This window comes from Hyperolius riggenbachi, chromosome 8, assembly GCF_040937935.1.
Source record: "Hyperolius riggenbachi isolate aHypRig1 chromosome 8, aHypRig1.pri, whole genome shotgun sequence".
NCBI lineage: Eukaryota > Metazoa > Chordata > Amphibia > Anura > Hyperoliidae > Hyperolius > Hyperolius riggenbachi.
In genome coordinates, this window is record NC_090653.1 from 206,409,752 (window position 1) to 206,553,776 (window position 144,025).

Sequence of the window (144,025 nt, forward strand, 5' to 3'; positions counted from 1 at the left end):
TACCTTGGGGTGTCTTCTTTCTAAAATGGGGTCATTTGTGGGGTTCCTATACTGCCCTGGCATTTTAGGGGCCCTAAACCGTGAGGAGTAGTCTGGAAATCAAATTCCGCAAAATGACCTGTGAAATCCTAAAGATACTCATTGGACTTTGGGCCCTTTAGCGCAGTTAGGGTGCAAAAAAGTGCCACACATGTGGTATCGCCGTACTCGGGAGAAGTAGTACAATGTGTTTTGGGGTGTATTTTTACACATACCCATGCTGGGTGGGAGAAATAACTCTGTAAATGGACAATTGTGTGTAAAAAAATCTAAAGATTGTCATTTACAGAGGTATTTCTCCCACCCAGCATGGGTATGTGTAAAAATACAACCCACAACACATTATACTACTTCTCCCGAGTACGGCAATACCACATGTGTGGCACTTTTTTGCACCCTAACTGCGCTAAAGGGCCCAAAGTCCAATGAGTACCTTTAGGATTTCACAGGTCATTTTGCGGAATTTGATTTCCAGACTACTCCTCACGGTTTAGGGCCCCTAAAATGCCAGGGCAGTATAGGAACCCCACAAATGACCCCATTTTAGAAAGAAGACACCCCAAGGTATTCCGTTAGGAGTATGGTGAGTTCATAGAAGATTTTATTTTTTGGCACAAGTTAGTGGAAAATGACACTTTGTGGAAAAAAACAATAAAAATCAATTTTCCGCTAACTTTTGACAAAAAATAAAATCTTCTATGAACTTACCATACTCCTAACGGAATACCTTGGGGTGTCTTCTTTCTAAAATGGGGTCATTTGTGGGGTTCCTATACTGCCCTGGCATTTTAGGGGCCCTAAACCGTAAGGAGTAGTCTGGAAATCAAATTCCGCAAAATGACCTGTGAAATCCTAAAGATACTCATTGGACTTTGGGCCCTTTAGCGCAGTTAGGGTGCAAAAAAGTGCCACACATGTGGTATCGCCGTACTCGGGAGAAGTAGTACAATGTGTTTTGGGGTGTATTTTTACACATACCCATGCTGGGTGGGAGAAATAACTCTGTAAATGGACAATTGTGTGTAAAAAAATCAAAAGATTGTCATTTACAGAGGTATTTCTCCCACCCAGCATGGGTATGTGTAAAAATACACCCCAAAACACATTATACTACTTCTCCCGAGTTCGGCAATACCACATGTGTGGCACTTTTTTGCACCCTAACTGCGCTAAAGGGCCCAAAGTCCAATGAGTACCTTTAGGATTTCACAGGTCATTTTGCGGAATTTGATTTCCAGACTACTCCTCACGGTTTAGGGCCCCTAAAATGCCAGGGCAGTATAGGAACCCCACAAATGACCCCATTTTAGAAAGAAGACACCCCAAGGTATTCCGTTAGGAGTATGGTGAGTTCATAGAAGATTTTATTTTTTGTCACAAGTTAGTGGAAAATGACACTTTGTGAAAAAAACAATAAAAAACAATTTTCCGCTAACTTTTGACAAAAAATAAAATCTTCTGTGAACTTACCATACTCCTAACGGAATACCTTGGGGTGTCTTCTTTCTAAAATGGGGTCATTTGTGGGGTTCCTATACTGCCCTGGCATTTTAGGGGCCCTAAACCGTAAGGAGTAGTCTGGAAATCAAATTCCGCAAAATGACCTGTGAAATCCTAAAGATACTCATTGGACTTTGGGCCCTTTAGCGCAGTTAGGGTGCAAAAAAGTGCCACACATGTGGTATCGCCGTACTCGGGAGAAGTAGTACAATGTGTTTTGGGGTGTATTTTTACACATACCCATGCTGGGTGGGAGAAATAACTCTGTAAATGGACAATTGTGTGTAAAAAAATCAAAAGATTGTCATTTACAGAGGTATTTCTCCCACCCAGCATGGGTATGTGTAAAAATACACCCCAAAACACATTATACTACTTCTCCCGAGTTCGGCAATACCACATGTGTGGCACTTTTTTGCACCCTAACTGCGCTAAAGGGCCCAAAGTCCAATGAGTACCTTTAGGATTTCACAGGTCATTTTGCGGAATTTGATTTCCAGACTACTCCTCACGGTTTAGGGCCCCTAAAATGCCAGGGCAGTATAGGAACCCCACAAATGACCCCATTTTAGAAAGAAGACACCCCAAGGTATTCCGTTAGGAGTATGGTGAGTTCATAGAAGATTTTATTTTTTGTCACAAGTTAGTGGAAAATGACACTTTGTGAAAAAAACAATAAAAATCAATTTTCCGCTAACTTTTGACAAAAAATAAAATCTTCTGTGAACTTACCATACTCCTAACGGAATACCTTGGGGTGTCTTCTTTCTAAAATGGGGTCATTTGTGGGGTTCCTATACTGCCCTGGCATTTTAGGGGCCCTAAACCGTAAGGAGTAGTCTGGAAATCAAATTCCGCAAAATGACCTGTGAAATCCTAAAGATACTCATTGGACTTTGGGCCCTTTAGCGCAGTTAGGGTGCAAAAAAGTGCCACACATGTGGTATCGCCGTACTCGGGAGAAGTAGTACAATGTGTTTTGGGGTGTATTTTTACACATACCCATGCTGGGTGGGAGAAATAACTCTGTAAATGGACAATTGTGTGTAAAAAAATCAAAAGATTGTCATTTACAGAGGTATTTCTCCCACCCAGCATGGGTATGTGTAAAAATACACCCCAAACCACATTATACTACTTCTCCCGAGTTCGGCAATACCACATGTGTGGCACTTTTTTGCACCCTAACTGCGCTAAGGGGCCCAGAGTCCAATGAGTACCTTTAGGCTTTACAGGGGTGCTCAAAATTTAGCACCCCGCCCACTTGCCAGGACAGTTAACAAACCCCACAAATGACCCCATTTTGGAAAGAATACACGCTAAGGTATTCCATGAGGGCCATGGTGAGTTCATAGAAAATTTTATTTTTTGTCACAAGTTAGCGGAAAATGACATTTTGTGAAAAAAAACAAAAAACCACAATTTCTGCTAACTTGTGACAAAAAATAAAACATTCTATGAACTCACCATGCACCTCACGGAATACTTTGGGGTGTCCTCTTTCCAAAATGGCATCATTCGTGGGGTCTGTCCTGGCATTTTAGGGTCTCTGCAATCATTACATGTATGGCCAGTATTAGGAGTTTCTGCTATACTCCTTATATTGGGCATAAGGGTAATGCACTGTGGGCTGAAAGGAAAAATGAACGTCAAACAATCAATCAATGTGGATGAAAAAATATCTGCCAAAAAATTTGAAAAAAAAAAAAGAGAGGAGGAAGGCGTCTGCCAGGACATAGGAGCTGCCGCCCCAAAAATCCAAACCCACCAGCTCGTATGCCCTGGCAAACCTGATTTATCCATTCACACCGATCGATGTGGATGAACAAATCATTGCCAGAGTTCTTTTTTGATACAAAGTGTTTGCCAAAGCATATGAATCCCCAACACCACTCCTCGGCCCATATGCCTCGGCAAACGTATCTTTTTGACTGCGGAGGAGAAATCTCGTCCTGCAGCGCTGCATGCACCGACTTGTGTGTAAGCTGACAGACGCGCAATGTTCTGTCAGGATGCACCATCAGTGCTGCAGCTGATTGGTCAGTCTGGATAGAAAAAAAGAGAGAAGAAAAAAAGACAAAACAATACAAAAAGGAGGGGAAGGCGTCTGCCAGGACATAGGAGCTGCCGCCCCAAAAATCCAAACCCACCAGCTCGTATGCCCTGGCAAACCTGATTTATCCATTCACACCGACCGATGTGGATGAACAAATCATTGCCAGAGTTCTTTTTTGATACAAAGTGTTTGCCAAAGCATATGAATCCCCAACACCACTCCTCGGCCCATATGCCTCGGCAAACGTATCTTTTTGACTGCGGAGGAGAAATCTCGTCCTGCAGCGCTGCATGCACCGACTTGTGTGTAAGCTGACAGACGCGCAATGTTCTGTCAGGATGCACCATCAGTGCTGCAGCTGATTGGTCAGTCTGGATAGAAAAAAAGAGAGAAGAAAAAAAGACAAAACAATACAAAAAGGAGGGGAAGGCGTCTGCCAGGACATAGGAGCTGCCGCCCCAAAAATCCAAACCCACCAGCTCGTATGCCCTGGCAAACCTGATTTATCCATTCACACCGACCGATGTGGATGAACAAATCATTGCCAGAGTTCTTTTTTGATACAAAGTGTTTGCCAAAGCATATGAATCCCCAACACCACTCCTCGGCCCATATGCCTCGGCAAACGTATCTTTTTGACTGCGGAGGAGAAATCTCGTCCTGCAGCGCTGCATGCACCGACTTGTGTGTAAGCTGACAGACGCGCAATGTTCTGTCAGGATGCACCATCAGTACTGCAGCTGGTTAGTCGTTCGCTCGGTCCACCTGGAAGGTTATTGGATGGAAAAAGAGAAAAAAAAATACAAAAAAACCCAAAAAACAAGCAAGCAGCAAAGCAATTACTTCATTAACATTAATAACCTTTGAACTTTTTTACTTAAAAACTTAACATTGCAAACCAAACATTAACTTCTTTGCTTACCTGTTTTTTGTTTTTTTTTGTTTTTTTTAACTTACCTCCCGAGGACAAACCTCTCCTCCCCCATGGAACAATGTGCGAAGTGCAAATCGCACAGAGTTGTGGCGAAATACATTACGCAATTTGTCCCAAGTGAAAGGAGAGGTTTCTGGCAGCCCTGTGTATTAGGGTCCCTGGAAACCCGATGTTTGGTTTCACACTGCATATTGACATATCCGGTGGGTCGAGCCCGCCGCACCGTATCGTCCAAAACAGACCTTCAGACAATACCACAAGAGTAGCATTCGGCCTAGTAATGGACTGCGTCGCCATAGACTAACATGACTTCCGGGCCGATCGATATTGCCACAGAAGCCACGCAGTAACGTAGGCATGCACTAGCGTTAAGTCAAGCACTTCCGGCGTAGGGGGGGACCGCAAAGTGTGACTTTTGCTAGGCATTTTGCCCCAACGCATCGCAGCAGTGTGAAATAGCACTGAGAGACCCTTGTGTGCCTACCGCTGTGTGTGGAGTTCCCTACTCTCTAATAGTGTACCTGCTCGTGGTACCTCTCAAAACACTCCCCTAGGCATAGGCCAGGCTGGTCAGGACAGGTGGGACAATAAACGGTGGTGTCACGCCTTATTCCAGCCCTGCTGCAGACACGACAGCGTTTTCTTCGGATTCGTTGACCTGGGGTAGTCGGAATTGGATAGGCGTAATGCCTTCCATGCAGCCGGCTAGTTGCATCTTGGGGTTGGGCCACGGCACCTCCTGGATACAGGAGTTCCATCATGATCTGTTTATTAAATTGAATAAACGATCCAGTTCTCCCAGCCTTACTGTAGAGAACAAAGCTGTTGTAAATTGCCAATTGAATGAGGTAAAAAGACACTTTTTTATACCAGCGTCTTGTTTTTCGGGAAACTAAATAGGGCGCTAACCTCTGGTCATTGAAGTCCACCCCTCCCATGTTAGTATTATACTCGTGGGTGACAAGGGGTTTTTCAATGACCTCAGTTCGCCGTTGAATTTCAACTGTCGTGTCTGCGTGAATGGTGGACAGGAAGTAAACCTCCCTCTTGTCCTTCCATTTCACCGCGAGCAGGTCGTCAGCACACAAGGCGGCCCTCTGCCCCCGCTTAAGTCTGGTGGTAATGAGCCGTTGGGGGAAGCCCCGGCGACTAGGCCGCACGGTGCCACAGCATCGGATTTTTTCTATTTTTAAGTGCTGAAAGAGGGCCACACTTGTGTAATAATTGTCCACAAAAAGATGGTACCCCTTCTGGAACAAGGGTGACACCAAGTCCCACACAACCTTTCCACTGCTCCCCAGGTAGTCAGGGCATCCGACCGGCTCCAATTTGGAGTCTTTTCCCTCATAGACCCTAAAATAAGATGTATAGCCTGTGGCCCTTTCACAGAGCTTATACAGTTTCACCCCATACCGGGCGCGCTTGTTTGGGATGTACTGTTTGATGCGAAGGCGCCCGGTAAAGCGTATGAGGGACTCGTCTACGCAGATGTCCTGGTCAGGGGTATAAGCATCTGCAAATCTGGATGACAGGTGGTCTATGAGGGGTCGAATTTTGTGGAGCCGGTCAAAATCAGGGTGGTCACTTCGATGACAGGTTTCGTTGTCATTGAAGTGCAGGAAGCGCAGGATGTTCTCAAATCGTGTCCTGGACATGGCAGCAGAGTACAGGGGAACATGATGTGCTGGGTCCGTAGACCAATAAGACCGCAACACATTCTGCTTTACTAGTCCCGTGTGAAGGAGAAGGCCCAAAAAAATTTTCATTTCGGAAACTTGGACTGGTTTCCACCGAAAAGGCTGGGCAAGGAACTTTTCCGGATTGGCGGTTATATATTGTGTGGCCTTACGGTTGGTCTCTGCCACAATTAAGTCCAAGAGATCCTGGGTGAAGAACAGATAGAAAAAGTCTAGGGCCGATCCTAGATTATCTGTCTCCACCTGGACTCCAGACTGGGCGGTGAAAGGGGGAAGTACGGGTGCGGCGGAATCAGGGGATTGCCAATTTGGGTTTGCCAGCACCTCTGGTAAATTAGGGGTAGTACGGGCCCGTCTTCTTGGTGGCTGCGACTGGGATCTTACTGCACGTGCCACCGAACCAGTTTCAACTTCCATGCTGGTGCTCGCCACTTCACCAGGGTCTACGGAAGTACTGGTTCTAGGTCCAGGAGATGTTGTGCTGCTGGTGCCTGCCCCACCATGAAATCTCAGACCAGCACGAACACCACTCTGCTGCCCTTGAGGCTGATCCTGCGCCACCTGCGGTCCAACAACATGGGGTGTGGTACGCCTGGCTTTAGCCGGGACCTCAACCTCATCATCACTATCGGTCAGTGAGCCACTGCTCAATTCAGGTTCAAACTCTGACCCGGAAGATTCATCAAATGAGGCGTCCCAATCGTCCTCATCCGACTGGGCCATGTACCTGAGAACCTCATCATCGGAATACCCCTTTCTTGCCATGGTGGGCTGCTAAATTTAGGGGGTATTCCTCTGAGACTACCCAGAAAAAAAGAGCACCTACCTAGCAAAAGGGAGTATTTGAGAGGTAGAAAGCTGTGGTCACTGAGTTTTGATAAAAAAATAAATCAAAACTGAGGTTTACAGTGCCACAGCTATTGTACAGTGTTTTTTGCAGTGATCAGAAAAAAAATTCTGTCACTGCGGTGGGGCGGGCTGAACGCAAGTGCAGGCGAACGATCAGGCCTGATCGGGCAAACACTGCGTTTTTTTTGTGGATCCTAGTGACCCTAATAGATCTGACTGCGATCAGTAATGATCACTTACAGATACTATATAGTACCAATGTTGATTAGCGACAGTGATGACGCTAATTAGTGACTGTGGTGCAGTGGGCTGAGCACTAACTGACACTTACAAAGGGGCCTAGCTAACTGGCCTAACTGCTAACACTAGTGATACTAAAAAAGTGACAGTTTTCACTGATCACTGTTTTTAGATCACTAGGATAGTGACAGGGGGGTGGTGGTGAGTGGGGAATCAGAGGCAATCAGAAACAATCACAGGACAATCAAAGGCAATCGCAGGCCAATCACAGGGCACTCAATTCACGGGACAATCAAAGGCAATCACGGGACAATCAAAGCCAATCACAGGCCAATCAAACCAATCACGGCACAATCAAAGCCAATCACGGGACAATCAAAGCCAATCACAGGCCAATCACAGGCCGATCACGGGACAAAGCCGATCACGGGACAATCAAAGCCAATCACAGGCCAATCAAAGCCAATCACAGGCCAATCAAAGCCAATCACAGGCCAATCACGGGACAATCACGGGACAATCACGGGACAATCAAATACAATTACAGCACAATCAAATTGAATGTCAGCACAATGAAATTGAATGTCAGCACAATCAAATGCAATTACAGCACAATCAAATACAATGCACTGGGAAGGTGATTGGGGGGGGGGAGGGGGGGGGGGGTCTGAGGGCGATCAGAGGGTGTGGGGGGTTGACTAGGTGTCCGCACGGGGCAGACTGGGTCCTGATCTGGTGGGTGGCAGACACAGGGGGTGACGATAGGAGATCAGTGAGGGATTACAGGGGAGAATAGATGTAAACAATGCACTGGGGAGGTTATCAGCAGGGGGGGGGGCTGAGGGCAATCTGAGGGTCTGGGTGGGTGATCAGGTGCCCCCAAGGGACAGTTTAGGGTCTGCGCTGATGGGTGGTGGTGACAAGGGGTGATAGACAGGTGATAGATGGGTGATAGACAGGTGATCAGTGGGTAAGGCAGCTATATAGCTGTATACAGCATACAGGGGGGTGGTCTGGGAGGGGGGTCTGGGGGGGATCTGAGGGTAGGGGGGGTGATCAGGGGACCCTAGGGGGCAGTTAGGGACCTAACCTAGAGGATAGCGTCCCTAGATAGTGACAGGGAGTGATTGATGGGTTTTTAGGTGGGTGGTGGGGTGCAGATACTGGTGTGCTGGGGTGGTCAGGGGGGGTTCTGAGGGCTGGGGTGAGCGATCGGGGGGTCTGTGTGGGGCAAAGTGTGATTTTTTAGCACTTAGCTAATGGCTGCCGTCCTCTCTGATGGTCGCACGACGAGTGACCATCAGCGGAGGAGGCAGCCAGTATAATACACTTTGTTACCATAACAAAGTGTATTATACACTCTGATTGGCCGGATCGCGGAGGTTTGAAACCCGCCGGCGCTGCTGATTGGCCGGCGGGTTTCCGAGTAGGGTGGGCGGAGCCTATTGCCGGCGGCGATCGCGTCATTGATGACGCGATCGCCGCACAGCCGCCGCTGATGCCGCCCCCGCCGATGGGCGTATTGCGGTCGTTTGGGACCGGTCTTTGCCGCCGCCCATCGGCTGGGGGCGGTCGTTAAGTGGATAAACATGCACCAGAGTGGCTCACTGAGTGTGCTGTAAGTTGCTGCTGCTCTTAGTAACTCATGCACTCCCAGTTCCACGGGAGAAAAGTACTTAAAGAAACACTATCGATTTACATGTCTTTTTAACCTGGGAATGAGAGAGTTCCTGAAGTGCTGGTAAATAGTGATGCTTACATTTGACTTGCTTATCTCTTTTGCTTGCTGTATCAAATTCCTTTCACTCTTAACGGAAGCCAAGTCTGCTCAAATCTGGTGGCTGAGTGAAGCATGAGGGGAGGAAGAATTCCCTCACAGTGCATCTGTTAAACCTGTGTGAGAGAAAGCTCTTAGCAGCTGCAGCTGCCTGTGTCCTGTGTCTCTGTCTAAAGTGTCTGAACAGAGCAGAGGAAATGTAACTCGTTATAAATATTTGTAATTGTCTGTGGTGTCTGTGACACCACAGCTTTTCATACTCTGTAGTCTAATATGAAAAAAAAAAAAAAAAAACACTGGCTGTGCATTGAAGCAGACACCCCTTTTGAGAAATATTTGTTTCAATAGAGCTAAATCCTACACACACTGAATTAATGCTTTTGCCTCTGATATTTAACATGAAAAGTAGGAAAAGGTTTACACAGCTACCTAGACATTATTTGTACATTGTCATTTTAGAACACTTGTTTTGATAGTGTTCCTTAACCACGTCAGCCCGTCAGCAGCATTTTATTTACTTCAGTCTGTCCAAGTGTCAGATTTCTGTTATAACCACACTGAAAGCCTGTCTTCTATATTATATTTAGTTAACTATGATGATTCAAATAATGTATGCATTTCAATAATTAGTGTCAGTTATATGCTAGCTAGAGTTATTCCTTAAACAAGTGCAAATAGCAAAATCTTTAGAATATATTTAAAACTAGGCTAAGGGAAATAGTTTTTACTTTTCTGGAGACTTAGATAACAGTTCCAGACAGAGCAAGGTTGCCATGTCTTTTTTTTGTTTTGGGAACAATATCTTATTTTTAAATTAGTGACGACAGCAAACATGATGTTATGGTTATGGTAGTTCATTGTGACTTTTATAAAATGTCAGATAAAGCATTTTTAATCATAAGCTTAATACATAATATTACACTGCCATCTGGTGGTTTTTTTTTGTAATCTTTTATAAGTTTTTAAAATAATGATTTCTTCATGAAAAAATGATAGAATTAAATTATTTAGATAGCTGATCAGTATACACAATATTTGATTACTCTTTAAGGATAGTATAGTGTTTAAATAGGTATTAATTTACTGTAAGTCTGAATACTGTTGGTTACAGGCCTATGTATTTTGGTGGGTCAAGATGGCCGACAGCATTTCAGAAAGAAATGGGCATACCTCAGGCCAATTAAGACACAGATGTCATAACAAGCAAACACAGCTTGGAACATAGATATGGGAGATGTTTTTAATTCTGGAGACCCAGTGTCTCATGACATTTCTCTTATCGGGAGGTCATTACGTAGTCAAGATGTCTACCTGCGTATGTACCCAATTAATTACGATATTGCCCTCATTAATTAAATGTCAGACTTTGTAAATAAGATACTTTGAATGACGCACAAAACATTCCAAGATAGGGAAAATAAGTCAGTGGGAAATTCCGATTTTTCAGCCATTTTGAAATTTGTAGAGATGAGCGTAATGACCTAATTACGAATTTCCGAAATTTCGCGAAATTACTACAATTACGATTTTAGCAGTAATCGAAATTTCGTAATTTTCGCAAATTACGCAAATTTTCGTGATTACGATTACGAAATTTAGTATTTTAAAGTTTGCAAAGGTTTCTATCCCTCTAGATGCCTAAAATGAATAACCAACCAACTCCTCCTCCTCCTCCTCCTCCTCCTCCTCCTCCTCCTCCTCCTCCCTCTCTCTCTCTCTCTCTCTCTCTCTCTCTCTCTCTCTCTCTCTCTCTCTCCAGAGATTTGTAGTATTTCAAAACCATACTCACATTCATGACATGTCCAGGGATCAAACCCAGGCCAACCACATGGAAGACAGCTATGCTCACCACCATACCACCAAACACACACTAAATAGACTGCTAACCTAAATCTTACTTGTAGACAGTCATATGAGACACATGCTGGGTGCAGGGCTTTGTGATTGGACCATGCGATAGAGTGAGGTGCAAAAATGAAATCATGCCTAGCAGAGGATGGTTTCACAATGCTAAATGCTAGGCTGGCTGTGGTGCAATTGGTTAGTGCGTCTGGCTGGCAACAGCAAGGTTACAGGTTCGATTCCATCCAGGCATGTCTTTTCCTTTTGCGTTCAACAGTTGTCCAAACAGAGCCAACAGAGCCCCAGATAGCCATGTAGAGTTAGGTCACAGCTAGCCTGGCTGTGGTGCAATTGGTTAGTGTGTCTGGCTGGTAACAGCAAGGTTACAGGTTTGATTCCATCCAGGCATGTCTTTTCCTTTTGCGTGCGCGCGCTGCGCCATTGAACCCCATGGGGTATTTTGCGTGCGTAAAACTTTACGCATGCAAAACTTTGTGCTCGGTGTTTGGACAACTGTTGAACTCAAAAGGAAAAGACATGCCTGGATGGAATCGAACCTGTAACCTTGCTGTTACCAGCCAGACACACTAACCAATTGCACCACAGCCAGGCTAGCTGTGACCTAACTCTACATGGCTATCTGGGGCTCTGTTGGCTCTGTTTGGACAACTGTTGAACGCAAAAGGAAAAGACATGCCTGGATGGAATCAAACCTGTAACCTTGCTGTTACCAGCCAGACACACTAACCAATTGCACCACAGCCAGGCTAGCTGTGACCTAACTCTACATGGCTATCTGGGGCTCTGTTGGCTCTGTTTGGACAACTGTTGAACGCAAAAGGAAAAGACATGCCTGGATGGAATCGAACCTGTAACCTTGCTGTTACCAGCCAGACGCACTAACCAATTGCACCACAGCCAGCCTAGCATTTAGCATTGTGAAACCATCCTCTGCTAGGCATGATTTCATTTTTGCACCTCACTCTATCGCATGGTCCAATCACAAAGCCCTGCACCCAGCATGTGTCTCATATGACTGTCTACAAGTAAGATTTAGGTTAGCAGTCTATTTAGTGTGTGTTTGGTGGTATGGTGGTGAGCATAGCTGTCTTCCATGTGGTTGGCCTGGGTTTGATCCCTGGACATGTCATGAATGTGAGTATGGTTTTGAAATACTACAAATCTCTGGAGAGAGAGGGAGGAGGAGGAGGACTGTGCTATTCATTTTAGGCATCTAGAGGGATAGAAACCCTTACAAACCTGAAAAAGTAAAATTTCGGTTGGAGACACGAAATTCGTCATTACGGGAGTGAAATTTCGATTACGAAATTGTAAATTACGATTTGAAAATTAATTACGAAATTACGAATTTGGGTCGTAATGTTAAATTTCGCATTCGTAATAAAAGCAGTTCGAAATTTCGAAAATTTCGGCTCATCTCTAGAAATTTGGGTATAAAAGGGGGGTAGAATGGGCAGGTTTTACACATCTCGACAACAGCTACCTTGGGGTGAGATCTTCTACATAATTGAGGAGAGGTATGCCTTATTGACATTATATTCTGGTGATTCTTAGCATTGAATATTTAGCTGAGCCTTTTAAGCATTGAAAGTTAGCATTTTTTATTAGCATTATTTTTGAAAATTTTTGCTCAGCAACTACTAGAGGTACTCAGAAATAGGCAACATTAGGCAACATTACCCAACCTTAGATCTACAATTCAATATCTGCAAGATAAAGTTTATTTCATGGAACTGTGAACTTTGAACATCTTGAAGATTCATATTTTTCTGCTGAAAATATATTGCTTTTTGCAAAATACAAATTTATATAAAAATCCAAACTGAGTGCTTTGAGATTATTCCAAGAAAAACCACCATCTATAACTTTTACTGTTGGAGAGGGAAGGAACTCCACTATACCCAATATTTTTGATCGCAACGCTGTAAAAGTGATACCTTTTACTGAGTTAGTGATCTTACAGAGGTAGATACCGTAAGGTTTTCCAACACAAGGTGTGAGTAAAAGTATTTTGAATTGTCTGTCATGTCTAGGAAAGTATAGATGACCACAGACTGAAATCTAAAAGTGATTTTTAATAATATCAAAATATCTTGAGTGGCAGCAATAGATTTTAGTTTTTGAGTGTAACATTTTCTAAAATATTTTTACAGTATAAAACAGTACATTGAACATATATTTACTATTTTAGTAATGACAACTGCTGTATACAGCCATAGAAAAGGCAAGAGTGTGTCTCAACCTGGATTTGAGCCAATTGGCCTATTTATTATAAGTTCCACAGTATAAAAGCACAATATGTTGACCTGTATGCTCTTTTTCAAATGCTTAACGCTGTATAAAGGCCCTTAAAGGAAACCTTAGCCCTTTTAAAAATTAACAAATGGAGGGCACAGGCATGTGTAGGAGGCTCTCCTCATGCCTACCACTCCCTCCTTTCTCTTCCCCCCCCGAGGATACTACCAGGTCGGGAGGATCGGTGCGCACTGTGCAGGTACTGCCCGACGACACACATGTCCTTGGTAGCGCACCTGCGGCTGGGAGCACTGTTTATATGCAAACTACATAGTTGTGATGTAGTGCACATGTGCAGAGCATTCCTGGCCACAGACACATGATCAAGGACACGCGTCGCCAGGCAGCACCTGTGCAGTGTGCACCAACCCTCCTGACTTAGAAGTAGCTTTGGAGGGGCATTAGGGCACAGAGGGGGGTGGAGGAAAACGGGGGAGTAGTGGGCATGAGGATAGCATCCTACACATACCTGATCCCAGTTTTTGAATTTTTAAGAGAGCTAAGATATCCTTTAACCACTTGCTCTTGATGAGCTGTAGGTCAGCGAGACACTGTTTTTCTGCAAATATATACATTTATTAGAAAAAAGAAAAAGCACAGATTCAGGTACATCGCTTCAAGTTAGGACATTTAAATAAATTATAAGGTAGGTGCTAAAAGGAGTGTTGCCAACAAAACAACAAAGTCAATCAACCCTTTGCACATTCTCATGCATGTATCATTCATCCAGGAACCACTGCTATTCCTAAAGCTAAGTTAAAAACCGGGGTCTTTATTACAAATATATTCTCTTGCAAAGTCACATACACTTCAGAGGTACTCCAGTATTCCTATGAGAGTCACATACACTGCACAGAGCGAATGTGCAAAGGGTTCATTGACATTGCTATATGCATTTATTATTCCCTGAGGGAAGAAGCTGTTCCTGTGCCTGGAAGTTTTTGTTGCAACTGACCAGTACCTTACTCCTGAAGGCATTAGTTGGAAGATGGAGTTAGCAGGGGTGAGAGGGGTCAGAGGCAATCTTAGCTGCTCTCTTTCTGCACCTGCTAGCGTAAAGGTCCTGCAGGGAAGGGAAGCTACAGCCAATTATTCTTTCTGCTGATCAGATGATGCGCTGCAGTCTCACCTTCCCTCATACGAAGGATGAGCTGAACCAGACAGTCATAGATGATGTCATGATGGATTCAATGATCGACGTATAGAACTGCACCATTCATTTTTGTGGTAGGCCAAACCTTTCAGCTGTTGTAGGTGGTACTTCCTCTGATGTACTTTCTTGAACTGGGTGAGAGTATTGTCATCCCTTTTAAGTTGTTGGAGATTATGGACCCAAGAAACTTGAATGACTCTACCCAGGTCACTGTGGTTTATGGTGAGCGGGAGGTGCTGGGTGGGGGAAGAGTTCTCCTTAAGTCAACTATCATCCCCATAGTCTTAAGAGCGTTATAATTTTGCATTATATTTGCATTTGATTGCTAAATAATGACCGCCCCCTTTCAGCATATTTCTAGTGATGAGCAGGAGTTTTGTATAATCATAATTTTGCATCGTAATTCATAATTACGTTGCAGAATCGGGTAGATGCGTAATTTTCATATCATTTTGTGCCGACTTTAGTGGTTAATAGCAAAACCCCATACATGCTATCATCACTAAAAATCGCTATGTATTTTAAGTGGAATAGTGGGAATGAGTCAAATGACCTGGTTTTTGAGAAAATCAATTTTAGGTATACAAGGGAAAAATGATTTTTAAACATTTTTCTGGGTTTTCTGAGATTTTTCCTTGGCATTTTTAAAATCAGTTTTATAAAAAAAACAAGGTCTTTTTGAAAACATTTTTGACATGTTCCCACTATTCCCCTAAACATACGTAACAATTTTTGTGACAACAGCATGTATGGAGAGTTTGCTACTAAGCGCTAAAGTGGGCACAAAATCACGCAAAATTACAAATGTAATAAACAAAATAAATTGAATTTCCAAATCATAATTACATATGGCGGTAATTGCAAAAATGTACGTACAATTTTGTGCAATTGTAATTAGCAGAAACTATTTGTTTCATTTAAAAACTGCATGGGAGTCCACTTGAAGTAGCAGCAATGCCTAAGGGCTGGTTGCAAGTACAAAATGTGTCAGTTGCTTTTTTTTTTTTTTTCTGTAACTGCAATTTGTGCTGAATAAAAGTTTTGTACTGCTATTTGGAAATCCTCTGGACTTTCTGCAGTTCTACTGTACTAATAATGCAAAGAAAATCGGACCCCTGCCCCCCCCCCTCTTTTTTTTTTTGTACAGGTGCCTGAGGTCAGTATTCTCCAAGAAAAATGGTGGTAGAAATACAGGCAGCAGGGGTATACACAGGGCTGCAGCCACAGTGTATGCTTTGTATATACTCTACAGGCCTCCAGTTACATGCTTCATCGTGATTCACAAAGTCCCATGGGTCCAGTTAGTAGAAGGGTTCCTTCAGGTGAAAACACACAGGTATAGGTCACCTCCGGTACACCCTGCAATATAATACAGATGATAATGCCAACAGTTGATATTAAAACAGCCTTTCATTAAAGGAAACTGAACTTTTGCACTGGGCAGAAGGAAGACATATAGAAATGCACCCTGTATGTATTTAAAGAGTTTATCCTGTCTAATTCTACCTCATCTGTGACTAAGCACAAGTTGCAATTTGATCCCTGAGCTGTGTCAGCTGACTGTCACGGCAGAAAGCTCATTTGTTAACAATATGTCTGCTTCCATGATAACAGGAAGTAAACAAACTGCAGATTTATTGCAGGATTTGTATTAGCTGTAACAAAGAATTGTTTTTCTTAAAAAAATATTATTCTGTTGCTTATCTTTTAGAGCGGAGATGAAGTTCTGAGTTCAGGTCTGCTCTTAAGCGATTTAAAGGCTGCCATTTTTTACCAAAATGCCTGTTGCCTGGATGTTGTGCAGTTCTTTGGACCTCAGTAGTGTCAGGAATACAAACCTGGAATATGCATGAAGCAAGCAGAGTTAGAAGGCCTAATAATCAACATAATGGCCAGGCAACTGGTGTTTTATAATAATGGGATGAAGATAGCAGCCTCCATATTGTTTTTAGCACTGTGATATATTTATTTTATGGGAGCATTTAGCTAAAATAAGAAAGATGGCCTGTCGCTTTAAATAGTTCAAAGATAGAAATAAACTAGTTTTGCTCACTTTTTGCAAAGATCAGGCACCATTATTAGCAGAATGATCCTACCTAGTAAAGTACCAAGTTTCTGTGTAGTCTGCGTCCGAGTGCCAGGGCTCAGAATCGCAAACGAAATTGCAGCAACGTTGTCACGATTTTGTGAAATCATGGGAAAAATCATTGCAAAATCACAGCAAATTTGCCACGATTGTGTTTGCCATTCTGAGACCAAAGGTGAATAGAGATAAAGTTCCAAACATATACTAGATTAAAGTCGGCTGTGGCAGCAGATATTGACCACATATTGGCTTTAACCCGGCTTTTGTACAGCATCCACTGACCAATAACCGCCACCTGGCCAGTGATCCGCCAGGTGAATCAACTCAGCCAAGTGACGGCCAATACCTTTGTTGGCGCCACTCACCCTGCCCACCACGTAGCATTACACCAGCAGCGCTCCATGGCTCCCCCCTCGCATTGCAACAGAATGTGTCTGTACAGTGTCTTCCCAGCAATGTCACCTGAGGGATTGACAATCCTCTACCATGTATATGGGCCTTAAGAGGACACCTAGAGGTGAGGTGGTACAGAGGTGATGAGCTGAGAGGAGACACAGAGTGGGGAGGCACAGGAGTAAGTTCAGGCACTTGTGCAACCTAACACTTTTTCTTAAAATATTCTTACCTTTAGGAGTTTTATACTTTTCCCATTTTCACAGTCCCATAGCCTTACCTGCAAAAAGAATATATTTTTGTTTGTAGCGTCATAGATAATAGTTTTTTTATCTTTCCTATGTCATGTGAAGCAAATACCAGTGCCTGAAAGTGATAGCCGGTGCACTGTTTCATCCACTCACTTATATACCTCTCAGGCACGGAGCACGCTTATTTGAACTTCATGTGTTTCCTGTTAAAATGTATACGGGTTGTGGTAAAAATTGCAATAGTGTGTGATTTGCAATATGGGTTTTAAATTTGCACAGAAATTTATTTTTTCCTGCATGTCGCATGTGATTTGTATATAATGCTTTCCTATGGAGATGCAAAGGTATGCATTTTCACATGCATTTTTATCTAAAGATGTATTTATTGGGTGGGCATACTAGTTAAAATACAAATGCATGAAAAATGCAGATAAAAACACATACTAATGCAAATCCCAAAACACTAACACATGCCTTAAAATATATGATTTTCTGCACAAACAAGTACAAACAAGTGTGCTCCCAGCCTCAGGCATGCTAATGAGGAAAAGTTTTATTATTTCTGCTATGCTACCTCACCCTAAAGGTAGCCATACACTGGTCGATTTGCCATCAGATCCGACCAACAGATAGATCCCTCTCTGATCGAATCTGATCGGAGAGGGATCATATGGCTGCCTTTACTGCAAACAGATTGTGAATCGATTTCAGCATGAAACCGATCACAATCTGTGAAGCTGCCGCTGCCCCCTTCCCCCGCATACATTACCTGATCCGGCCGGCACGTGTTTCCTGGTATCCGCTGTCTTCTCCGTGCTCGGCTCCTCCAACTTCACTGAACTTCCTGCCAGGGAAGTTTAAACAGTAGAGGGCACTCTACTGTTTAAACTTTCTGCTGGGACAGGAAGTTCAGTGAAGCTGGAGGAGCCGAGCACGGAGAAGGGACAGCGGTGACAGCAGGGACACCCGCCGGCCGGAGCAGGTAATGTATTGTCGCTAGCGTCGGTCGTCGGGCATTCGAACGCCACTATCGACGCAATCTCAACCCACCGGCGATCGAGCGAAATCTTCCGCACGGACGGATCGACGGGAATGATTAATTTCGGATGGAAATCGATCGTTCTGTCAGCATTTTTGCAACGATTTCACAGCAGATTCGATCACAGTGAACGAATCTGCTGTATATCGGCGGGAAAATCGTTAGGTGTATGGGCCCCTTAAGAAAGAGAAAGGGGAGTTCAGAAGCTCAACTTATGGTTCTTAAAAAAATAATGTAATATTGTGCATGGACTTTAGATTTTTTTTTTCTAAATGTAATATACCATATATACTCAAATATAAAGTGATCTGAATATAAACAGAGGCATTTATCTTTTTCCTTGAAAAAACAGAAACGTTTTTTTGACTTGAATATAAACCTAGGTTAGAAACCCAGGCAGCTTTACTGTGTTCCCCAATGTCATTTCCCCTCTCCTCCGCACACATGTCATGTGCATGCTGGATCTTTAAGTGCCCTTGTGGAGCACCTAGACAGAACAGGGCCATCTTGGCTGATAATCTAGCCCAGGCATGGGCAAACTCGGCCCTCCAGCTGTTATGAAACTACAAGTCCCACAATGCATTGCAGGACTCTGACAGCCATAGTCATGACTCATAAAGGCAAATGCGTTGTGGGACTTGTAGTTCCGTAACAGCTGGAGGGTCGAGTTTGCCCATGCCTGATCTAGCCTGTACAGAGGTGTCCCCCACAAGCAGCTCTCGCTTCTGACAGTCCTTTGGGATTGAACAGGCCAGCAGCTTGGGGGCATAGCCCTTTATACCAAATAGCTGCAGTGCATGAGAGAGAGAGTAAGAGACAAATGATGGTGACGGGCTGCTGATCCCAAGTGTGACAACTGGTCTCAACTTTAAATTGATATATTTCTTATTTCCAAATGCTAATATGAATAAAAATGAACCAGGATAGAAAGGACCTGTGCGGTTTGATTTATAAACCAGCACATTTTTCTTATGAAATCTTTATGGACTAGGGGTGTGTCAGTGACGTGATTAGGGGTGTGGCAGAATTGTGACTTAAAGAGAAACTCCGACCAAGAATTGAACTTTATCCCAATCAGTAGCTGATACCCACTTTTACATGAAAAATATAATGATTTTCACAAACAGACCATCAGGGGGCGCTGTATGACTGATTTTGTGCTGAAACCCCTCCCACAAGAGGCTCTGGTACCGTACGGTACTCTGGGCAAACTGCCACAATGTAACAATGACACACACAGGAAATGGCTGTTTATAGCTGTCTGTTAAAGCCAGAACAGCTACATAATCTGCCCACAGTAACAATGTCACCATGTAATACATGTCAGAATGTGAATCTGGGAGAGGAAAGATTTTACAATGAGCAAACTCTGACTAAATCATGTATACATAATTATTGTAAAAATTAAGCACCTTTTTATATTAAATTATTTTCACTGGAGTTCCTCTTTAAGTGTCTCTTTTTTATCTTAAAAAGTTGGAAGGTATGCTCCTGTCCTATGCCACTGGGAAGGAGGTAATGTCACACATCACAAAGAATTAATAAGCAAAAGATGTAGTTATATCATTCAAACGACTCTGTTCCTTTCTATCATCATTAGTTTTATTCCATAATAACATTTGAAAGAAAAAAATATATGAATTTTAAAAATGAAAATAAAGTTTAGAGTCAATTTAAAACAGTTTTCATTTACATATATTACACAGATCTGTAAATCAGTCCTGAAAGAGGGACACATGCGGAACCTAGAGGGACAGAGGGATTTGGTTCCCAAAGAGGGATCATCCCTGCAAAAAAGGTACTGTCACACTCGGCCGTACTCGGTGCAGTTGGTAACTCCCAAATATATGCAGACATCCAGGATTTGATGCAAGTGATGTTTATTCACAGTGAAAGGTACATGCAATGTTCAAAGAAGGATTTCCAGGACATACTTGTCTCAATTCACTAAGCCCTGGTCGGTAAGTTTCACTTACCAGCCTTCTAGCAGGGCAGCAGGCAGGCAGGGGCGGTGTGTGTGACTCAGAGGTTTTCCATCCTGTGCATACTGTCATACCTTTAGATCTGCTGCAGCCACCAGGGGGAGCTCTTCTGTGTGCTAAAATACATATATGCACATCTAAAGGGATGCAGGGATACTGGCAGAGTTGTCAGCTTGTCTCTGCTTTGCTACACTGAAAGACCCACTGGCTTTCCTATCGCCAGGGCCGGTTTAAGCAACAATGGGGCCCCAGGGCAAAATAAACCTGCCCCCCCCCCCCCCAACATATACCCCGGAACAAAAATCGGCATTAGGGGACCTTTTTTGCAGCTCGTATAGTCAGGGTGTGAAGCCCCAATCAGTCGGAGCTCCACATTCTGGCTATCCCAGCCTGCATGGGGGACAAGGGGTTAAAAAGTTTCAGGAGGGGGGACCCCACATAATTTAAAAAAAAAAAAATTCCCACACTCTAAACATAAAAAAAAATTGGGAAAATAGGAAAAAATGCCAGGGATCTTCATACAGCCATATTGCGGCTGTATAGCGATCCCTGGCCAAAGCGCTGCGGCTGCGTATAGACCCCCTGGAAACCCCGTCAGGAAATTTATTGCGCTTTCGTTTGATGCATGTAAAATTACACTACCGTTAGGTTTGCTACTAAAAGTGACATTTACCGCATTTAAAAGTATACTATTTTCCTTCTAAACTTTACATTTTCTCAATTTTATCAAAAACTATAAGGTCTTTTTGAAAAGTTGTTTTTTGCTCTTATTCCTAATGATCTCCTTAACATATCCTGCAAATTTAGGGTTTCTAGCATTTAAGGTGGATTTGCTATTAACCATTAAAGTTGGCAGGTTTTTAAATGTGTATTTTGAAACTTTAAAATCGATTTTCTCAAAAACTATAAGGCCGATTTGAATTTTTTTCCTCTTGTAGCCACTGGGGGCCCCTACAAGCTCTGGGGCCCTGGGGCAGCTGCCTCCTCTGCCTCTATGGTAGTGCCGGCCCTGCCTATCCAATCATCCAATCAGCATGAGAAACAGGCTGTGTGGCTCTCCCCATTGGCTGCCTGGCTCCCCCCAAAGGCTGTCTGTCAAGTTACCGCACAGAGACAGCAGGGGGAGAGCCATTTATCGGCTGCTATGAGCTGGAGAAAAATTCCGAACACTTTTGGTCAGTAAATGACATGCGAAAATCTTTGTAAATTGATATTAATGCAGGAACAGGTTCGCACCCTGAGCTATACTAGCCCGCATGGTCCATGGTATAGGAGGGCTCCTGGGGGAAGGGGCGGCCAAGCCTTCCTCTCCCCCCGGAGCCCTTGTCCAATGCATGAACAAGGGGCTCTTTCCCACCTCTGGTTCCCCAGGAGGAGGTGGGGCGATGACTCCCTGGGGGGGTTCATGGTGGCATCTGGGAGTCCCCTTTAAGAACGGGACCCCAGATGCTCGCCCCCCTCCCAGGAGAAATGAGTATATACGCCTTACCCATTTCCACAAAGCGTTAAATGAAATAAAAACACAACCATGAGAAAAGTCCTTTATTAGTCTTAATTAACCAGAAATACTTACCTGTACCTTTAAGAAAATGTTCCTACGCCAATATCCTCGGAAATGGTCCCACGACGACAGTATCCTCTCTCTTTTGATTTTCAAAAATACTTACCTGTACCTTTAAGAAAATGTTCCCACACCAATATCCTCAGAAAAGGTCCCACACCAATATCCTCTATCTTGCGATCTTCTGAAGGCGATTGAAGATCACCGCGCACCACCGCTACACACACCGCCCCACCGAACTACTCTCAGCTATAGTATAGCTGAGAGCAAAAAGCATCTTTAAATCAGGAGGAGGAGGGAAATTTAAAGATGCTTTTTGCTCTCAGCTATACAACGTATAGCTGAGAGCGCGTCCTATGCGGACGCTATACCACCAGCTCCCACTGCCCTCGCCTATCACCCTCACCCATGCTGGCACCCAGTGCACCCATAAGTGTTTCTATCTTTTAAAGGGGCTTTGGTATTAAACGTTAAAGTCGGCGAGCAGACATATTTTCAAACGGCAGCAAAGCAGGACTTAAAATGATAAAGAGCTTTCAGGCAGGACAAAAAAAAGCAGGATTTAAAACAATAAATAACGTTCACAAGGTCTGCACCATTTTAACCTTTAAAACGATAAATATCGTTTTAAACAAATATTGGCGGAAGCGTGCGCTATTATTAACCGGTGCCATTTTTCACTGTACGCTCTGCTGTCTTCTCATGTGTCATATATTCCTGTGAAAAGGAATACAAAAAAACATATTTCCTAAAATAGGTTGCACATAACACTATTACCATCCTATCATGCCCCGTGGAAGCCAGCAGGATTCCGTCACGAGAGAAGGACACAGTCCTTAACCAATCAACGTGTCCAGTGAGGAGAAAAATCAGGGTGCCACTGCGTGAGTTCCATACACGAATGGTTTTGTCCCAGGAACCAGATGCCTGAAATGATATAACAGTTAATCATTTAAAATGGAGATTCTTTTGAGTTGTCACTATGAATTCAGTTTTTTACATGCTTCTTATGATGCCCACTAGTGCTAAAGTCTTCATTGTACAATTGTACCACTTCAATTACTATTCAGAACTACCTATCTATTCAAATTATATTCACTCAGTTTACCCTTCTACTACATACATTTGGTAAGATTGTACAATCAAGAGTGTATCATTAGAGGGCACCTTTATAGAGGACCAATGTGGGATAAAACAGAAAGTCAAGGTGGAACGTGATTGCAATCAGCTAACCACTGTATATACTTGTGTCACTTCCTTTTCCTGTTTGACATAATTTTATCTGTAGGAGAAACTTATTTTCTCTGATTACCCGACTCCCAACCGCTGCTAAGCATAACTACGCCCATGTGGACCTCACTTCAGCAAGAGGGGCCTAGCTATGCGTATTTGTTTATTTACTTCACCATTCCTGATTGCTGCGCTGTTGCCATTCGTTTCCATCGCAATCCTGCCATTCCGTGATTGGTGCATGGGAACAACTTGTTCCCAAACCCAATCACAGTGCCTGTGATAAATGAAAGCCGGCTTCAGCATAATACTTCCTGTGTACTGTTTACAGTACATGGGATCTAAGTGTGGTGCTATCTAGTATCCAAAAAGTAAAAATGCAGTCACATGCACTATTATATATAGAAATTCATACATTTTTATTAATTTTAACCCCTTACACCCCTAGCCTATAGTTTCTAAAATAAAACACTTGTAAAAAAAACAAATGATACCATTTAGAAAAAAAACTTACAGTAAATAGTTACGTTATCGACTTTTATCACTAAACAGAAAAATGCACCTTTATTTCCAGATAAAATATGATCACAATACATTGTACTAGGGACACAATTTAAACTTGTAATAACCGGGACAAATGGGCAAATAAAACGTGTGGATTTTATCTATCGTAGCACATTATATTTTACAACTATAATTGCTGCAAACTGAGAAATAATGATTTGTTTCATTTTTTTTCCTTATTATCCCCTTTAAAATTCATATAAAATAAAATAATTCTTAGCAAAAAAGTACCACCTAAAGAAATCCTAATTTGTGGTGAAAAAAGCCAATATATAGATCATTTTGCTGTGATCAAATTAATGGTGAATGAATGATGTGAGTGATGAGAAAATTGCTTTGGTTTTTAAGGGAGAAAAAAAAGTGTGGTTGGGAAGTGGTGAATATATTTTATTATCTAAACATGTTTTTCTTGAAAAATAAGTCATTGTTCTTACCAACATTCCCGACACAGAGAAGCAAACACAGCTGACGTTGCCCTTGTGGCCTTCAAATACTCTGTCTGTGATACTGCTGCATACATTCCACAGTCTGACTGTATAATCCCAGGAGCCTGTAGCCTGCAGTGCAAGACGAAAACATAGTGATAGTGAATTATCCCTTACACTCCAAGCCTGTATAAATTACATTCATTTCATAATATATACTAACATTCTTATAACAAGAAACAGTAGGTTTTAATAAGTAAGATGCAGTTGTGGAAATACAGTACTATTAAATCTCTTTGCCTGGGTAATGAAGATCAAGGCCTTACTGCAGAATTGTGGGAACATAATGCCATCTGTGACATGCAAACCTTATGTGCGCAGAGGTTGGGTGTATGTTACATGCGTAGAAAAAAAGGGCACCAGAAAAGCGGTTAGTAGAATAGCTGTAATTTTAGGTTTCAATAATTTTTATTGGGGTTTTTAAAATTTTTAAAAACAGCCATTTTCATAAAACGACATATCAATAATAGTATAATTATTACATCAAACAATGAACTATTAGACCAATTTCAACAGATCAGAATAAAAACTATTATAGAACAGTGTATGCCATAAATCCTATTCAACAATACAATATAAGATGTATGCTAATAAACACTATAATACTGCTCGTTGTCTGTTGTTTTCCATGGAGCTGAATCCTCCAGTAACTGGTGGACTAAGATCCAACCAACAAAGTTACTGGAAGTCGCATCCAACCTTTATAAAACTGTATTACAGTTAGATCATCATTTAAAGATTTTGATGATCTATTCTAATAAATATACAGTCTGTCTTTATATCTAGAATGTATGGAGTATTTATACCCCTACTATGTATCATCAAATTTATTAACCTCTAAACTAATAAACAATAAAAGGGGCAAAGAAAGAAAAAAAAGAGTGTGAATACAGTTGCCGAGAGTATATCGGAGTGCATTTGAATATTATTTTAACTTTCAAATAGAGTCCTGGGGAATCATATACAATCTGTGAGAGGGTATGAGTTTTAAAACTACAGATCTGATAATTGAGACTGAGGATATAATGTGGGCCATAAATCAGTCTTCCTTAAAAATGAATGCATGTTTCCTGTTTTGACTGCCCATGACTTTTCTGCTATGAAGTTAAATTCCACTTTTTTTAAGACATCTTCAAACCTTGGAACCTTTGTAGTTTTCCAATTTTCAATAATTTAGAATTTAGTGGCTATAAATAAATGATTGAAAATAATTCTCTCTTTGGGTGGTAATTCAACTGTGTGGATGTGCAATAATGCCATATGTGGAGGTATATGAGAGAGACTTACAGGTTGTTGTTTTTTAAATCTTCTATTTCCTTCCAAAGCAGTTGGATTTTTGGGCAAGTCCAAAATATATGTTCCAAAGAGCCTGTATGATTACACTCTCTCCAGCATAATGGTGAAACCTTAGGGTCAAATTTTGAATTTTTTTCTGGTGTAACGTACCACCGCCACAACAGTTTAATAAAGTTTTCCAAATGTGATACACAATGTGAAGATTTCTTCATTGATCTGACTGCAGATTCCCATTCTTCCTGTAAAATGTCCATTTTGAAAAAGTCTTACCATTTCTTCAATTGCCATTTGGGGACTTCTCCCCTAACAGATAACCATGATCTGTAAAAGACAGCCGTCCCTTTCATATAATCTTTTTCTGGGGTAAGTAATTTCTTGATTTGGGGTGGATATAGAACCTGAATTGGTATATGTTTCTGAAGATATTTTTTTATTTTAATATATGTACATTCTTCTGAACTAGGTAAATTATATGTATTAACCAGTTCTTCAAAAGAATTAAGATCAGTCTCCTCAAAGAGTTTATCCAATGTATCATTTCCCACCTCTATCCATTTATCAACAGAAATTTTCCTAACCACATTTGTGATATTTACTAAAGGAATAGATAAATAAATAGCGGTAATTTTAAAGTGGAAAAACCAATAGCAATAAAATATCTATATTAACCAGTTCAGCACCGCAGTGCCGAAAAACCTCATGCATCCGAGCAACGCTCACCTCCCATTCATTCGCCAATAACTTTATTGCTACTTATCACAATTAATTGATCTATATCTTGTTTTTTCCGCCACTAATTAGGCTTTCTTTGGGTAGTACATTTTGCTAAGAATTATTTTTTTCTAAATCCATTTTAACAGGAAGATTAAGAAAGAAATGAAAAAAATTCATTATTTCTCAGTTTTTGGCCATTATAGTTTGAAATTAATATACGCTACCGTAATTACAACCCGTGTATTTTATTTGCCCATCTGTCCCGGTTATTACACCATTTAAATGATGTCCCTATCACAATTTATGGCGCCAATATTTTATTTAGAAATAAAGGTGCATTTTTTTTAATTTGCGTCCATCACTACTTATAAGCTTATAATTTAAAATAATATAATAACATACTCTCTTGACATGCATATTTAAAAAGTTCAGACCCTTGGGTAACTATTTATGTTGTTTTTGTTCTTTTTTATTGTATTTTTTTTCTTAATAAAAAATGTATGTGGGTAATTTTTGATATGGGAGGGAAACAGCTAATTTTAAATGTAAAATAAAATAATTGTTTATTGAAAAATGTATGTGGGTGCAGTTTACTATTTGGCCACAAGATGGCCACAGTCAAAAATGTCCTGGATGCGGACGATCTCGCATCCAGGAACTAAAAGAAGACGGAGAAGTTTCCTGGGGGCAGAAATACTGCGCTCTCTCAATTGAAAGCATCGTTTTTTCTGCGGGGAAGTTAGATCGGTGAATGGGAATTATATTCCCATTCACTGATCGGGAGGCTAGCGGCGGGTGGCGGGAGCGTGCCCGATCGCGTGCACCATGCTGCGGCAGCAGCAGAGCCTATCTGGACGAACTTACTCGTCCAGATAAGCCGAACTGGTTAAATACCGATATTTTACCATGAGCTAAACCTATTCTCACATTGAACCCTCCCATTACCAATGCCTAACCTTAACCACCCCACACTGCTAGCCTTAACCACACTCCCATGGATAACCTTACCCCCCACCCCCCCCACACACACACACACATACATACATACATACACACGCACAGCTACCCTTAACCACCCCTGCAAAACTGAAACAAATAAACCCTTTACAAAATGTTAATTTTCGGGCGCCACCATAGGTGCCCACTGAATTATCGTTAAGGAGGGGAAACTTGGGAACCCCCGGGCCCGGCACTCAATGAATATCGGGAGTATGGGCCCAAACTTCTGCTGTTGCAAGACTAAGAACATTTATATCACACTTTTCTCCTGGTGGATCCAAAGTGCCAGAGCTGCAGCCACTAGAGCGCACTTGGTAGGCAGTGGCAGTGTTAGGGAGTATTGCCCAAGGTCTCCTTACTGAACAGAAAAAGCCAAGATTCAAACCCTCGTTTCCTGTGTCAGAGGCAAAGCTCTTAACTAGTACACTATCCATTCGCCAAGCTAAAGGATTGCCCAAATTTCCTGTTTCCTGTTACATATCATCATCACACATGATTGCCTGATTGAGTCACAATCATAACCAGTTTGTTTTGACACTAGAATAATTAATTACATTTTATTTTTAGATGGTCTTTAGTTGGGTCTTTCAGTCAACTTTATCTAGTGTCATACATGCAGCACAGCAGTGCCATAGCAGCAGAGCCGGATTAAGGCTAAATGGGGCCCTAAGCAAAGTAACTGATTTGGGCCCCCCATCATGTCGTAATAGAATCAGAAGATGCAGCTGCACAGCAACATGCCGCACACACCGTGGCAGCCGAGCTACTGGTTGCTATGGGCAACAGCCCGCTTTCCTCTGTGGGTGCACAATGCAGGGAATAGCAGCGGCAAAATGCAGAGTGAGAGATGAATGGCTGGGACATTTGCACTCAGGGGCTGTGGCACCCCTGTGAAGAGGGCGCCAGATATCACAGCAGCAGCACTTTCCCCCTGCATCTCCAGCCTGGCAATAGCAGAAAGCTGTGGACACCGCCAAACCGGAAGCCGTTCCCCAGACAGAATTACATAACCACCCCCACCACTGAACAACCGATTTCCTCCTAAACTAGACAGCCACCATGCAGCCTCCATCCCAGTGAATACGATAGTCAAGCAGAGAAGGCAGCCGCAGCGGGGGAGAATGACAGCACCAGATGACTCACATTCACCTATTGCGATCCAAGCAATAGAGGTCCCATCATCCGGAGCACATCTGTCTCCTCTAGAGTGCTGCCGCTCTGTTACTACTACTATTACTACTTCCTGTCTGATCTGAGAATCAGGAAGTTCAGAGCGAGCGGCTGCACTGTAGAAGAGACAGATGGGTTTCAGATGACGGGATCTCTATTGCTTGGATCATGGATAGGTGAGTGAGCGTTTGCCATCTGCTGCTATCATTCTTGCTGCAGCTGTGGTTCTCTGTGGGAAGGGAGGGCGGAGTGGGCAGCGGCAGAGTGCACAGTAGCATGAGGGGGACCTAGGAGGAGAGCCTGGCTCTGAAGACGATCAGCAGCGCACAGCATCATTTGACAAGACAAGACAAATAACATTTATATCGCGCTTTTCTCCTGGCGGACTCAAAGCGCCAGAGCTGCAGCCACTAGGACGCACCCTATAGGCAGTAGCAGTGTTAGAGAGACTTGCCTAAGGTCTCCTACTGAATAGGTTCTGGCTTACTGAACAGGCAGAGCCGAGATTCGAACCCTGGTCTCCTGTGTCAGAGGCAGAGCCCTTAAAGGGACTCCGAGCAGTGCCTGTGGGTATGCCTTTAAGCATACCCACAACTAATTAATTACATCTTCACACCTACCAGCATGATGTTTGTAATTATATCCCCCTGGGTTCCTTATATTTCATTGCATTGTGCTGAATCGAGTTGCCGACTTTGGAGAAAAGTCGTCCTGTGGCCACGATTTCGATTGCAAAAATAGCGAAAACCAAAAAGGCATAGAGCGGCCATTTATATATCATTGGAAAGAGGAGAAAGAGAGCTTTAAAATGATATGCATCTTTCCATAGTTACTGCACTGCACAGAGTCCCTTTAACCATTATACCATCCAGCCACCGCTGACAGGATGGTGAGTGCTGGTTTATGTGCTGATGGGGCCCCTTTGACTCTGAATGGGGCCCCAAGCAACTGCTTTTGTTGCCTGGTAATCCGGCCCTGCATAGCAGTACCAGGTGGAGAGGTTGTGACTGCTCTTTTCCAGTTTCTGCATTATCTCTTTATTGGTGCTGTAGTGAACACCTCTATACTGTATGTGTATGACGTACTAATATCCCTGACAAAATTACCAATTTGCTTACATTTTAATTTTACCCCCTTTATGTACTCAACACTTGAGCCGAGTCTCTAACCACATGCTCCTCTGAGCTGTGCTCCTTAAAGGTAGTGGAAAAGGAGATGGAAGACACAACTGCAATTGTTCTGTCTGTCTGGTGAAGTATCTGATGCTTCCCAGGCTATGCTGCCTATTTCTGTATCCATGATAAAGCTGCAGTCAGTGGATCAGTTGCCCCAGAGATTGCTACTTTTCTCCCTTGTGTTGCCGTGTAACATTTTGTCAGGACTGTAGCCACCTGGGTTCAGTGACAAGAAGGAAAGACAGCAAAGCAGTGAAAATGTCCATTCGTTTAATTCATATAACTGTCCTCTGCTCCTCACTAATGCTGGGTGGCTGCGGTCCTGCCAAAATTCCTGCTAAAGGAAGTGTAGAGCAGGAGACAAAGCAGTTGATTTGAGTGCACATCCCCTTGGTTAAAGGACATTTGAGTAGTGTTGGGCGAACATCTAGATGTTCGGGTTCGGGCCGAACAGGCCGAACATGGCCGCGATGTTCGGGTGTTCGACCCGAACTCCGAACATAATGGAAGTCAATGGGGACCCGAACTTTTGTGGTTTGTAAAGCCTCCTTACATGCCACATACCCCAAATTTACAGGGTATGTGCACCTTGGGAGTGGGTACAAGAGGAAAAAAAAATTAGCAAAAAGAGCTTATAGTTTTTGAGAAAATCGATTTTAAAGTTTCAAAGGGAAAACTGTCTTTTAAATGCGGGAAATGTCTGTTTTCTTTGCACAGGTAACATGTTTTTTGTCGGCATGCAGTCATAAATGTAATACATATAAGAGGTTCCAGGAAAAGGGGCCGGTAACGCTAACCCAGCAGCAGCACACGTGATGGAACAGGAGGAGGGTGGCGCAGGAGGAGAAGAAGGCCACGCTTTGTGAGACACAACAACCCCGGCCTTGCATGAGGGCAAGAAGCGTGCGGATAGCAGGCTTTGTACCGCCATGCAGTCATAAATGTAATAAAGATAAGTGGTTCAATAAACAGGGACCACGCGGCAACGCTAACCCAGCAGCAGCAGACGTGATGGAACAGGAGGAGGCGCAGGAGGAGAAGGCCACGCTTTGTGAGACACAACAACCCAGGCCTTGCATGAGGGCAAGAAGCGTGCGGATAGCATGCTTTGTACCGCCATGCAGTCATAAATGTAATAAAGATAAGTGGTTCAATAAACAGGGACCACGCGGCAACGCTAACCCAGCAGCAGCACACGTGATGGAACAGGAGGAGGGTGGCGCAGGAGGAGAAGAAGGCCACGCTTTGTGAGACACAACAACCCCGGCCTTGCATGAGGGCAAGAAGCGTGCGGATAGCAGGCTTTGTACCGCCATGCAGTCATAAATGTAATAAAGATAAGTGGTTCAATAAACAGGGACCACGCGGCAACGCTAACCCAGCAGCAGCAGACGTGATGGAACAGGAGGAGGCGCAGGAGGAGAAGGCCACGCTTTGTGAGACACAACAACCCAGGCCTTGCATGAGGGCAAGAAGCGTGCGGATAGCATGCTTTGTACCGCCATGCAGTCATAAATGTAATAAAGATAAGTGGTTCAATAAACAGGGACCACGCGGCAACGCTAACCCAGCAGCAGCAGACGTGATGGAACAGGAGCAGGCGCAGGAGGAGAAGGCCACGCTTTGTGAGACACAACAACCCAGGCCTTGCATGAGGGCAAGAAGCGTGCGGATAGCATGCTTTGTACCGCCATGCAGTCATAAATGTAATAAAGATAAGTGGTTCAATAAACAGGGACCACGCGGCAACGCTAACCCAGCAGCAGCAGACGTGATGGAACAGGAGCAGGCGCAGGAGGAGAAGGCCACGCTTTGTGAGACACAACAACCCAGGCCTTGCATGTGGACAAAAAGCGTGCGGATATAGCAGCAATGCTTTTTGCCGCCATGCAGTCATAAATGTAATACAGATGAGAGGTTCAATAAACAGGGCCCGGAAACGCAACACCATCCCAGATGTTCATTGGTCATGTTACTTGGTTGGGGTCCTGGAGTGTTGCGTAGTCATTTCCAATCCAGGATTGATTCATTTTAATTTGAGTCAGACGGTCTGCATTTTCTGTAGAGAGGCGGATACGCCGATCTGTGACGATGCCTCCGGCAGCACTGAAACAGCGTTCCGACATAACGCTGGCTGCCGGGCAAGCCAGCACCTCTATTGCGTACATTGCCAGTTCGTGCCAGGTGTCTAGCTTCGATACCCAATAGTTGAAGGGTGCAGATGGATGGTTCGACACAGCTACGCCATCTGACATGTAGTCCTTGACCATCTTCTCCAGGCGATCGGTGTTGGAGGTGGATCTGCACGCTTGCTGTTCAGTGGGCTGCGGCTGCATGGGTGTCAGAAAATTTTCCCACTCCAAGGACACTGCCGATACCATTCCCTTTTGGGTACTAGCTGCGGCTTGCGTTGTTTGCTGCCCTCCTGGTCGTCCTGGGTTTGCGGAAGTCAGTCTGTCTGCGTACAACTGGCTAGAGGAGGGGGAGGATGTCAATCTCCTCTCTAAAGTCTCCACAAGGGCCTGCTGGTATTCTTCCATTTTGACCTGTCTGACTCTTTCTTCAAGCAGTTTTGGAACATTGTGTTTGTACCGTGGATCCAGAAGGGTATAAACCCAGTAATTGGTGTTGTCCAGAATGCGCACAATGCGTGGGTCACGTTCAATGCAGTCTAGCATGAATTGAGCCATGTGTGCCAGAGTCCTACCAGAATCCTCATCATCCTCTTGTGAGCGTTGTGATAGTTGTTGTGATGCATCATAGTCGTCACCTTCCTCCTGGTCTGCTTCTGCTGACCATTCGCGTTGAATTGTGGAAGTCCAACGTGCACCGCTCTGGCCCTCGTCAGTGGTGGCATGAAATTCCTGCTCCAACTCCAGCTGTTCCTCCTCCTCTTCTTCGTCATAGCTGCTGGGGCCAGCGTTCCCTGAGGCGGATGGCCTGATGTTGGTACCATCACGCTGATCGTTTTCTCCTTCAGATTCCCCCAGTTGCATCATGACAGCTGTTTCCTTGATTTTTAACATCGACCTCTTCAGTAAACACAGCAGTGGTATGGTAATGCTGACTGAAGAGTTGTCACTGCTCACAAGCAACGTGGATTGCTCAAAATTTTGGAGGACTTGGCAGAGGTCCAACATGTTGGCCCAATCGGATCCACAGAAGCTTGGCAGCTGGCCGGATGCGCCTCGGTACTGCGCCGTCATGTACTGGACCACTGCACTCTTCTGCTCGCAAAAGCGGGCTAGCATGTGCAGCGTAGAATTCCAGCGCGTAGGGACATCACACAGCAAGCGATGGTGGGGGAGATTGAAGCGCTCCTGCATCTTGGCGAGTGCCCCCGAAGCAGTACTGGAATTTCTACAATGTTTGGACACTCGACGCACCTTCAACAGCAGATCGGGCACGCCTGGGTATGTCCTCAGGAACCGCTGAACTACTAGGTTCATCACGTGCGCCAGGCAAGGGATGTGTGTCAGCTTAGCCAACCTTAAAGCGCGAATGAGATTACTCCCATTATCACACACAACCATGCCCGGTTTCAGGTCCAGCGGTGCCAGCCACAAATCCGTCTGTTCCTTTATTCCCCTCCAAATTTCCTCCCCTGTGTGCTGCTTATCCCCAAGGCAGATTAGCTTCAGCAACGCTTGCTGACGCATGCCAACAGCTGTGCTGCACTGCTTCCACGATCCTACTGCTGCTGGGTTAGCGTTTCCGGATGAGGTACAGCTTTGAGATGCGTTGGAGGAGAAGGAGTCAGAGAGGTAGGTGCTGCTGTTGTTATCCAGTGGGAGGGACGGCGGTGCAGCTGTTTGTGGCGTGGGCAACACCCGTGCCGTAGCAGGTGAGGAATCGCTGCCAGGCTCCACAAGGTTCACCCAGTGCGCGGTAAGGGAGATGTATCGACCCTGGCCGAACGCACTCGTCCAGGTGTCAGTGGTGAGGTGAACCTTGCAGGCAACGGCATTCTTCAAGCTTCGGGTTATTTTGCTGACCACGTGCTCATGCAACTCAGGCACTGCAGAGCGTGCAAAGTGGTAGCGGCTGGGAACCACGTAACGTGGGATGGCCACTGACATCATGCCCTTGAAGCTGTTTGTCTCCACCAATCGATATGGCAGCATTTCGCAGGCCAGAAGCTTGGCTATGCTGGCTGTTACTGCCACGGCCCGGGGGTCATTTGCTGGCAATTTCCTCTTGCGCTCAAACATCTCCGACACAGACAACTGAACCGTAGCGCTGCACACGGAAGGGCTGTTGGTTGTTGTGTTTGATGAACACTGGGAGACCTCAAGAGCACTACTCCGGAAAGTGACAGTGTCAGCGTCGTCTGATGTTTGTGAATGTTGTGAACCACGCAATGGCTGGGCTACTGCTGCTGCTGAGGCGGGTCTGGTGAACCCAAGGGAGGCAGTGTTGTTTCTGGTACCCTGTCCTGACGCGTTTGCCCAAAGAGTGGGATGTTTGGATAGCATGTGACGGCTCATGCTGGTGGTGGAGAGGTTGTTAATATTTTTCCCCCTGCTCAGGCGGGTCTTGCACACCTTGCAAATCGCCATGGTAACATCCTCAGTGCAGTCTTCAAAGAAAGCCCAGACTTTGGAGCACCTGCCTCCTTGCTGGCGATTTCTGTTTGCTCCTCTTTTGCCTCTCACTTGAACTTCCACGCTTGTGGTGCCTGAAATTGCGCGCCGCCTACCTTGTGGCACAAGGCGAACTCGTGCAGCAGTGTGTTCTTCAACAGACTCATCTGTGCTGCTGCTACGACGGCGATGTTCTCGTTCACAAACAAAATCTGGGTCTCTGTCCACATTGTCCATACCCTCCTCTTCCATCTCCTCAAACTCGTCATATGTCATTGTGGGCCACCGCCGTGGAGTAGAGCTCCCCACAACAACCTCTGCGCAGCACACTCCAACGTCGTCTTCCAGATCTTGTCGGCCGACCTCCTGCAATTGCAACCCCTCCTGCCCAAATTGCTCTGGGATTTGGGTTTCCGAGTCCTCTTCGGACTCGCCTTGTATTTCAGTGCGCGGTGCATTTCCCACAGTTAACGGTTGTGAATCCAGGCACAACATTTCTGGCTGTTCCTCCATTGACCTTTGAAAGGTGGAAGTTTGTTGGGCTGGGAATAGCTCCTGCGAATACCCCATTGTGTCCTGAGGTAATTCATCGGACTGGTTATCTGGCAGTTGTGTGCGTGGTGTCGCTGCCGGTTGTGTCAGCTTTGTGCCCACTGGCTCCTTGTAACTGGCTGAGGACTCGGACCTCGTGCGTGATGTGCTGGTGCTGCTTAACCCACTGCTGGACGCTTGAGAGGTCATCCAAGTAATTATCTGGTCCTGTTCTTTTGGATTTGTGAGGGTTGTTGTCCTGGACAACATGGGCGGTATTGAGTGGGTTTTCTTGGGTGCTCCCCTGTGGCCTGTACGTGAACCGTCAGGGGAAACACCTCTTCCCTTGCCCCTCCCTCTTTCACCGGATTTCTTCCTCATTTCACTTATCCTTACAGTACACGCTGACTGGCAGCAGTACAGTGGCAGTACAGAAATGCTATACAGTACCACTATTCCCAGCAGCGACACAGAGCACAATGCTATACAGTGACGGGTGAGCGGTGTACCACTATTCCCAGCAGACACAGAACAGTACACAGAATGCTATATAGTGTGGCTGAACGAGCGGTGTACCACTATTCCCAGCAGACACAGAACAGTACACAGAATGCTATATAGTGTGGCTGAACGAGCGGTGTACTACTGTTCCCAGCAGACACAGAACAGTACACAGAATGCTATATAGTGTGGCTGAACGAGCGGTGTACTACTGTTCCCAGCAGACACAGAACAGTACACAGAATGCTATATAGTGTGGCTGAACGAGCGGTGTACCACTATTCCCAGCAGACACAGAACAGTACACAGAATGCTATATAGTGTGGCTGAACGAGCGGTGTACTACTGTTCCCAGCAGACACAGAACAGTACACAGAATGCTATATAGTGTGGCTGAACGAGCGGTGTACTACTGTTCCCAGCAGACACAGAACAGTACACAGAATGCTATATAGTGTGGCTGAACGAGCGGTGTACTACTGTTCCCAGCAGACACAGAACAGTACACAGAATGCTATATAGTGTGGCTGAACGAGCGGTGTACTACTGTTCCCAGCAGACACAGAACAGTACACAGAATGCTATATAGTGTGGCTGAACGAGCGGTGTACCACTATTCCCAGCAGACACAGAACAGTACACAGAATGCTATATAGTGTGGCTGAACGAGCGGTGTACTACTGTTCCCAGCAGACACAGAACAGTACACAGAATGCTATATAGTGTGGCTGAACGAGCGGTGTACCACTATTCCCAGCAGACACAGAACAGTACACAGAATGCTATATAGTGTGGCTGAACGAGCGGTGTACTACTGTTCCCAGCAGACACAGAACAGTACACAGAATGCTATATAGTGTGGCTGAACGAGCGGTGTACCACTGTTCCCAGCAGACACAGAACAGTACACAGAATGCTATATAGTGTGGCTGAACGAGCGGTGTATTACTGTTCCCAGCAGACACAGAACAGTACACAGAATGCTATATAGTGTGGCTGAACGAGCGGTGTACTACTGTTCCCAGCAGACACAGAACAGTACACAGAATGCTATATAGTGTGGCTGAACGAGCGGTGTACTACTGTTCCCAGCAGACACAGAACAGTACACAGAATGCTATATAGTGTGGCTGAACGAGCGGTGTACTACTGTTCCCAGCAGAATCAGAGTGGCAGTAAACAATGGTATATAGTCTGGCTGAGCGGTGTACACAGAGTGTCAGTAAACAATGGTATATAGTCTGGCTGAGCGGTGTACACACAATGCTATATAGTCTGCTATATAGTGTCAGTAAACAATGGTATATAGTCTGGCTGAACGAGCGGTGTACTACTGTTCCCAGCAGACACAGAACAGTACACAGAATGCTATATAGTGTGGCTGAACGAGCGGTGTACCACTGTTCCCAGCAGACACAGAACAGTACACAGAATGCTATATAGTGTGGCTGAACGAGCGGTGTACCACTGTTCCCAGCAGACACAGAACAGTACACAGAATGCTATATAGTGTGGCTGAACGAGCGGTGTACTACTGTTCCCAGCAGACACAGAACAGTACACAGAATGCTATATAGTGTGGCTGAACGAGCGGTGTACTACTGTTCCCAGCAGACACAGAACAGTACACAGAATGCTATATAGTGTGGCTGAACGAGCGGTGTACTACTGTTCCCAGCAGACACAGAACAGTACACAGAATGCTATATAGTGTGGCTGAACGAGCGGTGTACTACTGTTCCCAGCAGACACAGAACAGTACACAGAATGCTATATAGTGTGGCTGAACGAGCGGTGTACTACTGTTCCCAGCAGACACAGAACAGTACACAGAATGCTATATAGTGTGGCTGAACGAGCGGTGTACTACTGTTCCCAGCAGACACAGAACAGTACACAGAATGCTATATAGTGTGGCTGAACGAGCGGTGTACTACTGTTCCCAGCAGCGACACACAATGACTGGGGGGGACCCTGGCTAGCGTGGCTGGAGCGCGAACTACCCTGCCTGCCTACCCAAAGCTAAACCCACAGACAAATGGCGGAGATATGACGTGGTTCGGGTATTTATTTACCCGAACCACGTGACAGTTCGGCCAATCAGAGCGCGTTCGGGTCCGAACCACGTGACCCGTTCGGCCAATCACAGCGCTAGCCGAACGTTCGGGGAACGTTCGGCCATGCGCTCTTAGTTCGGCCATATGGCCGAACGGTTTGGCCGAGCACCGTCAGGTGTTCGGCCGAACTCGAACATCACCCGAACAGGGTGATGTTCTGCAGAACCCGAACAGTGGCGAACACTGTTCGCCCAACACTACATTTGAGGTTAAAATAAACGGATGAGATAATAGTATCTATCATCCTTCTCTGCTCAATGATACTTTCATTTAAGTATGCCAGAGCTCAAATCTATGAACTATACAGTAGACCCTTTTTATCTTTTCACTGCTCACAGAAGCCATTTACTGACAGGAAAGTGTTTCATGGCTGTAATTACTTATCAGTGAGGGTTATGCTATAGTCCAACCCAGTCCAGGCCCAGACAGAAACTGTTACTTGCATACCGAATTTTTTACTTTTTCAGGTAGAGGAAGAAAAAAAGGAACACAGCATAGTCATTTGTGTGCTTGGCACTGTACATACACGTCTATCTCATCATGTCACGTCACCTCGGTTGTCCTTTAACCATTTATGGTTCACGTCCGCAGCGGCAGCTGCTAGAGCGCAGGGACACGCTAGTCACGACCTTGCAGTTTGGGGGGTTTGCAGGCGATCGTGCGGGCAAATGCCCGCAATCGTGCTGTTACCGGGAGCAGGGGGAGATTGGCTGCAGAGGACAAAAGTCCCCTGTGCCAATTCGTACATTATCGTCGAGAATATACACTGTTTTTGTTCAAACACAGTGTTTATTCTTGCATAGATACATCTCCCGCCGTGATTTACGCCAGTTTCTGCCGCCCAACTGTTACATTTATGAATGGGAACAATGTTCCCATTCATAATCTCCCCGCCGGCACTGAGATCGCAGGCTTACGATGGAAGCCTTACATCACTTCCCTAGTTACAATGTAGCAATACATTGTATCCTATGTAGCCTACTTGTACGCTACATAGCATTTTGCTCAGCGTGGACATCTTGTCGCCAAATAGTAAAATACACCTACTAACTTTAGGAGAAAAAAAATATCTATGTCAAGAGGGCATATCATTATTAAATAATGGATTAAAAATTAGTGATGAATGTATAACTGAAAAAATGCACCTTTATTTCCAAATAAAATATTGTCACCATACATTATACTAGGGATATAATTGTAACGTTACAATAACCGGGACAAATGAACAAATAAAATGTGTGGATTTTAATTCTGGCAGCATGAATTATTTATAAACTATAATGGCTGAAAACTGAAAAATAATGAATTTTTTCCATGTTTTTTCTTATTATTTCAAATATAATGCATTTAGAATAAAATAATTCTTACCATAATGAACCACCCAAAGAAAGCCTAATTGGTGACAGAAAAAACAAGGTATACAGGATCTTCTCAAAAAATTAGCATATTGTGATAAAGTTCATTATTTTCTGTAATGTACTGATAAACATTAGACTTTCATATATTTTAGATTCATTACACTACAACTGAAGTAGTTCAAGCCTTTTATTGTTTTAATATTGATGATTTTGGCATACAGCTCATGAAAACCCAAAATTCCTATCTCAAAAAATTAGCATATTTCATCCGACCAATAAAAGAAAAGTGTTTTTAAAACAAAAAAAGTCAACCTTCAAATAATTATGTTCAGTTATGCACTCAATACTTGGTCGGGAATCCTTTTGCTGAAATGACTGCTTCAATGCGGCGTGGCATGGAGGCAATCAGCCTGTGGCACTGCTCAGGTGTTATGGAGGCCCAGGATGCTTCGATATCGGCCTTCAGCTCATCCAGAGTGTTGGGTCTTGCGTCTCTCAACTTTCTCTTCACAATATCCCACAGATTCTCTATAAGGTTAAGGTCAGGAGAGTTGGCAGGCCAATTGAGCACAGTAATACCATGGTCAGTAAACCATTTACCAGTGGTTTGGGCACTGTGAGCAGGTGCCAGGTCGCGCTGAAAAATGAAATCTTCATCTCCATAAAGCTTTTCAGCAGATGGAAGCATGAAGTGCTGCAAAATCTCCTGATAGCTAGCTGCATTGACCCTGCCCTTGATGAAACACAATGGACCAACACCAGCAGCTGACATGGCACCCCAGACCATCACTGACTGTGGATACTTGACACTGGACTTCAGGCATTTTGGCATTTCCCTCTCCCCAGTCTTCCTCCAGACTCTGGCAGCTTGATTTCTGAATGACATGTAAAAGTTGCTTTCATCCGAAAAAAGTACTTTGGACCACTGAGCAACAGTCCAGTGCTACTTCTTTGTAGCCCAGGTCAGGCGCCTCTGCCGCTGTTTGTGGTTCAAAAGTGGGTTCATGCTTCCATCTGCTGAAAAGCTTTATGGAGATCAAGATTTCATTTTTCAGCACGACCTGGCACCTGCTCACAGTGCCAAAACCACTGGTAAATGGTTTACTGACCATGGTATTACTGTGCTCAATTGGCCTGCCAACTCTCCTGACCTGAACCCCGTAGAGAATCTGTGGGATATTGTGAATAGAAAGTTGAGAGACGCAAGACCCAACACTCTGGATGAGCTTAAGGCCGCTATCGAAGCATCCTGGGCCTCTATAACACCTGAGCAGTGCCACAGGCTGATCGCCTCCATTCCACGCCGCATTGAAGCAGTCATTTCTGCAAAAGGATTCCCGACCAAGTATTGAGTGCATAACTGAACATAATTATTTGAAGGTTGACTTTTTTATTTTAAAAACACTTTTCTTTTATTGGTCGGATGAAATATGCTAATTTTTTGAGATAGGAATTTTGGGTTTTTATGAGCTGTATGCCAAAATCATCAATATTAAAACAATAAAATGCTTGAACTACTTCAGTTGTGTGTAATGAATCTAAAATATATGAAAGTCTAATGTTTATTAGTACATCACAGAAAATAATGAACTTTATCACAATATGCTATTTTTTTGAGAAGATCCTGTAGATCATTTTGTTGTGATAAGTAGTGATAAAGTTATTGGGGAATGAATGGGAGGAGCGCTGAAATGTGAAAATTCCTCTCGTCCATAAGGTGAAAAATACCCATGGGCTGAAATGGTTAACTGAAGCGTCACCATAGACCGCAGTGCAAATTTGTGGCTGCTGTGGTGCACTGGGTAATTAACTTGGGTGCTGATGATCAGCTATTGTATAGCTGAAGTGCCGTGCTTGACTATTGAAAAGCCATTGCTTTTACTGAATAGCCGAGTGCACAGAGGTTAAAGAGGAACTGTAGTGAAAATTATGTAATGAATAAAAAAACTTCTTATATGTTTTACAATATTCATTTATAGATTATTTAGTCAGTGTTTGCCCATCATAAAATCTTTCCTTTCCCTGATTTACATTCTGAAATATATCACAGGTGTTGACATTTTTAGTTCTGGTAGGTGATCTGTACGGAATGTCTTCCGGGAAGTTCTATGCACAGAGGGGGATATTGCAGTTGGAAAAAGCCTTTATTTCCCTAATTGCAATGAGGATCACAGATAGCAAACAGTGAGGAACATGGGAACATGGTCATGACTGTTAGGAATTATATACTGCCTTCTCCTACCTGCTGGTGACAGTATTGACTTGAAATGCTCTGGACTTTCATTGTGCCACCAGCAGAGGGCTCTGTGAACTTTAGCAGCTCTGGATTTCTGCCATTCTCCAGCAAGTGGCCTTATAGGAATACTGTAGAGGGGTCGGGGGAAAATGAGTTGAACTTACCCGGGGCTTCTAATGGTCCCCCGCAGGCATCCTGTGCACGCGCAGCCGCTCACTGATGCTCCGGCCCCGCCTCCGGTTCACTTCTGGAATTTCAGACTTTAAAGTCAGAAAACCCCTGCGCCTGCGTTGCCGTGTCTTCGCTTCCCCTGATGTCACCAGGAGCGTACTGCGCAGGCACAGACGATACTGGGCTTGTGCTATACACTCCTGGTGACATCAGCGGGAACGAGGACACAGCAACGCAGGTGCAGGGGTTTTCTGACTTTAAAGTCAGAAATTACCGAAGTGAACCGGAGGCGGGGCCGGAGCATCAGTGAGCGGCTGCGCGGGCACAGGATGCCTGCGGGGGACCATTGGAAGCCCTGGGTAAGTTCAACTCCTTTTCCCCCGACCCCCCTACAGTATCCCTTTAAGCTGTGATAAAAACCTGCAGTTCCTGATCTGGACTGCAGGTGGTTCAGGAGCACATTCTGCAGGATCACTCCACCAGCTGCATCCTGTTACTAATTGCATGGCCTATATAAACACTGCCTTTTGCTCCAGCCAGTATTCTGGACATTCCTGTACCTGCTTTCTGTTCCAGTATCTGATTTTCCAGTTACAGGAACCTATAGCTTGCTTTTGACTATGCTCCTGCTTGCCCCCTTGTACTATGCCTGAATCTGATTATCTGCTGCTGGACCTTGTATTTCTGACCTTGAACTTGTCTGTTCCCTCCTGTAGTGTAGCCTGTTGTATATTTGTATGTATTAGTTAGATTAGTTAGTTTCTGGAATACGTGTGTGCACTGTGATACTAGGCTGATGGGGATTTGTATATAGCTTGCATTGAGTGATTGCATGTTGTTTATTTGTTTTGCATTTATATTTGTATGCATGTCTTGCACTAATAGTGCCTTGCAATAAACCTTATCGCATATTATACCTTGCTTCAGTGCCTGTATAGCTGCACACTTTGGTCAACTCCTGTTCCTCTGTTCAGGTTTGTAACAATGACATCACACTGTGGGAGGGGTTACAATACAATATCATCCAACATCATCCATTTCTCATGGGAAAGGGGATATTGGTTACTGGTTGGAATGAAGTTCAATCCTTGGTTCCAGTTCCTCTTTAACAAGTATGTTGGTGCTTGGCTATTTAAATATTTGAGTGGTGACACTCAGCTATTCTATTAAATAGCCGCTACTTTCGCTACACTGTATGATATAGCCTAGCTCCTGATATGCGATTTGCTTTGCGATGTCCCATTTGAAAAACTTCCACGGCTTGTTTTGTTCCCGTTGGGAAATATAAACGTGCCCACTGAACACATCTGTAATATCGATGAAGCACATGATCGAAAACAAACAAATGAAAATCATGATTGCAGGCAACGCCCAGCGATTGCGGTTTTCAGTGTGGAAGGGCCCTAAGACAATTTACGTTTGTGGAGGAATTCTGCAGAGCCATAGAACAAAGCAAAGCACCATAAAAATGTAATCCTATGGAAGCATTCTCACTGCAGCATTGCAATTTGTAAGAAATCACAAATGCACTACATGCAGGATTTTTAGAGAGATTGTGATGCAATTTTAATTCCCTGAACTAAATCGCAAAGTGTAATCGCTGAAAAATTGCATTACAGAATTACAATCACAATTGTGTTTTGCAAGGATAAGTTAAGGTGCCTGATTAAGGCCAGAAACCCACTAGGAGCGCTTTTCTGAGCGCTTTGCGATTTGAAAACTCTTGCTAATGTAATGCTGTGGGGGTGATCTCACTTGAGTGATGTGATTTTATAAAAATTCCCCCATAGCATTGCATTAGCAAGAGCTTTTTCAAATCATTAGCGATTAGAAATCGCTCCTAGTGGGTTTCTGGCCTAAGACATCTTTTCCACGGACTGCTGAACTGTGTGCTCAGCAAGCAGTTACCAGGCAGCAGTGAGCAGTTACCAGGCAGCGGTGAGAGTTTGAGAGGCATTTCACTGCCTATCAACAGTCTGTGGAAAAGAGGCCTAAGGGCCCATTCACACTAGAGCGGTTTGCCGGCGATTTTGGCAAAACGCTCAAACGCTAGCGCTTTTGAAAGCGCTAGTGTAATAAAACCCTATGGGCCTGTTCTTACTTGGGCGATTTGCGCTAATTGCCGCAAATCGCCCAAAATCGTGAAACGCAAACACGTAGCCTGCACCATTTTTTAGGCGATTTCCCAGTGATCGCTTTTCAGTGCTATAGAAGCGCTAAACGCAATTGCGGAGAAATCGATGCACTGTCCAGTGATTTTTTTGGTACTTATCCGTTAGCCGGGCGCATCCGGCAGGTGGTGCTAATTACTATTCCCCCTCCAGGCCGACATGGATAGTAGGGAAAGCTGTAACTCTGGTGGAGTTTTGTCGCCACCTGCCGGATGCGCCCGGCTAACGGATAAGTACTGATTTTTTTTTTCCAAGTGAAATAGCAGAAAAATCACTCCCGCAAAACACCGGCAAAAATCGCCGGCATTTTGTGCTTCTAAGTGTGAATGGGCCCTTAAAGAGGTACTGTTATTCCGTTTGCTGTAATAAAGACAATAGAATGTGCAAGTTTTCAACTGTGACTGGGTACTTATCCGTTAGCCGGGCGCATCCTCTAGGTGGCGACAAAACTCCACCAGAGTTACATCTTTCCCTACTATACATGTCGGCCTGGAGGGGGAATAGTAATTAGCGCCACCTGCCGGATGCGCCCGGCTAACGGATAAGTACCTGTGACTGTTATGGTGGTCAATAAAGAACTGCCATTTCCCATTAAGATATTTCACATCAAGCTCTTGCTAAGATTTTGATTCAGGGCTTATTCACACTGCAGGCGGGTTTTTGTTTGTTTTTCCTTACACACGGGCGATTTTTAAAATCACCTACCAAACGCTTGTGCAATGAATGTCTATGAGAAGGTTCATATCAGCAGCAGGTGTTGCGCTCAGTAAAGCAGTGCCTGCACCATTTTTGAGGCGATTCCACCTCAATGGAAAGTATAGGAGAGACACAAAATGCTCACAAAATTGCTTTGTGTAGCAATTGTGTTTGCATTTTTAAGAATAAATACATTGGGCCTGATTCACAAAGCGGTGCAAAGTGTTTGCACGCCTATGAAAAGCCCTTTATCATGCCTAAACTCAGTTTAGGCGTGATAAAAAAAACTCGTGTGAAATTCCCGCGAGCAGAACGGTGCAGTGCGCGCGATGCGCCCATTAAACCCTATGGGCGCTGCGTGTGCAATTGCGCGTTCACACGCGCAAAACTTTGCACGCGGGACTTAGCACGCGATCAGCAGCACAAAGCGGTGATAACTCAGCTAGTGCAAAGATTATCACTCCTAAAGTCTTTTAGGCGCGATAACTGGGTTATCACCGCTTTGTGAATCAGGCCCATTGTATTTATTCTTTTTTGGGTCAAAGAGTTCACTTTCTGACTTGCGTCAGGAAGTGAATTACAAAACCACTTAGAAAACAGATAAGCACAAAAACGAATCGCCCACCCAAGCGTCCGGAATCGGAAAAAAATGCCTCAAAAACAGCCCAACGCAACATGCGAACAGAACGCAATGTGAACAAGGCCTGAGGCCTCTTTTCCACAGACTGTTGATGGGCAGTGAAATGCCTCTCAAACTCTCTCAACTGCTCACTGCTGCCTGGTAACTGCTTGCTGAGCACACAGTTCAACAGTCCGTGGAAAAGAGGCCTTATTGAGCAGGAGTTTAGATTCAATTTAAAATTAATCAAAGTTCAATAGACAGGACCCAGATAAGGCCACTTTTCCACAAACTGTTGTTAGGCAGTGAAATGCCTCTCAAACTCTCACAACTGCTTACTGCTGCCTGGTAACTGCTTGGTAACTGCTTGCTGAGCACACAGCTCAACAGTTCATGGAGAAGAGGCCTTACACACAGCTAACCATTCATCAGCTGGGAGATAAACTATTGTCATGGTCTCACCTGAGTATTTGCATGCAAATTTATGCACCTTGGACCAAATGGACCATTCAAGTCCCACCAAGGTTTAAATTGATTGGTCCCTTTTTTTTAAGCTGTATTAATTTGTATAAAAATGTACATAATCCTGATACGTTTCTGATATATAGGTTTTGTTAATGCTGGGAAGCATTATTTTTCCATTAGGTTCTCTCATGGATGCTTCATGTCTGATTTATTTTGCGATCGACCCCACATGGACTATATTTTGTTTTGCAATAGGTAGTTGCAATCTGTTACTTCTCATGCTCCTGGACGAGTACATTTGAAATCGGCGCCAGTAGACTTGGGCGCAGGATACAGCGGTATATGGCTGATCCTGCTTCTGCACAAGTCCGGACCGTTTTAATTACTATTCCCCCTCCAGGCCGCCATGGATAGTGGGGGAATGAAATAATTCGGCTTCCAGCGATTGCTGGAGGCCGAATTATTGTGTTTTTTAAGCAACCTCGGCTCAGTCTTCTGACGGCGCCAACGTTACTCACTGAGCGCTGCAATAGGAATGATTCCTATTGTAGTCTATGGAAGCGCCGGCTGCGCCCAAATCTAGCAGCGCTGAAAAGCATTGCTCTGTCCTGGACTGGTCTAGTCATAGTAATGCTGTTCGCTATACATGTTGCCAAGAGTGCCTTGTCTTTAACTAGTTTGCTATTTGAATTCTGTTCACAATGTTAGGGTCGGTGCACACCTAAAAGCTCTAGCTCTAATCGCAAATGCTCAGCGCTTTAGGAAGTGATTTTTCTAAGCGTTTCTAGGCATATGCCTAGTCATTTTCTATGTATATCTAGCAATTTTTAGAGCATTTTGTGTAGGTTTTTTTTTTTTTTTTTTTCTTTTTTTTTTATGTACAGTAGAGCTACAAGTATACTGGTTTTGAAACAAAACCGCTTGGAAAATTGCTCTGATCTAGCACTTTTCAGAGCGATTTTCCACTTTCCTATACATAACATTGAGGCTGAATTTCCTTAGAAATGCTGCAGGACCCGCGTTTGCATCTTGGGAAACTCACATCGCTCTGGTGTGATCCATCCCATAAAGAAACATTAGCCAAGCGCTTTTGAAAGTTCTGGCGTTTTAAAAAGCGCTCAGAAGCATCCCAGGTGTGCACCAGACCTTATGCTGTTTGTTATCATCACTTTTTGACACAAAAAAAGCTTGAGGTCGCATTCACAGTGCGACGTTATTGTCCTGTGTTATAAAGTAATTATAATGCACTGTAATGTTAAGCCTATGCGACATTACCAGTACGTTGTAAATGTGACATTATGGTAACTCACTGCTTGCAGTGCGTTACCTTTAAACGCAGATGTTAACAGATACAGAGAGGCATACTTTTCATTGACTGCATGTTCCACTGTATCAACTGTATGCCATGGTAATACAGCATTAATGTGCGTTACCACCTTTTTGTTGAATTGTAATGCTGCATTGCGACTTTAATGTCACATTACAACGCAACGTTCCACTGTGAATATGCCCTGAAAGTGAAAAAAAATGTACATAATTTTGCATGAACTCAAAAATATTTGCATCTCATCGATCACCCCTAATCACCTGTAGCATGTCCTGTTATGCTATGTACACACTTGCGATAACTATTGTTTGCAAGGAACGATAGTTACCAGACAAACAATATTGGAACGATTGGAATGCAACAATGGGATGCAGCGATCATCATACACATTTTAACGATCTTTCTCGCAGAAAAGAACGATCAGAGGGAAATGCTGCGTTCATATTTATATAAAATAAAAAAAACACTAACATGGAGTTACAATAGATAAAAATATATGATAGTTAACTTGAAAACAAAGTTTATTTGAAATTTGTAATGTAACAATCTTGTCGCGCTACACAGGAAGTACGGAAGCTGGGCAGAATCCAACGCAGGCGCATTGGCCTTTGTAACGATCAGGCGCATTGGCCTTTGTAACGATCGTTCTCGGCAGATAACTGTACACACTATAGTTTTGTAATGATTGTCGCTCGATATGATCCGTCCTGTTGGATTTTCTCATCGGGCCGATATCGTTCGTTGGTTGTTGTACTTAATGATAGTTTGTTAAAGTTCTTTACCCGATTGCCGGCAGAACGATCGTTAAGCTGCTGTTTCAAACGACCATTGTCGCAAGTGTGTACGTAGCATAAGTTGCAGCTGAAATGCAAGCAGGCAGTTCTGATTTTCTTGGAAGCATACAGCTGCATAGTTTTGCTTGCATTTGTAACGAGTGTTATTTCCATCTGCAAACACCCTGCAGTTTAGAGCAGCGCAGCATTGATTAATTACCATTCACCTGTGTTGGAATTTGCATGCCTGCTCTCATTGGTGGAAGTCCATATAAAAGCCTCTCCTTGCCATGACAATTTGTCATAGTCGTCAGTTTACCCCATAGTAGCATTAGGGTCCTTTTCCACTAGCAATTGCAATCATAATCACAAACGCCAGTGATTTGTGATTTTTTTCATTAATTTTGTTATGTAATTGCAATTTTTCATTTGCATTGCATTATCCCTCTTAAAATCGCTCCAGAAAGCATTTGCAAATCGAATTACTATAGTGGAAAATACTTCTCATGATTTCTATGATTAAGTAGCAACCCTAGCGATTTAAAAATCATTAGCGATTTTGCGATTCTGTTTGGGTCTTGTGTGATTGCTGTTTATTATTTGGCCTGCTCCCTTGGGAATGTGTGCTATTCCTGTGGTGGAGAATAGTAGCGTTCCCTCTTGCCTGTCTGGACGTTACCATTACTGCGGTTGTGATTGGTGGACACTCCTTTCAGTCCTCCTGTGTGGATTTTACAATAGTTATGGCTGCTATTGGTAACACTCCTTCTAGTCTTGCCTGTCTGGATGTTGCCATCACTGTGGTAGTGATTGGTGGACACTCCTTTCAGTCCTATTATGTGGACATTACAATAGCTGTGGTTGATATTGATGCACTCCTTCCTGTCTAGTCCAGTATCGTCATTTCTATGTGGACGTTTACCATTGCTACGGTAGTGATTGGATTGGTAAACACTGTCTTTTTGTTTAGTGTGGTGGTTACCAGTAGTGTTGGGCGAACACCTAGATGTTCGCGAACGTTCGCCGAACATCGCCGCGATGTTCGGGTGTTCGCGCCGAACTCCGAACATAATGGAAGTCAATGGGGACCCGAACTTTCGTGCTTTGTAAAGCTTCCTTACATGCTACATACCCCAAATTAGCAGGGTATGTGCACCTTGGGAGTGGGTACAAGAGGAAAAAAAATATTTGAAAAAGAGCTTATAGTTTTTGAGAAAATTGATTGTAGAGTTTCAAAGGAAAAACTGTCTTTTAAATGTGGAAAATGTCATGTTTCTTTGCACAGGTAACATGCTTTTTTTCGCCATGCAGTCATAAATGTAATACAGAGAAGAGGTTCCAGGAAAAGGGACCGGTAACACTAACCCAACACCAGCAGCAGCACACGTGATGGAACAGGAGGAGGAGGCGCAGGAGGAGAAGGCCACGCTTTTTGAGACACAACAACGCAGGCCTTGCATGAGGACAAGAAGCGTGCGGATAGCATGCTTTGTACCGCCATGCAGTCATAAATGTAATAAAGATAAGTGGTTCAATAAACAGGGACCACGCGGCAACGCTAACCCAGCAGCAGCAGACGTGATGGAACTGGAGGAGGCGCAGGAGGAGAAGGCCACGCTTTGTGAGACACAACAACCCAGGCCTTGCATGAGGACAAGAAGCGTGCGGATAGCATGCTTTGTACCGCCATGCAGTCATAAATGTAATAAAGATAAGTGGTTCAATAAACAGGGACCACGCGGCAATGCTAACCCAGCAGCAGCAGACGTGATGGAACAGGAGGAGGCGCAGGAGGAGAAGGCCACGCTTTCAGGCGCAACTCAGGCCTTGCATGAGGACAAAAAAATGCGTGCGCAAAGCAATGCAATGAGTAGTTTTCAGGACACAATGGGCTATTCGGAGGAGCTATTCCCACCCCCACAATCTTCTACCTGTGAAAGGTCAATGGAACAGCCACAAATGTTGTGCCCGGATTCACAACCTTTTTCTGTGGAAAATGCACCTCGCACTGAAATGCAAGGCGAGGCCGAGGATGAACATGACGTCAACAACTCAACATGACGCAAAATGGGGGCGGAACAGAAAGCTGCTTTCAATGTTTTGAAGGCCTTAATTGCCTCCGGTGGCCAGTTAGATGCATCATTCATCACACCCAAATCCCAGAGCAATGTGTGCAGGAATTTGAATCGCAGGAGGTGTACCGAGATCATCTGGACAAGTGACCAAGTGACCAAGTGACAAGTGACCAAGTGACAAAATGACCAAGTGACAAGTGACCAAGTGACAAGTGACCAAGTGACAAGTGACCAAGTGACAAGTGACCAAGTGACAAGTGACCAAGTGACCAAGTGACCAAGTGACAAGTGACCAAGTGACAAGTGACCAAGTGACAAGTGACCAAGTGACCAAGTGACAAGTGACCAAGTGACCAAGTGACAATGTGACAAAGTGACAAGTGACCATGTGACAAGTGACCATGTGACAAGTGACCATGTGACAAGTGACAATGTGACAAGTGACAAAATGACAAAATGACAAGTGACAAGTGACAATGTGACAAGTGACCAAGTGACAAAATGACAAAGTGACAAGTGACCAAGTGACAAGTGACCAAGTGACAAGTGACCAAGTGACAAGTGACCAAGTGACAATGTGACAAGTGACAAGTGACCAAGTGACAAGTGACCAAGTGACAATGTGACAAGTGACAAGTGACCATGTGACAAGTGACAAGTGACAAGTGACAAAGTGACAAGTGACCAAGTGACAATGTGACAAGTGACAAAATGACAAAATGACAAAGTGACAAGTGACAATGTGACAAGTGACCAAGTGACAAAATGACAAAGTGACAAGTGACCAAGTGACAAGTGACCAAGTGACAAGTGACCAAGTGACAAGTGACCAAGTGACAAGTGACCAAGTGACAATGTGACAAGTGACAAGTGACCATGTGACAAGTGACAAGTGACAAGTGACAAAGTGACAAGTGACCAAGTGACAATGTGACAAGTGACCATGTGACAAGTGACCATGTGACAAGTGACAAGTGACCAAGTGACAAGTGACCAAGTGACAAGTGACCAAGTGACAAGTGACCAAGTGACAAGTGACAATGTGACAAGTGACAAAATGACAAAATGACAAGTGACAAGTGACCAAGTGACCAAGTGACAAGTGACCAAGTGACAAGTGACCAAGTGACAAGTGACCATGTGACAAGTGACAATGTGACAAGTGACAATGTGACAAGTGACAAAATGACAAAATGACAAGTGACAAGTGACAAGTGACCAAGTGACAAGTGACCAAGTGACAAGTGACCAAGTGACAAGTGACCATGTGACAAGTGACCATGTGACAAGTGACCATGTGACAAGTGACAAAATGACAAAATGACAAGTGACAATGTGACAAGTGACAAGTGACAAGTGACAAAGTGACAAGTGAGAGGTTGTTCTGGGAAGCTCTACTCCACTGCACACAGTCACATATGAGGAGAGGTCTCGTCGGAACTGCTGATCCTCCTCAGCTTGCTCAAAGCCTTGAGGGTTCCTGAAGATCCTCTGCTTGGAGTTCGCCGGGGTTCAGCTTGGTGTCGGGGTCGGCGGCGTCCTCCTCACTCCAACGTGGCAGATCTTCTGTTGAAGGAAAACAAAACAAAACATTTTTTAAAGTCCAGTACCGCTTCTGAAGGATTCACCAAGAGATGCAGGAGCGCTTCAATCTAGCGCACCATCGCTCGCTGGGTGATGTCCCTCCCTACGCGCTGGAATTCTACGCTGCACATGCTAGCACGCTTTTGCGCAGTGCCGAGGCGCATTCCAGCAGCTAGCTACCAAGCTTCTGTGGATCTGATTGGGCCACCATGTTGGATCTCTGCCAAGTCCTCCAAAATTTTGAGCAATCCACGTTGCTTGTGACTGAGCAGTGACAACTCTACAGTCAGCATTACAATACCACTGCTGTGTTTACTGAAGAAATCAATGTTGAAGATGGAAACCGCTGGCATGATGCAAGTGGGGGAATCTGAAGATGAAAACGATCAGCGTGATGATACCAACATCAGGCAACCTGCCTCAGGAAACGCTGGTCCCCGACTCCCAGCTATGACAAAGAACAGGACGAGGAACAGCTGGAGTTGGAGCAGGAATTGGATGCCCCCACTGCCAAAGGGACAGAGCGGTGCACGTTGGACTTCCACAATTTATCGGGAATGGACAGCAGAAGAGGAAGAAAGTGATGCTGGTGACGAATATCGTGCATCACAACAATCACAACGCTCACAAGAACATGAAGACAGAGGAGTCTGGCAGGATTCTCTGGCACACATGGCTCAATTCATGCTAGACTGCATTGAACGCGGCCCGTGCATTATTCACTATTCATTCTTATTCATTATTCTGGACAACACCAATTACTGGGTTTATACCCAGTTTATACAAACACAATGTTAAAAAACTGATTGAAGAAAGTGTCAGACAGGTCAAAAATGGAACAATTCCAGCAGGCCCTTGTGGATGGAGACTTTAGAGAGGAGATTGACATCCTCCTCCTTCTCTAGCCAGTTGTACGCCGACAGACTGACTTCAGCAAACCCAGGAGGACCAGGAGGGCAGCAAAGAACACAAGCTGCTGCTAGTGCCCAAAAGGGAATGGTATTGGCAGTGTCCTTGGAGTGGGAACATTTTCTGACACCCATGCAGCAGCCCACAGAACAGCAATCGGGCAGTTCCACGTCCTCCAACACCAATCGCCTGGAGAAGATGGTCAAGGTCTACATGTCAGATGGCGTAGCTGTGTTGAACAATCCATCTGCAGACAGACGGTGAGTGTGACAGCACAGAAGGACCATGGCAACTCACTCATAGTACCACAGTTTGATAGTGCTGCCCAAAAAATTATATGGATCCGTGGACCCGGGCAGTACTGGGAAGTGGGAACGCAGATTTTAGTACCTAAACACACGATACAACATGTTTTCCGGGGTCGGACTCTGAGGCACATACAGATGGTCCCGATCATCATCCTCATCATACAACTCTTCTCCTGAGTCTGACCCACCCACCACCTCTGCCACCCCAACATCCCCAGACACAGACCCCTCATCGTCCTCAACATTAACTTGGGATGCTGGCCTGAGCCAGACCTCCTCCTCCACATCAGGCCCCATCATCTCCTCAATGGCAGCCCTCATTAATCGCTCTGGCGACGGACCGATGGACACAACGTTCTCCTCCGGGGAGGGCTGCTGCTGACTACTGGCTGCTGGGGTGGATGTTATAGCTTGCGTGGGGCGTTGGCTGTTGCTGTTGTTAGAAGTGCTGCTCACAGCGGAGGTCTCTGAGGAACTAATGGTGAGCTCATATAGTGGTTGGCGGTAAGTGGAGTATTACTGATGCCAGCAATATACACACTGACTGGCAGAGTACGCAATGCTATATAGTGTGGCTGAGCGGTGTACACAGAGTGGCAGTAAACACAATGCTATATAGTCTGGCTGAGCGGTGTACACAGAGTGGCAGTAAACACGATGCTATATAGTCTGGCTGAGCGGTGTACACAGAGTGGCAGTACACACAATGCTATATAGTCTGGCTGAGCGGTGTACACAGAGTGGCAGTAAACAATGCTATATAGTGTGGCTGAGCCGTGTACACAGAGTGGCAGTAAACAATGCTATATAGTCTGGCTGAGCAGTGTACACAGAGTGGCAGTACACACAATGCTATATAGTGTGGCTGAGCGGTGTACACAGAGTGGCAGTAAACAATGCTATATAGTGTGGCTGAGCCGTGTACACAGAGTGGCAGTAAACAATGCTATATAGTGTGGCTGAGCCGTGTACACAGAGTGGCAGTAAACAATGCTATATAGTCTGGCTGAGCGGTGTACACAGAGTGGCAGTACACACAATGCTATATAGTCTGGCTGAGCGGTGTACACAGAGTGGCAGTAAACAATGCTATATAGTGTGGCTGAGCCGTGTACACAGAGTGGCAGTAAACAATACTATATAGTCTGGCTGAGCAGTGTACACAGAGTGGCAGTACACACAATGCTATATAGTCTGGCTGAGCGGTGTACACAGAGTGGCAGTACACACAATGCTATATAGTGTGGCTGAGCGGTGTACACAGAGTGGCAGTAAACAATGCTATATAGTGTGGCTGAGCCGTGTACACAGAGTGGCAGTAAACAATGCTATATAGTCTGGCTGAGCGGTGTACACAGAGTGGCAGTACACACAATGCTATATAGTCTGGCTGAGCGGTGTACACAGAGTGGCAGTAAACACAATGCTATATATAGCGTGGCTGAGCAAGGTACACAGTGGCAGTACACACAATGCTGTATAGTCTGGCTGAGCGGTGTACACAGAGTGGCAGTACACACAATGCTATATAGTCTGGCTGAGCAGTGTACACAGAGTGGCAGTACACACAATGCTATATAGTCTGGCTGAGCCGTGTACACAGAGTGGCAGTACACACAATGCTATATAGTCTGGCTGAGTCGTGTACACAGAGTGGCAGTACACACAATGCTATATAGTCTGGCTGAGCGGTGTACACAGAGTGGCAGTAAACACAATGCTATATATAGTGTGGCTGAGCGGTGTACACAGTGGCAGTACACACAATGCTATATAGTCTGGCTGAGCGGTGTACACAGAGTGGCAGTAAACACAATGCTATATATAGCGTGGCTGAGCGAGGTACACAGTGGCAGTACACACAATGCTATATAGTCTGGCTGAGCGGTGTACACAGAGTGGCAGTACACACAATGCTATATAGTCTGGCTGAGCAGTGTACACAGAGTGGCAGTACACACAATGCTATATAGTCTGGCTGAGCCGTGTACACAGAGTGGCAGTACACACAATGCTATATAGTCTGGCTGAGCCGTGTACACAGAGTGGCAGTACACACAATGCTATATAGTCTGGCTGAGCGGTGTACACAGAGTGGCAGTAAACAATGCTATATATAGTGTGGCTGAGCGAGGTACACAGTGGCAGTAAACAATGCTATATATAGTGTGGCTGAGCGAGCGGTGTACTACTGTTCCCAGCAGCGACACACAATGACTGGGGGGGACCCTGGCTAGCGTGGCTGGAGAGCGAACTCCCCTGCCTGCCTACCCAAAGCTAAACCCACAGAGAAATGGCGGAGATATGACGTGGTTCGGGTATTTATTTACCCGAACCACGTGACCGTTTGGCCAATCAGAGCGCGTTCGGGTCCGAACCACGTGACCCGTTCGGCCAATCACAGCGCTAGCCGAACGTTCGGGGAACGTTCGGCCATACGGCCGAACGGTTTGGCCGAGCACCATCAGGTGTTCGGCCGAACTCGAACATCACCCGAACAGGGTGATGTTCTGCAGAACCCGAACAGTGGCGAACACTGTTCGCCCAACACTAGTTACCAAAAGCTCAAAGCTGTGGTCGCTCTGAGCAACCATCCTCCCTGTTGCTAGTCTACTACTCCTGCTTTAATCTGCACTGTCTCCTCCACAAGTGCATCCTGCATTGCTTCCTGATATTATACATGTCTAGTGGGTTCTTTCTTTGTCTAGTGGGTTCTGGTAGTACTCCAGTCTTCCTAGCCTTGCACACTAAAGTTTTGCAGGGTAACTGTAGTCGGGTAGGCGCAACTTGTCGTCTCCTGTTCATGCGGGGGCTTGATGTTTTCTCTATCAATCACACTCGCTGCTTTGAAAAATGTTTTGCTTTTTTTTCTGCATACAAACACACATAGGGCCATATGCAATTCACTTTCTCTCCTAAGGTTTCTTCTAGGTGATATTTTACAACTTGTCATAAAATGCTTTTTAAGCCACCAGCAAACAAGAAAATACTCAAAATACATTTAACAGTACTTCACCATCTTTTGGGTACATTTGCAATTGTAAAATGCTAAAAAATTTAGTTTACAGAGAAGATGAAAATTATCTCCTAGGAGATAACTCAGGGCTGGAACCCACAAGAACGCTTTTCAGAGCATTTAGGGAGCGCTTGGAAACGCTAGCGATTTCCAAAAAGCTCAGCTAATGTTAACGGATGTGCACTGCAGCGTTTGCGATTCCCAAAATCGCAAGCGCATGACATGCAGCATTTTGTTAGCGTTTGCGCTTCAATGTAAAGTATATAATCACTGGCGTAATCGCTCATCAAAACTTGCACGGAGCAATTTTGCTAGCATTATAGTAAATTAAGGACCAATCAGACTTTAAAACGCTAATCGCTACACAACCGCTGGAAAATTGTTTACACTTTCTAAAATTGCTCCCTAAAACGCTCATGAAATCGCTTACAAACTGCTCATACAACGCTTGCGATTGCGATAGCGTTTTGTAGTGGGTTCCAGGTCCACAGTTTTATTTTATATATAAATCTACAGTAGTTTTTACTGTTTCATTGCCTCTGCTCAATGACACCTTCACTGAAGTATGCTAGAGCTGAAATCTATGAAATATTTATCCTTTTTATCTCTTTCCTGCTCTCATAAGCCATTTACTAAAAGGGAAGTGTTTTATGGCTTTAATTACTTATCAGTAAGGGTTATTCTATAGTCTGACCCAGTCCGACCCAGACAGAAACTGTCACAAATTGTCACTTGCATACTTGATGTTTAACTCTTTCAGGCCTCTTTTCCACGAACTGTTTACAGGCAGTGAAATGCATCTCAAACTCTCACAACTGCTTGCTACCACCTGGTAACTGCTCGCTGCTGCCTGGCAACTGCTTGCTGAGCACACAGCTCAACAGTTCATGGAAAAGAGGCCTCAGGCAGAGAAAGAAACACAAGACAAGACAAGACAAATAACATTTATATCGCGCTTTTCTCCTGGTGGACTCAAAGCGCCAGAGCTGCAGCCACTAGGGTGCGCTCTATAGGCAGTAGCAGTGTTAGGGAAACTTGCCTAAGGTCTCCTACTGAATAGGTGTTGGCTTACTGAACAGGCAGAGCCGAGATTCGAACCCTGGTCTCCTGTGTCAGAGGCAGAGCCCTTAACCATTACACTATCCAGCCACTACTCGTTACCTCAGGTATCCTTTAAGCCAGTGAGTTAGGGCAGACATTTTGGGGTCCTGGTGCAGTTCTTGGTGAGGGAATTTAAACATTTTTATTGGGCATCAGGTATCAGGTACTTACTATGCATAAACCATCAGTTGAAAAAGCACTGCACTGGATAGCATCCTCATGTCCACTGAAAATCTTCTGTTGCTGGCCAGTCTGGAATAAGCATCTTTCATTAATATTAGGCCACACGATTAGAATATAATCAGTGAATACATATTATACATGGAGCAATAAATGTGCTACTCCCCCAATGGATCTGTACTAGTTTTTCTCTGTATGACTAGTGTCTACACATCCACCTACCTCTCCTAATGTTCCCAACACTTGGCTTCAGCCGTCCTTCAAGCAATAAAGATTTCCAAATACTGCAGCTTGAACCAAACCCTTCTCCCAGGTGCTCATATAACTGTAGGCTCACAGCATATGTGCGTGTTCAACTGTGTATCCCTCCTAGTAATCACACAACCTGCTTGCTAACTAACAGGGGAGGACTGGGACCTTTTGGCCTGGGGGGAAAACACAAACTAGAGGCCCATTTTCATGGCAGCCTCAGCCCAAATGATGTCACACATGCTCCCCACTTGCTATATGCCGGTAGTCACATGGGGCGCCCATGCAGTAATACAGCAAGGATGCTTGTAGGAGAGCGCTGCGTGAAAGTATAAATGCACAGGCATCAGGGGTCACATAATACATTTGGAAGGATGACGGCCAGGACTTTCCATGATGCACACCTAATCAACCACATCGGCCTGAGATTTCCTAGCATCTCAGATTCTACCAATTTCTGACTGAAATTAGTCAAATTGTTGATTGGGCATGCTTGTGGCGGCAACGATTTTCATCCAATGTGATACAAATTATCAAAACAGTTAGTTGATTCCCCAGTCGACAGATGTATGGCCACCTTAATTCCTCACCAAGGCTCACCCCCCACACACACAATTATGTCCAAAGAGGGGCTGTCCTTTCAAAAGAGGGACAGTTGAGAGCTATGATTGTGAGAGACTAGACAATTTTTTAACCCACGGACCCTGCAGGCAAACCTCTGCTCTGCATCATGCTGTGTATATTTACCATAGAAATAAATTGTAGAGTGTGGCGCCTATGAAACTAGCAGCTGCTCAACCTAGAATGGGGTAATCCCGAAGACCCCTAATTAAAGATAAAACTGTAAAAACAATACTAGGTAAGCGCTAATTGGTACAATTGATTTAATATGCAAAATATACAATGAAGTAAAATCTATAGCATACGATAAATGGTCACTCATACACACTTCAATCACAACCACTGCCCTGCTGCAGCAGAAAAATCTAAAAAACTAAAAAACTAGAAAACTAAAAATATATATATGGATAAAAAAAGTTGCAGAATAATGCAATGAGGTAATAAAGACCAATGGATTGTTGGTTGGTAATAGCGGAGTCTTATCCAATAGTGGTAGTAGGGCTTAGTTTTCCTAGTGATAAATGTCACAATAATCAAGCAAGTAGAGGTAAATAGCAGCAAAGGTGGAATTAATGAATAATCCAGGAAGTGGTAGTTACTCACAACCTCCGTTGATGTTCCGTATATCAGTCCTGGAGCCGCTCTATCCTGTCCGCCCCGGCCGGCGGCTGGGCAGGAGAGACTGAGACCCGCTGTTTAGCTGGTGAATAACAGCAGAGTCGGGCAAGCTAACCCGGCTTCAGTATGATTATAGCAGCGCTTGGTGTCCGGAAAGTCTTGCCGTAATCCCGAACTCCACCAAGTAACGCTGTGCGTGCTGGATGCACCTCCTTCCGCGATGGTGCTCGTGACGTCACTGCAGCCTGGCCAATCGCTAACGCGTTTCGGAAGGTACGCCTTCCTTTCTCAAAGCTGACTGCGGTTGGAGGGTTCCTGCTTTTAAGGAGGTTATGGGGTCAAACTACTTCATGTAAAAGCATACAATTCAAGATCTTTATTAAGACCAAACGGAATCAGTGTATTTAACTGGTAAATCCAGTGCGTTTCGTGCCTGGACATTTCAAGAATGTAATCACCTCCCCTCCACGATCTCTTAACCACTTCTATCCCACTAAAGATAGTGCCCCTGATAGAACAATTGTGCTGTTGCTTAAAGTGCTCAGATAGCGGATGTTTCATGTTGCCTTTCAAGATGTTATTGCAATGTTCTCCCAACCTTTCTTTTAATGGGCGTTTAGTCCTGCCCACGTATTGTTTGTGGCAAGGGCATATGATAACGTATATGACCCCTTTTGTGTCACAGTTCATAATGTCCCTGAGTTTAAAACTAGTACTATCTGCAGTGGATACAATTTCATTCATTCTTCTAACCGACATCCCTGTTTCTCTGCACATCCTACAAAAACCACAGTTCCTAAAATAGCCCTCTCTGCTCTTAACCTTCATTTCTCTAGTAGTTGGAGCTACTATATTTCCCAGGTTTCTAGTCCTTCTAAAGATCAATCCAGGGTTGTCCGGTAATATAGAGTTCAATAGGTAATCTTCCTTCAGGGTGTCCCAATGTTTTTTCACTATCTTCCTCAGTTTCATGCTTTGAGAGGAATAATTAAGTATTAATTTCGGTTGTTCTTCTAATTTACTGGCCTCCTTGTTCTTTTCTTTCAATAAATCTTTTCTTTCGGTGTTTGCAGCGTGTTCTCTGGCAATAATGATATTCTCAACAGGATAACCTTTTTCTTCAAACCTCACTTGCATCCTGTTGGCTTCTTCCTCAAAATCTAACATCTTCGTACAGTTCCTCCTTAAACGGAGGAACTGACCTTGGGGTATGTTGGATAGCCATTTGAGATGGTGGCAACTGTCTATCTTGATATAGCTATTAATATCAACCTCTTTGCGGTAGGTTTTGGTAATAACCCGACCTTTGACAGTTTTAGTAGATGAAGGTCGGGTTATTACCAAAACCTACCGCAAAGAGGTTGATATTAATAGCTATATCAAGATAGACAGTTGCCACCATCTCAAATGGCTATCCAACATACCCCAAGGTCAGTACCTCCGTTTAAGGAGGAACTGTACGAAGATGTTAGATTTTGAGGAAGAAGCCAACAGGATGCAAGTGAGGTTTGAAGAAAAAGGTTATCCTGTTGAGAATATCATTATTGCCAGAGAACACGCTGCAAACACCGAAAGAAAAGATTTATTGAAAGAAAAGAACAAGGAGGCCAGTAAATTAGAAGAACAACCGGAATTAATTCAGCCGTTCCACTCACCACCACCCGCCCCCGCCAAACTAACCGGCAGCCCTGGCTCACTGAACAAATCAAACAGCTGAAAAGGCACTCCAGGGTGGCAGAAAGATGCTGGAGAAAAAGCACTGCTGTAGAAGACTTCAATCACTATAAACAAACTATGCAGGAGCTCAGGGATGCCCTCACTTCTGCTAAGCAGTCTTATTTCTCCTCGCTCATTTCCTCACAGTCTCACAACCCAAAACAATTATTCAACACCTTTAACTCCCTACTTCGTCCCCCACCTCCTCCCCCTACCACATGTCTGTCAGCCGACAACTTTGCATCATACTTTACAAGCAAGATTGATGCAATACGTAACAGCTTTAACGCGCAACCATTTTTACCAGCACAGCCGTCACCTATAAATTCCTTCTGTCCGCCTGCACCCTCACCCACCACTAACTGCCTCCCCCCCGCTCCACAAGACCAGTCTCCCACTCTAACATCTTTCACCACACTAACTGATCAGTGTCTTTCCTCACTAATCTCCAAAGCACATCTCACTACCTGTGCCCTGGACCCCATTCCCTCTCATCTAATCCCCCAGCTTTCCTCCTCCTTTAATCCCGCTCTAACAACTCTATTCAACCTTTCTATCTCCACTGGCACTTTTCCTTCCTTATTCAAACAAGCTATCATCACACCACTAATCAAAAAACCCTCTCTTGATCCAACTTCTCTATCCAACTACCGTCCTGTCTCGCTCCTCCCCTTTGCTTCTAAACTGCTGGAACGTCACATCCATTCAGAATTGTCTGCCTTTCTCTCTACCAACTCCTTACTTGACCCCTTTCAATCTGGATTCCGCACACACCATTCCACTGAAACTGCCCTCACGAAAGTTGCTAATGACCTACTGGTAGCTAAATCCAAAGGCCAGTTCTCCATTCTAATACTCCTTGACCTTTCCTCTGCCTTTGACACGGTTGATCATGCTCTGCTTCTGCAGACACTGTCATCTTTAGGAATCAAGGGACAAGCACATTCCTGGATCTCCTCTTATCTCTCTGGACGCTCTTACACTGTCTCCTTCTCTAACACCAAGTCCTCTCCACACCCACTGTCTGTTGGTGTACCTCAAGGCTCTGTTCTTGGGCCACTTCTTTTCTCAATCTACACCCGTGGCCTGGGACAACTAATTAACTCTTTTGGCTTCCAGTATCACCTCTATGCGGATGACACCCAAATCTATCTCTCAGCTCCTGACCTGTCCTCACTACTATCCAGAGTCCCCGACTGTCTACGTGCCGTTTCTGCATTCATGTCCTCCCGCTTCCTCAAACTCAACATGACTAAAACGGAAATTGTGATTTTTCCACCATTGCTATCTACACCCCCACCAATTGCAACCATAACGGTAGACAACACCCCAATAACCTCAACCACTAAGGCCCGCTGCTTGGGGGTTATACTTGACTCAGAGCTCTCCTTTAAACCTCACATTGCCTCATTAACCACCACCTGCTATTTCCAGCTCAAAAATATATTCCATATCCGTCCCTTCCTCACACAAGAGGCCACCAAAATGCTTGTTCATGCCTTAATCATCTCCCGCCTAGACTACTGCAACACTCTGCTCTGTGGCCTACCAAAAAACAGGCTAGCTCCTCTCCAATCCCTTCTAAATGCAGCGGCCCGCCTCATTCACCTTTCCACACGCTCTTCTGATGCAGCCCCACTGTGCCATTCTCTCCACTGGTTACCCATTACCTAGAGGATCCAGTTCAAACTCCTGACTCTAACATACAAAGCCCTCCACGAGTTGTCTCCTCCATACATCTCCTCACTAATCTCAAGATATTGTCCCTCCCGCAACCTTCGCTCCTCCCAAGAAATTCTCCTGGCCTCTAAGCTGATCACCTCCTCTCATGCTCGCATCCAGGACTTTACACGAGCATCAGCCCTTATCTGGAACTCTCTTCCACAGCCTGTACGTCATGCTCCAAACCTGGACATCTTCAAACGCACTCTTAAAACACACCTTTTCAGACAAGCTTATAACATTCTATAGCCCTTTATTTACTTATTTGTCACAATGTAATCAGAGGCAAAGAATCACTGCCTCATCCATCCTCCTCCCCCTTACCTAGTGTGTCCCCCACTACCCATTAGATTGTAAGCTCGCAAGGGCAGGGTAATCCTCCTAATGTTTACTGTTTTTGTAACAATATTTGTGCTGCTTGGAACTCTGCTGTATATTTGTTAGTTGTATCTATGTTCCCCTTGTCGTCTTATTGTGCTTTGTAAAGCGCTGCGGAATATGTTGGCGCTATATAAATAAAAAATAATAATAATAATAATAATACTTAATTATTCCTCTCAAAGCATGAAACTGAGGAAGATAGTGAAAAAACATTGGGACACCCTGAAGGAAGATTACCTATTGAACTCTATATTACCGGACAACCCTGGATTGATCTTTAGAAGGACTAGAAACCTGGGAAATATAGTAGCCCCAACTACTAGAGAAATGAAGGTTAAGAGCAGAGAGGGCTATTTTAGGAACTGTGGTTTTTGTAGGATGTGCAGAGAAACAGGGATGTCGGTTAGAAGAATGAATGAAATTGTATCCACTGCAGATAGTACTAGTTTTAAACTCAGGTACATTATGAACTGTGACACAAAAGGGGTCATATACGTTATCATATGCCCTTGCCACAAACAATACGTGGGCAGGACTAAACGCCCATTAAAAGAAAGGTTGGGAGAACATTGCAATAACATCTTGAAAGGCAACATGAAACATCCGCTATCTGAGCACTTTAAGCAACAGCACAATTGTTCTATCAGGGGCACTATCTTTAGTGGGATAGAAGTGGTTAAGAGATCGTGGAGGGGAGGTGATTACATTCTTGAAATGTCCAGGCACGAAACGCACTGGATTTACCAGTTAAATACACTGATTCCGTTTGGTCTTAATAAAGATCTTGAATTGTATGCTTTTACATGAAGTAGTTTGACCCCATAACCTCCTTAAAAGCAGGAACCCTCCAACCGCAGTCAGCTTTGAGAAAGGAAGGCGTACCTTCCGAAACGCGTTAGCGATTGGCCAGGCTGCAGTGACGTCACGAGCACCATCGCGGAAGGAGGTGCATCCAGCACGCACAGCGTTACTTGGTGGAGTTCGGGATTACGGCAAGACTTTCCGGACACCAAGCGCTGCTATAATCATACTGAAGCCGGGTTAGCTTGCCCGACTCTGCTGTTATTCACCAGCTAAACAGCGGGTCTCAGTCTCTCCTGCCCAGCCGCCGGCCGGGGCGGACAGGATAGAGCGGCTCCAGGACTGATATACGGAACATCAACGGAGGTTGTGAGTAACTACCACTTCCTGGATTATTCATTAATTCCACCTTTGCTGCTATTTACCTCTACTTGCTTGATTATTGTGACATTTATCACTAGGAAAACTAAGCCCTACTACCACTATTGGATAAGACTCCGCTATTACCAACCAACAATCCATTGGTCTTTATTACCTCATTGCATTATTCTGCAACTTTTTTTATCCATATATATATTTTTAGTTTTCTAGTTTTTTAGTTTTTTAGATTTTTCTGCTGCAGCAGGGCAGTGGTTGTGATTGAAGTGTGTATGAGTGCCCATTTATTGTATGCTATAGATTTTACTTCATTGTATATTTTGCATATTAAATCAATTGTACCAATTAGCGCTTACCTAGTATTGTTTTTACAGTGTATATTTACCAGCTTGCCTGCCCTCTAATTGCGCTGTAATTGTGCATTTATTTTCCTCAGCCAGCTAGCTTATTTGTTCACATTGCCTTATAAAAAAACCTGGATGCGTCAGGCCCTGCAACAGCCCTAAATCATTAAATGAGAGGCAGCCTGGGGGGAAATCTCCTTCCTTCCCCCCTGGCCAGTCCTCCCCTGCTAACTAAGTACTCTTCCAGTATTAGCTGTGGCCAGTATAGCTCCCTGAGGCATCTCCCTTCCAGATGCCATCACCACTGTATTCTCCCACTGGCCATTTACTATTTTACTATGTCCAAGTGTAAGAGCATCACATACTGTAAAACATTGTGTTCTCCAAACTGCTGCTGAGTGTCGGCAGTAATCACATGTAATTGGCATTATATGCAGCTTTAAACCAGATGGATGTATGAATTAAAGTTCTTACAGCAATCAGCTGTAAGAGGAACTGTAGTGAAAATAACACAATTAATAAATTTTTTTTTTTACACAATATTCCTTTTATAAATGATTTAGTCAGTGTTTGCCCATTGCAAAATCTTTCCTCAGGGCCCGTTCTCACGGCAAACCGCTACACAATGTAGCGAGTGGCAGTGTTCTCACTGCCGCGGTTGCGGTTAGCTAGAGTGACCATATTTTTGTGGGTCCAACCTGAGACGGGGAGGGGGGCTTGGGGGGGGGGGGGTGGGGAGGACTGAGCGCGCAGCGGCGAAGACTGGGGGGGGGGGGTTGCGCCGCGCCGAAAAATGGGCGTGGTCATGACATTGTATGGGCGGAGCTAACGTAATGATGTAACAGCGAGGCATAAGAAAGCAGTGTTTACGCCATGATGTGGACAAACGAGACTTTGCATCATGGGTGTGCAGAAACTGTGTGATGCTAATAGTATACCGTAACCACAAAGCAGCAAACATAGCCATCTATGACCATTAAATAATAAATGTAGTAACAGTTACCCCGGACACCAGAAAATAAACGCAATAGGCAACATGTCAGCACAAAATAACCGCAATGCGGGCAACATGTCAGTACAAAATAAACGCAATGCGGGCAACATGTTGGTACAAAATAAACGCAATGCGGGCAAACATTTCACCAGAAAAGAAATGCACTGCGGGCAAACATTTCGCTAGAAAAGAAACGCACTGCGGGCAAACATTTCGCTAGAAAAGAAACAATGCGGGCAAACATTTCACCAGAAAAGAAACGCACTGCGGGCAAACATTTCGCTAGAAAAGAAACAATGCGGGCAAACATTTCACCAGAAAAGAAACGCAATGCGGGCAAACATTTCGCTAGAAAAGAAACGCACTGCGGGCAAACATTTCGCTAGAAAAGAAACAATGCGGGCAAACATTTCACCAGAAAAGAAACGCAATGCGGGCAAACATTTCTCTAGAAAAGAAACAATGCGGGCAAACATTTCGCTAGAAAAGAAACGCAATGCGGGCAAACATTTCGCTAGAAAAGAAACAATGCGGGCAAACATTTCACCTGGAAAAGAAACCTAATGCGGGCAAACATTTCACCTGGAAAAGAAAGCATTTACTCACCTGGCAGAAGTGTCCGGCCTCTGGCGCGCTGCTCCGTCCCGGGACCGTCTTGTTCCTCCTGCTCTTCTCTCCTGCGCTGACAGGGCTACGGCAAGATGGCGCCCGAAGCCCTGTACTGGAGACACAAATAGGTCTCCAGTACAGGGCTTCGGCAGCCATCTTGCCGTAGCCCTGCTCGCCTGCCGGTGTCGGAAACAGACACCGGAAGAGGAGGCTGGAGCGGGGCTGCAGGCAATGAACTGGCACGGCGTCTATAGACGCCGCTGCCAGTTCATTGAGGAGAGAGTGGCCAGAGTCCCGAGGCCGGGACGTCCCGCTGCTGAAAGCGGGACGTTTCCCGGGACCTCATTAAGCCTGGGACAGCGGACCCCGAATCCGGGACGTGTCCTGGGCAATCCGGGACGTCTGGTCACTCTAGGTTAGCGATAACCGCAACCACGCTGCATGCAGCGGTTTGCCGGCGACGAGCGTTCCGCGATTACCGATTGTGATTAGCGTGCAAAGCACGCTAATCACGATCGCTCCAAAACCGCCGCAGTGTCCAGTGATTTTTTCTCCGCGCTAATCGTGGGAAAATCACTCCCGGCGTTCTGCGATTCTAAGTGTGAACGGGCCCTCACCCTGATTTACATTCTGCAATTTATCACAGGTGTCATTATCTTTAGTCCTGTCAGGTGACTTCTGCGGAATGTTTGTTTACAGAGAGTTCTGAAGCCGGTACAAAATATACCTGATCTCCCAGAATGCTCACATATCTAATCAGCCTAGGCTAAGCATCACGGGAGGGTGGGGTTAAATACCAATATACAGCAATAATATAGATATAGAAAGTATTTCTGGTGCTGAAACCAGGACAATCAATGTAAAAGCGGGAAATCCTACAGTGTATCAATAGTTCTCCATATGAATAGCAAAGATTTATACTCTAAGGCTACTTTCACACCAAGACGTTGCATTTTAGGGGACGTTATGGTCGCATAACATGCCCCTAACGCAACGTATGGTGGTGTTGAAGTTGGACGTCAGGTTGAGCTGCCTTATGCGTCTCTCAAAGCATCCGCTCCAGGATAGTAATGGGAAGTCTGGATCTTTTTAAGGATTCGGATCATTCGAATCAGATCATTGAAAAGATCTGGATCTTTGAACCGAATCATTTGAATCATTTTACTAGGGAAGCAGACTGGGTGAAATGACTAGCAGGACAGGACTTTCCCTGCACTGTACATTCTGTATGTTCCTGTTTCTTCCAGACAGACATCCACTGTGAACAGAATCTTTCATTGTGATGATCCGGATGATTTGACTCACAAAAAAGATCCGGATCAAATGAACGATTTGTGCATGAGCCGGACATCACTACGAGTCCCACCACGAGTCACCACGGTGCAGTGAATATTAATTAGCCATGTGGCTATTCACTGAGCATGTGCAAACAATCTACCGCAACTCTATAGGGGTATAACGTACAGCATGCTGCACTTTCATTTACCGTGCAGCGTTATACCCTAACGCAACGTGTGCACTGTGAACAGCGCATTGATTTTACAGTGCTGTGAGTTAGGCTGCGTTACTGGCTGCTGTAACGTGGGACTTTAACATCCCACTGTGAAACCAGCCTTAAAGAACTGGTATAAACCAATTGTCTCATTAGAGAGCTTTCACCCATTCTTAAGGTGCATACACACATCAGACTATAGTCTTTGGAAACTGAAAGATCACAGACTAATCTTACCACCCTTCATGTACTATGAGAGCCATACTCTACACAGTCTTTTCTATGGAGCTGAACTCCACATCAGAAAAAAAATCTTTGCAAGATGCTGCACACACAGATGCTGTACAGACACAAAAGATCAGTATCTGCAAAAGATCTGTTCCTGCCAAAAATCCATTCCTGCAAATTGCAATAATAGTCTATGAGATCTGCAGATCATCATACACACATGATTTAACTGACATTCATCTGCAGATCAGATCCACCAGAATGAATTTTCAGATCTGCGGATGATTGCTTGATCTGCAGATGAATGTCAGTTAAATCATGTGTGTATGATGATCTGCAGATCTCATAGACTATCATTGCAATTTGCAGGAATGGATTTTTGGCAGGAACAGATCTTTTGCAGATACTGATATTTTGTGTCTGTACAGCATCTGTGTGTGCAGCATCCTGCAAACATTTTTTTCTGATGTGGAGTTCAGCTCCATAGAAAAGACTGTGTAGAGTATGGCTCTCATACTACATGAAGGGTGGTAAGATTGGTCTGTGATCTTTCAGTTTCCAAAGACTATAGTCTGATGTGTGTATGAGCCTTTAGCCTGCCCTTACACCACAGGCCGATTCCAGATCAATTTAATGCTGAAATTGATACAGAATTTGCCCTGTTATGCAGCATCCGCTGCCTCGCCAGCCTGATGCTTTCCCCCCCAAAGGTAAATGTGCCCCTCAGTGCCCAATGCACTATACATTACCTGTCTGCGTTCGCCGCTGCCTCTAGACTGAGTTATACATCCATACTCGCTCCCCACGTAGTTGCCGGAGTGATGTGGGCGTGTGTGTAACATCACATTCGTGCCCATGTATACGCCGGCAACCAATGCTGCGATCCTCCTTCCCCCATGCTGCGATCAGAAAACATGGAGGATTGGGTCAAGCCGGGACCCGGTTCATTAGGCATAGTGAGGCTAATAGCAGTAATGCATGGAGGGGAGCCGATCGCGTTGGAACCAGGTGAGGCAAGATCCTTTTACTTGATAATCCCGCCCAATTACAGCATAGGGGAAGGGGGGGGGGGGGGTGACACATTAGGGCACACCAGGCTATCTGGGAGGGGGGGACAATGGGACACACCTGGCTATGGGGGGCATAGGGGCACACCTGGCTATCTATGGGGGGAGACAATCGGGCACACCTGGTTATCTATGAGGGGGAGAACAAAAGGGCACACCTGGCTTTTTATATTGGGGCAGGGGCTAATAAGGGACACATCTGGCTATATTGGGGGAAGATAAAGGGGCACACCTGGAACCTGGATATCCATGGGGGGAGGGAGGGAATAGAGGGGCACATCTGGCTATCTATGAGAGGAGGAGAACAAAGGGGCACCCCTGGCTATCAAGGAGGATGGAGAACAAAGGGGCACATCTGCCTAATAAAGGGTGTATCTGGCTTTTTATATGGGGAGGGACTAATAAGTGGCAAATCTGGCTATCTACACGGGGGGGGGGGGGGATAAAGAGAGGCACACCCGACTATCTATGGGGTCGGGAGGAGATAAAGGCGCACACCTGGCTATCTATAGGGTTTGGGGGGAATAAAGGGGCACATCTGGCTAACTATGGGGGGGGGGGAGGGGGGTGTTGGGGGCTAATAAATGGACTTAGCTTTCAAATAGCTATGCCATGAGGGGGTATTGTTGTTATTTTGGAAAATACGTATTGAAATAATTGATAAACTACAATGAGAAAACACAAAATGGAAATATACACCTTTATTTATAATTATAAATAATATATTGTCGCCATACATTGTACAAGGAACATAATTTGAATGTTGTAATAAAATGTGTGAGTTTGATCTTACAGTAACACTTTTTATTTTCAAAGTGTAAGAGCTGAAAACTGAGGAATAATGACTTTCAAATGCATACAAAATAAAATAATTCTTAGCAAAAAGTCCCACCTAAAAAAAGCCTAATTGGTGGCGAAAAAAAACAAGGTATAGATCGTTTAAAGGAATACTATCGATACCCAAGTGTTCTAAAATGACAGTGTGCAAATAAAGTCTAAGTAGCTGTGTAAACATTTTCCTACTTTTCATGTTAAATATCAGAGGCAAAAGCTGTAATTTATTGAGGGTAGGATTTATCTATATTGGGACAAATCAATTGCAGAAGGGGTGTCTGCTTCAATGCACAGCCAGAGTTGCATATCAGACTACAAAAAGCAAATATCAAACTCTGAAAGCAAAAACAGTATGAAAAAGCTGTGACAATTAGTTACATTTCCTCTTTCTTCGTCAGTCAGAAACACAGGACACAGAAGCTGCAGAGCTTTCTCTTTGTCACACACAGCATTACACATAGAGTTAACTGATCAAGTGTGAGGGGAATTTCCCCTTTCCTCATGGCTCAGTCTGCCGTCAGTTTTGGCGTCAGTAAAGTTTGAATGTATTTTGCTAACAATAAACAAAGAAGTTGCTACTAAAATGTTTACACCAGTACTTAGCAGCGCTTCCCAAACAATTCCTGTGTCAATTGAAAAAAATATGTGAATCGATAGTATTCCTTTAAGTGTGATAAGTAGTGATAAATGTGGAAATGAACAGAGGTGCAAAACGAATATAACTAAAACTTTTTAAAAATTGAGGGCAGACTCAAAAACAGGTTGATATATAATATCAACAAGCAAATGTATTCATATATACACTCCAAAGGGTTAAAGCTATGCTTTTTGCAGGTGTGGCCCCACTTCTTCAGGCAATGGGGATGGAGCATACAGCAACAAGTTTTCTATGACTCAGCCTCACGCCACTAAAAAAGTTTTAGCTACTTTTATTCTTTTGGCTCCTCTGTTCATTTCCACATTGTTCAAGTCCACCCATGGTGGGAGGGTGTTGTTTCTAGATCTACAGAGAGCGACTTCTTAATCCTGAGTGGGGACAGGTCTAATCTCCCCACCTGCATCTACAGTGGTTGACTTAGTGGTAAGCCATGTTTGTGAGTATAACTTTACATACTTGCCTCTCATTACCCACATCAATCCAGTACATACTGCACAATATTGGGCTCTCTGTGTTCTTTCTCGTTTTCTCGTTGCAAGTAGTGATAAAGTTATTGATGGATGAATGGAAGGAGCGTAAAATGTAGAAAATTGCTCTGTTTTTTTTTTTGTGTGGAAATAATCTAGAGTAGGGTAGTGGTTAAAGAAATGTCTGAACCTGAGCTTTAAAGCAAATCTAAAATAGAGAAAACAGAGAGCCCAATATGGTGTAGTATGTTGTTAGCAAAGGGTATATAATTGGTGAGAAAAAATATACTCACAAACATGGGTTACAGTTCAGGCAACCACTATAAAGGCAGGTGAGGAGATCAGACCTGTCCTCACTCAGGGTTAAGAAGTCGCTCTCTGTAGACAGGAAAAACAGCGCTATACCTGTCACTGCCGATTTACTGTTGTCCCCATTTATTGCCTGATGAAGCGGGCTCGGCCTGCGAAACGCGTTGCACCTCTGGGGTACCGTATAATAAATGTGATTGTTATTATTCAGAAAGTATTTCGTGTCTGCTTTCTGGGGGTAAGCCCACCACTTCCTCCAAGCAATTTTTAACAATTTTATCCATTTTTATCCTGCTGGTGCCTCTGTCTATTATATTTAAAGCAAATCTGAACTAAAGTAAAAATAAGCTCATGAGATAATTAATTGTATGTGTAGTTTTAATAGTATGTAAATAGAACTTTAGTAACATACAGTAGAACAATGGAATATATACATTACCTGCACTTCCCACAAGATGATGAGGCGGTCCCAACCCCCTGATACTACATACATTGAATCAGGGCTGAAACAAACTGTCTCCACGCTTTTACTGTGACCTGAAAATTTTGAGCAGAATAGAAATTGGGTAGCTGGCAAGTTTATTTCAAGTTTTCAACAGCAACATCTCGCAGCTGATCTATTTTTAAGTGGCCATATTTATGCTTCTGTCCAAATGAATTTAAAGATACTCTTCAGTTATGCAAACACATTTGAGTGCAAATCTGCATCTTCTGCTGCTTTACACTTAGGTCTTCTCCTTCACTGATTAACTCTTCCAAAATGGGGCCTCAATGACGATGATAATGATCAAAGCCTGTGTGCTTGCATATAAGACCAGATTGTTTCCTGTTTCTTAATTTATATGATCTGCTCTGCACTGATATAAAGGCTGAAAATGATTGCATGTGATGGATGGAAAGAGCTTGAAATCAGTTCACAGATCCCTGTGGCCTTTTGGGACCTTTTAAGGATTCCAGAGTGTGACAGGTTTATTAAGGCACATCATTGGTCTCTATCTGAATTGTATGCATCCATAAAAAGGTGAACTAGAGGTGCATCTTCAGGCCTACGATACATGGTAAACTTCAGGGCTCTCTAATCATTGATTCAACTTCATGTGCAGGGAGGGTCACTTTTTTTAGACTACATGGTTGAAAGCCAGCTTCAACAAATAAGGTTCCCACTAGTCCCTTCCTCCCCCTCGAAAAAAATACATATGATCTGACAACATTTCCCCCCAAAATACACATAATCTGATAGGGTTCCCCCAAAATATATAGTCTGGCAGCATTCCGCTCAAAATACACACACAGTAATCTGACAGCATTTCCTACAAAATACACATAATCTGGCAGCATTTCCCTCAAAACAGCTCTTTGCAGGTTGGATTATATTTATGTTTCCTAACAAACTTTTTTATTTTTTAGTCAGCTGTTTTACCTAGTTTTTAGTTACTCCAGTAGCTCTGCCCAGTTCTTGCTCCAGTTACCCCCTGTAGACTTCAAAACAGTCTAGCCGCACACACAAAGAAACCCACGTGGGGGACTTGAAACGACTATCTCTTCAGCTACATGCAGTACCAAGCCAGCAACCTGACCAGTGTTGCCCCAGCACTCTCAATGGCAAATTGATCCAGCCCGATGTAGACAGACCTTCCAGCTGTAGCTCCCCGCTCACCCGGCCCAATCGCCAACAGCTGCTGCATCCAATGGAAAATTTGGACCTCTCTTGTCTCCAACAGCTGCTGCTGACCTCTTTTGTCCAGAGCAGCCCACTGACCTATACTGCATCAGCACTCTTCAGGCCATCAGGGGGATCCACTGTAACCCCAACAATACAGCTGGAGCTCTAATCTTTCCAATCAGGACACCAGCGCTCAGAGCAGGGACAAGGTCCTCCAGCACCCAAGGCTGAGACACCAAAGTGCGCCCCTCCACCCCATCTGTCACTCACTGATTGCTGTTAGACTAAGAGGTGCCACAGGGCCCGCAACCTCCCCAACACCTTAATATCTAGTTATCTGGCCTGCAGTCACTGCTATGTATCCCCTTTTCTTATTTCTTTCTGCTTCATACACAATTAGGAATGACAGCTGAATGAATTGTGCGCCCCCTCCTACACTGCGCCCTGAGGCTGGAGCCTCTCCAGCCTATGCCTCGGCCCGGCCCTGCCGGCGCTACCACCATTTCCTGCTACATGACTGAGTCCTCTCCAGTTTATGCCTCTACCCCCATCCAGCATAGCAGCTTCGCTCCATTTGCAGGATCCCCTGGCTCCACCTCCACCACCACCCCTCTCTCCTGCACACTGTCTGACGGCTCCACAATCTCCTCTGCCACTCTTCCTTCCAGGATCCTGGAGGGGGAAAAGATGTGCAAGGGCACAGAGCTAGCAGCTGGCTGGAAATCCCTTGTGTGCTGAGTTGAATGGCCCTGCAGCGAGCCCTTAACGCTGCAGTGGCCTGGTCACTAGGGGGGTTTAAGACCGCAGTCCTCAAGAGATTAAGCAGTGTAGTAGTTTAAAAAATCAGCTACTTGTTCTTGCCTTATACTCATGTCCTAATGCGAAAGTCAAAGCTAATGGGGTCCTCTCGGATACATTTAACATCCAAAATGGCACCCGTCAGGGGTGTCCGCTTTCCCCACTCATATTTGCATTAACCCTTGAACCCTTTCTCTGTACAGTACGCAACAACACAGACATTGTGGGGGTGAAGTTTCCGAAATCCCAGCATAAGGTCGCCACTTACGCAGATGATATGCTATTTTATCTGACCAATCCACATATCTCTTTACCCAACCTTCTTCTGGAATTTCGGAAATATGGGCTTCTCTCAAATATGTCAATCAATTATGACAAGAGTGAGGCGATGGGAGTCCTATTCCCAGAAACTCTCAAATCTACTATTCAGAGTAATTTCCCATTTAAGTGGCCCCCAACTTATTTGAAATACTTGGGAGTGCACATTACACCGGACCCAAGAGATCTGGTCTCCAATAATTTTACCCCTGCTCTAGAATGAATCAAAAGAGACCTTCAAAACTGGAATAAACAGCAATTTTCCTGGTTTGGAAGATCTAGTATAATTAAGATGAAGATTATGCTCATTACTCTACTTGTTCCAGACCCTTCCTATCCATATCCCATCTTCATTCTTCAAGATGATGACCCAAGCCTTTTCCAAGTTTATCTGGAATGGACGTAAGCCCAGGTTGAAATATCAGATCCAGACAGCTCCCAAGGAATCGGGGGGAATGGCCACCCCCAATCCTAAATTATACTAAACTGCCGCGGTCCTGATCCGCATTATTGATTGGCACAGGCATGCCGATCATAAAAGTTGGGTGGGAATGGAGAGGGAACTCCTAAAAGATAAGTTAAGCAATGTTCCCTGGGCCACCAAATTCAGAAAAATTCCAGACCCTGCTGCCACTCTGGTGGCTCATACTATTAGCATTTTTGCTAGATATAGGCACTTACCCCTAATGTCTCCATGGCCCACTCCCCTCTTGCCCATCCTGAATAACCCTGCTTTCCCGCCGGGACTACCGGTTAGGAGCTACCCAGTCTGGAGGGGGGGACCGACTATACGAGCCCATCACATGCTGGGGAACGGGGACTGGGCACACCTTCGGGCACTAGGCCAAATTGTAGGGACACAGAATCTAGACTCCTGGAGCTGGATTCAATTTAAGCACTTCCTCCTTTCCCAAGGGCCTAAATCTAGCTTTAACAGATCTCTTACCATCTTTGAACAAACATGTATGGGCGAGGGCCAAATACGGGGAACGATTTCTCTAATGTACTCTCTATTGAACGATGCTACCGCCCCATCAGCCCAATTTCGAAACAAATGGGAACACGACTTGGGCCTAACGTTCACCGACAAACAATGGGACAAGATTCTAATCTTTGCCCATAAATCGTCCATATCCTCTAGACTCCAGGAGTCAGGCTATAAACTTTTAACTCGATGGTACCTTACTCCCTCCCACTTACATACCATGTTTCCCAGTATCTCTAACCTGTATTGGAGATGTGGACAGGACGTAGGTACTCTAGTACACATATTTTGGTCTTGCCCTAAACTCATACAATTTTGGGCGGATGTTAGAAACATTATGCATGAGTTAACTGACTTTCTCCCACCTGATTCTCCAGCTTTCTTTTTGCTACACCACAACACCTGGTCCATCAGAAGATATAAAAAACTGCTAACAAGACATCTAATTAATGCAGCTAGAGCTCTGATTGCCAGGCTTTGGAAATCAGAAGATCCGCCCAAAATTGGAGAATGGCTGAGGCTGATAGGGCAGATACAAAAAATGGAGGATCTCACGGCCACGCTACATGATAGACATGACCAGTTTTAGAAAACATGTTTTGGCTGGTTTGAGTTCCAAGAAACACAACGATACAGGTCACTACTACTGACTTAGGTGTTCTGGAACATATACCTTTCTAGCTAGTCTAACAGCCCCACCCTAATCACTCTTCGTCCCCTGGCGTGAGAGGAAAGGAACATTCATTTACTAATCGGGGTCCCCCCCCCCCCCCCGCATCGCCCTGGGTCCCTGCCGCGGCCACTCACAACTCCTCCTAATCTTCCTTCTCTTCCCTTCTCCTTTCCTGCTATGCCCTAGGAGTGAACTGAGGAGAACAATATTTTCTAGGTATATCGGGTAAGACTAGATCTTATATACTATAGGCCCCCTGGTGTATGTTCCCCTTGGGCCCAGGGAAGCCGTGACAAAAATAATGAGTGTCTTGCCTACTATGCTGGTCTTATTGCTTATATTACATACTAAGCTAAACATACAAAGTAATGATAATATGAGGCCATTGTTTTTCTCCTCCAAGACTCATATATGTTTTCTTTTAAGTATTCATACGAAGTTATACTGGGTATATGTCTATATTCTGTTAATGGTTAACTGCATAAGTCTGTTGATACTTTTCACATGTGTCATTTATATTATGGCTTATGACATTTATGCTAACTGTCTATGTATTTCACCACTTCTCCTTTATATTCAAAAATAACAGAATCTTAAAAAAAAAAATCAGCTACTTGAATGGCCCTAGCTAAGTTATATTGTAGATCTCAATTTAAAGTGCTGTTGTTTTTTTTTTTTTATGCAAGGGCTTTATTTTCCCATTCTGGTGATCTATTTTGGCTATTGGCTTTTTTAGGGGTACTCTATCTCTATAATATTAATCAGACCTGTTAAATTAGTATGTCTTTTGGCAGTGACATAGGTAGAATTTATGGGGCTACATAGCAACATTTTTATGGGGCCCTTAAAACTAGGCACCCTTGAGCAATGCCACTTGCCCCTGCCCTATGGATATGAGTTGACTGGGCAATTTACATTTCCGTGCCATGTACACTGTGTATAGTCCTTGGACTGAGAGACAAAGTCAGAGGGTGGAGAAAGGAAGGAAAATGAATAGTGAACGCATCAAGCACAAGCTGGGCCCCCACTGCCCCCGGGTCCCATGGCAGTTGCTATGGCTATTGCTACGCCCCTGTATTTTGGGAACAACAATTGGACTTTTGTACTGTCTGCTGCAGGTCACAAATGTCCTTCTATAACATACCTGTCAGCACATGGAGGCAATCTGCTTTCTCCACTGTCCATATCCGTAGTGTACAATCATGTGATGAGCTGGCAAATAAGGCACCATCCGGAGAGAAACAGCATGACTTGACTGGTCCTGCAGAAGGAATGTGTTACAGGTGAGTGAGAAAATGAAATTGTTAAGCAAAGGGATTACTGTTTCAACACATCTCTAAGCCCACTGGACAAAGGAAAATGACTAAATGTCAACTAAATGTTTTTCTATAGAAGGTGGTATATGAATATATCTGTCATAAAACAAAAGGTGTGATACACTACATGACCTAAGGTATGTAACTACTACTAAATACTAATTAATGACCTTGACTATTGTTAAAGAAACATATGACATTGTAGGAATACATATTAATATTGCTCCCGTTTAACTCACAGAGTGTAGTCAATAAATCCTCAACTTTTAAAACCTACATTTTAATGGTTAAAGGGAACCTAAACTGAGAAGAATATGGATTTTTCCTTTTAAAATAATACCAGTTGCCTGACTCTCCTGCTGATCCTGTGTTTCCAATGCTTTCAGCCACAGCCCCTGAACAAGCATGCAGATCAGGTGCTCTGACTGAAGTCAGACTGGATTAGCTGCATGCTTGTTTCAGGTGTGTGATTCAGCCACTACTTCAGCTAAAGAGATCTGGACTGCCAGGCAACTGGTATTGATTAAAAGGAAACATCCATATCCCTCTCAGTTTAGGTTCCCTTTAATAAAATTGTAGAACTCTTGATCTTGTCATAAAGGCTTCACAGAGAGTGCCCCAAATGTCTAGCAGCCAAATAGGATCCTGGAGCTTTTTGCAAGGTAGCTGAAGACCACCAGGGCCCAAGATATGGCACCCAACTACTCCTAAGCCAAGCATATCTCAACCTTCCAAAGGTAGTGCCAAGTATGACCTCAAACAGTTATCAGAATATCCAATAGCTTGTTAAGGTCTAACAACAAAGCTGTAAAGGAGATCAAACGCTCTAGCAATTTATGCAACTTGTGAAAATACTTAAAGAGAACCTGTAACGAGAAAAAGTTCCCTGGGGGGTACTTACCTTGGGTGGGGGAAGCCTCCGGATCCTTTTGAGGCTTCCCCGTCCTCCTGTGTCCCACGGAGGTCTCGTTGTGCCCCTCCAAACAGTGGGGATGTAAATATTTACCTTACCTACGCCAGCACAGGCGCAGTATTGGCTTTCTGCTCGGAGATAGGCGGAAATAGCCGATCGCTGTCGGTCCGCTGTACTGCACAGGCGCAAGTCTCCTGCACACGTAGTAGAGCAGACCTGACAGAGATCGGCTATTTCCGTCTATCTCCATGCTGAGAACTGCAACAGCACCCCTGCTGGAGCCAGGGACGGTAAATATATCAAGCCTTGTCAGGCTTGTCGAGCCAGGATTGCGGGTCGCTTCGGGGGAGCCAGAGCTGGATTGCCTGCAGCTACAGGAATGGGGGAAGCCTCATTGGGACCCTGAGGCTTCCCCCTCCCGAGGTAAGTACCCTGCAGGGGAACTTTTTTTTGTTACAGAGTCTCTTTAAATGCTGGACATTGCATATATATTTCTTGCTTCTGTTTTTTAAAACATTTTTACATGCTATATTTTTTATGGTTGTTTTTTATGCAAATTTTTAGCTTGAGCCAAAAGGTGAAATTTTTGGGTACTGAGTCCCATCCATGGACTATTGCAACCAACTCTCTGCAATGAGAGTGTGTGTGAGGTGTGTCTGTGTTACCTAGGTCAGAGTTCCCCAACCCTGTCCTCAAGGCCCACCAACAGTACATGTTTTGCAGAGAACCACAAACACTCACAGATGGAGTAATTAGTGTCTCAGCTGAGCTGATTAACTACTTGTGTGGATTTCCCCAACACATGCACTGTTGGTGGGCCTTGAGGACAGGGTTGGGGAATACTGACATAGGTGGTATAAGAGTCTGGGGAGGGAGAGGTGCCAAATGGTTAGAAATCCCAAGAATTTCATGATGTGTATATGTTGAGCCAATAAAAGTTGAGATTACTGGATTGAGGGATACTTTGATCCACACAGCTACTTACAAGTCCTAGTGGTGCAGGTAACCCACCAACATTGTCTAATGCTGGGTACACACGTTGAGATTTCCCGCTCGATTCGTGGGATCGAACGTATCGATTCGATTATTTCAAACATGGTCGATTGGATTTCGATCGTTTTTTTCACGTTAAGTATGCAAAATCGACGGCAGGAATGATCGAAATCCAATTAAGCATGTTTGAAATAATCGAATCGATCCGCGAATCGAGCGGGAAATCTCAACATGTGTACCCAGCATTACAATCATCTTACAATTCATGCAACCTGGCAGACTTTGCATCCAAGAAGAGAGGTTAGTGTTAGGCAGAGGAGAAGGGGAAGTTAGTGTTAGGCAGAGACTGGGTAGAGGGTAGTTTTAAGCACAGGATAGGGTAGGTTAGTGTTAGGAAGAGGATAGGTGGAGGATAATTTTAGGCATCAGAGAGAGATAGGGTAGTGTTAGGCAGAAGAAAGGGGAGGTTAGTGTTAGGCGGAAGGTGTGGATGGTTCCTGTGAGGCAGAAAAAAAGGCAGAGGATGCAAATTCAATGCTGAAATTGCATATATATTTCTGGCTGCTGTTTTTTCATCATTTTATGTGCTATATGTATTTTTTATGGTTGTTTTTCATACTAATTTTGTAGCTCGAGCTGAAAGGTGACATTTTTTGGTCTTATACTGAGTCTCATCCGTGGACTATATCCCACAACTCTCTGCAGTGAGTGTGTGTGTGAGGTGTGTCTGTGTTACCTAGGTGGTATCAGAGTCTGGGGAGGGATAGGTGCCAAATGGTTAGAGATCCAAAGAATTTCATGATGTGTATATATTGAGTCAATAAAAGTTGAGATTACTTTTATACAATAGCGCTGTGGGTATATTTTCACATTTATTCTTATTCTGAGTATTGAGGGATACTTTGATCCACACAACTGCTGACAAGTCCTTGTGGTGCAGGTACCCCGCCAGCATTGTCTTTTACAATTTATGCAACCTGGCAAACTTTGCGTCCAAGAGGAGAGGTTAGTGTTAGATAGGGGAGAGGGGAGATAAGTGTTAGGCAGAGGAGAAGGGGACGTTAGAGTTAGGCAGAGACTGGGTAGAGGGTAGTTTTAAGCACAGGATAGGGTAGGTTAGAGTTAGGAAGAGGATGGGTGGAGGGTAATGTTATGCATCAGAGAGGGATAGGATAGTGTTAGGCAGAAGAGATGGATGGTTCTCGTGAGGCAGAAAAAAGGTAGCGGATGCATATTCTGAAAAAGTTTCAAATATTTTCACCACATTGGTCCAAAATTTCCTTGCTGGGCAGGTGACTACATGAACTCGAGGATGGCCTAGAGGAGGTGTGAACCTCTTGCAGACAAAAAGATTCTGGTATTTCTGGCAAATAGTTAGGGTCCAGGATCGGGGGCTTGTACTCTGGATGTCTGGGCATGGAGTGCCTATCACGGTGCCCCAGGCACTGATCTTAGTGTCCGTTGCCATGGCACTGGTGCCACTGTCTAGCCAAGCCTATAGCACAGTCTGCCTTCAGCTTACCTGGTACTGGCATCTGTTGTTGCCTGACTATAAGGATTAAAAGCAGGCTTGGAGAATCTGGGTACATGTGGCAAAAACTGCACCAGAGGAGAAGAGGCACAGCAGAGTGAGTGAGGTTGTGTTGTGCATATGTTGTGCTAAGTTTTATGCATGCTTTTCATATGTGATTGGATAATGTTTACTGTGAGGGGTTGCGTTTGATGCATTTTTATTTTTGTGTTTCATATGTTGGAGGTATTATCTGCTGCATTTCATATACATGAAATTATGAAATTATATAAATATAAATTATGGGAGATAATGTTTACTGCATTTCATATGTGGTAGGTAACATTTGCTGCATTTTATATGTGTGAGGTGATGTTTGCTGCATTTCTTATATGGAAGGTAACATTTGCTGCATTTTATATATGGCATAAGGTTTGCTGCATTTCATATGCGCAGGGGGTAACACTTGATATATTTCATACGGAGGAGTAACATTTGCTGCATTTCACATGGAGAGGGTAAGGTTTGCTGCATCTTATATGTGGGAGGTAACGTTTGTTGCATTTCATATGTGGGGGTAACAATTGCTTCATTTCATATGTCGGTTAATATTTGCTGAATTTCATATGTGGAAGGTAATTTTTGCTGCATTTCACATGTGGGGTGATGTTTTAAAATGTACCTTTTAATTATAGCCATTAAATAATCAACAGGTAAGACATACGTAATAAAAGCCCATGTGTCACATAATAATTGTCAAGAATGGCCTGACGGACGTTTTACAGCTTTTAGACTCTACTAACCAGATGTCAGTATTTATCAACAACCAGCAGTAGTCACTGGGATAGTATTATTAGAGAGTATCGTCTGTCTGTGTACAGATCAATTGTATGGCAGTTGTCAGGACATACTGTATATGGCTGCAAAGTAGTCCTATGGATGGCAATGGTGTGGCTGGAGTGAGCAAAGCGCTCCCGGACGGGGGACCCCATAATGATGTACGCGCGTCGGCAGAGATTGCATGCTATAGCACACGTTCAGCCCAGCTACAAAGCCGCAATGCTGCCGACCCGGCCGTCCAGAAGACGGGGACAAGGGGCAACTGCAGATACAGGATGTGGCAGAAAGGAGAACAGGGGGAGTGGTAAGCATCAGGACAGCTCACCATACATGCCTGCTCCCCCCATTTCTCATATATGTTTGGGCTCTGGTGTCCTTTCAGGAGAGGTAAATTGTGAGTTCATAAGTAAGGTGAGATAATTCAATGGAAAAGCTTTGTGAATCAGCCCCCTTATGTGTTGTCATGTTTACTGCATTTCGTATGGGGTTAGTTTTGTATGTGGGGTGACGCTTGTGGCATTTTGTATGTTGGGTAACACTTGCTGCATCTTATATGACATCCTATTTGCTGCATTTAAAATGGGAGAGGGGTAATGTTTTCTGCATTTGCATATTCTGCATATCTCCACCATTACATTAGACATTCTAGCTATTAAAAAGGGAACTTAATTCTAGAGATATATGGAGGCTGCCATATTTTTTTTTTTTTTAAATATAGTTGCCTGGCAGTACTGCTGATTATTCTGGCATTAGTAATGTCTGAGCATGCAGCTAAAATTTTCAGATTTTTGTCAAAAATATCTTATCTGCATGCTTGTACAGAGTCTATGGTCAGGGCCGGATTTAGACCAAGGCTTCCTAGGCAATGGCCACAGAAGCAAAGGCACCAAAGCAGCAGGCTAAACCGGTGCAGCATTTGCAAGCTTGCAAATGCTGCAATGCAGGGAGATCAGGCAAGCTGCCTGTGTAGCGGTCACCCACATCTTCATCACACCTGCATCATGCCATGGTCAGGTATACCATTAAATGTTTTTAATGTAATTGATGCCATTTAGAATTCTTAAAGTATACGTGAGACTAAATTAAGCACTGCAGCTTTACTTACCTGGGGCTTCCCCCAGCTCCTATAAGTCTCTGTGTCCCTTGTCATAGTTCCACTGTAACTCAATCTTTTACTTTCTAACTTTTAAAACCAATATAAGACTATGGACCATATGCAATTCACTTTTTCTCCCGACGCTTCTGCTACATGATATTTTCATAACTTGTCATAAAATGCCTTTTAAGCCACCAGCAAGCAAGTAAATACTCAAAATAAATTTCATAATACCTCTTTACCAATTTTGGGGTACTTTTTCAATTGTAAAATGCTGAAAAGTTAGTTTAAAGAGAAGATGAAAATGATAACGCAGGTGAAAAATTGAATTGTATATGGGCCTATGGGTTTCCAGGAGAGGATTAAAATATACTGTATATACAATTGTTTATGTCATCAGTTTATTTTCACTTCAGGTTTATGTTACTTTTTTAAAACAACTATAAGTTGCTTAAAAAGTTATTCGGAAGGAACCAACAATGAGCATGCTGTTTTTTTGGTTTTCCTCTATCAAGCCTGTTATTTGTATTGAAATGCATTATTCATTAATTCCACTAGATGGCGATCTTAACTTGTTTTTCAGTATCAGACTTATATTTCTGTATTATGACATTACTTTAAAATAAACACATGGGATCACCCAAAATATGTACCGGATTTTACGCAAAGTAACTGTAAACTGCACTCCATTAGTGTAAAGAGACACTGGGCCTGATTCACGAAGCGGTGCTAACAGTTAGCACGCTGGTGAAAAGCCCTTTATCATGCCTAAACTCAGTTTAGGCATGATAAGTTTAGGTGTGATAAGTTTAGGTGTGATAAGTTTAGGTGTGATAAGTTTAGGTGTGATAAGTTTAGGCATGTTAAGTTTAGGTGTGATAAGTTTAGGCATGATAAGTTTAAGCACCAACTGGGTTAGCACCAGAGTGCACAGCTGATCAAAAGTTTTGCACTAGCAAAGTCTGGTGCACTTCGCATAGAGTTTAATAGCGCTGCTTTGCGTGCGGGACTTTTCGTGCGATCTAAACTTATCATGCCTAAACTTATCATGCCTAAACTGGCTTTTCACCAGCGTGGTGCAATGGTTATCACGCCTAAAGTCTCTAACTGGGTTAGCACCGCTTTGTGAATCGAGCCCACTGAGCAAAATAAGTATGATGGTCTAAATGGTGAACATGTAGCAGTAAAAACATTTATTCAGATAATTTAATTCACTTATACTGTATTAACTGAGTAATCATTGATTAACTGAGTATATATTTAATATGTGATTTTTATTAAAGGGTGCTGCGTAGTATGCAGTTTTAAGCGACAGTATACTTTTTATTAAGCAATGGGCTGGGCTCCTATTTCATATGCCTAACCATCCATCCAGTGAATTACAATGTTTGTAAACAGTGTTTTTCTTGCATACATCAAAAAAAGTAGTATGTACTGAAAGACGTGGAACAATTAGAAGTGAGATACGTATACTCACAAACATGGGTTACCGCTCAGGCAACCACTATATAGGCAGGTGAGGAGATTAGACGTGTCCTCACTCAGGATTAACATGTCGCTCTCTATAGATCAGGAAAAGTAGGGGTAGGTCACCCCTCCACCAGGGGTGGACACAGTATATTGACTAGAGAACAGAGGCGCCAGTAGGATAAAATGTAGTAAAAACTTTAAAAGTGCTAGGGAGGCAGCAGTGGACTCACCTCCGAAAAGCAGACACGTAACAACTAGAGATGGCCCGAACGGTTCGCCGGTAAATGGGAACCGGCGAACTTCGGTGGTTCGCGTTCGCGATCGAACGCAAACTTTTCCGGAAGTTTGATTCGCCCCCATAGTGCATCATTAGGGTCAACTTTGACCCTCTACATCACAGTCAGCAGGCACATTGTAGCCAATCAGGCTACACTCCCTCCTGGAGCCACTCCCCCCCTTATAAAAGGCAGGCAGCATCAGGCTTTGGACTCACTCGTGTGCCTGCAGTAATTAGAGAAGGGAGAGCTGTTGCATAGAGAGCTATAGGGAAAGCTTAGTTAGGCTCTTGTAGGCTTCTTAGCTTGCTCCTGGCCGATTTTTATTGCTAAAAAAGCACCCCTCAACAGCTCTTTTGAGAGCTAATCTTGTTCTTGTGATCTATTTTTGTTTGTGTGTGTGTCCCACTGACACTTGTGTTGCATAGACAGCCTTGGTAATTCATGCTGTGCCACTACCAGGCCCAGCACATTCAGTGACTACCTGTGTGTGTGAGAGGTGCACATTGTAATACCTATCACTGCATATACCTACCTACTGTTGTTCACTTCAGTGCACCCACCTACCTACGTGAGCGCACGCAGTGTCACTGTGCCTGTCCGGTACCTGTCTGTGTGTGACAGGTGCACATTGTAATACCCATCACTGCATATACCTACCTGTTGTTCACTTCAGTCAGTGCACCCACCTACCTACGTGAGCGCACGCAGTGTCACTGTGCCTGTCCGGTACCTGTCTGTGTGTGACAAGTACACATTTGTAATACCAGTCATTGCTTAGTTGTTCACACTACCTGTGTGACCGCACGCTGTGTAATATACCACTCTGAGCATACCTATTAACTGCACCTGTGTAACAGCTGCACATTGTATTGTAATACCAGTCACTGCATACCTTTCACTGCACCTGTGTGACTGCACATTGTATTAGTCAAGTCAGTGCATACCTTTCACTTAATCACCCCCCCCCCCCCCCCCGATATGGACAAAACAGGCAGAGGCAGGGGCAAACCCAGAGGAAGGCCACCCGGCAGTTCTGTTCGAGGTCGTGCTGACGTGATTTTGTGTGGCCCTGGCCCAAAGTACAGTGCTCAGAAGAGTGGCACGTCCCATCACCTCCCAAGATTGTCAGGACGTGGTTAACTATTTAACACAGAACACCTCATCTTCCGCAGCCACCAGCGCTACTACCAGTGGTGCTCAAATACCCCTTTTAAAAATTCGAATTTGGTCGAATTCGAATAGTAAATTATTCGAGGTCAGTCGAATATTCGAGTCGAATATTTTTTACTATTCGATTCGACCTCGGACTTCGAGCTCACTATTCGAGTCGGTATTCGAGCTCACTATTCGAGCTGACTATTCGAATTGGCCCAAAATAGCTTCCAACACTTGTTTTGAGGGTGAATGATGCAAGAAACATCTTTTTTTCCAAGTAACAACAGCAAGTGATTATGTGGGGATGTTCCTTTAAAAAAAAATGTGGAAAGAGAAGTTGTGTCCTTAATTTGGTTCAGTAGTGTAGTGTTACTGTATATACTTGTTCTTCTTCTTCTTTATCTTTCTTAATCTTCTTCTAGATCTTCTTCTTCTTCTTCTTCTTCTTCTTCATCATCTTCTTCTTCTTCTTCATCTTCATCTTCTTCATCTTCTTCTTCATCTTCTTCTTCTTCTTCTTCATCTTCTTCTTCTTCTTCATCTTCTTCATCTTCTTCATCTTCATCTTCTTCATCTTCATCTTCTTCTTCATCTTCTTCATCTTCTTCATCTTCTTCATCTTCTTCTTCTTCTTCTTCATCTTCTTCTTCTTCTTCTTCATCTTCTTCTTCTTCTTCTTCATCTTCTTCATCTTCTTCTTCTTCTTCTTCATCTTCTTCATCATCTTCTTCTTCTTCTTCATCTTCATCTTCTTCATCTTCTTCTTCATCTTCTTCATCTTCTTCTTCATCTTCTTCTTCTTCATCTTCTTCTTCTTCATCTTCTTCTTCTTCTTCTTCATCTTCTTCATCATCTTCTTCTTCTTCTTCATCTTCATCTTCTTCATCTTCTTCTTCATCTTCTTCTTCTTCATCTTCTTCTTCTTCTTCATCTTCATCTTCTTCATCTTCATCTTCTTCTTCTTCATCTTCTTCTTCATCTTCTTCTTCATCTTCTCCTTCTCCTTCTTTTTCAATATCGTCTTCTTCTTCTTCTTCACGTATTTCTCTTTTCAAATTTTTTTTTAAAGAAATGCAGCTATTTTTGAGCGTAACAAATAGCTGGTGGGCGCACGCATGTTGGAAGCGCCATTGTATGTGCTCCCTGGCAGTGGAAACACAAAGACAGCAGGAGGTAAATTCAGCAGCAGGAGGAGGAGGATGAGTGTGTGGCAGCAGGCAGTCAATGAGGCAGGCAGCTCGCCGTGACATAATAGCCCTGGTACCTAGCGGTGATACCAGGGCTGTAAATAAACACAACAGGAGGTCCCAGACAGCGGTCGTGCAGCCCACATTGTGTCCAATACACAACTGGGACAACACAGTTTTCAACCCGGGCACCTCAGAAAAATTAAACCTTTTTTTTTTTTTATTGGTTTTTTTTGGTTTTGGTTTTACAACCAATATAGCTATTGTTTTGACGTAATAGCTGGTGGCAGAGTGGCAGCAGAAGGTAATTCTGTGTACCCTGGCAGTGGGAAACACAGACAGACAGCAGCAGCAGGAGGAATGGAGGAGCAGTGTGAGCAGCTATTGTTGTGACGTAATAGCTGGTGGCAGAGTGGCAGCAGACGGTAATTCTGTGTACCCTGGCAGTGGGAAACACAGACAGACAGCAGCAGCAGGAGGAATGGAGGAGCAGTGTGAGTGTGGCAGCAGGTAGGCAGCGTGACATAATAGCCCTGGTACCTAGCGGTGATACCAGGGCTGTAAATAAACACAACAGGAGGTCCCAGACAGCGGTCGTGCAGCCCACATTGTGTCCAATACACAACTGGGACAACACAGTTTTCAACCCGGGCACCTCAGAAAAATTAAACCTTTTTTTTTTTTTATTGGTTTTTTTTGGTTTTGGTTTTACAACCAATATAGCTATTGTTTTGACGTAATAGCTGGTGGCAGAGTGGCAGCAGAAGGTAATTCTGTGTACCCTGGCAGTGGGAAACACAGACAGACAGCAGCAGCAGGAGGAATGGAGGAGCAGTGTGAGCAGCTATTGTTGTGACGTAATAGCTGGTGGCAGAGTGGCAGCAGACGGTAATTCTGTGTACCCTGGCAGTGGGAAACACAGACAGACAGCAGCAGCAGGAGGAATGGAGGAGCAGTGTGAGTGTGGCAGCAGGTAGGCAGCGTGACATAATAGCCCTGGTACCTAGCGGTGATACCAGGGCTGTAAATAAACACAACAGGAGGTCCCAGACAGCGGTCGTGCAGCCCACATTGTGTCCAATACACAACTGGGACAACACAGTTTTCAACCCGGGCACCTCAGAAAAATTAAACCTTTTTTTTTTTTATTGGTTTTTTTTGGTTTTGGTTTTACAACCAATATAGCTATTGTTTTGACGTAATAGCTGGTGGCAGAGTGGCAGCAGAAGGTAATTCTGTGTACCCTGGCAGTGGGAAACACAGACAGACAGCAGCAGCAGGAGGAATGGAGGAGCAGTGTGAGCAGCTATTGTTGTGACGTAATAGCTGGTGGCAGAGTGGCAGCAGACGGTAATTCTGTGTACCCTGGCAGTGGGAAACACAGACAGACAGCAGCAGCAGGAGGAATGGAGGAGCAGTGTGAGTGTGGCAGCAGGTAGGCAGCGTGACATAATAGCCCTGGTACCTAGCGGTGATACCAGGGCTGTAAATAAACACAACAGGAGGTCCCAGACAGCGGTCGTGCAGCCCACATTGTGTCCAATACACAACTGGGACAACACAGTTTTCAACCCGGGCACCTCAGAAAAATTAAACCTTTTTTTTTTTTTATTGGTTTTTTTTGGTTTTGGTTTTACAACCAATATAGCTATTGTTTTGACGTAATAGCTGGTGGCAGAGTGGCAGCAGAAGGTAATTCTGTGTACCCTGGCAGTGGGAAACACAGACAGACAGCAGCAGCAGGAGGAATGGAGGAGCAGTGTGAGCAGCTATTGTTGTGACGTAATAGCTGGTGGCAGAGTGGCAGCAGACGGTAATTCTGTGTACCCTGGCAGTGGGAAACACAGACAGACAGCAGAAGGGCAGTACACAGCAGCAGCCCACTGTAGGTGTGAAATGTGTGGCTGCAGGCGACGTAATAGTCAAAGTGAACCAGGCTGGCTTAGTGAGCAGGAGCCAGGAGGTGGTAAAGGGTGGTAAGGCACATTAACGATGGTACTAAGTTCCGGCAGCCAGTTCATGTCCCCCTCTCGCCGACAACAGGGGCCAGGAACTCGCCTTCCACCCACGCCTGGTTCATCTTGAGAAACGTCAGTCTGTCCACAGACTTGTGAGACAGACGTGAGCGTTTCTCGGTGACCACGCCACCAGCTGCACTGAAGCAGCGCTCGGACAGCACGCTGGAAGGGGGGCAGGACAGCACTTCCAGGGCGTACTGCGCCAGCTCGCTCCAGATCTCCATGCGCTTGACCCAATACTCCATGGGATCAACAGGGGCATCGCTGTCAAGCCCGCTGTAGGACCCCATGTAGTCAGCCACCATGCGGGTCAGGCGCTGGCTGTGACCGGAGGAGGATGCTGCTGCATGCATCTCCTCTCTAGTCACTGCTGCCGGAGCCTCTACAGTCCTGTAGAGCTCGTGGCTGAGAGACAGCAGGTCTGTGGGGCGCTTGCTGCTGCTGGATGCAGGCACCTGCTGCTGCCTCTGTGCTGGCTGCTGGACAGTGGGGGTGGAAGGCTGGGGGAAGGCTTCCTCCAAGCGCTCAACAAGGGCCTGCTGCAAGCTCCTTATTTGTTGCGCTGGGTCTCCTCCTGCAGGCGGCAGGAACTGGCTCAACTTCCCCTTGAGGCGTGGGTCCAACATCATGCTGATCCAGATGTCCTCCCTCTGCTTCATCTGGATCACCCTGGGGTCCCTGCGCAGGCACGTCAGCATGTGCGCTGCCATTGGGAAGAGGCGGGCCACGTCTGCTGGCACATCGACGTCAGTGCTGTCCTCCTCATCCTCCTCCTCTGCTGCCTCATCCTCTCTCCACCCCCGCACCAACTCAGCTGCACTGCGCTGATCCCCCTCATCAGCAGCCAGGTCAGGGACCTCCACCAAGTCCTCCTCCTCCTCCCCCTCAGAGGTGGACTGTGCAGCTGCTTGCCGCTCCTGCTGGTCCAAGGCTGCCGCTCCCTGTGCCAGCAAAGCATCGAGTGCCCTGTTCAGCAGAGAAACCAGGGGCACCCACTCGCAGACCATAGCATGGTCCCTGCTCACCATGTTTGTGGCCTGCAGGAAGGGAGCCAGCACTAAGCACACCTGCTGCATGTGCCTCCAGTCATCATCGGGGACGATGGACGGGATGTTGCTGGTCTTGTCCCTTCTCTGAGCTGCGGAAACAGTGGCCAGGGCAAGGTAGTGGTTGACAGCGTGCTTCTGTTCAACCAGACGCTCCAACATCGCCAGGGTGGAGTTCCAGCGAGTCGGAACGTCAATGATCAGCCGATGGCGTGGCAGATCCAGCTCCTTTTGCACGTCTTCCAGGCTCGCACAGGCTGCAGCCGAGCGCCGGAAGTGACGCACAACGTTCCTTGCCGTTTCCAGCAGCTCGTCCATCCCCTGGTAGGTGCGCAGGAACTTCTGCACCACCAGGTTCAGCACGTGGGCAAGACAGGGGATGTGGGTCAGGTTTCCCCTGTCTATGGCAGCAACCAGATTGGCCCCATTGTCGGACACCACCTCTCCGACTCTGAGGCCTCTGGGGGTCAGCCAAATCCGCTCCTGCTCCTGGAGTTTGGCCAACACGTGGGCTGCCGTCAGCTTGGTCTTGCCAAGGCTGACCAAGTGCAGCAGCGCTTGGCAGTGGCGGGCCTTCACACTGCTGCTGAGGCGGGGGGTTTGGCCAGGTGTGGCGGAGGATGGCAGAGGATCGGAGGAACCCGCTGCAGTTCCCCTGACCCTGCGGGGTGGCACCACCCACTGTGTTGCTGCTGCTGCTGTGCCCGCTGCTGCTCTCCCATCCTCACCCCCTTCCACCAAGCTGACCCAGTGGACAGTGAAGGACAGGTAGCGGCCTGTCCCGAAGCGGCTGCTCCAGGAGTCCATGGTGACGTGGACCCTTTCACCAACCGCGTGCTCCAGCCCTCGCTCCACATTGGCCATCACAAAGCGGTGCAGTGCAGGAATGGCCTTGCGGGCGAAGAAGTGTCTGCTGGGGAGCTGCCAGTCTGGGGCTGCACAAGCAAGCAGCGCCCGCATGTCGCTCCCCTCCTGCACGAGCGTGTACGGCAGGAGTTGGGAGCACATGGCCCGTGCCAGCAAGCCGTTCAGCTGCCGCACGCGACGGCTGCTGGGAGGCAGAGCCCTAACCACCCCCTGGAAGGACTCGCTCAAAAGGCTCTGGCGTGCCTTTTTGCTGGCACGGGAATCAGCAGACGGAGCAGAGGAGGCCACTGAGGACTGGCTGCCAGAACAGGCCTCAGTGTCGGCGGCAGGAGTTGCAGAGGGGGGAGGAGCAGGGCGTTTCCGCACTCCTGCTGGTGCTGCTGGAGGAGCAGGAGGGCGGGTGGCTGCTGTTGCTGCTGCTGCTGCTGAAGGCTGTGCAGTGATGGGATTGGTGCCACTGCCAGCACCAGATGCCTTCAGCCTCTGGAACTCCTCATGCTGGTGGAAGTGTTTCGCAGAAAGGTGGTTGATCAGCGAGCTGGTGCTGAACTTCAAGGGGTCTGCACCTCTGCTCAACTTCCGCTGACAGTGGTTGCAAGTGGCGTACTTGCTGTACACTGTGGGCATGGTGAAAAACCGCCAGATTGGTGACAAAAACATCCCCCTACGGCATGGAAGCGCTGCTGCCTGTTTCCCTGTGGTGGTTGTGGGGGGGGGGGGGGTCTTGGGTGCGGCTGGTGGTGGTACTGGCTGATGCTGCTGCTGCTGCTGCTGAGCCTGAGACACCAGCAGGCTGTGGGACGCTGCCAATGCTTGCAATGATGCGCCTCCTTGCAAGGCCCACAACCGCATCCTCCTCTCCTCCTCCTCCTCAGAGCTGCTGAGGACGACATCCTCTGGATGTGTTGGCACCCAGTCTCTGTCTGTCACCGGGTCATCATCATCATGCCCCTCCTGAAACATGTCCTGCTCTGATGATGACCCCCCAAACTCCTCTGCTGATGCATGGATGGGACGCTTGACTGTCGCCACAGTCTTGCTGTCCAATCCCTCCTCCCCCAAAGTGCCCATCAGCATCTCCTCCTCCAAATCGCCAACAACAGCATTCAATTGACTCATCATGCCTGGGGTCAAAAGAGTGCTGAATGAGAGGTCGGCGACTGACGGTGAACTGGCCTCCTCCCCAGACCCTGCTGGGCGGCTGCTGCGAACAGGGGTGGTGGTGGTGGTGGTGGTGAGGGTGGAGGCCTCGGATGCAGAGGCTGATGGCGGGCTGCTCATCCTCCGTCATGAGTTGCACCACAGTGTCTGCATCCTTTTCCTCATGGGACGTTTCCGACCCGGCTGGAGGAAAATGGGAGCAGGTGCTACACGCTGCTGCTGCTGTGTCTCTGCAGCGTGAGTTGCAGATGCTCCTCCTGGGCGGCGCCCAAGGCGTCCACGGCCAGTGGCTATGGGAGGAATGTTAGCCACTGACGCTGCTGCTGCTGCTGCGGAACTGTGCATGGTGGCGCGCCCGCGGCCCGCGGCTTGCCACAATGCTGCTCCCTCTCTTCCTGATTCCCTTGCTGCCCTTCCCCTTGCCCAAACCGCGCTGGCTGCCACTTCCAGACATCTTCAATGTTTTGGGCGTATAGACAAAAGTTTTGTAAAAGGGCGGGTGAAAAGTGGGGTACTTTAATGGAGTGGGTTGGTTGGTGAGGTGACTGAGTGAGTGTCCCCTAGTACAGTAAGTAAGTATTAACAGTCAGGAAGTACAACTAGCAGTTACAATAATCAGTATGTAGTAATCACAAGTAAATTTAGTGTGTGTACACTCAGACAGTGAGTGCACGCACGCAGGAGCTAGTAGCCTATGGACACAGTGGACTGAGTGTCCTAGACTCCTAGTACGGTAAGAGTAAGTAAGTAGTAACAGTAAGTAGAACTAACTAATAACAATAATCAATCAGCGATCAGAAGGAAATGGAGTGTGGGGTGGTGGTGTGTGTACACTCAGACAGTGAGTGCACGCACGCAGGAGCTAGTAGCCTATGGACACAGTGACTGAGTGTCCTAGACTCCTAGTACAGTAAGAGTAAGTAAGTAGTAACAGTAAGTAGTAGAACTAACTAATAACAATAATCAATCAGCGATCAGAAGGAAATGGAGTGTGGTGTGGTGTGTGTACACTCAGAAGACAGTGAGTGCACGCACGCAGGAGCTAGTAGCCTATGGACACAGTGACTGAGTGTCCTAGACTCCTAGTACAGTAGTAAGTAGTAACAGTAAGTAGTAGAACTAACTAATAACAATAATCAATCAGCGATCAGAAGGAAATGGAGTGTGGGTGGTGTGTGTACACTCAGACAGTGAGTGCACGCACGCAGGAGCTAGTAGCCTATGGACACAGTGACTGAGTGTCCTAGACTCCTAGTACAGTAAGAGTAAGTAAGTAGTAACAGTAAGTAGAACTAACTAATAACAATAATCATCAGCGATCAGAAGGAAATGGAGGAGTGTGGGTGTGTGTGTGTACACTCAGACAGTGAGTGCACGCACGCAGGAGCTAGTAGCCTATGGACACAGTGACTGGGTGTCCTAGACTCCTAGTACAGTAAGTAGTAGAACAGTAAGTAGTAGAACTAACTAATAACAATAATCAATCAGGCGATCAGAAGGAAATGGAGTGTGGGTGGTGTGTGTACACTCAAGACAGTGAGTGCACGCACGCAGGAGCTAGTAGCCTATGGACACAGTGACTGGAGTGTCCTAGACTCCTAGTACAGTAAGAGTAAGTAAGTAACAGTAAGTAGTAGAACTAACTAATAACAATAATCAATCAGCGATCAGAAGGAAATGGAGTGTGGGTGGTGTGTGTACACTCAGACAGTGAGTTGCACGCACGCAGGAGCTAGTAGCCTATGGACACAGTGACTGAGTGTCCTAGACTCCTAGTACAGTAAGAGTAAAGTAAGTAGTAACAGTAAGTAGAACTAACTAATAACAATAATCAATCAGCGATCAGAAGGAAATGGAGTGTGGGTGGTGTGTGTACACTCAGACAGTGAGTGCACGCACGCAGGAGCTAGTAGCCTATGGACACAGTGACTGAGTGTCCTAGACTCCTAGTACAGTAAGAGTAAGTAAGTAGTAACAGTAAGTAGAACTAACTAATAACAATAATCAATCAGCGATCAGAAGGAAATGGAGTGTGGGTGTGTGTGTACACTCAGACAGTGAGTGCACGCACGCAGGAGCTAGTAGCCTATGGACACAGTGACTGAGTGTCCTAGACTCCTAGTACAGTAAGAGTAAGTAGTAGAGTAGTAACAGTAAGTAGAACTAACTAATAACAATAATCAATCAGCGATCAGAAGGAAATGGAGTGTGGGTGGTGTGTGTACACTCAGACAGTGAGTGCACGCACGCAGGAGCTAGTAGCCTATGGAACACAGTGACTGAGTGTCCTAGACTCCTAGTACAGTAAGAGTAAGTAGTAACAGTAAGTAGAACTAACTAATTACAATAATCAATCAGCGATCAGAAGGAAATGAGTGTGGTGTTGTGTGTACACTCAGACAGTGAGTGCGCACGCACGCAGGAGCTAGTAGCCTATATGACACAGTGACAGTGAGTGTCCTAGACTCCTAGTACAGTAAGAGTAAGTAGTAACAGTAAGTAGAACTAACTAATTACAATAATCAATCAGCGATCAGAAGGAAATAGAGTGTGTGTTGTGTGTGTACACTCAGACAGTGAGTGCGCACACGCAGAGCTAGTAGCCTATATGAACAGTGACAGTGAGTGTCCAAGTACAACTAACAATAATCAATCAGTAATCAGAAGGAAATAGAGTGTGTGTACACACAGACAGTGAGTGAGTGCACACACGCAGGAGCTAGCTAGTAGCCTATAAACAGTGACAGTCAGTGAGTGTCCTACTCCTAGTACAGTATAACTACAATACTATTAGTAAAGGACAGCAGAAATACTGGTATAGATGATGAGAGAAATAAACAGAGGACAGCTGCCCACAGAGGCAAGGCCCCCCTGAGGCCTAAACCTGTAAGCTTGCAGCAGCTGCCTGTCTCTAATGTAACACACAAGCTACTAACTAAAATACAATGTCTATCTAAATAACAACAATACAGGTGTATATGGCAGGTGTAGGTGAGCAAAAACGCTAGGTAAATGAACACAATAGAGCACTTGCTAAGCCAAAGCACAAAGGAGCAGATCTCTCTCTGTACAAGTCTCAGGCAAGCATGGAAAACCCGAACATGGCGGCCGCTATTTATAGGGTAGGGGCTGGCCAGGGTCCCCCTCTGTGATTGGCTGCCGTCAGAGGGCCTGGGAGCCCTCTGATTGGCTCTAAGCACATCAATCTGGGCTATGACGCTATTCGAGCTCGGTACCGAGCTCGAATAGCGCCGGTTTGCTCGAATAGCTCGAATAGTGAATGGGCTATTCGAGTGTTCTCGAATAGCCCATTCGAATAGCTACAGCTATTCGGAGCTCGAATACCGAGCTCGAATAGCTGAAAAAGAGCTCGAATATTCGAGCTACTCGAATATTCGAGCTCTGCTGAGCACCACTAGCTACTACTAGCACCACTTCCGCTGCATTTGACACTTCGCAGGAGTTATTTAGTGGGGAAATCACTGATGCACAGCCATTCTTGTTACAACAAGATGAAGATGCCAAGGCAGTTCAACTCTACTGGTGCTGCCATCTCCTCTCCAGCTACACAGCCCAGCTCCCCAGGGCCTATGCTGTATGTCAGGTACGACGGTGTCACGCCATCTTAGACATGTCTTGCCTCAAAGTGGAGAGTCACACTGGAGCAGCTATCCTGGCTGCTCTTAACAAACAGGTGGATCAGTGGCTGACCCCGCACCAGCTGGAGATCGGCAACGTGGTGTGTGACAATGGCAGCATCTCATTTCCGCTTTGCATTTGGGAAAGCTGACACTTGTGTACCCTGCATGGCACACGTGCTGAATCTAGTCATTCAAAGATTTGTGTCAAAGTACCCAGGCTTAGAGGATGTCCTGAAGCAGGCCAGGAAGTTTTGTGGGCATTTTAGGCGGTCTTACACAGCCATGGCACACTTTGCCGATATTCAGCGGAGAAACAAGTTGCCGGTGAAACGCCTGATTTGCGATAGCCTGACTCGCTGGAATTCGACCCTCCTTATGTTTTCTCGCCTGCTAGAAGAGGAGAAAGCCGTCATCCAGTACCTCTACAATTACAGTAAAAGGACACACTCTGGGGAGATTGCGATGTTCTGGCCCAACAACTGGACACTGATGCAAAATGCATGCAGGCTCATGCGGCCGTTTGAGGAGGTGACCAACCTGGTGAGTCGCAGTGAAGGCACCATCAGCGACTTGATCCTGTACGCTTACTTCCTGGAGCATGCCGTGTGTAGAGTGGTGAATCAAGCTGTGGAGGAGCGTGAACAGGAACAGTTACAGGAGGAAGCATTGTGGGATTAATTCTCATCAGAACCAGGTGTTTCCTCAACACCTGTGGCAGCACAGAGGGGGGGAGGAGGAGGAGGAGGAAGAGTCGTGTGGGGAAGAGGAGTCAGACTCAGATGATGAGGAAGGTGTTTCTTTGGAGGAGGAGGAGGCGGCAGAAGAACAACTGCAGCCAGCGTCGCAGGGGACTTGTGCTGCTCAACGTTCCCGTGGTATTGTTCGTGGCTGGAGGGAGGAGGAGGACTTACCTGACGTCACTGTGGAAGAGCAAGAGGAGATGGATAGTACGTCTGGATTCAACTTTGTGCAGATTGCTTTTATGCTGTCCAGCCTGTTGAGGGACCCCCGTATAAGAAAACTCAAGGGGAATGAGCTGTACTGGGTGGCCACGCTACTAGACCCTCGGTATAAGCACAAAGTGGCGGAGATGTTACCAACTCACCTGAAGGCAGAAAGGATGCAGCACTTGAAAACAAGCTGGCAACTATGCTTTACAATGCATTTAAGGGTGATGTCACAGCACAACGCAATAAAGGTACCACTGCCAGTAATCCTCCTACCATGTCCACGCAGGCAAGGACAGGATGCTCCAGCGATCTCATGGTGATGTCGGACATGCGGACATTCTTTAGTCCAACGCCTCGCCTTTGCCCTTCCGGATCTACCCTCCACCAATGCCTCGACCGGCAGGTAGCCGACTACCTGGCCTTAAGTGTGGATGTAGACACTGTGAGCAGCGATGAACCCTTGGACTACTGCGTGCTTAGGCTTGACCAGTGGCCAGAGCTGTCACAATTTGCCATCCAACTTCTGTCTTGCCCTGCCTCAAGCGTCCTGTCAGAAAGGACCTTCAGCGCAGCTGGAGGCATTGTCACTGAGAAGAGAAGTCGCCTAAGTCACAAAAGTGTTCATTACCTCACCTTTATCAAAATGAATGAGGCATGGATCCCGGAGGACTACTGCCCGCCCGAAGACTAAGTCAGTCCCCACACACAGCATCTCTGCCTGCACGCCGTGTGACTGCCAGCCCCAAGACTAAGTCGGTCCCCACAGCATCTCTGCCTGCAGGCCAGTTGACTGCCTTCTCCGCTACCACCAACAGGGTCCAGGACTCCAGGTGGATTCCTGAATGTTTAAGCCCATTATACTAATTTTTCTGGTGAGCATACATGCCTGCCTAATTTTTCTGGCTGCACTGCAGCTGCAACAACAAAACAAACACATGTGCTTATTTCCCTTCGTGATCATTACCTTGCTGCGGTGAAGGGGCTTGCGTATCACAATAAAGCAATGACCGCCGACTATATGAGTGTCTCGGAGGGGTGGCACACCCAAGATAATAAGGTCGTTGCTTCATTGTGGACAGACCAAATTTGATCAGCTGGACAGTCACTGTTGTTCTATCATTGAGCTACTACAGCCCGGCGACCATGTGGGCTTGAAAACCACCACAGCCTGCACTCTCGCCAGTCCAGCACGGCCGTCACTACACAAACAGCGGTGCGTTACACAGTGAGCTTGGTGTGTCAGTGTGAAGCAGTACTCTACTTACACTGCCTGATTGAAGTAATACACATGCAAGATGTTTTAAAGCACTATAGGCCTGCAATTTAGCATTCAATGTGATTTCTGCCCTTAAAATGCTGCTTTGCGTCAAATCCAGATTTTTCCCCGGGACTTTTGGGGTGTATCCCACTCCGCCATGCCCCCCTCCAGGTGTTGTTAGACCCCTTGAAACATCTTTTCCATCACTTTTGTGGGCAGCATAAATGTTTCTAATTTTCAAAGTTCGCCTCCCCATTGAAGTCTATTGCGGTTCTCGAAAGTTTGTGCGAATCGAACTTTTGCGGAAGTTCGCGTTCGCGGTTTGCAAACCTAAAATTGGAGGTTTGGGCCATCTCTAGTAAAAACTGTCTGAATAATTTAATCAAATTTATTATGAGTACCCAAAAAGTGTGACGCGTTTTGCAGGCAAATCCCTCTTCCTCAGGCAATGGGAGGTGGTCACAAACAGTAACTCGTAAGGAACAGGAATAGGCGCTTAATGATGAGATCAACGTAGAGCTTTTTGGTAAAGCACATCATTCTGCTGTTTACCGAAAACGGAATGAGGCCTACAAAGAAAAGAACACAGTACCTACAGTGAAATATGGTGGAGGTTAAATGATGTTTTGGGGTTGTTGTGCTGCCTCTGGCCCTGGGTGCCTTGAATGTGTGCAAGGCATCATGAAATCTGAAGATTACCAAAGGACTTTGGGTCGCACTGTAGAGCCCAGTGTCAGAAAGCACGGTATGCGTCCGAGATCTTGGGTTTTCCAGCAGGACAATGACCCCACTCCAGGCATCTCCCCCATGTAAACGTTTCCTGAAACAGGTGCTTCAGGTTGCGCATGGAAGGTCCGGCCCTGTAAATGTCCTTTCTGTAGTGTGGTGCACTCTGTATTCCATACTGCATATGTGGCTTTACAAGAGATTTATAAGTGATTTATACAGAGTAGTATACAGGGGTACCTCTAGCCATTTTGTCACTCCAGGCGAGAAAACCTGTGGCGCACCCTCCCCCCCAAAAAAATAATCGTAATGCGGCAGCGTTTTAGTAGAAAATAATCGTAATGCAACAGCATTTCACCAGAAAATATCGTAATGCAGCAGCGTTTTACCAGAATATACACGTATTGCGGAAGCGTTTCACCTGAAAATACACGTATTGCGGAAGCATTTCACCAGAAAATATTAGTATTGCAGCAGCGTTTTGCCAGAAAATAATCGTAATGCGGCAATGTTTCGCCAGAAAATAATCATAATGCGTCAGTTTTTCACCAGAAATTACACTTATTGCGGCAGCGTTTCACCAGAAAATAAACATAGACAGGGCTCCACTTTCATGAGGCACAAAGGGGGACAGAAGGAGGCTCAGGGGGACTGAATAAGGCACACAGGGTGACATAGGGAGGCACAGGGGGACAGAAGGAGGCACGAGGCTCAGAAGTCACAAAGGAGGACAGAAGGAGGCACAAGGGAACAGAAGGAAGCACACAGGGGGACACAAGTAGGCACAATGGGCAACAAAAGGAGGTACAATGGGGGCAGAATGAGAACCAAAGGAGGATGGAAAAAGGACAGGAGGTACACAAAGGGGCAGCGGGCAGTACAGGGGGACAGAAGAAGGCATGAGGGCCAGAAGGAGGCACAAAAAAGGACAGAAGGAGGCACAGGGGACAGAAGGAGGTACAAAGTGGGGCAGAAGGAAGCACAATGGGGTGCAGAAAGAGGCACAATGGGGGACAGGTTGAGGCACAATGGGGGACAGAGTGAGGCACAAAGGGAGACAAAAGGAGGCACAGGAGGAAATGAGGAGGCACAAAGGGGGCAGAAGGAGGCACGATGGGGGACAGAAAAAAGCAAAAAGGGGGCAAAGGGAGGCACAGGAAGACAGTAGGAGACACAAAGGGGAACAGAAGGATGCACAAAAGGGTGACAGAAAAAGGCAGAGGGGGATGTAAGAAGGGCCAGGGAGATCGAAGGAGTCAAAGGGGGACAGACAAAGCCACAGGGAGACAGAAAAAGGCTCAAAGGGGCACAGAAGGAGGCACAGGGGAACAGAGGAAGGCGCAGGGGGCAGAGGTAGCATATGGGGACTGAAGAGGCACATGGAGACAGAATGAGGCACAGAGGGAGACAGAAGGAGGCACATGAGGACAGAAAGAGGCAGAGTGGGACTGAAGAAGGAACAGGGGGGCAGAGGTAGCAAAGGGGGACAAAGAAAGGCACAAGGGGACATAAGGAGGCACAGGGGTGGGGCAGAAGGAGGCAGAGGTGGTACAGGGGGACTGAAGGAGGCACATGAAGACAGAAGGAGGCACAAAGGGAGAAAGGAGGCATAAAGGGAGACAGAAGGACAAACAGAGGGTCAGACATGGCACAAGGGACTGAAGGAGGCACAAAGAGACAGAAGGAGACACAAAAGGGACAGAAGGAGGCACAAAGGTTGGGGAAAAGGATGTACAATAATAATAATCCGGCACAGAAGGACACAGTGGCAGCTTCCTGCAACTTACGCTAAGCAGATACAACAGAAGCAAGTAATAGAACATCCGTTTGGGCGAGGCTTGGTCAGGGGTGTTGCTTAATCCAGCACCATGACTCCCCCAGGACCAATGGCACTCCAGGCAATGGGCTGTACTGCCTATGCCTAAAGGCTCCCTTGGTAGTATACTAACATGTTGTGATTTTATTTCCTGTTTTATGCATCCCAGAATTGTATTTGTTTTAGCTGCTGATGCTTGGCATTGAATATGGGTGTTTAACTTGTTATCAACCAGTATTTCCAAGTCCTTCTCCAAGTCTGATGTTTCCAATTGTAAGCTATTTATCTTACCATCGGCAAATCCCAGGTCCATGAGGCCCCTATACTTGGGCCTGATTCACACATAAATTTGCACATTTCAGGTCCGGTCCAATCCTGCCCTGTCCTGTCAGTATTGCATCAGTTTTCTATCAGTTTTACTTGACTGGATAAAAAATGTAAACCTTTTATGTATTAAAACAGCCACAGAAACAAATACAAAACTGCTACAAAACTGACAGGACAGGAGTGGACCAGAAATGTACAGATTTATGTGTGAACACAGCCATAGAGACACATCCAAAACTGATACAAAACTGAGAGGACATGACTGAACTGGAAATGTACAAAGTTATGTGTGAACACAGCCATAGAAATACATACAAAACTGATGCCAACTGTCAAAAACTGACAGGACAGGACTAGGCACCTTTTTGTTCATGAACCAATCCTAACTCATACAAAACTGATGCAAAACTGATATGACAGGAGGACTAGACTGGAAATGTACAGATTTATGAGTGAACGTAGCCATAGAAAACTCATTCAAAACTGATGCAAACTGTCAAAAACTAACAGGACACCTTTTATGTGTGAACCCAGCCTTAGTAAAATGTTAAGCTGTGTATAGCCAAATGCTGATGCCAACTCTTGTTGGCTGAAATAAACAGGGGTCAACACTGTGAGTGTGTAACAGCCAACACTGAACTTATTCCATGCTAAAGGGCCAATCCAGGCAAACCATTGTTGCCTAGTAGCTTAAGGCTGGTTTCACAGTGGGACGTTAAAGTCCCACGTTACAGCAGCCAGTAACGCAGCCTAACTCACAGCACTGTAAAATCAATTGTGCTGTTCACAGTGCCCACGTTGCGTTACATAGTAACGCAGCACGTTTAAACAAAGTGCTGCATGCTGTACGTTATACTGGGCTAAGCCACGTTAGACTGTTTGCACATGCTCAGTAATGTTGGAGGAGACCCCACCGCCAGCCACATGGCTAATTAATATTCACTGCACTGTGTTGACTCGTGGTGAGACTCGTAGTGTTGTCCGGATCAGAAACGAATTGTTCATTTGATCCTTTTTTGTAAGTCGAATCATCCGGATCATCACAATGAAAGATTTGGTTCACAGTGGATGTCTGTCAGGAAGAAACAGGAACATACAGAATGTACAGAGCAGGGAAAGTCCTGTCCTGCTAGTTATTTCACCCAGTCTGCTTCCCTAGTAAAATGATTCAAATGATTTGGTTCAAAGATCTGGATCTTTTCAATGATCCGATTCAAATGATCCGAATCCTTAAAAAGATCCGGACTTCCTATCACTAACTTGGAGTGGCTGCTTTGAGAGCTGCAATATAGATATGCTGCATTATATGCTTTGGGCTCACCAACGACCACCTGGACAGGCCAGACACGTACGTCAGAATACTCCTCCTGGACTTCAGTTCAGCCTTCAATACCATCTGCCCACGCATTCTCCAACGGGACCTTGCTGCACTTGGAGTCCACCCAAGCCTTCTACTATGGATAACAGACTTTCTCACCAACAGGTCCCAAGTCGTCAGACTGGGCGATACCCACTCACAAGCAGCGATCACAAACACAGGTGCTCCCCAAGGCTGCATCCTGTCACCACTGCTGTTCTCGCTTTACACGAACAATTGCAGATCAGAGGCCGATTCTGTAAAGGTCATCAAGTTCGCCGACGACACCACCATCATTGGCCTTGTCACCAAGGACAATGTCCGGGAGTACCGCCAACAGGTGGAGAGTATTTGCAACTGGAGCAAGGAACACAGGCAGTGGCGGCGCCACGCTGGGGCTTACCCAGGCTTCAGCCCCAGCTGGCGACTCATCAGCCCCCCATAAAGCCCCCTCGCCGCGGTGACCGAGAACTTCCGTTCCGAGTCCGACCCGACCTTACTTCCTGCCTGCACAAGGACGAGACTTGGAGACTGGGAGGAGCCCTCCCACCACCAGCCAGGCCTTAGCTGCCCTGGGGCCCCCAGCCACCCACCACCAGCCAGGCCTTAGCTGCAATGGGGCCCCCAGCCTCCCACCACCAGCCAGGCCTTAGCTGCCCTGGGGCCCCCAGCCTACCACCACCAGCCAGGCCTTAGCTGCCCTGGAGCCCCCCAGCCTACCACCACCAGCCAGGCCTTAGCTGCCCTGGGGCCCTCAGCCTACCACCACCAGCCAGGCCTTAGCTGCCCTGGGGCCCCCCAGCCTACCACCGCAACAGCCAGGCCTTAGCTGCCCTCGGGCCCCCCAGCCTACCACTGCACTAGCCACACCTTAGCTGCCCTGGGGCCCCCAAGCCTACCACCACACCAGCCAGGCCTGAGCTGCCCTCCTGAGCCTAGCCCCCAGCACACCCACCACCAGCCAGGCCTTAGCTGCCCTGGGGCCCCCAGCCTACCACCACCAGCCAGACCTTAGCTGCCCTGGGGCCCCCAAGCCTACCACCACACCAGCCAGGCCTGAGCTGCCCTCCTGAGCCTAGCCCCAGCACACCCACCACCAGCCAGGCCTTAGCTGCCCTTGGGCCCCCAGCCTCCCACCACCAGCCAGGCCTTAGCTGCCCTGGGGCCCCCAGCCTACCACCACCAGCCAGGCCTTAGCTGCCCTGGGGCCCCCAGCCCACCACCACCAGCCAAGTCTCAGGCCTCCAGCCCACCACCAGCCAGGCCTGAGGTGCCTTGGGGCCCCCAGCCCACCATCACTAGCCTGACTACATATACTGGGGACAGCTATACGCCTGGCTACATATACTGGGGACACTGGCTGTCTGTCATTATGTGCATTAACTGGTGAAACGCTGTCTCTCATTACATGCATTTACTGGGGAAACGCTGTCTGTCATTATGTGCATTAACTGGTGAAAAGCTGTCTCTTATGTGCATTTAATGGGGAAACTCTGTCTGTCATTACGTACGTTAACTGGCGAAAAGCTGTCTCTTATGTGCATTTACTGCAGAAACGCTGTCTGTCATTACGTGCATTTACTGGTGAAAAGCTGTCTCTTATGTGCATTTAATGGGGAAACGCTGTCTGTTATTACATGCATTTACTGGTGAAAAGCTGTCTGTCATTACGTGCATTTACTGGTGAAAAGCTGTCTCTTATGTGCATTTACTGGTGAAAGGCTGTCTGTCATTATGTGCGTTAGCTGGTGAAAAGCTGTCTCTTATGTGCATTTACTGGTGAAAAGCTGTCTCTTATGGGCATTAACTGGTGAAAGGCTGTCTGTCATTATGTGCATTAACTGGTGAAAAGCTGTCTCTTATGTGCATTTACTGGGGAAATGCTGTCTGTCATTATGTGCATGAACTGGTGAAAAGTTGTCCCTTATGTGCATTTACTGCGGAAACGCAGTCTGTCATTATGTGCATTAACTGGTGAAAAGCTGTCTCTTATGTGCATTTAATGGGGAAACTGTCTGTCATTACATGCATTAACTGGTGAAAAGCAGGCTCTTATGTGCATTTACTGCAGAAACGCAGTCTGTCATCATGTGCATTAACTGGTGAAAAGCTGTCTCTTATGTGCATTTAATGGGGAAACCCTGTCTGTCATTACGTGCATTAACTGCTGAAAAGCTGATTCTTATGTGCATTTACTGGTGAAAGGCTTCCTGTCATTATGTGCGTTTACTTCATTTTTTTTTCCATGTAACTACGATAGCTGGTACAACTACATTACAGTTAGCCCCGCCCACATGACACCATGACCACGCCCAATTTTTCGCCTCTCCCCCCCCCAAGCCCGGCCTGCCAGCCCTCGTGCCCCCTTTGAGCCCCCCAAAAATCTGAAGTCAATCTCAAGAATCTCACCAGCACACCGCAATTTAAAGCACACCCTTTATTGTGCCAGTATCCACAAAAGTTCCAACAATTGTTTCGGGGGCCACACAGGGTCCCCCTTTTCTCAAGGCATATGGAGCTGGAGCCGCCACTGAACACAGGCTGGTGCTCAACACCGCAAAAAACGTGGAGCTCATCATTGACTTCAGGAAATCTGTTCCCCCTGCCCCTATTTACATTAACAGCACCGAGGTAGCCAGGGTGCCATGTGCCCGGCTTCTGGGTACTATGATCTCCAGTGATCTCAGCTGGAAGCCCAACATAACTGCCACCCAACGGAAAGTCCAGCAGAGACTCTTCTTCCTCCGCCAGCTGAGAAAGTTTGGCATGACTCAAGAAATCCTAACCAGCTTCTACACCGCCACCATTGAGTCAATCCTCTGCTCCTCCATCTTGGTCTGGTATGCTGGGGCCACTGCCAGTGACAAAGACAAACTTCAGAGGGTCATCAGGTCAGCGGAGAGGATCGTTGGCTGCCCCCTCCCCTCTCTTGACCTGCTACACAACAACAGACTGAAATTCAGGGCTCTGAGGATTGCAAATGATCCCTCTCACCCAGGCCACCACTACTTCAGCCTGCTGCCACTGGGCCGGAGGCTTCGGGCCATCTCCACAAAGACCACGAGACATCGGAACTCTTTCTTCCCCTCTGCGGTCAGCCTCCTTAACTCCCTCCACATACTTCCATCAATACAAGTCACAACAAGCTGCGGGGCAGTATAGTGCAATGCAATGTACAGAGAAATGCATAGTGGAATGCAACAAAATATAATGCTATCTTGTGCCTACGGCTCGCTGCTATCTATGTCTCTATCTATGTCTCTATCCTCTCTCTGAGCCTGATGTATTGTGCCAAAAACAATTCCGGGCATGACCCAGTCATGCTTGGCGAAATAAAGTTTTTCTGATTTCTGATTTCTCTGCATAACGCAGCTCAATCTGACATCCAACTTCAACACCACCATGCGTCGTGCCGTTATGCGACCATAACGTCCCCTAAAACGCAACATCTTGGTGTGTAAGTAGCCTTAGACCCCCAACCCCACTTTTAGTAGCCACACACGCTTATGGAACCTTTTTAATCTACTAATGGGGGGTTTCTGACAATAAGACTGGAAGGAGCAATGTGAGTTTAGGAAGACTGCACAGGGAGCATGGTCATGGCACTGGTACTTCTAAAGAACTAAAACGACATTTACATTTTGATCTCCTTTTTATTAATGTGGTTACCAGCAGTGAAAGTCAATAAGAAGCAAATAATTCTTGCATGCAGATTTATCCAGCTTGGAACTGGACTGATAAAATGGACTTTCTGATGAATTTGGTTGGTCCATTTCAAAGATGCATACAATTTGCTTTAAATTTGAATGCAAGACTGAATTATTTGCATCACATTGACCATCTATAGCTACCAGACTGTCAAGAGGAGAGAGCGTGCGTTTTCAGACTATGAACAACAGTGATTTACACTAGAATTCTGCTTTAACATCACACCAGGTAAATACAATGGGTTATCCCAGCCAGGGCACTATCTGCACGGAGTTTGTATGTTCTCCCCGTGTCTGCATGGTTTTCCTCTGGGCACTCTGGTTTCCTCCCACATCCAAAAACATACAGTTAAGTTAATTGGCTTCCCCCTAAATTGGTCCTAGAGTATGATACATACACTACATGCATAGACATTAATTTGTGAGCCCATCTGAGGGATAGTTAAGTGACAAGACAATATACTCTGTACAGTGCTGCGGAAGATGTTGCGCACTATAAGGGTAGTTTTTAGGCAATAGGCATTACAGGCCACTGCTTGGAGTGCCATTGGTCCTGGCGCTCCATGTCCCTGATTAAGCCACACCCCCTGAACTAAGCCCCACCCCAAGAATTAAGCCACGTCTTCCAATTGAAGCCATGCCCCACAGGTGTTTGTACCTCATTCTGTCCCCTTGTGCCTCCTTCTGTCTCCTTGTGCCACCTTCAGTCTCCCCTTGCCACCTTTGCCCCCTGTGTCCCCCTTTGTCCCCCTGTGCCTCCATCTGTCTTCTTCTGTTCCTCCCTCTGTCTCCTTATGCCATCTTCAGTCCCCCTGTGCCACCTTTGTCCCCCTGTGCATCCATCTGTCTCATTTTGTTCCTCCCTCTGTCTCCTTGTGCCACCTTCTGCATAAACCTGGCCCCTAGACTCTCTTTAGGCCATAGGCACCTGCCTAAGTTGCCTTGTGGATGATCTGGCTCTGTGTGCATCCCTCTGTGTCTCCCTCTATCCCACTGTGCCTCCTTCTGTCGCTCTTTGTGCCTCCCTCTGTCCCCTTTTCCCACTATCGATTCCTGTCCCCCTCCTGCAGTCCTCCAGCCTAGTGTGTAAATGCAGAGTATAGCGCAGCAGAAGCTGTGCTCTCACCTCCCTGCTGGAGTCCAGTGCTGTGCCTGTGTGACCATCCTGTCTGTCCCCTGCATCCTCACTATCCTCATGTCGCGTATACAGTAATCATGCTACAGATACCGGGCACTAGGCCGAGCGGCGAGCAGACAAGCGGAAGCACAGCACTAGACTCCAGCAGGGAGGTGAGAGCACAGTTCTGCTGCACTATAATCTGCATTTACACACTAAGCTGGGGTAGTGCAGGAAGGGGTTGTGCAACAAAATGCAACAGGATTGGTGGGTTGCTTGTACCACAGGGACTCCCTGTATTATGCACCCACCCTATACAGCACATGGTTTATATTATCTACTGTGTGGTGTTTTTTTCGGGGGGGGGGGGGGGGGGGGGCACCTTCTTGCCTGGGTTACAAAAAGGCTAGAAATGCCCCTGGCTATATAAATACTAAATAATAATATCTTACCTGTATGTCCTGTTACTTTATGCTTCAGCAATCCACTCTTTGCTTCCCATACATGAATCCGGCTGTCATCAGAACATGTGAGGACAAGCTGACCATCTGGAGACAAAGCAACGGAATTTACCTGAAACAAGCACAAGACCATGAGATGCCACAATAATCACAGAAAAATATAGTTTTCCTGTTCAAAACATCTTTTTATTACTCTGCAATTAAAAAAAAAGACTAAAATGTAGGTGAAAAGGTCCTGTCAAAATTATTCTGAGTATTTTCTTGCTTGCTGGTGGATTAAAGGTATATTATTGCTAATGTGTGAAAAATCACCTAAGAGACAACTTAGGAGAAAAAGTGAATTGCATAAAGCCCAATATCTAAAAACAGTTTTGAAGAAGATTCATTCATCAGCATCTTCCATGGTGCTGTACTAAGTACAATACACACACAGTATGCTCATTACTTGCTGTGCAATTTTTAATGAACCATGATCATCATATTCAAGAAAAGATTGTATTTAATTGAGCCACAGCATTCAAAAATCCTAGCTATTCCCAATATCAAAACCAGTTGCGTTTGTATCCATGAAAAAGTTCTCCAAGGATTGCAAATGCAATAGTACAGGATTGATTGGGCCCACCAGCTTCTCTGTTTTCATACAACATAATCTGAATAATATGAGGAAAAACAGAACTGTTGTTTAATATTACTGTTAATGGCGTCCTAATTGGTATCAGTCATACATACCAAATCTTTTTGCTCCATTAGTTGCACTTGACCATAAAATGCACTTAGGTTTAGAAGAAGTAAACTAGGACAAACAATATTCTAAATCTGGTGTGTCTTGAGGGGGTGCAGGGGCATCTTCTGGAGCATCTCTCCCCAAGCTCAGCTGTCTTTTCCTCCTTATGTAACAGCAGGGCCAGCGCTACCATAGAGGCTAAGGGGGCAATTAGGACCCCAGAGCCTGTAGGGGCCTACAGAGTGTCTCCCCAACAACTTAAAGTAAACTAGAGATCTTAATAACTAAAGATTTGATACTTACCCGGGGCTTCCTCCCACCCCATAAACACGTCTAAGTCCCATGCCGTCCTCCCGTGCTCTGCCATTCAGCCGCAGTCAGCCCCGGTAACTTGCTCAGTCGCGTCAGTCCAGGTCTACTGTGTATCAGGACGTCGTAGAGTGTGGCATTTTATTATATACCTGCAATGTTTACATTCTAGTAAGTGCAATATGTGCAATATGGTTTTATGATTGAAAATAAACAAAAGGTTAATACACGATAGCATGCTCCTTGTTCTTCTTAAAGCGCACCTGAACTCAGAACTTCCTCTCTGCTCTAAAAGATTTCTCGGAAGCAGACATATTGTTAACATTTTGTGTTTACCAATTAGCTGCTCTGCTGCGGCAGTCAGCTGACACAGCTGAGTGATCAAATTACAAGTTGTGATTAGTCACAGATAAGGGGGAATTAGACAGGCCAAAACTCTGTAAATACATACAGGGTGCATTTCTCTATGTTTTCTTTCTGTCCTGTGCAAGAGTTCAGGTCCACTTTAGATTACATGTGCACCTGAGGTTGTGTACATTTTCAGGGTACTCCTGTGGCTGGCCACTATACAGTACAACCTTACCATATACTGTATGTGCTGTTACACTGTTGCTAAAGTGGTTATGTTGAGGACTTGCTTGTCTCCAAAGTTATCTAGCCTTCCATGTGTTTGTGTACAGCGGACAGTGGCGTAGCTAAGAAGCTGTGGGCCCCAGTGCAAGTTTTGCAATGCCCCCCCCCCCCCCAAGTATGCTATATATAACAATCAATACGACTCACCAAAACCAATCAATAACAACCACAGAGTCAGATGTGCAAAAAGGAGATGGGAACAGTGTGTTAATGATCACTACAATTCAAATCATCTACAGAAGTGAATATTATCAGCACAGAACCAATAAAAAGCTGATACTGTGGTTGAGGGAGGGCCTCTTGGAGCCCCTCTAGCCCAAGGGCCCTGATGCGGTCGCTACCTCTGCACCCCCTATTGCTACCCCACTGACAGCAGAGGCTGAAGATAGTCATGGGAAGCTGGAACAGGCCAACAGTCACCCATCTTTGAGGACCTGGCAGGCCACAGCAAAGCTCTGTTTTGTAAGACTAGCACCATCACCGTGTCTGTAAGGCTGTAAAATACGCAGCCATACCACCAGTGTATTGTGTAGGCATCCACTGCAGGTGCACTTGAACTGCCTGTACAAAGTTTCACTTGTTAAGCCTTAAGTCATATGTTTACTTTGGTTGATGTGATTTTGTCTGTGCCAAAGTATGTGCGTAGGATAGAATAAAGTGAGATGATTCAATCGTCATGGTGTAATTGGCAAATCATCCGTAATTTGCACTGTAATACTAGGGCATGCCATTTTGTCTTGCCTGATGACTTTGGGAGCTTGATTATGTCTAATGATGACAAAATGACCCCCTGGCTGAACTGTGCATTAATGTAATGTGACGCAGGAGAACACACATCCCTTGCTACAGAAATTAGATCTCAACTTGGCATGTGCCCCACGGAAACTCTTGACAAATTGCAGAAATCTGTTGCTTGTGCTGCCTCTGATGAGCGGTTGAATAAATTGTCGCATTTGAAAACCCATCTGCTCATTACTTAGAATACAAGGAGAAGCTATGTGACCTCAGGTGAATTACACATTTGTATGGAAAGGAAACAACCTAATTAATAAATTTCCCATACGATATTTACCTAACAAGCCTCTGTGATTCTGAGTTATAATCGTCCCACAGCTGTTTTTTTCATACCTTGAATGCAATTTCCACTAATGACTTGTGGTTGTGTTGATGAAGTTCTACTTGTTATGTAAAAATCTAAATACCGACATAGAATACTATTTGCTAAACATGACATAACCATAACTAGTTCCTGTACAGTCTGTAGAACCAAAATCAGTTTGCTGCTTTATGATCTATGTTATGTACAGTGAATACCTCCCGCTCTCTACTTTTTGACACATAGAAGTGGGACACCTTTTAGTTAAAAAAAAAACAATTTAAGTTTCAGTTGAAGCAAAGAACAACCTGCCACCAGCCTCTGGCAGGAGCAGTTGAAAGTGGTGCAAGGCGCATCCTGTTTAAATAATACGCGGCGGTGTCACCCGCTATAATAGCAGGAAGCGGGGCCATCTGCTATGCGAACTGCTATTTGTAACATTTATAGTGGTCGCAGTTTTAAACAGGACGCATCTCTTAATGTGGTTAAGGTTAGGAGCCGGGGTGGGGGGGTTAACGTTAGGTGCAGGGGGGCTAAGGTAAGTTGCCCAGTGGGGATTAGGGATAATTTCTCGGGGGGGGGGGGGGGGATTTCAGGTTAGGCACCCACCAGGGGAGGGTTCTTTTTTTTGCCACTTTCAAACCCAGCATTCCCTTTCCCTTTTTAGGTATAAACCAACATTGTAATGCTCCATGTGTTGGGGAAAGTTTACATCACGGTTTGAAAGTCTCCCCCTCTTTTTTATATATCCACATACACATATACAGTACTTATACCTGCATACATATATATTTTCATTTGTTTAACTTTTTTTTTAAGTTTCACTTACCCGGGGCATTTACGGCCCCCCCACAGACGTCCGGTCCCGCACCGCTCCTTTAAGGATCCTCATGCCGTGGCTCACTTATCGTTTCTTTACCTTAAGAGACAAACGCCATTGCGCCTGCGCGTCCCTGGCTGCCCACATCCTTGCTCCCGCTCATGTCTCCCAGCAACGTGAGAGGGAGCGAGGACGTACGCGGCCATGGTCGAGCAGGCACAGTGGCGTTTAATTCGTAAGACAAAAAAAACTGAAAAATGTGCCGCGGCATGGGGACCGGAGGATCCTTGAGGACCGGTGCAGGACAGGACGTCTGCAGGGGGCAGTTAGAAGCTTCAGGTAAGTGAAACTTTATAAAATAATTGTAAACAGGCACCTTTATCAAATGTACTCGCCCCGCCATTGTCATTGGCCAAGCCAGAGGTCAGAATTGGAGGAAGGTTGTGAGCTAAGACAGGGCTTAAATGCCAGAGGAGTATCATTGACCAAGCCAAGGGCCAGAAGTCAGAGGATCAGATAGTTGACACATTTGTGCCAACTCTTAGATGACAGTGAACTATTGCTCCCCTTCCATTCACTGAAAAACACACATCACTTGCCATGGTCTCAATCTTTATCGCATGCCCAACTTAGAAGTTTCCTGGCTTATATGGGAAGATTATCCGGCTGTTGCTTCCTTCACAGATTGTTAAATATACTATATGAACAAAGAAATTAGCAGGACTGCCAGGCTGCTGTTGCTGTTTAAAAGGAAATAAATATGGCAGCCACCATATCTTTCTCACTTCAGTTTCCTTTTAATTTATAAAGGTCCATCCCTGTAGTTAACATCGTTGTACCAGATACCCTTAGAGATCTTGTGGACTTCATGTTTCAGTGCAGGGGTGTGCAGGGGAACAGCTAACTACTATGGGTGCTCAGATACCCCCAATCACGATTCGAGTGATCACAAATTTGACCCTGCCCACTTTCCAGTTGACTCGGGATCACGATCATGAACAGAAACAGATATCCAACTCGAGAGATTTTGAGTCCAATAGCGAGTCGTGATTCGTGATTAAAAGCCTCCCGACTTTAATAGCAAAGCCCCCTTACGTGCCAGAAACACCAAATTTGTAGGTTATGTTAAGAAGAAAAGTGGGAGCAAGGGGATTTTTTTTCAAAAAGGCCGTATACTTTTTGAGAAAATCGATTTTAAAACATCAAAGGAAAAAAAAATACTTTTAGATGCAGTAAATTACAGTTCGTTAATGAAGCAAAACCTGCTGAATTTAGCAGTTAATAGTAAAGTACCCTTACATGGTACCCCTATACTAATTTCTCCTGGGAGGCGGGTGGGCATCTGGGGTCCCTTTCTTAAAGGGTCTCCCAGATACAACCATGAACCCCCCCCCAGGAAGTCGTCGCCCCCACCTCCTCCTGGGGCACCGGAGGTGGGGAAGAGACCCTTGTCCATGGATTGGACAAGGGCTCTGGGGGGAGGGGAAGGCTTGGCCGCTCTCTCCCCGGAGCCCCCCATACCATGGACCATGCTGGCTGGTATAGTTCAGGGTGCGAAGCCCCAGTCGGACGGGGCTCCGCATTCTGGCTATCCCAGCCTGCATGGGGGACAAGGGGTTAAAGAGGCTCGGGAGGGGGACCCCACGTCATTTTTTTTAAATTTCCCACACTGAACATAAAAAAAAAAAATAAAAATAGGAAAATAATATTTTTCCCCACTATCTTTTTAACATATCCTGCAAATTTGGTGTTTCTACCATGTAAGGGGACTTTGCTGTTAACTGCTAAAGTCGGTATTTGCTTCATTAACGAACTGTCATTTACCGCATTTAAAAGTATACTTTTTTCCTTTGAAATTTTAAAATCAATTTTCTCAAAAAGTATAAGGTGTTTTTGAAAAAAAGTTATCCCCGTTGTTCCCACTTTTCTTCTTAACATAACCTGCAACGTTGGTGTTTCTGGCATGTAAGCAGGCTTTGATATTACCAGTTAAAGCGGAATATAACCCTGCATTTCAACTTTGCTCTAAAACATTATTACAGTATATTATATGCAACCAGCATTTTTTTTTTTACTAGACCAGCATTGGAAGGGTTACACAGGGCTTTAAAGTTCCTGGAGATTTCTGCAGACGCATCCGAAGCTGAAATAGATACATTTTGTTTACATAAATGTATCTAAGTGTTGAATGTCACTCTCTCTGACTGAGAAGGAGCTTGGAGGACAGCCAAAGAGTGTGTAACATTTATCAATAGATACATCTAACTAAATAGAATGTAACAATCTGAACTTCTGCATATCTCTCCACGGAACTTGAAACCTCTGTGTTTAACCCTTCCAATGCTGGTCTAGTAAAAAAACATGCTTTTTGCATATGATATGCTGTAAATAATGTTTTAGAGCAAAGTTGAAATGCAGGGTTATATTCCGCTTTAAAGTCGGCAGGTTTTGGCAGTATAATCACAGTCATGATCACGGCTAAATCTGTGATCATGACCCGGATTTGGACCACGATCATGAGTGCATTCTCGTAGCTACCAATACTGGCGCAACTATACTGGCTACCTATACTGGGGGCAACTATACCTGGCTACCCTATACAGCGGGCACCTATACCTGGCTACCTACCTATACTGAGGGTGAAAATTTTCAGGTGCTGTGTGATCATTCCAAATTGGAGGGGGGGGGGGGGGGGGGCACGCATCCTCACAAATTTGCCTCATGCAGCAGTAAGTCTAGAACTGGCCCTACCTCCTGGACTTTAACTTTGAGTATGCCAGAGACTTTGACAATGATAGCTGGTCTTCACAGTCAGGCCCTTTTCACAGTGGTCAGTTGCTTTGCAGAATGATTCTGCATGTCAACTCCTTGCCCATCCCATACAAATCTATGGGCCTGTTAACAGTAACAGATTGTGTCATTCTAATTCGCTGTATGCAGGCTTTGTATTAAACAGTTTATGGCCAGTCTCCATTGCAGTTCACGGTCATTATAACGTATATAGTTATGCAACTGACCTCTGTGAACCTAGCCTAAATGTGAGCACACAAAGCCGGTATGTCATCTTAGGAAGGCTCTTCATTCAGTCTCGAATGTGAAACATTCACAGCACCCATACACCTTGCCTCCTGAGTTACGTGACCTTATCTTGTGATAGAAGCATAGAGAATAGAGATAGAGGATGCTCAGCACAGGAAAGTCATGTATTTATTTAGATAAGAATAGAGGAACTTCTTTGCCCTTACTTAGTTGAATATACTGATGCACTCATTCCGTCATGTGAAGTGGGATGTTATACTAGCAGGTTCTTTTAGGAGCAGAAGAAAGACAAACATTGTAAATAGAAACAAATGTAAACTCTTTCAACAATTTGTACTGTTGCAGCAGACTGTCATTAATGTGTGTCATTTGTACCTTGAAGATGAATACTATTTCTAACACAAAATGATAGCAGCATTGATTGACAGAAATGAGAGTTGCAGATTCAACATATAATGTCAGGGTACTGACCTCCCCTTTGTGCCTCTGGAAATATTTCACTGTTGCTGTGGCTAAGTATTCTGATGGATTCTTCCACATCTTCAACGCATGGTCTTTAAAAGCCTGCTAGTGTCAAGCTATGGCATTTAGCTAGGCCTTGTTGTGTATATAAAGCTTTGTGGTTGCCTGAGCAACAACTGGGCTAAATGATAGGCTGGACCTGAGTTATTTACATTCCATTGCAGAGCGCAGCTTCCCTAGCTGGACATGAATCAGTCATTCTATTTACTCCTTTGCCTCCAGGAAACAGTCCGCTAAACACCGGTGCTTCAATACTGTTTCACAGAGCTGAGGGAAAAAATGGACAGTCAATACTTTTTTCTTTGGGGATGACCCTTAAAGTACATTTTGAATGCTTTTAAAGTTTTGAAGAGTCTGATTTACTAAGGTGCAGAAAGGGCAAGTACAATACTTGGTTATAAATTGCTATGCGATCATGTCTGCCTTAGTATGTCAAGAATACACTCGTGCAGCTGCCCTAGTTTCCAGTGGTGATTTAAATATTGGATTTCCATTTTCAATTTCTGTGATTTTTTTAGTTTCTATTCTTTAACCGACTTTGGTAAACATTTTTTACGCGTTACGGTTGCAATTTAACGCTTATAATGTATTTGTTAATGTCCGCGATAGCTTCCTACACTAGCGGGAATGCGTAAAAAGGTACGCATGGTGGCCCGCCGACTCCCAGTCGGCAAAAACGAAACTAGTTGGCAGCGGGGGACCGGAAGAGCCATGAGTGACTGCGAGGGCACAGGATGACTGCCTGGGGCTGGTAGAAGCCCCAGGTAAGTGAAACTCATTTTTTTTCGGTTTAGCTTTCCTTTAAGTGGCTAAATACTTATTTGCTAAGGCGCTCACAATCTAATCCCTACTTGTAATGATCCGCTCAGCTGGCTGCACAGGCAGACAGCTGTTTGACCATTCCTTATGTCTGAGAGATGCAGGTCTCTGGAAAAGAGACCTGGCTTCATCTTGCAACTTTCAGATTTGCTTTGCTGAGGGATTTGCATACATGCAAATTGCCCAGCTGTCTCCTTTGAGGGCTGGCAGTATAAAAGCCTTCTGCTCCCAGAAGGCTTTGCTGGTCATAACGGTTTGTTAAATACACTCCTGGAGTGTCAGCCTTCCCTGTTGGATTGTTATAGTTATCTTAGAGTAATTCTGGGGACTGCACTAGGCAGCTCCTCTAGTGCAGTTAGCCTGCTTATCTGTTTTGTCTATGTTGCCTCTCTGGTGTGATTGTCCTGTCGCCAACGGTGGTCGATAGGAAATCGTCCTGTCTGTCTGTGGGTGCTAACCAGAGCAGCGGTTGCTACTGGTAGCCCCTTCTGTTTCATCTGTCTTACTTGGATCGCACTAGCCTCTAGCGGTAGCGGCTGTGGATCCTTCTGATCTGCTTTCTTGGAGTATAGCTGGAGCAGCGGTTGCTAATGGCTATCTCATCTGTCTGTCTTGCTTGGATCGCACTAGCCCCTAGCGGTAGCGGCTGTGGATCCTTCTGATCTATGATCCTGTCCCTGAACCCGGATCACACTTGCTCTGGCGGAACGAGCAGTGGATCTTTCCTATCCTGTCCCTGAACCCGGATCGCACTCGCTCTGGCGGAAAGAGCAGTGGCTCTTTCCTATCCTGTTTTCCGTCCGCCTGTCAGTCTTGTCTGATACGAACGCTTACTGTAGGCTCGGTCAGGTAACCATTAAACAAGCGCTCGCGTTCTCTGTTTCGTGTTTGTGCGGAGATTGCGCTGTAAACGCGTTCGCTGTTGCGAATGAGTGCGGTGTTCGCGTTTAGTTAGCGTTTGTTATTTTCCTTATCTTCTCATTGTATGATTTGCTGTGCCTTTGCTACTCCGTGCCCTGTCTTGCTTAAGTCATGTGTCACCTCTGGCAATCGCCTCTCTCGCGATTGCGTTCCTACTTTGTTTCTGCTGTTGTGTGTGCACCGTCGCGGGTTGGCGACTAGATTGGTGCACACACATACATTCTGTCCCTGTGCTCATTCTCATTCGCAATCGCTTCTCTTGCGATTGCGTTCTCACTTGGTTTCCTCTGTTGTGTGTCCACCGTCGCAGGTTGGCGACTAAATTGGTGGACATACATACATTCCTCCTCTATGCTTATTCGGTCTTGTGTCGCTGTTAGCAATCGCCATCTCTTTCGATTGCCTTCTCACCTAATCTACATGGTTGTGTGCTCATCGTCGCTGGGTGGCGACTAGATTGGTGGACACACATACACTCTGTCGCTTTACTCTCTCTCTTTAACCCATTCAGGTTCCGTCGTTTTCATGTGAGAAATGTTCACCTCCCATTCATTAGCCTATAACTTTATCACTACTTATCACAATGCACTGATCTATATCTTGTTTTTTCCACCACCAATTAGGCTTTCTTTGGGGGGTACATTTTGCTAAGAGCCACTTTATTGTAAATGCATTTTAACAGGAAGAATAAGAAAAAACTGAAAAAATTCATTATTTCTCAGTTTTCAGCCATTATAGTTTTAAAATAATACATGCCTCCATAATTAAAACTCACGTATTGTATTTGCCCATATGTCCCGGTTATTACACCGTTAAAATTATGTCCCTATCACAATGTATGGCGACAATATTTTATTTGGAAATAAAGGTGCATTTTTTCCGTTTTGCATCTATCACTATTTACAAGTTTAAAATAAAAAAAATATAGAAATATTTCATCTTTACATTGATATTTAACCTCCCTGGCGGTTTGTTAAAATCCGCCAGGGGGCAGCAAATACCTTTTTTTAAATTTTTTTTTTTTTTTTCATGTAGCAAGACAATGTCTCGCTACATGATAGCTGCTGCTGAGCGGCATCCCCCCAGCCCCTCCGATCGCCGCCGGCGAACGGAGATCAAGAGATCCCGTTTAAAGAACGGGATCTCTTGGAGGGCTTCCCCCGTCGCCATGGCGACGGGGCGGGATGACGTCACCGACGTCGTGACGTCAAAGGGGAATCCAATCCACCCCACGGCGCTGCCTGGCACTAATTGGCCAGGCAGCGCACGGGGTCTGGGGGGGGGCGGCTGCGGCGACGGGTATAGCGGCGGATCGGCGGGCAGCGGCGGTGATCGGAGGTTACACGCAGCTAGCAAAGTGCTAGCTGCGTGTAACAAAAAAAAAATTATGCAAATCGGCCCAGCGGGGCCTGAGCGGTGCCTCCCGGCGGCAAAGCCCGAGCTCAAAGCCCGAGCTCAGCTCGGGCTTACCGCCAGGGAGGTTAAAAAGTTTAGATCCTTAGGTAAATATTTACATGTTTTTTTTTTTTATTGTAATGTTTTTTTTTTTTTTATAGTAAACATTTTATTTGGGTAGTTTTGGGAGGGTGGGAGGTAAACAATAGATTTATAATGTAAATGTGTGTTAATTTTAATTTTTTTTTTTTTACAGGTGTAGTATTACTTTTTGGCCACAAGATGAGTTTGTTTACATGACGTCACTCTAAGCGTAACATACGCTTACAGTGACGCATCGGGAAGGGAATGGCCAGAAAAGGCGCAGCTTCCGAGAGAAGCTGTCGCTTTTTCAGCGGGGGAGAGGAATCAATGATCGGGCACCATAGCCCGATACATTGATTCCCTGGCTACCGAATCCACGGCCGGGAGTGCGCGTGCACGCGCGCGATCGGCCGCGGGAGCACGCGGCAGCGCGCATGGTTCCGGGACGTAGAAACTACGTCCAGGAACCAAAATAGGTTAAGGGCTATCTTGCCCTGCGTTTCTTCCTTTCGTACAATTCCTGTCTGGTGTCTGTGGCAGGGCAGAGGATCTGTTCCTCTGCACTCCACAGGTCCATCTGCCGACAGGAATTTCCCTCTACAGGTGCGTTGCACCTTTTGCATCTCTCAAATTATACGCTTGTGGAGGTTTTCCGCAGTGTCAGCGCGCGTCCTGTGCACTGACCACGGAGAGAATTCCACAATCGTTACACTACTATAGCTACATGGCCATCGTAGTCTAAAGGTGGCCATACAGGATTCAATGGAGTTAAAAAACGGCTAATCATTTTACCCGCCCTGAGCCCCATCGGGTCCAGTGGCTTTCTAGGACGTGATCCCTGCACTTTGATTGGCCCAATAGCCTGCCTGTCAGGGTTAAAGGAGCGGTTGTTATTTAAATGGAGCGTGCGTAAGTTACCATCGCACTGCTTAATTTAAGCTGCGCTGCTTTAGCAGTGCAGCTTAATGAATCAACTTAAATATCTTTTTTTTTTTAAATAAGATTTTGATCTATTATTTTATCAAACCTATCATACATCATTCAATTTTCAAAGCAATTACTGTAACCTGATTTTTCCAATACGACCAGTCAGATTTTTATTCAAAAAACTGAATAATCAATAAATTTTTACCGATCAAAAAAAAGGAAAAATTATTTTACTTCACTTTACTACTTGTATTGGTCAAATAAATGGGAAAATCTAACTATTTGATTGTACTGTGTATTTCAGCCACGCGGACGTGAGCTTCACGTCCGCAGCGGCAGCTGCCAGAGCCGCAGGAACGCGCTAGTCACGTCCCTGCAGTTTGGGGGGTCTGCAGGCGATCCTGCAGGCAGGTGCCCGCGATCGCGCTGCTGCTGCTAGCAGGGGGGATTGGCTGCAGTGGACAGAAGTCCCCTGTGCCAATCTGAGCATGTCCGCCGAAAATAAACACTGTTTTTGTTCAAAAACAGTGTTTATTATTTACATACAGCTGCCGCGCTATCTCCTGCCACTGATTTCCGCCGGTTTCTGCTGCCGATCGTTAAATTCCCTGCCGCCACTGTGATCAGAGGTTTCAGATGGAAGCCTACGCCACTTCCCCTAGTTACAATGTAGTGATACATTGTATCCTATTAGCGTACATAGTACGGTAATAGTTTTTTGCTCAGTGGGGGACATCTTGTGGCCGAATAGTAAAACACACCTACTGAATTTAAGGGAAAAAATATATATATATATATCTATGACAAGAGGGCATATAATTATTAAGTAATCGGTTTAATATGAGTGATGGTTGTAAAACTGAAAACATTTACCTTTATTTCCAATTAAAATATTGCCACCATACATTGTACTAGGGAAATAACTTTAACGTTGCAATAACCGGGACAAATGGGCAAATAAAATGTGTGGATTTTAGCTAAGGTAGCATGAATTATTTTAAAACTATAATGGCTGAAAACTAATGATTTTTTTCCTTTTTTTTTCTTATTATTCCCATAAAATTGCATTTAAAATAAAATAATTCTTAGCATAATGTACCACCCAAAGAAAGCCTAATTGGTGGTGGAAAAAACAAAGTATAGATCATTTTGTTGTGATAAGTAGTGATAAAGTTATTGGGGAATAAATGGGAGGAGTGCTGATAGGTGAAAATTCCTCTCGTCCATAAGGTGAAAAATACCCGCGGACTGAAATGGTTAAGGGCATTTTTGGGGGAAGCCAATAGACTCACATGTATGATTTGGAGATGTGGGTAGAAACTGAAACGCCTGGAGTAAACCCACCCAAAAGTTTTAAGCCCCGTGCAGTTAGTTTTATAGGTCTGCTGTAAATCCCCAAGTATGCCAGCTCTTGTAAATTGGACCTATATTAAGCCCGAGGACATAAAACCTGAAGTTACAAATTAAGAAATGTTCTCAGAGCTGGGACAAGGTCCTCCAGCACCCAAGGCTGAGACAGCAAAGTGCGCCCCTCCATCCCTCCCACCCCAGCAGTCACACACTGATTGCTATTAGACTAAGAGGCACCCCAGGGCCCCCAACACCTTAATCTCTAGTTATCTGGCTTGCAGTTACTGCCATGTATCCCCTTTTCTTATTTCTTTCTGCTTCAAACACAATTGGGAATGACAGCTGAATGAATTATGCACCCCCTCTTACACTGTGCCCTGAGGCTGGAGCCTCTCCAGCCTGTGCCTCGGCCCGGCCCTGAATGTTCTTATAGCGTTTTTATTTTTTGTAAGGCCCCATATTGGCTTCATTATGGGGCCTTATTAACACTTAACATATTAACATCATTAACACTTGGGGGGGTTGGAGGAAATTATTGTCTTTTATCATACGTCAGCCAGGTACTAACAATCTGCAGTTGGTCTAGGATAGCTCATACGATTTGTTACTAGAATGTTTGAAGTTTTCTTGCTCAGAATGTTTTGAATTACAATAGCATTTACTTTTTTGGATATTTAACACATACATACAGGTGCTTGGGTAACTCTACCCACTTGGAATCGAGCTGCAATCTCAGACATACTGTAAGGGCTAGAACCCACAGGAGCGCTTTTGGCAGCGTTTTGGCAGCGCTGCGATACGCTAGCACTTTGCCAAAACGCTGGGCTAATGTTAATGGATGGGGCAACTTCCACAGGAGCGTATGCGTTTCCCAGAAACGCAAATGCAGGACCTGCAGCATTTTGGGAGCGTTAGTGCTTCAATGTAAAGTATTGAAACGGTAGCGGAAACGCTCAGCAAAACCTAAACTGAACGGTTTTGCTAGTGTTTTGTGGTTCAGCACACTGTAACAAAATGAAAAATAATTCACAGGACCAATCAGGATAAAAACGTGAAACGCAAAACGCTACGCAACCGCTGAGCAAAAAAATACAATGTTGCAAAACGCGACCGAAAACGCGCATTAATCCGCTTGCAAACCGCTCAGACAAAACGCTAGCGGTAGCGTTTCGCGTTTGCTGATTTCAGTGGGTTCCAGGCCTAAGGAGGATTCTCACTGGCAAATTCATCAGGTCCAAACATAACTGTTCAAATTTGGTTCTTTTAGGTTTTAGGAGTTGAGGGTCCTTTCAAGTCCTGATTTAGGGAGCAAAGTTATCTATTGTAAATTATAGTTTGTGTGAAAAATGCAACAGTAAAAGGATTTGCTTAGAGGTAATCACAGACCAAGAAATATTATTATTATAATTATTGATTTATGAAGCGCCAACATATTCCGTGGCACTGAGTATGTTTCCATCTTCCCTTACATTCATTTCCACTAATAGTTGTGAATTTGATCATATAATAGCCATCTAGAATAGAATGTGTGTTTTGTATAGGCACCTGAAATCAGCAAACATCCTTCAAAAGGGCCCCCATTTTGTAAGTTGTGGGACCCTACTTTGAGTAACAACTCTTATCTTTGAGTCTTTTCTCTAGTAGAGAATATGTTTCCTGACCATTCTGGCTAAAACATGTGAGTTATTATATATTTGCAATTTTTTTTTCACATGCACCTTCTGTTAGATACTTACAGTATAAGACAAGACAAATAACATTTATATCGCGCTTTTACCCTGGCGGACTCAAAGTTCCAGAGCTACAACCACTGTATATGCAATAGCAGTGTTAGGGAGTCTTGCCCAAGGTCTCCTACGGAATAGGTGGCAAATAGGAAGGGCAGTACGGTGGCATAGTGGTCAACATCTGCAAGGAGTTTGTATGTTCTCCCCATGTCTGCGTGGGTTTTCTCCAGGCATTCCAGTTTCCTTCCACATCCCAAAAACATACAGATAAGTTAATTTGCTTCCCCCTAAATTGGCCCTAGACCGCGATACGATACCTACACAACATGATACATACATAGACATAAGACTATGGCGGGATTAGATTGTGAGCCTCTTTGAGGGACAGTTAAAGAGACACTTAAGCCTGAAATAAAAAAAAAATATTTTACTCACCTAGGGCTTCTACCTACTAAGAAAGTGTCTAAACAATATGTAAATTGTAAGATTTTGTTTCAAGAAGTTTGTGGGCTGTATCTGCTTTTTTTTTTCTAGACACTCCTAGGTTTGTGCTTTCACAAATCTGGTGCTGAAATTCCATGATACCTGAAATTTGACCATATTTTTTATGACTCTTTGTTGGCAGCTTTTTTTCTCAGAAACAGCAGGTGGCAGTATAGTCTAGGCTTATAAAATCACTAGCATCGCCTTACAGGTACTCTGTTTAGCTTTTATGTACTTATGTAATATTCATATTTGTTATTTCTTCTTCTGCAGATGAATCCTTTCACTCTACAAATATAACAATAATAAGAAGGAAAGAAATATCAAATTTGCTTACGATAAACAATTGCATTCCAGCTACTTCTATTCTTAAACAACGTTTTAGTTTTCTTGCATGTGAGTGGCAGCTCTGACATTCCCTATCTCCTCCCATCTTGTAAACCCACCACGTCTTACTGCTTGGAGTTTTTCTTGTGTTTCTTCCCAGAGATCGAGTTAGACTAAAGCTCTATACCCACAACGCAAATTTTTGCAACAACATTTTTGAGACGTGCGACCGTTGTTACAATATCGCATAACATTGTTTAACGAAAATTCATTAAACAATGTTTAGAAGTCGTCTGACTACACATGACGAACAACCAATATGAATAACCATCATGATGGATCATTGAATGAGCAATCGATCAGATGCCCATTGTCTCCCAGGCAACTTACCTTTTGATGATTTGGCACCTCGTGAATGCCGGATATCCCTTGATCCATCTTCTAGTGGTACTGAGCTTTATTTAGAACTTAAAAACATAAGGAGGAGATGGCCTTCAGCTGCTCAGTAGGGCCAGATTTGTACTCTATACTGCCCAAGGCCACTGAGTACCTCCAGTATATGTAGCCCATTGACCCTTCCCTCCAGTATAGGTAGCCATATGACACTTTCCCCCCTCCCTCTAGTAAAAGAAGCCAGATGACCCTCCCCCCTTCCGTATAGATAGCCTGATGACCCCCCCCCCCCCCTACCTCCAGTATAGGTGGCCAGGTGACCCTTCCCTTCCTCCTAGTATAGACTGCTGCCCAGCTTGATGACCACCCCTTCCCTTCAGTATAAGAAGCCAAATGACCCTTCCGTATGGATAGCCTGATGACTCCCCTCTAACTATAGGTAGCCAAGTGACCCTTCCTTTCGCCCTAGTATAGCATGCTGCCCACCCACCCTTGATCCTGTGGGACCTTAGGCCACGGCCTATACAGCCTTGGCTTAAGTTTGGCCCTGCTACTCAGTGAACACAACAGGGAATAAACACCATTAATGACGGCACATGTGTACTCTGCCCTATGCCCTAGTAGAATAGTATGTTGCTCGATTTCCCAGCAGTAAAGCAACAGTTTCTTGATGAGACAAGTGTTCGTCTGCAGTAGTGAATTAACCCTTCAAAAGAAAAAGTAATAACAACAGCTGGATATGTTCAATCTAGTCTAGTTAATATTTCATCTAGTTCTTATGCTTGAGCTGGAAAAAAGTGGCAAAGGTGTTTCTCTGTAAGTTTTCTTACAGAGGTTGTTGCTGGGTTATGCCTGGTACACACTGTCATGGAAGAGCCATGAGAAAACGTAATCACAATCGGTTTTCTGCACCGATTGTCGTTAACAACCCAGATTGTATGTTTAGGTACAGCAGGCTTCAGCCTTGGGGGGGGGGGGGGGGGGGGGGGGGTCTTCCTTTGGGAATCTTCCTTTTCATAACTGCTGGCAGAGCTTTCTTTCATGAGATACATTTGCTCTCTGATAATCCAGGGTTTGCATTCAATTACCTGGTTCAAAGAAACTTATCTCTCAGTTAAGTGTGATTCAGTACAATTTGGCCGAAACTATTTAAGAATGCAGGAAGCTCACAGCAGGGGGCCTATTGAGAACTTGGTCTCTGGTAGACACGGTGGAGCCCTGTAACCAGCCTTAGGAATACATGGAGTATATGATTTTAGCTTTAGCTATGAGAGGTATGAAAAGTATATCTTTCTGCTGGTCCGGGTCTAGTGAATATTTTAATATTAAATTGGTGGCACAGACATTCCCAGAACCCAAGGTATTCTGCTGCTTCGTGCCAGGACATGTGACCCTAATCAAGTTTAAAGTCATAAGAATTGTCATATTCTGAGGAATATGAATCTGTGGTTGTTATATGGGTGCTGGAAACGTGAGCTGAAATAGGAAAATGTCATATTTGGTGGACACAAATGTCCCACCCAGCAGGTTAACTGTAGTGTTGGGCGAACAGTGTTCGCCACTGTTCGGGTTCTGCAGAACATCACCCTGTTCGGGTGATGTTCGAGTTCGGCCGAACACCTGATGGTGTTCGGCCAAACCGTTCGGCCACATGGCCGAACTAAGAGCGCATGGCCGAACGTTCCCCGAACGTTCGGCTAGCGCTGTGATTGGCCGAACGGGTCACGTGGTTCGGACCCGAACGTGCTCTGATTGGCCGAACTGTCACGTGGTTCGGGTAAATAAATACCCGAACCACGTCATATCTCCGCCATTTGTCTGTGGGTTTAGCTTTGGGTAGGCAGGCAGGGTAGTTCGCGCTCCAGCCATGCTAGCCAGGGTCCCCCCAGTCATTGTGTCGCTGCTGGGAATAGTAGTACACCGCTCGCTCAGCCACACTATATAGCATTCTGTTTACTGCCACTCTGTGTACCTCGCTCAGCCACACTATATAGCATTCTGTTTACTGCCACTCTGTGTCTGCTGGGAATAGTAGTACACCGCTCGCTCAGCCACACTATATAGCATTGTGTTTACTGCCACTCTGTGTCCCTCGCTCAGCCACCATATATAGCATTGTGTTTACTGCCACTCTGTGTCTGCTGGGAATAGTAGTACACCGCTCGCTCAGCCACACTATATAGCATTGTGTTTACTGCCACTCTGTGTACCTCGCTCAGCCACACTATATAGCATTGTGTTTATTGCCACTCTGTGTCTGCTGGGAATAGTAGTACACTGCTCGCTCAGCCACACTATATAGCATTGTGTTTACTGCCACTTTGTGTCTGCTGGGAATAGTAGTACACCGCTCGCTCAGCCACACTATATAGCATTGTGTTTACTGCCACTCTGTGTACCTCGCTCAGCCACACTATATAGCATTCTGTTTACTGCCACTCTGTGTCTGCTGGGAACAGTACTACACCGCTCGCTCAGCCACACTATATAGCATTGTGTTTACTGCCACTCTGTGTACCTTGCTCAGCCACACTATATAACATTGTGTTTACTGCCACTCTGTGTCTGCTGGGAACAGTAGTACACCGCTTGCTCAGCCACACTATATAGCATTGTGTTTACTGCCACTCTGTGTACCTCGCTCAGCCACACTATATAGCATTCTGTTTACTGCCACTCTGTGTCTGCTGGGAACAGTACTACACCGCTCGCTCAGCCACACTATATAGCATTGTGTTTACTGCCACTCTGTGTACCTTGCTCAGCCACACTATATAGCATTGTGTTTACTGCCACTCTGTGTCTGCTGGGAACAGTAGTACACCGCTCGCTCAGCCACACTATATAGCATTGTGTTTACTGCCACTCTGTGTCTGCTGGGAACAGTAGTACACTGCCGCTCACTCAGTCACCCCATTACTATATAGCATTGCTGGGATCTGTAGTACTCTGCTCACCCACCCATACCATTGTACTGCCAGTCACTGTGTATATTGCTCGGATCTGTAGTACTTCCCTCACCGTCAACCACTATATAGCATTGCGTACTCTGCCAGTCAGTGTGTATATTGCTGGGATCAGTAATACTCCACTCAACGTCAACCACTATATGAGCTCACCATGAGTTCCTCAGAGACCTCTGCTGTGAGCAGCACTCCCAACAACAGCAACAGCCAACGCCCCACGCAAGCTATAACATCCACCCCAGCAGCCAGTGGTCAGCAGCAGCCCTCCCCGGAGGAGAACGTTGTGTCCATCGGTCCGGCGCCAGAGCGATTATTGAGGGCTGCCATTGAGGAGATGATGGGGCCTGATGTGGAGGAGGAGGTCGGGCTCAGGCCAGCATCCCAAGTTAATGTTGAGGACGATGAGGGGTCTGTGTCTGGGGATGTTGGGGTGGCAGAGGTGGTGGGTGGGTCAGATTTAGGAGAAGAGTTGTATGATGAGGATGATGATCGGGACCATCTGTATGTGCCTCAGAGTCCGACCCCGGAAAACATGTTGTATCGTGTGTTTAGGTACTAAAATCTGCGTTCCCACTTCCCAGTACTGCCCGGGTCCACGGATCCATATAATTTTTTGGGCAGCACTATCAAACTGTGGTACTATGAGTGAGTTGCCATGGTCCTTCTGTGCTGTCACACTCACCGTCTGTCTGCAGATGGATTGTTCAACACAGCTACGCCATCTGACATGTAGTCCTTGACCATCTTCTCCAGGCGATTGGTGTTGGAGGACGTGGAACTGCCCGATTTCTGTTCTGTGGGCTGCTGCATGGGTGTCAGAAAATGTTCCCACTCCAAGGACACTGCCAATACCATTCCCTTTTGGGCACTAGCAGCAGCTTGTGTTCTTTGCTGCCCTCCTGGTCCTCCTGGGTTTGCTGAAGTCAGTCTGTCGGCGTACAACTGGCTAGAGAAGGAGGAGGATGTCAATCTCCTCTCTAAAGTCTCCATCCTCAAGGGCCTGCTGGAATTGTTCCATTTTTGACCTGTCTGACACTTTCTTCAATCAGTTTTTTAACATTGTGTTTGTATAAACTGGGTATAAACCCAGTAATTGGTGTTGTCCAGAATAATGAATAATAATGAATAGTGAATAATGCGCGGGCCGCGTTCAATGCAGTCTAGCATGAATTGAGCAATGTGTGCCAGAGAATCCTGCCAGACTCCTCTGTCTTCATGTTCTTGTGAGCGTTGTGATTGTTGTGATGCACCATATTCGTCACCAGCATCACTTTCTTCCTCTTCTGCTGTCCATTCCCGCTAAATTGTGGAAGTCCAACGTGCACCGCTCTGTCCCTCGGCAGTGGGGGCATCCAATTCCTGCTCCAACTCCAGCTGTTCCTCGTCCTGTTCTTTGTCATAGCTGGGACCAGCGTTTCCTGAGGCAGGTTGCCTGATGTTGGTATCATCACGCTGATCGTTTTCATCTTCAGATTCCCCCACTTGCATCATGCCAGCGGTTTCCATCTTCAACATTGATTTCTTCAGTAAACACAGCAGTGGTATTGTAATGCTGACTGTAGAGTTGTCACTGCTCAGTCACAAGCAACGTGGATTGCTCAAAATTTTGGAGGACTTGGCAGAGATCCAACATGGTGGCCCAATCAGATCCACAGAAGCTTGGTAGCTAGCTGCTGGAATGCGCCTCGGCACTGCGCAAAAGCGTGCTAGCATGTGCAGCGTAGAATTCCAGCGCGTAGGGAGGGACATCACCCAGCGAGCGATGGTGCGCTAGATTGAAGCGCTCCTGCATCTCTTGGTGAGTCCTTCAGAAGCGGTACTGGACTTTTAAAAATGTTTTGTTTTGTTTTCCTTCAACAGAAGATCTGCCACGTTGGAGTGAGGAGGACGCCGCCGACCCCAACACCAAGCTGAACACCGGGGAACTCCAAGCAGAGGATCTTCAGGAACCCTCAAGGCTTTGGATGGAGGATCAGCAGTCCCGACGAGACCTCTCCTCATATGTCACTGTGTGCAGTGGAGTAGAGCTCCCCAGAACAACCTCTCACTTGTCACTTTGTCACTGGTCACTTTGTCATTTTGTCACTTTGTCACTTGGTCACTTGTCACTTTGTCACTTGTCACTTTGTCATTTTGTCACTTTGTCAGTCACTTTGTCACTTTGTCACTGGTCACTTTGTCACTTTGTCACTTGTCACTTGGTCACTTGGTCACTTGTCCAGATGATCTCGGTACACCTCCTGCGATTCAAATTCCTGCACACATTGCACTGGGATTTGGGTGTGATGAATGATGCATCTAACTGGCCACCGGAGGCAATTAAGGCCTTCAAAACATTGAAAGCAGCTTTCTGTTCCGCCCCCATTTTGCGTCATGTTGAGTTGTTGACGTCATGTTCATCCTCGGCCTCGCCTTGCATTTCAGTGCGAGGTGCATTTTCCACAGAAAAAGGTTGTGAATCCGGGCACAACATTTGTGGCTGTTCCATTGACCTTTCACAGGTAGAAGATTGTGGGGGTGGGAATAGCTCCTCCGAATAGCCCATTGTGTCCTGAAAACTACTCATTGCATTGCTTTGCGCACGCATTTTTTTGTCCTCATGCAAGGCCTGAGTTGCGCCTGAAAGCGTGGCCTTCTCCTCCTGCGCCTCCTCCTGTTCCATCACGTCTGCTGCTGCTGGGTTAGCGTTGCCGCCCGGTCCCTGTTTATTGAACCTCTTATCTTTATTACATTTATGACTGCATGGCGGTACAAAGCATGCTATCCGCACGCTTCTTGTCCTCATGCAAGGCCTGGGTTGTTGTGTCTCAAAGCGTGGCCTTCTCCTCCTGCGCCTCCTCCTGTTCCATCACGTGTGCTGCTGCTGCTGCTGGGTTAGCGTTGCCGGTCCCTGTTTATGGAACCTCTCATCTTTATTACATTTATGACTGCATGGCGGTAAAAAGCATGCTATCCGCACGCTTCTTGTCCTCATGCAAGGCCTGGGTTGTTGTGTCTCAAAAAGCGTGGCCTTCTCCTCCTGCGCCTCCTCCTCCTGTTCCATCACGTGTGCTGCTGCTGGTGCTGGGTTAGCGTTACCGGTCCCTTTTCCTGAAACCTCTTCTCTGTATTACATTTATGACTGCATGGCGACAAAAAGCATGTTACCTGTGCAAAGAAACATGACATTTTCCACATTTAAAAGACAGTTTTTCCTTTAAAACTTTACAATCAATTTTCTCAAAAACTATAAGCTCTTTTTCAAATATTTTTTTTTCCTCTTGTACCCACTCCCAAGGTGCACATACCCTGCAAATGTGGGGTATGTAGCATGTAAGGAAGCTTTACAAAGCACTAAAGTTCGGGTCCCCATTGACTTCCATTATGTTCGGAGTTCGGCGCGAACACCCGAACATCGCGGCGATGTTCGGCGAACGTTCGCGAACCCGAACATCTAGGTGTTCGCCCAACACTAGTTAACCACACCCTGTCCAGCCCCTGGGCTGATCCTCAGACCCCACCCAGAAATGTAGGTCATTCAAAAGAACTCCACGGGGACTCCTACACAGTCCTCCATATTCCATTGTTACGAAAGCATGCTGCTGGTTTACAGACTGAGCCAGCGGCCATCTTGTTTGAACTTTGCTCTGGAAACAAAGGAACTTAACGTGTTTATCCAAAGCGGCCATTTGCACCTGAACTTAAGTATTCGTTTACCTCTTCCCTTTTTATTTTTGTACTGTTACTACTATTGTCTCTATAATTGTTGATTTTAATGATTTTCTGTATATATTAATTATTTATATTGCATTTATAATAAAGGACTCTAAAGTCATTTATTGATTACTCAGCTAAACCTACTATTCAGCCACCTAGAACGAATACCTAACTTTCTGAAGTTTCGCTACTGAGAAGGTTGTTATTAGCCAGAAAAGCCTGTTAACCGTTTTTTACCCGCAGGTCTTAGTCAGTCAGTGGGCTTCTCTGTCCCATTTAAACAGAGATGGTGGCAGCCTAATATTTTGTGTTTTATAGATCGCATGCCTTCTTCTGGTCTGTCTGCTGCCAAAATTCCAGCGGTTTCAGCTCATCGATTGCGTCCACGAGATTGGCTGGACTGTGTGCTGAAACCGATTGTAAGGCATTGTGCAGTCCGGCCACTAGGAGGCGTGTGACACACACCATGCAACTTCAGATCCTATGCAAGTGAGAGATCAGATCGATATTCAGCAGTGGCTGGATAGTGTAGCAGTGGCTGGATAGTGTAATGGTTAAGGGCTCTGCCTCTGACACAGGAGACCTGGGTTCGAATCTCGGCTCTGTCTGTTCAGTAAGCCTGCACCTATTCAGTAGGAGATCTTGGGTAAGTCTCCCTAACACTGCTACTGCCTATAGAGCGCGTCCTAGTGGCTGCAGCTCTGGCGCTTTGAGTCCGCCAGGAGAAAAGCGCGATATAAATGTTCTGTGTTTGTTTGTTGTTTGTTTGTTTGATCGTATACAGAGGAAAGCTAGTGCACACACATTTTCACTTTTTTTTGCAATTGTTTTCAAATTAATTTGCGATTCTTTTCAAATTCTGATCATTTTTCGGATTGAATGAATCAAAAGAATATACACACAATTTTTTTCCGGAATAGGATCTGAAGTAAAAATTGCTTGGCTCTCCTGTCTCTCTCCCATTGCCAGTAGCATTCTGCGCCTGCGCAGTTGTACTGCTTGGGCACAGAGTGCTCCCGGCATCATGAACGCGGCAGGAGCATGTGTGCGGCCACGCATGCGTAGTTGGCCCGGGACTGGAGGACTCTCCGGGGCTAATTGCGGAACAATGGAAAGTCATAAGAGGATAGTGTAGGAGCAATCAGGCCAGAGGGGGCTGGAGGAAGCCCAGGTTTGTATATTTTATCCCTGTGACCCCATCTGAGGGTCACTTTAAAGAGAACCTGTACTGAGTAAAAATATTTAAAATAAACTCATGAGGTAACTTCAAATGAACATTACAGAGTTACATTGCCATCAGTTCCTCTCAGAAGCTCACCATTTTCTTCTGACAATGATCCCTTCCAGTTCTGACAATATTTTGTCAGATCTGAAATATATCAGTTGCTGTCAGTAAAATATCAGTTGCTGTCAGTTATAGCTGAGAGGAAAACTGATGTAACAGGTAATGTCCATGTTTCCCTATGGCTCAAGTGGGCGATGTTACAGTTTAACTGTGTGCTGACCAGAAAGCTGTTATGGGTAATGGCTATTTTCAAAATGGAGGATGGAAACTTCCCTTGATCACAGTGAACAAACAGGACCTGGGACAGGAGAAAGACACTGGGGAGTAGACTACATGGAAGGTAAGTATGACTTGTGTATGTTTATTTTGACTTTTAATTTTCAGTTCAGGTTTTCTTTAAGGACAGTCCTGTTCAGCCCTCCTAGAGTAACTACCTGTCTCCTCGAATATTTTCCATGACATTGAGATTGGAGACGCAGCAAACCTTCTGGCAATGGCACATACAGTTGTGCCATCCTGCAGGACTTGGACTACCTGTGCACCTTCTGTAGAGTTTGGGTATCGTTTCATTCTGCTGGTAGTGATTCTGATGGTAACCAAATTTAAAAATGAGGAGAAGAAAATATAATTGGTTTCCATTTGATAAACCATTCTTGTATTGGTAGTTGTCTCATTATTGTTCCTATGGTACACTTTGCTAGTAATCCTGCTTTACGTGATTTGTATTACCTCTGCTCACTACAGGTGGTAATTTGCTGCCTGTAGTTTCTCAGTTTACTTGCTGGTGGCACTCTGCTTCTGGACATGGTACTTTCAGTGTTCACCAGCAAATGATTCTCATGAAGCATATTCTGGATGCTCATTCATTAGGACCTCACCTGTTGTAATGGTATGTATGTACTCCACCCATATCAAAACCTTTCCAGAACCCTGTTTCAGCTTGGCTGTCCTGTTGCTGTGTTCAAATAGATCACAAGTTTGGGTCTGCAGCGATTTTACGGACTGACACGTTTGTCGTATTGACCGTACGCTAATGGAACAGATGGGCACGGATTAGAAGTGTTGCCTATTTAAAACTGATCTGTTTCATGGAACAGTTTTTACGCAAATCAGTTTTTGATCTGCCTAGTGCACAGGAGTTGAATTCAAGGCCTGGAGGGCAAGATCCATGCCCTTGTTTAGGGTGGACTGAGAAAGAGAGGAATGTGTTCTACCTGATGGACCACACCTTTCCTGATTCAGACCTGATTCAATTAATTTGAGCTGTGTCAAAAATGTGTGAGGATCTTGGCCTTCGAAGGACCAGTTTGACAACCCTGGTCTAGTGTGAACCGGGCCTTAAGGTGCATACACACATCAGACTATAGTCTTTGGAAAATGAAAGATCACAGACCAATCTTACCACCCTTCATGTAGTATGAGAGCATTTCTACACAGTCTATTCTATGGAGCTGAACTCCCCACCAGAAAAAATCTTTGCAAGATGCTGCACACACAGATGCTGTACGGACACAAAAGATCAGTATCTGCAAAAGATCTGTTCCTGCCAAAGATCAGTTCCTGCAAATTGCATTCATAGTCTATGAGATCTGCAGATCATCATACACACCTTGTTTAACTGACATTCATCTGCAGATCAGGTCCACCAGGATGGATTTTCAGATCTGCAGATGATTGTCTGATCTGCCGGTGCACTTCCCCTGCAGGTTCACCACTTCTTGTGGGTGGCACACTTGAGGAAGGGTCAGGTGACCCATAACATGTAGTGTCTTTGCTCGCAATAAAACAAACGGAAGTTTAAAGCCTGTGGAGTGCCTTTTCTTCAGACTCTATTCCTGTTGACTGGCACTGTTAGTACATACAATCAGAAGTAGGTAGAGAGTTTTTTTGCAAATATAAGTGTAATCCAGGTATATTAATTACAAGAATTCTTGCAAGGATTGTGAGCTATTTATGGCAAATAATAAGACCCTTGGTTTACTTTATACCAACATAGACTCAGGCTGACATGGAGAGTTTTTTTGACAGACCTTATCCTGTTTAGTGTATGCTGCTTGAGCCTAGAAAAAACAGTATGTTACTGAGCAGGTGGGTGGAGGCAGTGCCCCAGCGTGCCCACAGTATAGCACCACCCATGGTGCCAATACATCCGATTTTATAATTATTGAATCAGATAGTCGGACAGTGCAAAAATTGGCAGATGTTTGGTCACCTCAAAGCTAAATTCTCCTGGGAAAACTAGGTTATACAGAACATCTAAACTCAAAGGATGTTTTCTTTGTGAGATTAATTTGCTTAATGAGATTTTCCATTCAGTGCAAACTCCTGTTTAGGTCTGTGGCAGAGCTGGCTTATTATTTGCTCTTCTCTTCCTGATAACAATAAGTAGAAGCCTGGCAGGCAGCTTAGCACAAAGCTTCAAAGAAAGCCTGGCAAACATCAAGTAATTCTGCTTGCAGTGGTCAGAGAGCTTTCTCTTCTAAATGTCATGTCTTGCTTAGAGCGGTATGACACAAACCAAAACCATTGCAGGTCTGTTGGGGGCAGCTGTTCAGGACCCGCTAACTCAAAGGCCATTTTGTTACTTGGCTTGTTAAAGAGAGATTTGTCTTATGCAGAGCCCAGGCCTGCTCAGGGGATGAATGAGCTGAGTGTTCCAAACAGCTCATTATTCAAGTTTTCTGTTGCCCAGTGTTCTTCTCGCCACTATAGATGTTCAGGGTAGTGAGACAGGGGCATCTCTGCTGGCCTGGCAGTGCCAATCATCAGTCATACTCTGCAGGACTGAGTTCACAAGGGGAAGACTGCAGGAGGGAAATCTAGCATGTGATGACAAAATACTGCTTGAGCGTGTTGTGTGCTATGAGTCACTAATCGTATTCAGGTGTAAGGTACCCTGATTTATGTTGGTGGGAGCTGTGACTTGTGCCATGGAAAGTTTATTTAGGTTCATCCTGACTACTTCTCAGTATGCTATGCTGGCTTTAATAGAGGCAATTAGAAAGTGCTTCTGAATGATCATCATCTGAGTCCCCTGAGAAGGTGCTTAAAGTAATACTGAATGCAACCATCACAGCATAGCTGATCTGCAGAAAAACATGAATAGATGACACATAATGAAAGTAATGACTTTAAAGTAAACTTGGGAGATCCTAATGTAAAAAAAAATTGAGATACTTACCTCAGAAGAGGGAAGCCTCTAGATCCTACGAAGGCTTCCCCCATCGCCCTCCATCCCCCTGTTTCAGCGATGGGACCCTCAAAGTACCAAGGAGCTTGCCCCCACTGCCTTGGCACAGATGACTTGTGTCTGCGTAGTAGCATCGAGTCGGTGTTCGGGTTCAGCAAAACAAAAATGAGCCTGTTTAGCTCCGTGCTAGTGTGCAGGCACGATAACTCCGTCCACAATGCCTTGTCAATTGGCTTGTGGGGACATCAGTGCTAGAACATCAGGGAAAGCCTCTGGAAGAGCCTTCTGCTGAGGTAAGTATCCAAATTGGGACCCTTTTTCCTTTCAAGGTTACTTTAAAGGGCTTGGTATTGAGCCATTTAAACCCGGTAACTGCTGGATAGTAATGTCATAGCTTCAAATTTTGTAAACTTTAAGATAACTTTAACTGGACAGCCCCCATTTCGCCACTGAGGCACTGAAGCAGAAGGTGGAAAAGTACTTTAAAAATTGTTAAAAAGGTGGAAGTGGGTGGACTCACCTCCCTTCTGGAAAAGTGACCGGACAACTGGCAAGTTACTTACAAACACAAGTAACATTTATTAAGAGCTCCAAAAGTGCAACGTGTTTCGCGGGTAACAGTCCCGCTTCTTCAGGCAAACAATTTTTGGAGGGTGCTGGGGAAAGGAAACAAAGGGGAAACAGGGTTGCCAGAGAATTAACTTATAGAAATAACCATTGTTGGTCATGAGCCGGGTAGAGCACCTCTGTAAGGTGCAAGAGGTTCAGTGGCTTGTTTACAAATGATATGGAGCTCCGAGCGTGCGGGGCGTGTGGCGGGTGTGACGCTGGCGTCAGGCGTCACGTGGTGATGATGTAAGCTGAATTGGGTGGTGCGACGAAGACGTTGCACCTTAGTGATGTGCAAGTGTTAGGCGGTGCGACATCGCACCGGCCGAGAAAATGATATGCGCATGCGTCAGATTGGACGCATGCACCTAGATGTGTCACGGGAGTGGGGCGGACGTTATGGTAGAAGGCAGGGATGGGGGTGTCTAAATAAAGCGTTATGTGGGCAGAGCAGGAGTGGAAAAGTAAATAAATGCAATTAGTATGTGTGGGGATATGGAAATGAACATGCAGTTTGAGTGAATTGTGGGGGAAAAAAGAGGGCAGAGTCTATTTTGAGCAACCACGTTTAGACAGGGTAGGAAGGTGTATAAATACACCCCCTATGGCTCTGTGGTATCACGCATTTAAACCTATGCATAGTTAAAGCGGACCCAAACTAAACATTTTTTTTAATTTAAAATATTTAGTTGCACTACTCTGACACATACAAAGATAAATAAACACTCCTTCAAGCCTCTGAGCATTTCAGTGCATACTTTTAACCCTTTTCTTTTCATAACTAGGGTTATACAGGTGGCAGCCATTAGCAATTCCTCCTTTGCCTGACACCACCTACTCCACCAGTTTGCCGGATTCTGTCCCGGCAATATGAAAGGAAAGGAGCGGTTCCTCCAATAAATGTAAAATATTTTATATTTGTCATCATGCAGCTGAAAAAAGGCTGCTATTTATTATTATAATTTAGAAAATAGATGTTATTTCTGAAACCTTGTATTTTTAATTTGGGTCCACTTTAATTCTAAAAAGTGTTATTCTTGGCTAGATCAGGGGGAATGGTGTGAAAGGTTATAGAGATACATGATGTGGCTGAAACAAAGGTGTGAACAGATTATGTAAAAAATTGCAATAAAAGTGCAAAACAAGAACAAACATAACCGCATATGCAAAAGCATTTTTTAGGGTTCAAGCTGCACTCTGCGCAATATTGGAGCGAGAGTAGCCCAACGATGAGGCTTCAAGTGAAAAAACTTTTTCATAAGAGAAGGGGCCCCTATTTTAGTTAGGTGAGGGTAAGGGTGCAAATTTGTGCAAATTTACAAAATTATGAACTATGAAATGGTAAAAGAGACATGGGTAACAACATAAAACGCATAAAAGCGTTAAAAGAACCGTAGATAATGAGTAAAAGCAAGTATAATAGGGTTCAAATAAAAGAGAGGACCATTTAAAAAATATTCAGAAAATATGATTTAATAAACTTTTTCTAATTGTTTATTCAGACCTTCTGGTGTTAATGTGTTCAAAATTTGTATCCAAAACATTTCCTTATTCTTAAGGACCTCGGAGGCATTCTGCGGTAGGATGGATTTAATGAGCGTGAATTTGAGTGTTTGTGGATTACAGTTGTGGGTGGAGCCAAAGTGACGGGAGACGCTGTGAAGTGGATAATTTTTCAATATATTGCGCTTATGTTGTCCTATTCTGTTTCGGACGAGTTGAGTGGTCTGTCCAACATATTGCAGATTGCATGGGCAAGAAATTAAATAAATGACATTCCTAGAGGAGCAGGTAATATGTTGTTTAATTATATATTGGATTTTGGTGATATTGGATGTAAAAAAGTTTGTAGTATTAATAAATTGACAGGCAGTGCATCTTGAGTTTCCACAAGGTAGGGACCCTGGGTCAGAAATAGGGGTGGTAACTGTGTCATCAGGGATGGACTGGCGGAGTTTGCGGGGGGCCAGGAGGCTTTTGAGATCAGGGGCCCTTCTGAACATAAGCAAGGGAGTTTGGGGTACGGTGGATTTTAGGTGGGGATCTTGTGCTAGGATCTGCCATCTGTTGTATAATATGGATCTGATCTGTTTGTGATGTTGACTGAAAAAAACAGTAATGAATCTAGGGAAAGGAGTGGGTGTGGAAGCTGAAACCATGTTATTAGTATTGGTGATTGTGGCCTTCTATTTGGCGTCCTCGTTCGACAAACTTTTTAGTTTGGATATCTGATTGGGAATGGTAATCGGTGAGGTCAGAACAGTTAAGGTAAATTCTGCGGTACTGGCTGTAAGGGGTGTTGGTGGTCCAAGGTCGGTGGTGATGACTATTGAAGTGAATGTGATTGTTAGAGTCAACTTTTGTGAAATGTGTCTTAGTTTTGATCTGATTTGCGTCGATGAACAGGACCAAATCCAGAAACTCTATGGTGGTGGGGTGATGTGAATGGGTAAGGGTCAGGCCAGCCTAGTTGTCATTAGGGAAAGTGAGGAATGTGGGGATGAGGGAATGATCGCCCTTTCAAATGAAAATCAAATCATCGATGTATCTTTTGTATAATATGATGTTACTACTGAATGTATGTGTCTGAGAGAATTTGAGGTGTTCTAGGAGGCCCATGGCTAGGTTGGTATATGAGGGTGCAAATGAGCTGCCCCTGGCGGTACCAGAAATTTGATAATAGTAATTATCCAGGGGCAAACCCAGGATTTTCAAGGAGGGGATTCCAGACTGAAAAGTCTCCCTCAGGACATCATTCTGGGTACACATAATGCAATTTCCTAAATTTTCGATCTGCTCCTGATCAACAACAGGATCGATCAGGAGCAGTTTGGATACAGATAATAATGACAGTCGACACTGGTAATGCAGGGGAAAGTGAAGCATTCAAACAGCAGGGCACAGGGCTGTGCTCATACCTGACTCTGTGTTAAGTCTCCAGAGCTGTTCCATGCTCTGTACACACACTGCTGCTCCATGCTCTATACACACGCTGCTGCGCCATGCTCTGTATACCCCTGCTGCTCCATGCTCTGTACACGCTGATGCTCGATGCTCTGCACACACAGTGCTGCTCCATGCTCTGTACACACGCTGATGCTCCATGCTCTGTACACACACTGCTGCGCCATCCAAAGTCAACTGTAGCTGAGAAAGAAAGGGGGCAGTGCTGTGAGCTGCAGGATACCTGCATATATTCAGGTGTCTCAGCTTATGCCTGTACCCAGACACTGGCCCTGGTCTGAGGGGGGATTCTGGGCAGATGTAATCTCCCCCTGCGTTTGCCAATGTTATCGGTAAAAGAGAAGACATTGTGTTGTAAAATGAATTCAGCACACTGGGTAATAAACTGTTGTTGAGAGAATGGCATCGGGATTGGAGGACAGGAAGTATGTTAATGATCTGAGGCCGTAAGTGTGTGGGATATTGGTATACAGGGAGGAAACATCACATGTAAGCCAACTATATTCAGTGTCTCAGGGGGTATTATTCAGAATTCGGATGAGGTTTTAGATATGACGGTAAATTTTGTACATGGGGTTGTAAGTGATGGACTACAAATTTAGATAGATTGCTGGTAATGGTAATCTTGTTTTGCACTTTTATTGCAATTTTTCACATAATCTGTTCACACCTGTGTTTCATCCACATCATGTATCTCTATAACCTTTCACACCATTCCCCCTGATCTATACAAGAATAACAGTCACTTTTTACAATTAACTATGCATAGGTTTAAATGCAGGATACCACAGAGCCATAGGTGGTGTGTTTATACACCTTCCTACCCTGTCTAAACGTGGTTGCTCAAAATAGGCTCTGCCCTCTTCCCCCCCTCCCCCCCGCCCCGCAATTCACTCAAACTGCATGTTCATTTCCATATCCCCACACATACTAATTGCATTTATTTACTTTTTCACTCCCACTCCGCCTGCATAATGCTTCATTTAGATATCCCCACCCCTTTCCTCTACCATAATGGCCGCCCCACTCCTGGGACACATCTAGGCGCATGCGTCCAATCCGATGCATGCGCACATAATTTTCTCGGCCGGTGCGACGTCTTCGGCGCACCGCCTAACACTTGCACATCACTAAGGTGCAACGTCTTCGTTGCACCGCCCAATTCAGCTTACATCATCACCACGTGACGCCTGACGCCATCACCACGTGACACCAGCGTCACGCCCGCCACATGCCCCGCACGCTCGGCGCTCCATATCATTTATAAACAAGCCACTGAACCTCTTGCACCTTACAAAGGCACTCTACCTGGCTCATGACCTTATTTTGTAAGTCCCTGATGCTTCTTTATTTACACTCCCTCTTTTTCCACCTCATGTTTACTTTTTATCTCTACCATTTCACAAAACATTTATAGCTGATATTCACCTTTTGTTGAATAACCCTCTTATAAGAACACTATCATTCCAACAATGGTCATTTCGATAAGTTAATTGTATCATTTTTTATCATCATAATTTCAAAGCTTTTAATGTCATCTCTGCAATCGGTTTTGTGCACTGTCACTTTATACGTGTCTCTTGGACATTGTCTTAATCAATTATGTTTGCATATTCTGTTGTTATTTGTATAATTGCACATCATACTATTGTTATTGACTTGGGTCATAATGCACCTTTGGGGCCTGGTCTCTTTGCAGTTTGCACAATTCGCTTATATTACTGTCAATTCGTGTTATGGTGCACCTTTGGGGGCCTGGTTTTTGCGTTCCTCTGGCAACCCTGTTTCCCCTTTGTTTCCTTTCCCCAGCACACTCCAAAAATTGTTTGCCTGAAGAAGCGGGACTGTTACCCGCGAAACGCGTTGCACTTTTGGAGCTCCTTATAAATGTTACTTTAGATTGTAAGTAACTTGCCAGTTGTCCGGTCATTTTTCCAGAAGGGAGGTGAGTCCACCCACTTACCCCTTTTTAACAATTTTAACTAATTTTATACTACTTGGCGCCTCTGTTACTGTACTATCAAATTGTCTAGTCCACCCTTGGTGGAAGGGTGTATCCCCACTTTCCAGTCTACAGAGAGCAACTTCTTAGACCTGAGCGGGGTCAGGTTATAATTCTCCCCCCTGCCTATCCAGTGGTATCCAGTGGTTGCCTTAGTGGCGACCCAGTCAGATACCACCACTCTAGCATACTACACCATATCGGGCTCTCGGTTTCCCTTTCTCCAAGCTATTACATGTTGCGTTTGGGCTGCTCCTGGCTGTGCCACTGTTGGATCTAGTCCAACACAGTGTCAGACCTCTCATGTTACATGGATGCGTTTTGGGCTGTCTATGGCCACACCCCTTTTGGATATAGTCCCATACAATGCCAGGCCCCTCTGATCCATGTGTCAGATTACGTCAGACACTTTGTTCATGCAGTGCTGCAAGAGCATGCATGTGGGCCCCCGGCTCCACCCCCATCTCTGATTAACTATTCACCTCCTCACACTGCAGAAGGTGGTAACCCATCATCATCTCCCAATCATCCCAATCATCATCTCCCAATCATCCCAATCATCATCTCCCAAATCCTCAAGTGCTCCCCACCACCCTGCCCTACGCAAAAGGACATGAATTATTTAATTAAATGTATTGAAAATGGTTAAACATAACTTCAATTATCTAACCATAACAACCATGTAACAGGATAAGTTCAACAGTACCACTTGAAAGTATGAATAGTCCTATCAAGTATTAACCTCCTTGCCGGTCTAAAAAATCCGGCAAGGAGGCAGCGCCGCACTTTTTTAAAAAAAAATTTTTTAAATCATGTAGCTCGCTAAATGATAGCCGCTGAGCGGCGGCATCCCCCCACCTACTCCGATCGCCATGGCGACGGAGCGGGATGACGTCACCGATGTCATGGACGTCGGGAAGTCACAGGGAATCCCGAACCGCCCCTCAGCGCTGCCTGGCACTGAGTGGCCAGGCTGCGCAGGGGTCTGGGGCGGGGGGGCGGCTCGGCGGGTAGCGGCGAATTGGCGGCGAGCGGCGGCGATCGCGTACTACGCGCAGCTAGCAAAGTGCTAGCTGAGTGTAGGAAAAAAAAAATTATGCAAATCGGCCCAGCGGGGCCTGAGAAATCCTCCTGCGCAGGTTACCCCGAACTGAGTTCGGGATAACCGGTAAGGAGGTTAAAGCACCTCAAAATCAAAAATGATTAGGACCAAAGTGTGAAAATATTAATCAGTCATTTTTTGGGTCATGTTTGTGTTTCACCAGAATTAGAATCTCATCACTTTTGGAGACTTGCTAATGTAGCTAACAGACCAGCCTTCCAGAAAAGCACATTATAGACCTTAGACGGAGCAGGAAAAAATGGCGCATACCGCAATAGAAACTTTCTGGCGCACCATTGAAAAGCACGATAAATGTACTTGATGTATTAACTATTCGCTTTCTTGTGTTCCGCCACCCTCTACCAGTGCCCATGCACTATGTGCAGTGTATATTGCACATGAATGTAAATTGCCAATTAACCCATATCCATGGGGTAGGGGTAGGTGGCATAGTTAAGAGTGCCTGCATCGGAGGGCCCAATGAAAGTTTTGTTATGGGGCCCCATAATCTTGAGCTATGCTATTGGAATTTTCTCTAGTACACTTCAGAAAACTGAAAAGCTATTTTGAGACTATATTGTTCATGTATAAACTGTTCCTACTTATGGATGACTAATAGCTTAGCAGTTGCAGTGAAGTTTTTAGCACTCTTGTCTCACAGCTCTGAAGTCCTGGGTTTGATGCCTGCCTCCCTAAACACACCATCAGCATACATTTTAAATATCCTGTTATGTTTGTGTGCTTTTCTACCACATACTTTGCTTTCCTCCCAAAAACCTGCTAGTAGGTTAATTGCTTTCCCATACAGTTAATTGGTCCTAGAGCGTGAGAGAAACATCATGTTCCAAATCCCATGTATGAATGGTCCCTTTTCCACAATATACCGGTACATTTGTAAAATGCATTGATAAATCATACATACAGCTAATTCTGTGAAATCATGTTAACCTCTTCAGGACCACAGGCTTTACCCCCCTAAAGACCAGGCCCTTTTTCACAAAATTGGCCACTGCAGCTTTAAGGGCTCGCTGCAGGGCTGCACAACTCAGCACACAAGTGATTACACCCCCTCCCCTCCCCCTTTTCTCCCCACCACCAGAGCTCTCTGTTGGTGGGGTCTGATCGCATCCCAGGTGCTTTCCTGCAAAAGCCAGCCCCAGGACTTTACGGCGTTTGGCGGTCCTGGGGCTGCACTAGGTGAAACCCATTAATTATCTTTTCTTTTTTTTGCAGGTTTGTTTTTCTGTTTTTCAGGCACCGCAGCAAGCGACAAAGGGGAATTTTTAGGTGCCAGACAGCACCTGGTAATTATCGTTTTTTTTTTTTTTTTTTTTACATGTTTTGCACCATTGGGGAAGGGGGTCCTAGGGTTAGGCAGCACCAGGAGGACCTTAGGGTTAGGCACCACCAGGGGGGTCTTAGCGTTAGGCACCACCACTGGGGTGTTATTAAGGTAGCCATACACTAGCTCAATTTCCCGTAGACATAAAGCATTTCGATCACTGTGATTGAATCTGGTGTGAAATTAAATAACGCTAATGTTGACCGACCGATTTCCATCTGACATCTGTTGATTCAGTCAATCTGTCCAGATGGAAAATTTCACTCGAAAGCCGGTGGGTTGGGAGCGCATTGCTAGTGGCGTACGATTTGGCTTTCAATTTTGTGATCAGAGAGGAATCTATTGGCTTCCCACACACTGCACACAGATTTTGAATCAATTTCATTATGAAATTGATTCAAATTCTGTGGATCCGCCACTGCCGCCCGCCTCACCCACCCCCAGGCCTCCCTCCATTTGGGCTCCCCTGGCCACCAGCCATAATCTCACCTATCCCCTGGCTGGTCCCAGGGTCCACGCCGTCATTTTTTCCGGCTGACCTTCTTCTCTATGTCCTCTTCACTTACTGTCCTATCCTGTAAGAAGCCGAAGTTTAAACAGTAGAGCGCCCTCTACTGTTTGAACTTCAGCTTGCCACTAGACAGGACAGGAAGCGAAGAGGGCATGGAAGAGTAAGCTGGAAAAAGTGACAGCATGGACCCCGTGGACGCGCCGGGTGCAGGTGAAATTATTGCTGGTACTACAGAAGATGTTGACACTATATAAATACTAAATAATAATATTAATGTTAATAATAATAATCATAATAAAGTTTTAATTTATAATTGCTGTGTCATTTTTAAAAAAATCACCATCTTCTATACAGTTACTGTATATTGATACATAAAAAACTACACATAGATATTTTACATACATAGAAAAGTATTCACTAAAGCATGTCAATCTTAAAATGTGCAGATAGCGCATGTTAAGATTACCGGCATTTACGCAACTTATACAAGCAACGTAAATGGTGAATGCATATAGGGCGTTATGCATGTAAGTCGCCATGTAAATTGTGTAATGTTTGCTATCTGCACACATTAAGATCAACATTCTTTAGTAAATCACCACCATTGGCCCTTATCCTATTCACTTTTTCTCCTGAGTTTTCTCACAGGAGATCATTTTTCATGCTATCTAAAAATAACTGTTCAGCACTGAGTAATTTAAAAGTGCTAAAAATAAACTTATTTTCAACACTTCCTTGCATGTTTAAAGCTTTAAAGGGAGTCTGAAGCCTTTTTTAAAATAAAAAAACAGATACTCACCTAAGGAGAGGGAAGGCACTGGGTCCTTATAGAGCCTTCCTATTCTCCTCCTGTTGTTGAAGTTCCCCCGTTAGCAGTACACGACTAATTGGTCATTTAAAAACTAACTTCAGATTCACTTTAAATACAGTATACTTTATTGGAAAAGTTTGAAAATATATCCCTCTGTGTTACCTCTGTCCCCCCCCATGCCTCTTTTGTCCCCCTGTGTCACCTCTTGTCTCCTTGTGTCAGTGTTACCTCTGACCTTAGCCAGGTATAGGTCCCCCCCCCGTATAAGTAGTCAGGTATAGATGTCTGTAGCTGGCTTTGCATCCTACCACCATGGTGACTTCTGGCTTTCACCTCTAATGTCATGAGAAGCGCCTGCAAGTTACGCTAAGGGGGGCCGCACATGCAGAGCACAGGGTAGGCCGTCAGCAAGACAGCAAGGCCCTCCTCTAAAGGGATGCCCAAAGCAGGGGCATGCCTCGCTTGTACACTGGCAGCACCACTGTCCTTGTTAAGTTATGGTTGTTACAATAACCATTCCAAATCTTATTGACTGTTTTAAAAATGTGCAGTTTTAGGCAGAGTTCGTGAGTGTGATGTTGAATATTATGTCTGGAGAGACACATTTTAATGTAATATATACACAGATTTCAAGATCTGCACATGTTCAGAGAAGTTGTAAAATTCACTATGGCACCCTCTGTATTCATGAGAGGAAAAGTAAACCATCATGTCCCACTCAATGTGAAAACAATGTTCTTTAGCAGGGGCGTAACAATAGACCCTGCAAGGGATGCAGCCGCAGGGAGGCCCAGAAGCCCCAGGAGGCCCCATTGTGTGAGACTGACAACTAAGGGCAAGGAGAGAGAAAACTTTATGTTCTTTGCACAGTTGCTCTAATGACTGCATCTGCTCAGCCACTGATAAGGAATCATACAAAGTTTTGCAGACAAAGATTTGTAGACAGTCCCTATTCAGTGTTCAGTAGAGTCTTGTGTACAGCCTGTTCTACCCCCAGCCTTTCTACCTCTACCCAAGTGCTGTGTCCTGTAGTGATGCTTGAAAATTGTGGGCACGGAGAGAAGGCGGGCGCGGCCCCATCCAAAGTTTTGCAGAGGGGCCCCGTGGTTTATAGATACGCCCTGCTCTTTAGCAGAGGTGCCCACACTTTTTTTAGTTTGTAATCTACTTAAAAAATTATGAATTATCTACCAAGTAGAATCTACCTACAGGTGCAAGCCACAACTGCAGCACATGCATAGGGGGAGTGCATTAGAAATTCCCACAAGTCACCAGTCAATCAGATGCATATAATAGTCTTCCTCAGTAAGATAAATAAACAGTGCTTGACCAAATAAGTCATATTTTCATGCTTACAATATCATGCTCAGTGTCTGGCAAAATTGTAATCAGCACATAATGCTTCTAAATGTATAGCTCCCCACCCTGTTGCAACGTCATACTCCTCTACATTGCTGTGCAAAACTTCAGGACAGCATGTTGCACTAAGCTCATCCAGGTCAAAGAGACAGAACATGATATGTACGTCACTCAGGCAAGGCGGTATGGGATCTACCCAGAAGCGCTTTGAGATCTACCAGTAGATCTTGATCTACCTAATGGGAACCCCTGCTGTTCTATAGCCACAGAAGAGAGATAGAAGGGAAGACATAATTTTATTGTTAATAACAGATTATATTCCAGTGTTTTACTAACCAGTGTAGCAGCTATAATGACTGCTACAGGACCTCTAGGGTCTGGTCATAAATGTCCACTCACCATGCCCTTGTCTTCTCTTCTTTTTACAGGATTCTCTTGTCTGGGCCTGGCAGTGTGTACTAACAGAGCTGTTCCACTTCGCTAGCCTGTCTCTGTAGCCATCAATACACATGCCACAAAGCACTGTTCGGAGTCAGGGCCGGGGGCCATGGCCATGCATCAGAGCAGAGGCGCCTCTAGGTGCCAGCTGATAAGCTAATTGCCTGGAGCGTGAGATTTATAGAGGCGGCTTTGAAGGAAAAATTTTTTTATTTTTCCTGTCCTTAGAGACTGAAAATTAGGGGAACGGAGAGAAAGAGTTCTAATGAAAGCCTCTGCTGCTCAGCCTCAAATAAGGAATCTACAAATCTTTTGTCTACAACACTTTGTATGACATTCCCTAATATTAGTGTTATCTCGGATGTAGAGTGTGTCTGTGCGACTCCTGTCCCGCCCACCCCTCCTTATGATGTGAAAAGAAAACACATCAGAAGAGTAGGATGTTGTTTTTGTGTGCATTCCAGAATGGACTGGCCAGGAGGGGGGAGGGGGAGGTTTCTCCCCAGGCTGCTGGGACAGTGTATAAGGCAATGTGAAGCACTAGGCTGGCTGAGGGAAATAAAAGTACAATTTGAGGGCAAGCTGGTAAATGTACACAGCATGATGCAGAAGAGAGGCTTGCCTCCTACAGTGTCCTTAGAAAAAAACTCTGTCTGGTCTCTCAACATTGTAAAGACTGCATGTGGTCAGCTAGATAAGGTATTACACAGGTTGAAAAGTTTTCGAAAGTCCCTAGACTCCATGTGGCTGCTGCAGCTTGTGTGAGAGACTGGCAGGGACAAGAGTCACATTACAGGCAAGTCACCTCTCTGTGATTTGGGACTGCAATGCAGATAAGCTCTCTGCTCCCTCTCAGACTGTTCTCAGTCTCTCTCCACTCCTCCTCTCTCCCTCATTCACCTTTGCTTCCCCCCTTCCCCTAGTGCTGGCTGTCTTCTTGTCTTAAAGGAAAGCTAAATAAAAGTGCTTTTCCTCCT

General features: G+C 45.2%; 1 protein-coding gene across 1 annotated transcript; it reads right to left on the reverse strand.

Moving 5' to 3' along the window:
* Positions 1–15,559: 15,559 nt before the first annotated feature.
* Positions 15,560–112,408, reverse strand: WDR38 (WD repeat domain 38). Its single transcript, XM_068249723.1, has 9 exons — positions 112,297–112,408; positions 105,196–105,316; positions 75,139–75,255; positions 69,997–70,094; positions 56,061–56,141; positions 23,944–24,066; positions 22,493–22,642; positions 17,115–17,162; positions 15,560–15,762 (listed from the first exon to the last, which is right to left on the reverse strand). The coding sequence occupies exons 1-9, from the start codon at positions 112,363–112,365 to the stop codon at positions 15,673–15,675; spliced, it is 897 nt and encodes a 298-aa protein (XP_068105824.1). The 5' UTR covers positions 112,366–112,408; the 3' UTR covers positions 15,560–15,672.
* Between the last annotated feature and the right edge of the window lie 31,617 nt (positions 112,409–144,025).

Excerpts from the sequence above, each read along its gene's own strand:
- WDR38 (XM_068249723.1), bottom strand. The coding sequence starts at position 112,365 with ATGTGGAAGAATCCATCAGAATACTTAGCCACAGCAACAGTGAAATAT. Across the intron at positions 70,095-75,138 it reads TTGCCTCCATGTGCTGACAG|GTCACAGTAAAAGCGTGGAG; the intron begins GTATGTTATAGA and ends CAAAATTTTCAG. Across the intron at positions 17,163-22,492 it reads CCACGGGGCATGATAGGATG|GTAAGGCTATGGGACTGTGA; the intron begins GTAATAGTGTTA and ends TTCTTTTTGCAG.